The sequence below is a fragment of the Pseudonaja textilis genome, chromosome 6 (genome assembly GCF_049901715.1).
Source record: "Pseudonaja textilis isolate UNSWEBS1 chromosome 6, rPseTex1.2, whole genome shotgun sequence".
Lineage (NCBI taxonomy): Eukaryota > Metazoa > Chordata > Lepidosauria > Squamata > Elapidae > Pseudonaja > Pseudonaja textilis.
Window position 1 is genome coordinate 29,008,990 of NC_141995.1, and position 144,179 is coordinate 29,153,168.

The window sequence follows — 144,179 nt, forward strand, 5'->3', positions numbered from 1 at the left end:
GTTCTGCTTGGGGGCAGGGGAATCCAAATTGGAGTCTTTCCATCAAACTGAACAAGTGTGTAAGAGATTTTTTTAAAAAAGATAGAGATTGTACTTATAGGAGTTTTTAGTCTGTTTTGGGCTATCTGTTCTTATGTTCATATGACCTTATTTTATTGTATAGCTAGGATAATTAATGAAAACTCTGAACAATATAATTAATAGCATAACTTACAGTCTGTTGGAAGTGTTCCAGAAAGAAAAAAAGGAAGTGGGACCTAGATTAATCACACTTTAAAAGTCTTTATAGAATCATAGAGTTGGAGGAGACCTAAGAGATAATCAAGTCCAACACTCTGTAGGATTCACTACACCAATTCTGACAGGTGGCTATTCAGCCTGTTTAAAAACTTCTATGAAGGGGGGAAATAACATTGCACAATGGTAAGCTATTCCACTGATTGTCAGATGTTATGCCAATAGGTTCTTCCTAATACCTTATTGCTCCTTACATTATTGAAAGGTCACCCCTAACTTCTAGACTTCCCCACTGGAACAAGTAAAAATAAATGCAAAATCCCTCAATGTAACTGCCTTTCACATATTTAAAGTCAGTTATTATCCCCACTTAACCTTCTCTTCTGAAAATTAAACACACACAGCTTTTTTTAACCATTCCATGGTTTCTAATCTGTTCAACATCTTAGAAGCCTTATTCTGCACATGCTTTTTTTCACTCAAAGTATAAACTTAATGGTGTGATTCTGATTTTAGTAAATCTACTCAAAGTATGAACAAAACTATTTTAAAAGGGTATTTTGCCTCCATCACAACAGGAATGCCAATGGGAGTAGAGAAGAAGACGCCTCTCTTAAATCATTGGCAAAATATTATCCTCTCTCCCTCCCCTGAAAAGAAAAAAAATGAGAAAAACAAATTCCTATTTATTTTATTTTCAGAGAATGATGGCTTTCCATCTGAAAACTCACATCTCCCTCTCCATTCTGTAGTAATCGATCAACCCCCCTCACACATCTATACAAACACATGGAGTGGTAACAGCAAGAGTTGAAAGAGTAAGATTCTGCCTGGATTCTGGACATTCTCTGCATGGTGCCTTTTATTTTCTAGTTTATGTTTTGATTTATTCTATAAAAGAAAGAAAGGGAAAAGTAGGAATAGCAACATGTTTGCTGCTGTGAGCATCACAAGTGTCTTACCCAAGTCTATTGAACTTTTAAAAATGTCAGTTAAAGGTTCACTGCCTCTTTTGCTCATTCCCCTCGAAAAAGTGTGGATACTTGGCATAGTGTCTTGCTGTTTTGTGTGCTTCATGTGCATCACGTTTTATAACCAATTTTCTTTTTATCTCTACCTGTCTTACTTTGTCTTTGATTTCTTTGAAACGTTGAAACTGGATTTACTGTACAGAACTAGAAGCAATTACACACAATAAAAGAGTTATGCTTAAGCCTTTACCATCCCCACCAGAATTAAAGCAGCATTTGGGGGGAGGGTAAATCTTTTCATCAAGTGTCCATGTGGTGAAATAGATCAGTGTGTATGTGATCTAAAGATAAATGTGTGTCATATTTTCCCTACCTGATTGCTTTTTGAATCTACATAGGGAATTATGAACTTAGCATTCTTTTGAATCAAAAACAACAAAGGGCGTTCATTAGGCTAAAGTTATCAGATACTATGAAACATATTGCATGAATGTAACCTCATTTTTTCTCCCAAAAATGGATAAAATTGAAAAATTGCCCTATTTCACAAAAACTACTAGATCAGATTGATTTTGTTAGAATTAAAGAGACAACTTGTGATGACCCAGGCTGGGATACAAAACAAACACAGTCAGTTCAAACAATACAGAGGCAAACACAGCTGTAGCAATCCAAAGCAGAACAGCCTCTAAGAGATGTGGAACAAGATGAAAACCATTGTGATTCTCAACATGTTCAATGCAGGATGAAGACAAACATGACTCCAAATTCAAAATGGAATGAAGGCAAAACATGACTCCCAGTTCAAAGCAGGATAAAGGCAAAATATGATTTCAAAAGATTTAAGACAATATGAAAGATCAAAGGGTTCCGAACATCCACAGCCAGTTGGATTATGGGTGATTGTTTCAGGCACCAACCAAATTAAATATCTATTCAAATAGGTACTTATTGGGGTACATTATTAAGAGGGATGAGACTGTAACCTCACTGATCTCCGTTGTGCCTCTCTCCATTTGGCCCTACCATCTGGATCTGGTGGTGGAAGCAACACCTCTTTGTTGGTGCTGACCAGGTCAGCTGCATCTCTTCTCCAGACTGCACAGCTGACTATTCATCCAACCACTCTTTCCCAGATTTCCCTAATATTCCTGGAGAATATTCACTACAATCACTCATCTCCACTGTTCCTTGTTTTGACTCCAACACAGACCCTTCCATGCTCCTATGATGTTCCATAGTATTTCTTGGATGGCTCTGAAACTCATTCTTCCTCTTCGTCTCAGCTGGTGTCTTAGAAAACCATCACATAAGCCTGGAGACCTCCATTGCAAGTCCATCCACAAATTCAACTGCTTGAATAGGAAAGTGGCCACACAACAGGGATACAAATATATAAATAACAGTCTGTTATGAACTCAACATTCCCACTTAACAAATAGGGCTTTATCACTGTTGTATCTGTGAAGCAAAGCTCCTGGAAAACATGAAATGTTATCATCTAATAATTGCCACAAGGAGTTGAATTGTGCAGTGTTCTGATATATTCTATGAAGTGTAAGCTGAAATCAGGATATAAAATGAATTTTCTGTTCAGTATGAAATACCAGTAATGTGCATTTCTGTAATAGAATTTTTTTAAAAAGCAAAATTATAATCAAGACTTAATTACTTACCATCTTATATTAATTTTTCATTATAGTTGAAGCAAACATTCTAAAGAACATATTGAGACCAACTCATGAAAACCCAAGAAGTTTCCAGATATAAGAGCCACTCAAACTCTTTGTATGCTTCTGACATACAAAATAAAACTTGTACAAATAGAAGAAGCAAAATGAGTTAACAAAGAAAAGAAGAAGTGAGTAAGCAAAAGGAAAGATAAAAATATCATTAACTAAACAAGAAGAGCTGGACAGAAGACATTGTAGCTGGATGAAAAATAGCCAAAAAAGACTTTATAAAAATAAATACTGTGCAGGATAAAAGACAAAAAAGATGCCAAGAACATGTGTACTATGTTAAAATGCTTTTCAAATAACCAATAAATCTGAAAATTTGTACAGCATTAGCCTTTGCCTAACTAATGCATGCAAATGAGTTACTATTGTCTGAAGAAAGCAAAAATCTAAAAATGCATATAATGTGTATTTTAAGCCTTTACTGTTTCATTGGTCAGCATTAAATGACAGCACTTTTGCATGCAGAAAGAGAAGTGTCATATAGTGAATTGTCTACTCTAAGACAGAGAAGGCAAGTCTAAACAGTCTAAAAGGGATGGGAAAATACCAAATTAATTGTGCTGAGATGACTTTTACAATCTGCTCCTGATCTGGTCTTGACAGGCATTCCATTGTAAGCAACTAGGAATGCTTCATCTGAGAGTTCTGTAACAGCCTTCCCACTTTCCCTAGCAGCTTTCTCACAGAACGTTGGAAAAAAAACTATTAGAGGCTTCAAAAACATAAAATAGGTTGTAGCTTGTATAATGATGACAGAAGGCAGCTAAAGGCATCTATTCTAACTCTTTCTCAGTGAAGAAATCCATTAAACCAGTATTTCTCAACCTCAGCAACTTTAAGATGCATGAACTTCAGTTTGAAAAATTTTCCAGCCAGCATGGCTGGCTAGGGAATTCTGGGAACTGATGTCGATATATCTTAAAGTTGCTGAGGTTGAGAGACCCTGCTCTAACCATCTATTACAGCTGCTTCCGACATCTAATTTGAAATCTTTAAGTCAGGGGTATCAAACTGGTAGACTGTAGGCCAGATGCATCACCCGCAGGCCACACCCAGCTGCATGAAGGGAAAAACATTACAATGCATCACATGACTGCAATGTGACCCATGAAGTTTGACACCCGTGCTTTAAGTGATTCCATCCCTATTATAGGCAAGACTTGGTAAGTCTTGCCATCAGAAAATTCTGCCTAATATCCAGACTGGATCTCTCTTTAAAATAAATAAATCAGTCTCTTTGATTTGTTCTGTTTTTCATTTCTGTTGAACATCAAACTTCCCTTTTTTCCATATGGCAACCCTTTATTATATATTTATAGTCAGCTATTACATTTCTCCTTAGTCTTCTTTTTTGGAAGCTAAGCATACATGGTCCCATTTAACTATTCTTCACAGGGATTATTTTCCAGAATGTTTATCACCTTGGAAGTTTTACCTCTGAACCCATTTCTACTTCTTCATTCCCCTTTTAAAATATAATGTCATAATTAGACTGATACTTCAAATGGAGTCTAACAGTGCAGAGTACAATGGGACTATTGATTTCCATCATCTGCACACACTCATACTGTTAATGTAGTCCACTGCAGCACAATGGCTTCCGCATTAAGTTTGTGTCTCATGTATGATGGATAGATAGATAGATAATAGATAGGTAGATGGATGGATGGATGGATGGATAGATAGATAGATGATAGATAGATAGATAGATAGATAGATAGATAGATAGATAGATATTTCAGGTATTGTTTCTCCAGGAGTGGGCTGCTGGGGACTCAGAGAGTCCCCAATAATCCAGAAAGACTAGAATAATAAACCAACACCTTTGTGAGGCTTTTTTCCTTTCTGGGCATTCAGCCAATAGCATTTCACACCTCGTAAAAGTGTCAAGTTAGATAAAGCGGTTGCGGAAGGAGAACCATTGAGAAAATCAGGTAACATAGCCACTAGCCTTCAAGGGGATTAATTCCCAAATAATAAGAATCACGTAACTCACCAGAAACTCCACTAAGACTCCACTAAGACTCTCCACTAAGACTCCACTAAGATCACTTTCACAATCACTGCTATTAAGCCTGGTTTCACCCAGTCTTTTATTTAAGTAATAAATGCATGACTTTTTGGTATATTATCTTTTTTTAGGTAATTAGGGCAAAGAAGCAATGTTAAGTTGGCCATACCCACAGAGCCACATGGCCACCTAGCCACGCCCAGAGAGCCTCTTGCTAAAAGTTTGAAGCCCATCCCTATGTTTCTCATATGCAAAAGACTGAAGATAATAGAGGAAATAAAGTGAATATTATTCTAGTAATAAAAAGAATTAGGAGAAACTTTACTGGTACACATGCATTAATTATTGTATTGACCTTAAGAAAAACAAACAAAAATAAAATAGAAAAGAGGGAAAGGACAGCCTTCTTTAGCCTCTAATAATTTCATTGTATTCCAGAATGAGCTTCAGAAATACAGAAATAAATATGATTCTGAGAAGTTATTGTGCTGATATAGGATCATATATGTTAGATGATAAACTTCAAAACTTAACATTAAAATTAGTTAAGAAAGAAACAGGAGTGACGTAAAGCTATCCAAATCAGACTGACAGCTCTTTCTTCTTTATCCAGTCATTCATTTAATTACTGATCAACGGCTCAAACAAATATACCAGAATTGGGGGAAAGGGGGAGTGACAAAACACAACAAAGCATGAGATATAGCCAAGAGGTCTAAAATACTTCTTGTATACAAAAATATATGTAATGTTCATAAGAATGTACATCATATGGTAGAAAGTGCTGTTGTTGTAGACAACATCTTTTTTTACTCCTTGTACATAAATCATGTACAAAATATAATATAAAATATAAAACTTATTGTCAATAAGTTTGGATCATATGTTAATTTTTTTGTAGAGATTTAACTGGTACATTTGGGAATTGTGCAGTGGCCTAGAGGTGGAGCTCTCATCTACCAATCAGCAGGCTGTGAGTTCGATCCTAGGTAGAAGCAGATATTTCTCTCTCTGGGCACAGTGAGAATATATCTGCTGAATAAAACTCCACATTGGCAACAGGAAAGGCGTCCAGCCATTAAAACTCTCTGCTAGCTCCATTCAGTTGTCCAGACTCCACCTCACAAAGGATTATGAGGTCATTAAAAGATGATGATGATAATAATTTGGCTATAGAATGCACAAATTGTGTAAAGAAGGATCTGACTACCACAAACTTGTAAAACATCTGTAGTTACATACTCTTTAAAAGTTTCTAATTGTTTTAAAAAGGAAACAGGACAATAATAGTGTGTAATAAAATAGACATCCTTCTTTGTATATAGCATATTTTATTTTATGTGTGTGACTTTGTCTATGTGGGATGCACTGAAAAAAACAGGAAACATGAAATGGCTAACTGGATAAAGCAGAAAACAGGAAATAAAAATGTATTTAAATAATTCTATGTGCAACTTGAGATCCAGGAAAGATTTTAAGATGATTTTTAATATCTTGTTTTTATTTTTATGGCATGCTATTGCTGCATTGTCAGATTTATCGTTGTCTAAAATTAAGTAAGATAGTGCTCTACCCTCTGCTGAATAAGAGTTGAAAGAAGAAATGAAAAACAATAAAATTGTTTATATTGGTTACTTCTGTGAAATAATTAAGCCTAATTTAAGTTGTATATGATGTGTTACAGTAGATATTGTACCATTTTGGAAGTTTTGGGAGGAACACAAGATGTCACAGATGTGATATACTTCCCAAAATACCTTGCAGTTACTTATTGTATTTTCTACATATAAGAAATCTGATTTTTTTTTCCCGCTTGGATTCAATCTGTAAAATCACCACTGCATACTAACTATTTTAAGCCTTACCAAAACAGAAACCTTTTTATGAGGTTTTCAATATTCTGTTTAGAAGTCAGAAAGATATAGATGATAGTGGTTTCTTCCCAAAACCCCAATCTACTATTGACCTCACCCCTTTCCTAAGAGGTCTGTAGGGGTCTTTTTTTCTTATTCGTAACCATTTCATGTATTTATAACCATGTTTATACATATATCTGCTATCTAATAATCATTTGACAAAATAAATAAATAAAAATAAAATAAATATTGATGATAGTCTTTATGTGGCACCTGGTTTATTTCATATGGCTTCTGGAACAGTTTCTTTTCTTTATTTTTTGTTCTTTTTTCTTTGTAATAGCCTATATACTGCTTCACAGTGCTTTACAACACTCTCTATGAAGTTTACAGAGTCAGCATATTGTCCCCAAAATCTGGGTCCTCATTTACTGACCTTGGAAGGATGGAAGGCTGAGTCAATCTTGAACAGGTGAGACTGTCGAATTGCTGGCAGCCGGCAGGCAGCAGAAATAGCCTGCAGCACTGCTTTCTAATCACTGTGCTACCACAGCAATAATAATGTTATAAACAATTATAATTATATGTACATTATAATTACAATTCTAAAAAAACTTATTTAAACTAAAAAAAATATAGAAAAAATAAAAAGTGCAGAGAATTTAAGGAAAAGAAGTAGAAAATGAAAAAAATAAGAATATAGTCCAGAAAAGAGAATATATAAGTAATTGTCTTCTGGAAACTATCTCTTCTTCCCATATCCCACTTATTATCAATAAACAATGGTTAGATGTCAGCAAAAGTCCAGGATTATCAGACATAATATCATACCTATTTTAATCAAACAAACTAAGCTTATATTAATTCCTTTTATTTTTTAAAAATATGATCTTTATTCTCTTCAAATAATGTCTTAGAACTTGACTCCTTTTTATTTTTTCCTTTGTTCCTTCTCACAAAATTCTTCAAAGGTTAGCAAGCTTCTTTTGTAAAGTACAGAAAAGTAATCCATGTCACTGTCTTAATTCGAAATTTGTATTTCTATTTTAATTATTGATGATTATCCAATGTATCATCTTTTCCATTTCATTGTTTAAAATCCACTTTCATATCAGTTTCAATCTTGTCAGTCAGGCAAAACTTGATCTGTTCCATAAACACTGTTTAAAGTGGAAACTCTTAAAATTAACTTCTGGGTCCATTGTTTAAACATATCTTTAAATATGTCCAATGTTAAAATATTTTACTTACTTCTGTATTGTCAATTAAATTTGAGTGTTCTTTAGTTCCTTCTAGCTCTCTCTGGCTTCTAATTTTAGTAAGTCTTATCTTATTATGTTTAAAAAAAGAAACTCAAAACAAAGTATGAGAACTCTGTATTATTTTAAAGACACTACCCACAGTCCCTCATCTTCCAGAGATCTAAGCTTACCAGAGACCACAGTCTTGTAGTCTCCTTGGTAGCAGCAAAGTCTAAAATACTCTCAAGTAATCTCAACTCTTCTCCTTGTGTGGAGAGGAATTATTAAAGGACTTGTCTACTCAACAGCTTTCATTTTTCATTGATCATCTCTGCTTTTCACCAAGCTATCTTCAGTTTACATTTGTTTCCCAGAAGCTCCTTCCACTAACAATTGTTGAAATCTACAAAATCCACACCAAATTGAAATTGAAAACATAACAAAAAGTAATATAGTGTAAATGTAGCATACTGTTTTACAATGTAACACTAGTATAAAACTCACTTCTAAAACTGTCTTCACATTAAACTGACAAAATCTCTATATCGTTTTCTCAAAGCAGCAGTTTGCAGTTGCAGGCTTCTTCTGGGATGCTTTTCTACTTCCCAATCTAGTCTAAATACAGTTCAGCTCTGTTAAATTTTTTTCCAGATCACACAAAATCAGCTAGGTGCTACCACAATAATAAAAATAAACAATTAATAAACAAATCTAAAATAATAAAATCTTAGCAAAGATAAAATAAAACAAAATGCCTCTACCTAAGGTGCCATTACAACTTTAACTCTGTTTCTTTATTTAGTTTTTGGCCTACTAGTCTTCAAAACTTAACATATTCCATGTTTAAGTCTTTTGCTCTTTCTCTAATAATAAAATATATATTTAATAGAAATATATGGAAGCATAAACTTCATTTTGTACTGAAGTGTTAATATTCCAAGGAGTCTTATTTGATATTACCAAGCTTAGAAATGTGAAAATCAACAAAATCTCCAGTCAATGTGATTGTTCATGTATTCTCTGCCCACTTTGTTTTAATGTATATGAATTTTTTTAATGTTTATGTTTTTAATGTTTAATGTATATGAAATTTGGTTTTAGTTCAAAATTGCAGGACATTTTCCAGTGCCATAGACAAATCAGATTTTCATCCTAGCAACTCATCAGTTACTTGCAGTTTCTAAGCAGAGCCTTAATTTGTATCACAGTTGGTGATGCTCTCAATAGCTAAGAGTAGGATCTTATTCAAAGGAATGTAGCATCATATAACATATCAGTCTTAATTATGAAATAGTTTACAGTAGGATAAATTGAGACAGAACTATAGGGTTTAAGGAATAAATGTACTGTCCATGTAATCAGAATTCACCATGAATTTAATGGTGTTTATAATGAGCACTTATAGAAATCAGTAGAACTGATGCAGATAAATCTGCTAGGAAAATATTAATACAAAGCAAATGGTAAATGAGTCCCCACTAACATTCTTATTCTCAAATATATTTCCTGGATCAATGAATGTGATTTACTACCTTAAAGAAGCTATATATCAGGGATTGCTAGATATTTCTGTGACATCCTGAAAGAGTTTCCATAGGTTACATGCACCCAAGTTCTAAAATACAAGCTTACTCTATCATTCTACCTAGATGAAAAATAAGCACATGCATCACTTGCAGTGGATATCATATTCAGTTGATTACAAGAAGTTTGTCAGTTTTTTTTTTTTTTAACATGCAAGTCCATGTGCCTATGTGACATTAAAAATGTGTTTGATGTGTTTGATCAACATCATAAAAGACTCCAATGAGTTTATCTTTTTTTTATTGCTCCTATATGAGTAGGGCCATAGTGGTGCTGATAATAGTGGCAAAGATATGCAAATACTAATAATAAAATTCAAATGTAAGTAAAAACTCTTTTACATGATATATTTTGTTTGAATGGTATCTTTCTTCTATGTTTTGTCAATGCAAAATATAAGCTTTTAGCAGATATCAAATAACATAATTTTTCAGTACAACAAATATAGGAAACTAATGGTGGGCAGAAGGAAGCTATAAAGTTTTCATCTACTATTTACAGATCACTTCATTTTTGGGAAGAGATATATAGGAAATATTAAAAATATTTAAACATAATTATTTATGAAAATGGACATAGTAAGCTATTTTTACATGCACAATGATGCACATTAGAAGCTATCTGTAGACACTGAAAATCTTGTGTTAACCTTCTTGGGAACTTCTCAAATAGTTACTATCAAATTATATTTCTTAATGAGACATAACAGCAAAATTATTAAATACACTGACAGTAATTACATTAACACTTTGTTATACTACTCCTATTTTTTTCATTTGTATCATTTAAATGTATTCTTTTGCCTTTGCCCTTTTTTGCTGTACAGTCTCTTGCATACTACTTAAAAACCATATGCAGCCCTTTCCCCCATACAGGTGGCAATCACTCAATGTATATTTAGATCAGGGGTGTCAAACTCTTTTTCATTGGGGGCTGCATCAGGGTTGTGTTTGATCTCATGAGGCTAGGGTGGGCATGGCCAGGATGAGCATGGAAAGCTTGATGCCACTCAAATCAGAGGCACCTGTGGTAGCCAAAGCGCTGCCTTGGCAGCAAAAACAAGCTCCTGAGCTCCATTTTCTCTGGCAGAAGCACCACTGGCCAATCCTTTGCTTTTTCCAGGGCGGCTCTCTGGACCAGATCTAGGTACTCCACAGGCCAAATCTGTCCCACAGCCCTTGAGTTTGACACCCCTGCTTTAGTTAGACAAAACTGGTACATATATAGTATTCTAGTTATTCTAAAAATAAACTATGCAATTGCGCGCACACACAAACAGATGTATGTGCATATGTGTGTGTGTGTCATGATCATGATCATGATCATCATCATCATCATCCTCATCTCTCTTTGCTTGTTCCTGCCCATTTGACACTGAAACAGAGCTTCAAACATGCAGCTAATCAACTCAGGCAGCTCTGGTAAGTACAGCAGGGACAGGGTGGAACTCAGCTGGGCAGTGTGAGGGGATGAGCCAGAACGTTAGTTATATATCAAAAGAATAGCACAAGGGCAGATGGGTGGGCCCAGCCAGCGATCACAACTAAGAGCTTGCCTGAACCTGCATGACCATGCTGCAGCCCACCACTGTATACCTGGTTTTGTGTTGGTTTCCCTATGTGTATGCATATGTATGTGTATGCATATATGATAAACATATATGTATCATATATATATATAAGCATATCTTTTTATAGTATCTTTAAATTCCATGAAGAGGCAAAAAGAGACAAAGCTGTTGGTTGGTTGATTAGCTGGTTAGGTATTTTCTCCAAACATTTTGATCTATAAGAAGAACATAAATGATCATGTGGAGTTTTTCTGCTTCTTCCATCAGTTTTCTTTATAGGCCAAGTCAAATAATATAATTTCATTATCAAATGTATCTTATTGTCCATAACAAAAGTGAATTGATGGAATAGATATGAAAATAGCAATGCTTCAAAACTTGTGGTTTGCTGATTTAGATTTTGCTGCTTACTTGTCCACTGCATATTGCTTCAAATCACTAATCCTACTGTGACAGATCAAACTGGTGTTAGTCATGCCATTGAATGGATTTTGAGATTTCCACAATAAAAACCTCTTTTATCATTTAATATTGTGGTCCTGGTAATAATGTTGTGGCCCAAACCAGAAAGACTAAAAAGCAATTCTGTGAAACTAAAAATATTTTACTGTATGAAAGAACAGAATGAAAGTTTTTGAGTAAGAATGGGGTTCATTTTAAAGTTTTGGTTATAAGTAGAAATACGCTTACCTTTTTACATGCAATGTATTCATTTCTTTGACAGAAGGCTACATACCAGTGGTCTTTTAAATTATCAAACTAAACTAATATCTAAAAGCATTTACAGTCTTGCCCATGAAATGCATTCAGAAATCTTCATGGTATGCTACTTTTTTGTTTTGCTTTGTTTTTATTCTTCCCATTTTCTCCAACATATTTTAAAAGTATAACCATGACATTTTGAAGGTAATAACTGCACATGAACTTTTCACATAAGGGAACAGCTTCTTTTCTATGAAAGAAATGAAGTCATTGTGCTCAGCAAAAGGATTGTCTTTCTCAACTATTTGTAAGGTCTACCATTAAATTAAAAGTGAAAAGTCAAGTGTAGTACTTTCACCTCATTCTGCATGTGATTGAGAGTTGGCCATTCATATTTTGAAGGGCTAGAGAAGATTATAAAGATAGCACCATGAGAAGTGTCTATTTCATCTAAAGTGTATCTATTCTTTTGTATTATACATTATAAATCAGAGTGATATTTGAAGGAAGATTTATTATAATCTCTGGCAGGATGCTTTGTCCATTTATAATGCAAGCTTTTATCTCAAATTCAGAGCACTCGTCTTGAAAAGCATCTACAGTGTTTCAGAAAGATAAGATTTCTCTTGAACAAAAAATGAAAGCCTAGGCGAAAGTTTTTAGGATGGCATCCTCCAACTGTGTTGGGATTACTTTAATGATGAAGACACATGGTACATGGTGTGTGTGGGGGAAATAATCATCCTTCAGGTTGAATCAATTTTTTGTCAATGAATCAGTTGCTTAACATACTTGTATATATATGATCAAACTGGTAATTAACATGGTTTTATCTAAGAAATCTTCACTGGGGATGAATCAGCTCAAATACCAATTGCTATGAAGTTTCTTCAAATATTCCAGAAAAGCAGTTGTTTTCAGAATGTCTCCAACTGGAATCTTATCTTAAGGTTTCAGGAGCTTCGGGCTCAGGCCAACTATTTATGTCACATAACTGATTTTAATAATGTGATCTTCGCACAAGACAAATTACTCTTATAAGTAATTTATAAGTAATTCCAATACATATATATATTATAATATTTTTTGCTGAATAGCTTCTGACTCTTTGCAGCTGTAGCTTGGTGGGATTCTGAAGGTATGATTACAAAATATCTCAATATTTGGCAATATCAGTGGTAAAGCAAGTATTTACATTAGACTTCTACTCCTATTATTGCATCCTGGTTATTTATCTTGTGACCCTTAGATCTCATCATACCGGATTTTTAGAGACATGCACAGGTGACTCAGGTAAATACCTCCCTAAATCACATCAGTATGAATCAATTAACATAAAGCATAGTTTGCAAAAATGTATTATTATAGATGAAATTAATAAAATAGCATTTTTGTGGAGTTGACATCTTGGTTTAGTCTACATAATGTCTGACATGAATCTTTCAAGTCTGGTGTGTTTTATTTCCCATCACTTATTGAATCGGGGAGGTATCTGTTTTATAAATACCCACTTATTTTGGACTTAAGCCATGCTTTCCCTTGTTGCTCAGGTAGCTAATCTGGCTATCTCTGTCAAGGTCATCTTCCTTCTTGACAATTTGACCTGGGCTTTTTATAACAGTAGACCAGTTGCTTCAATATTTGAATGATTTCTGCTTTCATCTTCTAAATTATACAACACAGACCAATATAAGCATTGATCTTCTTCAGGGAAGAGCAGCACACCTCTTAATAACATATCTATCTATGCGCAATTAAAATTTTGAATAGTTCTATAATTACATATTTAAAATATGACCAATGAACCTTCTTCTATCCCCTGAGTTCTGATGTGGCATCATTTTTTATATTGAAGATTTCTTGAAAACTTCTTTAATTGATTTGTATGATCAAGGACAAAGAGAAGATAGGTATTAAAGCAAATTGGAAAAAGACAAAAAAAATCTGTTTAGTTGAAAAAGTCTTACTTGATTTATTAGCCCACATTACTTTGAAAACATTTCTCACTCTTGAAAAATATGTAGGTGCAGTGACCTGGAATGAAACCTTTTCCACCTACTCAAGAGACTTAAAGTTAGAATATCTACATATTGTTCTAATTTGCTGACAATTGAATGTCTATATAAGTATTAAAGGGATTAAAATAATGGTAATTAATATCATGGGAGATTTAAGAGGGCATTTGCCTATATTTGTAGATGCATTAATATGTTAGCATTGTTAATCACTTCCAATAAAGTGAAATATGATTTAAACCATATGTTTCCAAGTCTCTTAATTAGTAATCAGTCTCATTGAGAATAGGATTTATATTCTGGAAAATTGTCAGGGGACAGTAAGGTAAAATGCTTATGAGGAAGACATATTAGAGAGGATGCTTCTCATGATATATACATACAGTATATAATCTTGCATGGTTGTGATTCACAGCATTATAGAGGACCAGATGGGATTTACAACATTTCCTCACCTATGCAACATGTCACAGGAATTATTACTTTGTGCCTGCTGAAGAAATATTGTTACTAAACTCTTTATCATTTATAGGATTAGGGTTTCTGAGTCCCTACACCTTCTGATATTTCCATTTCTTCTGCTGAGCAGATCTCTTGTTAGACAGCCTTCATAGCCAAGTGATTTGACAAAGGGAGAGCTACTTTGTGAGAAGGGAATGACAAGAAGCTGTGTGATGCGGTGGTTTTATGAGTGGGTCTGGCAAGCTATTCACCCAGAAGGAATAATTTTCAAGACAAATCATAAGTGACTAACTGTAATTCCACTTCAGTAGAATTCAAACTATTGTATATGATTGTTCTTGTCCAAGTGAACAACTGTGATTTTCTGTTTTCCCTTCTAGAGAAAACAGGGGATCCAAAGGAAAATTTTGCTTTAAAAGAAATAAGAATTCTCTTATTTTACTAAGAAAAGAAACAATAAAATATATTCTTATATATGAGAAATGAGAAACTCCTTTGGTGTCCTTTTAATTCTACTCATTATTTTCTTCCAGCAAAAGATCGTACCAGAAAGACAGACCACATATTAGTCCTTTGCTTACAAATATACATGCTAAAAGACTAAGATAAAGTAATATTGTAAAATAACATAGCTATTGATAGAAATTGCTATCAATGTGTATTGTTCATTATTGGATTCTTAATTGATCCACATATTATCATAGGTGTCAGGGTTCAATATTATCTGTTTTACTTTTAATATAATAAAAAATGAATAAAATCATATTAAGAGGGAAAATACCTTTAATTTATAGCGGTGTTCAGTCTTCCCTAACTGGGTAATATGTACAACATATAACATATCACAAATGTACAATGCTATATAGAATTATTATAACATATACAGGTCATCAGATCAACTGTATCTTACCACCATAATACAGTATATCAGACAACTTGTAACTTTAATATTATGAATTTCTAGTAGAATAATCCATTTCATATTATCTATATAGTTAAGCATCTCTTCTAACCCTTTGGTGACTTGATTGGACCATAGCAACAAGTGTTGGCAGTCTTCCTGATTTTTATTTCTGCCTACTGGCTTATGTCCAAAATTAATTATGTAAAACAATTTACATTATTTTTGTGCTGGCTAAATAAAAAAATATTTTTTTTAAAAAAAACCTATTGAATTGAATTGGCATCCTTCAGTCTCAAGAGACTATGGTATCACGCTATGAAACCGGTAACTGCCATCTTCCCGTGTTGTTTCTTTTTTTTTTAAGCAAATTTTATTGATTTTAACAACAAACAAACAAAACAGAACATCATTAGACATTAAAAACATAAAATCTCTTTCCAATATAAATCTTTCCAAGGCAGGTAACACATTATTTTATATCACATTCTTCTAATTTATCCCATTTCCATGTAGACACATAAATTCCCTTTAACAAATTTCACATTATTTCTCTTTACTCTTATTCAATCACATTTCTTTTCTAATTTATCTGCTATTCAATCATCACATTTATATTTTCCTCTGGCTTGTTTACAATTGTTCTCATCTAGCCTTCCTCCGAGATTTTATTAATTCTCAATTAAACACACACACATAAAACACAAAGAGCATAAAACTTCCTTTTAGAAAGTAACTTAGCCCCAGATTACCTCTTTTTGTATGGACTTCAATTAAATTCATGCTCTTCTTATATACCATTACCTATCTTGTTTACCATTCTATATCTTCTATATAGCTCCTCCCCACTTATATATTTCATCTTGCTTTAAGACAATATTTTTATATCTTTTGTCCATTTTTCCATTTACATCTATTTCATTCCCAATATAAAAAAAAAGAATAATTTCTCCTGAACTCACTAATCAGAGTATGATGCCTTTCTATCATTCCCCTAAATTGAAATTTGAAATAACACCTAAGTCCCAATCTGATTCTGCTTAGTACATTCTACTATTTCAAAAACAAATACTACAGTAATAAATCTATAATAATCAACACATTAGCCCATTAAACTCTATAATTAAACTAATATTTTAAACATTTCCTTTAATGTTTAATTAAAACTTAAAATCATTCATTATTAAACATTTTAACATTGTACCTTAATATTTTAATCTTTTATTAAATCTTATAAAATTCTAATTTTCTATTTTTAATACAAATGCTACAATACTTTGTTGTGTACTATGCAGAATCCCCTTTTTCATTAAAAGAAGCATACATTACCCTTTATCCCTAAAAAAAATTTCTTTTTCCCATCTTGTTTTATACCTTTATAACTTTTTCCCCCCTTTTCCCTTTCTTGCTTGGCCCACCTAGACTTTTTACCCACTCCTCTCCAAACCTCTGCCTTCTTGGCTTCGCCTTTCTGTTGCATTCTTCTTTCCTTTTGCTTTCTGGCATTATATTGTTTTTGCATCTTATTTTTCTCTTTCATAGATATTTTTTTATGTCTTAAGTCCTTCCTTTTCCCTCCTCTCTTTCTCCTTTCTTTCTTAATCACGCTATTTAATTCATTAAAAATGGCTTCTTCTTCCTCTGCTTCTTCCAGCTGTTGTTTAATTTGCTGACACATAGCAAGCGCCATATCTAGAAAACAAAGGGCTTCTTCCATAGCGTCCTTGCCTTCTTTCCTTATTTTTAGATATTGTTTTTTTAGTTCATCGAGAGGTAAAGCCATTATAAACTTTTTCTTCTTCTTTTTCTGTATCCTCTTCTTGTTATTAAGCCAGTCAAATATTTCCAAACTTAAAACAATTCCCCAAAATCCCAAAGTCCCAAAGTCATCAAACAGTCCAGGCAAAGCACAAACTTCTTCCTTTTACAGTTTCTCTTTCTGGGGTAAAGTCAATTAGGGAAAAAAAAAAACCTATTTTAAATCTTTTTTGCAGTTAGCTTCTAATCTCTTTATCTTCAAGGCATCTCCTCCAACAAAGTCTTGAAATATATATTTTTTCGAAGCCTCTCCCTTCCCACTTGTAACAAAGGGCTTTAAATTTTTACCTTCTGTTAGAGAGCAGGTTTTCCATGTCCATTTGTTAGTTCCATAAGGGAGGGAGAGTAACTTTCTCTTTCAACACTTTCCTTCGCCACTGAAAACCTCCATTAGAGACATTGTAGCATCCAAAAAAAATAGTAATTTTCCAGGTATTAAATATATCCTTAAAGTCCCGGTTCAGCCAAGAAAACTTTCATTTTAAATCTTCCTTCTTCTTCCTCCTGCACATTCTTAATCCAGTTGCCGGCTTCTTCGTGGTGGCCATTAAGACCGCCGCTCCACCGCCTTGAGTAAAGGGGGTTATTGCTGACTGGGGAGGGGGTCTACGATACCCCTCAACCCCTGTCCGGATCCCCCCCTCTCTTCAGCTACCCCAACAGGGCAGCCTTATCCGCCAGGTCCGTCGGGATCGGAGGCACCAAGATGGCTAGCACAGCAGGGATCGCAGAGAAACGTGAATCCCTGCTGTCACCGAAGCCAGCAAACCAGAAATCCCATCTTCCCCTGTTGTTTCAATGCTGTATGCAAAGCTGGAGTGTCCTCTCCAGAGCATCAGGCCTAGGTAATTTAATAGGAGGATAAACTGTTACTCAAGCAGCAGATTCCCCCTTCTCCATGTCACTGAAAAAGTCTAATGGAACGGCAGAGCTGATATGATTATTTCCAGTTGTGTTGCAGGAATTGCCAGAAGGTGATTGCACAGTCTGTCATTGGGGCATAAAGCCCTCTTCTGCCTTCAAAACTGTTGACCATTTTCTCCTGTAACCCTGGAAAGGGGCCCTTACAAGGTACTACCGCTGGACCAGCTGGATCAAGGTTTTTTAAGGAGGTATTACTTCTGCAGCACTCCTCCTCACTCCATGCCTGGCTCGACTCCATTAAAAAACATTGTTATGGTTATTATGGTTATTATTAGTATTATACAAGATCTAAAACTTTAATCTAGGAGATATAAATTCATGAAGATGCTCCAAATCGTTCACCAGACTCTGAATGGGGAAATGCTACCACATATTTTGACCAAGGCTTCCTGAAACAAACACACATAAAATCCAAATCCCATTTATTTTAGTTCAATGGCTATGAATTGTCATCATTCACAGCCTGGGATGAGTTTCAACCAGTTATAAATAGCCCCAGGAACGTCTGCCAAAGTTCTTTGAGATAAGAATGCACCTTATCTGACTGGAAGTGCTGCTAATGACTAAAATCCCAATTAGTCTTTCAAAACCAAAACGGGGAACGAATTAACCACAGAGCTTTCAGAGTCCAAACTGATCAGAGTGAATGACATTGCTTCCTGCAAAGGTTTTCCTACCTTTGCACTTCCTTTATACCTTATGGGAGGGGCAATCACCTCCAAGCCTTACTCCCAAGTCACCCCTTTTGTCTTAGTTGTTCTTGCCTTCTGTTAGATCTGTGCACATGCACACTGGGAACAGGCTCCTTTTGTTCCTCTACCTCACTGCTGCCAGATTCTAGAGGTTCCAGAGCCATCTCTGTATCAGATGCGGGACCCTTATCTGAGTCCTCCCCAGACTCTTAGACTTGTTCTTCCCCAGTGCAGCTGTCTGGACAGGCTGCGAACCACAACACCTCATTCAGATATGAAGAAGGAAAATTTATGAGTTCAGGGTGCTTCAAGTCCCAGAATTTTTTTAGACTGATTTGTCCTTTCCCATTGAGGCTTCCACATTTTCCAGATACTGGGACAGAACCTCAATGGCTTTGCTGCCTGGACAAAGATGTATAAATGGGTTTCATTAGCAAAATGATGATATCTTGCCCCAAGTTTTTTATTTGTTTAAAGAGCATACATGGATACAGATTTCATATAAAGTTCCTAGCTGGATCCCAAGACCCATTGAAAACAAGGTACAAAACAGAATAAATCCTCCCCATCAAATACCAGGCCAACCATACTATTAACCAACTTAACCCCATCCTATCCCAATGCTTGGGGGAAGAGATAGGTTTTCGTGGCCTTCTGGAAGGCTAAAATTGGTGATATGATGTTACCCTTGAACAGTATCTGGAACAGTGGTGGGATTCAATTTTTTTTACTACCAGTTCTGTGAGCGTGGCTTGGTGGACATGGCAGGGGAAGGATACTGTAAAATTTCCATTCCCACCCCACTCCTGGAGGAATGTTACTGCAAAACCCTATTTCCAACCTATCTCACTAACCTGCTTTCCAGCTCTGTTTTCCTATGCAGGGCAACAAAAGAAAACCCAGACAATCAGTTGGGACTTGGGAGGCAGAGAATAGATTGGGGCGGGACCAGTCAGAGGTGGTATTTGCCAGTTCTCTGAACTACTCAAAATTTCTGCCAGAACTGATCAGAACCTGCTGAATTCCACCTCTGATCTGGAAGCTACAACTAGTGAAGAATGCAGTAGCATGAACAGTTTTGGGTGCACATAGATTCGCACAGGTAACACCTCTGCTACATGACCATTTGGTTCTTGAGCAGCAACCAAGATAGGCAAGGATCTAAAACTCAGGTGACTTCAACTCTTATTTCAGCAATAAGAAAGCTGGCAACTGAGCCACAGCAGTCTCTAATAACAACTCCTCTTTGAACTAAACTTGGAACTTAATCTCTTAAGGTTTAAAATGCTTTTATTTCTTTAAAAGTACTTTACATGAACCTCAGCTATTATTTCCACCCCCCAAAAAGACAAATACTTAATGGAAAGTAGATATAAAGAGACCCCTCTTTGGTTCTGCACCATGAAGAACAAATTATAGAGCAGAAATAATGCAGCCAACAGATACTAGTTAAATTGAGATGGAATTAGATATTGTTTTAAACTGATCATTGTTTGATTTTACTATTGATGTTTATTTATATTACATTATTTTCTTGTTTTTCTTGCACTTCATGTTGAAATAAATGTATATAAAATAAAATTATTGTTCTTATTGTTTATCTGATTTAGGGGCTGTCTGATTGCTCAATTGCTCTTGGTGGTTTGCAATTAAAAGGAGGGAAAACATACATCAAAATGCCCATAGTTGTTATACTATACATTACAGGCATACAGATGTCCACAGACATCATGCACAAAATAGAGTGTGACTTATATTCAGTTTCCAGTGCTTAAAAACAGTATATCTCAAAAGCTATGTGGTGCATGCATTTATTCATAATTGCCATTATGACAGTGTAAACAGGAAGTTTTTAATCTACATTGAGCTATCAGAGGACTTGATTGACAGGATGTCCTAATTTCTTTTCAATTCATATTGTCGATATACATCTGAAACACACAGAGCTCCCTGAAAATGTTAGATATGAAACCAGTTTTTATATTTCTTTAGTATTAAAGAAGGGAAGGAATAAATAAACCACATTTAATTTAATTTCCTAGAGAAATTAATGAAAGAAGATGTGGGTGTGTTTGAGCCCCTTCTACTTTTTCAAATGTGGCATACCACTAAAAAAATAAGTGTAGTTCTCAGTACACTCTCCCTGCCATTATGTAATTCTTTTGTATATGATCATTTAAAAAAAAAATCAGACTCCACATTTTTATTGAGACAGAAAAGGCATTATATTTTTATTAATACTTGCATTTGTATACTTATACTTAATATTTTATTAATTATAGGATAAAAATATCTAACTGAAGAATTAAATTCTGATGTGAGAATGTTCAACACAACATGTATCACCCAGAGTGTTAATACCACTTTATAATACCTTGGTAAGACCACACTTAGAATACTGCACCCAGTTTGATCACTACAATGTAAACAATATGTTGAAACTCCAGAAGGAGTGCAGATAAGAGCAAGAAAAATGATTAAGGATATGGAGGCTAAAACATATGAAGAACAGTTGCTGGAATTGGGTATGTTTAGTTTGATGAAAAGAAGAACTAGGGGTGACAGGATAACAGTGTTCCAATATCTCGAGGGATTGCCCAAAGAAGAAGGAGTCAAGCTATTCTCCAGAGCACCTGAGAGCAGGACAAGAAGCAATTGATGGAAACTGTTGAGATAATTCCCTGTTAGGAAAATGAGCGCATACAGGGAGATGTACAGAGAGTAGTGTTTGAATAATACACACACAGCACACAGATACACTGTACAGTAAATGTAGGTTTTTACTTTCAATAAAGGTTTAAGCAAAGTTCAAAATAGGCAGTCCAAAGTCATTCACAGGTAAATCAGTCAGTCTTCAGTCCAAGAATAATCCAATAACAAAGTCCAGTGTCAAAAACAGTTCAGTATCAGACTTACATAAAATCCAAGAATAGCAGTCAATTAGAAAAAATGGAGGAATGGCAATACTCTCCAACAGAAGGAGACTCACTCATACTCTCTTCTGAGAATAAGACTAAGACAACCCAGGTCTCTGGCTCCATCTTATGGCCGTTGGAGAAACCACACCCAATTACACTCTTAGGATTCTCTTAAAGATACAATATTAAAATGTCTATCCTGGTTTATATATTTCCAACCCAAATTACTGTTAGGTGACTTATATTCTTAACAGAAACTAATCAAGGAGAGAAGCAACCTAGAACTAAGAAGAAATTTCCTGGCAGTTAGAACAATTAATCACTGTGACAACTTGCCTCCAGAAGTTGTGAATTATCCAATAATGGAAGTTTTTAAAAAGAGATTGGTCAACCATTAGTCAGAAATGGTATAGGGTTTCCTGCCTAATCAGGTGATTGGACCAGAAGACCTCCAATGTTTTTTTCCTCCATATTTACTTATTTATTTATGCTATTATGTGATTATGCTATTATAAGATAATAGGTATAAGTATAAACATAGTTATGAATACATGAAATGAATACATGTAAGAAAAATAAAAAGAAACAATAGGACAGGGATGGTAGGCACGTTGATGCGCTTCCTTCCAAGTCTGTTATTCTATTCTAACCATATCTATCCATAAAAATAATGGTACTATCAAATATATCTTTCTTTCTTTCTTTCTTTCTTTCTTTCTTTCTTTCTTTCTTTCTTTCTTTCTTTCTTTCTTTCTTTCTTTCTTTTTCTTTCCATTTTCTTTTTCTTTCTTCCTTTCTTCCCTAACCGTCCCTAACTTAACTTTTTAAAAAGATTCTAAAACTTCAGTCCTTTTTCTTGGTGATGTTTCTGCATCATTACTACAGCCCTTGCATCTTTCAGAAGCCAAAAAAATAAAACAAAGGATGGTATACACCCAAAGAAAGATTGTCTGCTCTGGGTCTAGGGATAAGAAAAGAAATACTACAGGTTCTTAAAATAGAGGACCTTTGAGAGGACAAGCAGATGTGTAATGTTTTAGTTTTAGTTAAGAAAAGATGCTTTTGAATGCGTAAGAGCATGAACATAGCACCTTTCTGCAATTCATTAAATCATTCACATATGCTGTAGCTGTGTGAGAGCAAATTGATTCACATATAGATGCTGAGTTCACACATTCCTAGGTACATTTTCTAAGACAAAGCTGAAACATTGCACAACCTAATACCAAGTTCTTATCATGAATTTCCGAGAGACACCACAGTTCCAAAGTGCAGTTCTGTCCCAAAGCCGGATAGGGAATTGGAGGCAAAAAAGAGCTTACTTCAAACTGTTTTGCCCTGTTTTTCATGTTTCTTTTCTTTTTTTCATGTTTGAATAGTACTTTGCTAATTTGTGAATGCATATACTTATCACTTTGTAAACAGAAGTTACAGTGCCTTAAAAAGCTACCATTTATGTTTTCTCTTGCAGGAGAAAGACTGGTCAGCTGCAGTGCCAATTGGTGTGTTATTTACTACTGACAGTTATTGCAACCAAAACTGCAAGGTTTGCCTTTCAGGGCAGTAGTATTAGGTGCAGAAGACATAACTTCCTTTTTTTTGTGTAGCTTCCTTAGTTTGTGCTTATGAGGGGGAAGCTTTGTGCTTTCCAGGACACTATCCTCTGAAGAGATATTGTAAAATAATAATCTGGAATGAATCCAACTGGGACTTTGGAAAGGATATTTGATAGGAGCCCACCATCTTTTTAAAAAAAGGCAAATGTGAGTAGGCTACTCCAACTGCATCACAATGATTACCATAGCTGTGTACAAACCCAATCTACATCTCTGCACTTCTGCAGCTTTTAGATTAACTTGAGTTAGGGAATAAGGTCAAAGCTGTCTTTAACAGAGTGACTTATTAAAGAATAGAGCAATTTTATTCAAGGGATTGGAGAACTTGCACACAAATCCATTTATCATTTTAGGGGTCAAAGCACTGAGAACCTCCAGAGTATATCATTTTAGAAAACCAAAATTACTGTCCACATGTGTTATGCAAGACTTTGAATACCTTTAATGTTAAAAAAGGCAGAGGTAATACGTAAGTCTTATTGTTATATGTAAGGTATCTTTTTTCTTATTTTGGGGGGGATTTGTCCTCTTTCCTGCTTACTTGTAGAAAGACTGGTGACAATACATGTTGCAATTACAGGAAGGGTTTGTCTCCAATTTTCTCATAAATGGAAGCAGAGACTTTTAAAAATATGTAATATATGTTGCATAGTCATCTTAATGATGGAAAGGGCATGCAAGTTATTAAATAAATAAATTACTGCATAAAGATAGTTATTGTCATGTTTCTAAGAATTTTGCTGATGGTGAAGAAGCTTAATTCTGGATATATTTGTCATCTTAAATGTTTGAATGTTTAAAATTAAACATTAAAATATTTTTAATTAAATTAAGCTTATTCCTAAAGGAAATTTGATAAATTATGTTAAAATGTATTGCAAGTCATTATTCTTCTAGTCAGAACACTGGAAAGAAAGTATGAATAACAAATGGACATCTGCATTAATACTAGAGGTCACAATTTTTCTAGAAATACTGGGAAGTATAATTCAGCAATATCTGGAGAGACACCAGTTGCCCAATATGGCAGCACTGATTCACTCTTGTGAAGAAAGAGAAAAAAGGAATATATTGAGAAAGTAAATGGGGATCTTGCAAAAGGATTTGGATGATATATTTTTGAATCTTCACTTTTATTCAAGACATTGTTCCAAAATGGCATTCCTTGGAAGTGCTTAGACCAAACTAAGGGAGGTCTTGGAAACCAATTCTGCTGCTAATGTGGCAAGATATCTGTAGGCATTTTGGACATTTCATTTTAACTGTTAAAACAACCTTGCCTATATACATAAAATGGACTTTTTTATTTGTCAATTGCTTAAAAGATAATAGGTATAAGTAAAAACATAGTTATGAATACATGGATACATATAAGAAAACTAATATATATATATATATATATAAGAAACAATAGGACAGGGACGGTAGGCACGTTGGTGTGCCTATGCACGCCCCCTACAGACCTCTTAGGAAAAGGGTGAGGTCATTAGTAGACAGTCTAAGGTTAAAATTTTTGGGGTTTGGGGAAAAAAACCACAGAGTCAGGTAGAGTATTCCAGACATTGACCACTCTGTTGCTAAAGTCGTATTTCCTGCAATGAAGTTTGGTGCGATTAACCTTGAGTTTGTATCTATTGTTTGCTCTAGTGTTGTTATGGTTGAAGCTGAAGTATTCATTGACAGATAGGACATTACAAAGTATGATTTTATATACTATATTTAGATCGGACTGAAGGCGACGTAGTTCGGGGTTTTCTAGGTCGAGAATTTCAAGACTGGTGGCATAAAGTATTCTGCAACGAGTAGAGGGATGGAGAACTCTTCTTGTGAAATATTTCTGGACTTTATCAACTGTGTTAATATTAGATGCGTAATGTGGGTTCCAGACTGATGAGGTGTATTCGAGTATTGGTCTAGCAAATGTTTTGTATGCTGTAGTTAGTAGTGTAATATTACCAGGGAAAAAGCTACATAAGATTAGGTTAACAACTCTTAACGACTTTTTGGCTATGTAGTTACAGTGGGCTCTAGCACTTAGATCATTAGAGATGAAGGTCCTTTACAGAGCTTGGATCATCAATAAGGTCTTGACTATTCAGCCTATATTTTATTTTCTGATGTATTTTGCCAATATGTAAGACAGAGCATTTATTTGTTGAGATTTGAAGTTGCCATTTGTTTGACCATTCTGATATATAGTCAAGGTCTTTTGGAAGGGTAGCAGTATTGTCTGTGACGTTGTATAGCTTTACACCATCAGCGAACAGAATGCAGTTGCTCTTGATATGATCACAAAGATCATTTATGTAGAGTATGAAAAGAGTTGGTCTTAGAACACTGCTTTGGGGGACACCACTGTTGACAGGTACAGAATATGATAGGACACTCACAATTTTGACCATTTGTTGCCTGTTTGACAGGAATGCTTCTATCCAGTAATGCAGGTGTCCAGAGATACTGTAAGATTTTAGTTTTAGGAGTAGTTTGTTATGTACCACTGAATCAAAGGCTTTACAGAAGTCTATGTAGATCGCATCTATTGCTTTGTCCTGATTGAGTTGTGTAGTCCATATGTTTTTGCAGTGTAAGAGTTGCAGATTACAGGATAGCTTTTTTCTGAAACCAAATTGTTTATTAGAGAATAGGTTGTCTGTCTCTAAGTGGAGGATAATGGATTGGTTAATAATTGATTCCATGACTTTACAGGTGATGCAGCATAAGGAGATTGGTCTGTAATTTTCACTTAAGGCTGGGGTCTCCCTTTTTGAAGATGGGGATGACCGTGGCTTGTGACCATAGTTTTGGCAAGGAGCTGGTCCTGAAAGATTTTTTCAAAGATTATGCTTAGAGGTTTGGCTATGGCAGTGAGTAGCTTTTTAAAGAAGTAGGCATATATTCTGTCCAATCCAATAGATAGAGATGGTTTTAGATTGCGCAGTGCTTTTTCAACAATGTCTTCTGTAAAATTGATATATATTAGATCAGCAAAGGATCATGCCCAGTATTCCCACAGACATTGGGGATTTCGTCGTTGTGATGATTTTTGTGAGGACGTATGTTGAGACAAAAGTCAATTATGTTGTGGTCACTGTTGGAAAAGGGTTCTTTAATTTGTATTCCATAAATTAAATTCAAACTATTGCAGAAGATGAGATCAAGGCAGTTGTTAAGTCTAGTGTTGTTGGTTACTCGTTCGAGTCCCAGATTTGTTACTACATTGTAGAAGGTTGCATGTGTGGATTCAGTTGTACTTTCATTAAGGGTCCAGTTAATATGAGGTAGATTGAAGTCACCAAGAAAGATAAAAGTATGTGGGCAGGATGCTGCCCATATAGGACAGTTCACAGATGATGGTCTCAGGAATAGCAAGCTCCTGGGTAACTTGGATGTTTTTTAGATGTAGGGACTTTTTACAGAAGATAGCAACACCACCTCCTCTGCGGATTTGATCTGATCTACGATCTGATCGGTAAACATGATATTCTCTTATTGTGGTAATGGAGTCAGGAAGAGATGTGTTGATCCACGTTTCACAGACAAATATAATGTCGAATTTAGCCATATTTAGTAGGAGGAAAAATTCAAGTATTTTATTTACAAGGCTTCTTGCATTGAGTAGCTTGCATTTAAGGCCAGTTGTGGTTGGAACAGAGGTAGTTAGGGGTGTGCATGCCTAATTTTGAGTGATATTAGATTGCATGGGGTGGGGTTGGATGCGGAGTTGTGGATTGTGTGACTTTCTTTTGATGCAATCAGCTCTGTAGTCAATGTATAAGTTCTTTTCTCCATTGTCTAGATGGTTTTTGAGTTCTGCACGGAGTTCATGGGAGTGGATTCATTGCAGTATGGATAAGTCTGGTCTTGAGCGAAGTTTTTTGTGGTTGGGATTGTTTTTTGCAATGACATTTATTGTATAAATGAATATGCGTTTGCTGGACTCATTTTTGCATATAACTCTACAAAATATTGGGCCCACAGAGCCGTCATTGTATTTGTACCCATGGCCATCTCTGGTTATTTCAATGATATATTCAGGAGAGATATTTGTTGTATTAGAGTTGCTTATGGTATCACAAACTTTGGTGATGTCATCTGATTTGTTGGTGTCTTCAAGACCAAATAAGGTGGCATTTGGACGTTTCTGTTCACGTTCCATGGTGTCTCTGATGAGTAAGGAGATACTATTTGTGGAATTATTTGAAGGGATAGTAATTGTTTGTGGCTGTGGTTTGGTCATTATTTTTGGTTGTAGTTGTGATTGTAGTTCAGGTAGTGGTTGTGGTTGTTGTGAGATTTGATTTTGAGCTCACTTATCTTTGCTGTATTTTTTTTTCAAGAGAAATTAGACTTGCTTGTATAGTTGTTTCAAAATGTGTTGCTAAGTGTTCTTCTATCGAGTGAATGGGTGATTCTATGCTACTCTGTCAGGTGGGGTACACAGTTTTTTTTAGCTTAGGAAAACCTGATGGACATAGAAAAAAGAATGTATCTGAATTTTTAACCATATCAGCTAGGGTTTTTTTTTGTGTGTTTAAGCAGGCAGGGTAGGCTAGATTATCTCATAGGCAGCATTTGATGTAAATTTCACTTTCATTGATGGTTTCAAGACATTTGAAATGTGCAGGAGTTTGGGAGGTCATTGGTACAGATGTTTTTCTTTTGTTTTGGTTTGGAGTTTTTGCTGGCATGGTCAATGGTAACAGTACACTAAACAATTACAATAGCTAGTTAATGTGATAGGTAGACAGTTACTTAATGAATGTTGTTAATTAATAAATGTTAATTGATATGTTAGAGAACAAATCAAAAGTAAGGTTGCTTATTACTAAAAATCAACCAATCAATCAATTGGTTATTCAAATCACTCTAATCAAATTTTGCTAAGCAACAAACAGCCTAATTTATTACAATAATTACTAAACACACTGGTCAATTAAATTCACTAAATCACTGATTTTACTAATCAGATATTCAGTAATTACACTATATGCACTAAACATTCAATTATACTAAGCAAAAAAACAATAATTCAATTGATCATTTGATAAAAATTAAATATTTTAAAGAAATTGATTTTTTTGAGATAATGAAAGTAAGTAGTATGAAGTAGTATTGAGAGCTGGTAAGTAAAGGGTTAGTGCTTTGCTTTGCTTTGCTTAGCTGTTGTTGATATCTGAGAATAGGTTTATAACCCTTCATAAACTGGCAGGAGGTCTCTTTTCCTGGGCTGTTTGAAAACAATCAATGAGCAAGGGTTTACACTCTTTCTTGTTTTGTAGATTGAGTTTTTGATATAGTAAGGATGCAAAGATGTTGAACGGGGGATCTCTGGCCCCTCATTGGGAAGCAACAGGAAACTTTTTGTTTTGTCTTCCCTTGATGAATTGAATTTCTGGCCCTGTCCTAGTTAATTTAAATACACTTTCAAAGTTTGTTGCTTTTAAGAGAAAGAGAAAGAAAGATAGATTTGCACTGGCAATTTGAACAGTTTATATTTTTACTATGTAGACTCAGATTTATATTGAGCATTCGCTCCTGGCTTCAATATACTTCTGCTTATATTACAGGAAATAAAATTGCTTCCAATCTTCACAGGAGTTTGGTTATAACAATACTTCCCTACTTATTGAAAGTCCAAAGTTACTGTCCTTTTAAAGAGAAAGTCCGGATTTACAATATGGTGAAGATGGAAAAGGGAAGGAGGGAGGCAGTGGGGAAGCAGTCTGTTTCACATCCTGGCTGCAAATGTCTAAAGACCGACTCACAACTTCTGGTGCTCACCTCCTTGCAAGGATGGGATGAATCTCACTGTCTCACTGCCTTGCAAGGATGATTGTTGAGCCTCACGGTACTGGCGAGCCCCACCACCTTACCTTCTAGCAAGGATAGGTCGAGTCGCAGATCATTGAGCACTTTTGAATAGAGCACTCCCAAACTTAGTGCCCACCAAGGTATGAGTTCTTTTCTGATGTGCTGGTCAAGGATGGGAGGAATTGGAGATCTTTGAGTACTTTTGAATTGAGAGTTTGTTGAGGAATGGAGCTCTTTTCTGACTTGTTGGCATGTCTCGGGCCTTATTGTCTATTGCAATAGCCAAAACTATACTGTACACTTCATAATCACAATTCTACCTTTCAAGAGCCTCAAATTAATCTGAACTATTTGTAAATTTAGAAAGAACAGTTGAAATTGCTTCCAAAGTAATTAATATTTGATTATGTTTTATCCCAATTTTTCTACTCACCTTTCTTCTTCTGTCTGTTTTCCTCTTTCCTTTACCTGTTTATAAAGTTCCTCAAGTTCTTTTTTCTTTCCTTCAAATATTAAGCATTGCTTTCTGAATCTTCATATTGCCTTTGTCTTATTTTTCTTTCATACTTAACTTCTAAAATCCTAACTTGTTATATAAGGGTTCAGGAAGCTATGAGTCAGTATAAGAACTAAAATCAAGGGTACATATCCTAAGGACAAAGAATTCAATGTGGCCCTTGAAATGTTGGGCCAATGTCCACAAAAGTTCCCCTTGCACATACATGCTAGTCATTTCTGGCTCTAGGGGCAGTGCTCATCTCTATTACAAAACCAAAGAGCCAGCGCTATCTGAAGATGTCTCCTGTGGCTGGCATGATTAAACACCAAAGGCGCACAGAATGCTGTTACCTTCACACCAAAGTGGTCCCTATTTTTCTACTTGCATATTGGTTGGCAGAAGCTGGGACAAGTAACAGGAGCTCACTCTGTTACATGGTGCTAGGGCTTCGAACCACCAAATTGCCTACCTTTCTGATTGACAAGCTCAGTGTCTTAGCCACTGAGCCACCACATTCCTACAAACCTGGTAGGAATGTATAAAATGAGCATTCCTCCTAATATCACATAGCATTGCCTGGGACTGTCAGATAAAGTACAAATTGACTATAATCCGAGAAAGTTTGTTTCTGGAAATGATAGACTGATGACTGTCATTTTCTGTTCTATGGTGACAAATACTTTTTGGCTATACACAATTCTTTCCAAAAGCTTTCCTATTTCTGAGCTTAACAGAAATATTTCAATACTTCAAAGCTAATAGGTATTTGTCTCAGGAACGCAAGCTTCTATCTTTGATTTTTCTAATATTTATCTGTCCATCCAAAAGCAGATGGTGAGAGGTAAGCCAGATTATTTCAAACTTCTTGTGATGTGCTTAGTGGCATAGACCCAACAAGCATAGTACGAGCTAAGCAAAGTTCCTATCTCCCTGTCAGCCAAATCTTTTCCACTTGAGTCATTTTTTCCCTTGGAGCTGAGCCAGCCAGTTCAGCTCTTTTGTAGGGAATGAGGAACCGGTATTGATTTCCCATTTAAGCCAATCTTGTGTGAGCCCACTGCTGCCTCCCTCACTATGAATACAGGGAGGGGGGAAACCAGCTGCAGCATTTCCAGCAGAGAATTGCTTCTTTGAGAAGGACCTGCACAGAATTGCAAATCAGGCAAATAAAAGGAGAAAATGGAAGGGCAGATAGGCTTTCCTTTCAAGCCACATATACGGACAGCACTTCCTTTCTATAAGAGGAAAACAGGGAATTTGCTTGTTAGAGCAAGTGAAGGAGATTCTTATTATGGGCTTCAGTGCAGTTGTCAGCCATAATAATGAATTCTTATACTGTCTTGCCTTGGAACAGGCAAAGCCGATGGAGATACATATTTGTTATATGAAAGAGTGATCACAAAGATTTCCAAAGCAGGTGGAAATTTGCTGTGGTGGGTATTTGTACAGAGTTTAGCTGCAGTCTTTAATGAGATCTTGCAGATTAGTAAACTTGGTGCAATAATGACTAAGTTACCCAAATCCATGGGTGTGTTTAGCTGACAGCCACTTTCAATTGATTTCATATTATCTCTGCTGTGAGTCTGAACATTCTGGATGTTCATACTGTGAGTGATGTGTTTCCCCAGAAACTTCAAATATTAATTTTAAATATGTTCACAGCCTGTTCCTATCATCACCTGCCAGTTTTGCAGAATAAATGAATATGTGCACCTCAACTGCTATTGCTTTAGCTCTCTAAAGCAGGCATTCTATACCTCTAGCTTCTGAAAAGCAAGGGAGAAACTTTCATTATTTTCTCTGTAACATGTAAGGATATGTCAGCACCACAAAATATACCCTGTGAGTTGAATAGTATTGGCTACAAGAGGTTGATGTCCCATTCTGAGAAACTTTAGTAAAACACTGAAACAAAAAAACAGTGTAGTTCTTTGTATAACACCCTAAATGCCTATCTATGAATAATAACTTCTTCAAATGATTTCCACAAATGGAGGGTCCAGTGGTAGTGATTCCCAAACTTCTGACTATGCACAGTGCTTTAATAATATTCCACACTCTTTCTGTCCTGAGAAAAAGATACATTATGTCCAGAGGTGAGATTCTACTGGTTCGGCCTGGTTCAGGCAAACTGGTAGCTTCAAATATCAGCTGTGAGTGAACGGTTTCACTCTGATGATCAGCTGTTGGGCCTACCCACCCGCCTGGACTCTATTGTGTGCTTTATTTTGGGGTTTTCAGCTCAGCTGATTCATATGGCACAGCAGATTGCTGCACATCAGCAGTTTACACACAGGAGTTGCAGCAGAAGGTAAGTTGCAAATGCTGCACGCATGCACAAAGCGTGTGTTTGGTGTGCGCTCACCGAACCGGTTGTTACACCAGTTGAATTCTATCCCGATGATATCCTACATTAATCTATCCTGATTATATTAATTGAAATTATATTATCCATTTGATTATTTTTGTAGCACTGGTGCTCCAGAAACTTTGTGAGAAATAACTTCACAATCAGTACTGGAAGCCCATTACCCTTATTATGAAAATACAGTCCCCTCATGATAAATTGCACTTAAACAAATGTGTTTTTATAGACTAAATATTTTCTGTGCATAAAGCTAGGTGTCAGTTTATCAAAGAATAAGCCATAGAGTTAAAGAAGTATGAGATGGGACATGGTAAAAAGAAACTTATGAGAAGAAGAGTATTCATGGGAGTGATAAGCGAAGAACATCAGGAACGTGAGTATATATTTCCAGAAGAACCATTCCAATTGCCCAGCTAATCAAGCAGCAACCTATATTGGGAAGCAGCAATATAGGAAGATATCTGGAGATAGATGATTACTTTAGTGATAGTAGCCAATTCATACCAGACTGTAAAAGGCAATGGTAAATCATCTCTCTATATATTTTTTAAAAACCCAAATAGATAGAAAATAAAAAAGTATTGACAACATAGTGGATGATGGGCCCTTCAGGTGGAATACACATGGTACTGAAGAAGAAGTGAGAATATTTTTAATGGTGTTTAAGATTAAAGCTTTTATCAGGTCTAGTTGCAAACTGTTGCCATACAGGAAAAAACAACAGAAGTACACAAAACTACAGTAGGAATACATAACATAACAAATATGAACATAGAAAACAGTGAAATAACTATAAATTGATAACTCAGGCATTGGTGAATTGAGATGGACGGGAACCGAACATTTCAGTCAGAAGATCCTACAGAGGGCATGAAAAATGAAGAAGTAATATTGTTTTTAATGATAGGAAGGTATAGCAAGTCCAGTATGTGGCTACAATGAAATCAATGATCAAATAATATTGATTAGACTTTGTGGACAACGCTTTAATATGATGATCAGTCAGGTTTATACTTCAACCACCAATGCAGAAGGAGGTTGATAAGTGTTATTATTAAGATCAGTTTGAAAACAACAGAACATGCAAGCAAAATGTGCTGCTTTTGATTGGAATCTGTAATGCCAAGGTTAGAAACATGAAAGAGGAAAATGCAGTTGAATGCATGGCTTAGGAAAATGAAATGAAGCAAGAAAGTGACATCAATTTCTTCTATTTAATTGATTTCTTCAGGGCTAATACTTGTTTTCAAATAACCAAAATGATACCTCTATACTTGAACATTACCACATGGAATACATACACACACACACACACACACACACGTTTTCTTAAGTTTTCGTGGGTATTTATATGTATGGTATTCAGCTTTGTTCGGGTATTTTCCCATGTCATTATAGTTGTGCTTTTAAAGTTGTAGCAACTTTGCTCATATAGCAATGTAAAGACTGAGATATATGTCAAAAATAGTCACCATGTTCAATGTTTTTAAAACCTAATTTTCAATAAAACTTTAATAATAATAAAAACATCTCTTGACTTTGGACTGCTTTGTTTCTGAAAAGTCTTTAGTCTTCAAATCCTGTTTTTCATGCTCAGGAACTGAGAAAAATATACTTCACCAAATGTATTTTTTCTGTTAGAAATTTGCTTTGAGTTCCATGCTACTCAGTTGTCTCTTTCTTCCAGGGCCACTACTCAACCATTTTTTGCAGGATTTCCCAACACCTAATGTTCAATGGCATCTTGCTTTGAACCTGAGGTTAGCCGTTTCCAACAATATCCATGAATTAAATATGAATAAACACAAGTTTCCTATTTCTCTCATGCTCTTTGAAATCTTCAATATTATCCAATCATACACCATTTCAGAGAGATGTAGAATATTATTGTGAAAGCACTAGCTACTTGAAAATAATCAGTTGGTATATAGACTCCTAACAGTATTACTGTAAGTGTGAGAACAATTTCTTTTGTTCAGATATTATATCTGAACAAAGGAAATCCATAATGCAGATTTATGGATAATTGAAAAATCAGAAGTTGGAAATATGAACATGCTGGTGAGAGATAATATCCACAAACTATAGATTGTTATGAGAAAGAACAGCAACAAATATGTTGTGTCTTAGGTAGAAAAATTGTGTATGAACACGGAAACAAGCCACAAGGCTTTTGATGTCATTGGTGAAACAGAAATAAGGAACAAAGAATGTCACTAAGATACAAATTGTTTTGAACACTTAGTCATAAAATTAGTGTGCTTTGATGAAACACCAAGGGTATTTCACAGTTAAAAATTAACTCAGAGTTAAGAAGAGCTATGCTAATACTTTAATGATGATGACATTCAGACTACTATACACTTTCTAGGCTGCCACACAGGTTTGGAATCCATTTCTTTACTCGGTTTTCCCTGAAAGGATCTTGAGTACATTTTCATTCAGCATATCTGGCAAAGTTGCCATGGAGAAAAAATGAATGAGATCTCATCCAGAAGATAGTGACAACAATAGAATGAAAATCATTCTCATGATTGAAAAACTAATTATTGTAAATTACATGTTGTAAATAAGGCAGGATTATAAATATAGTAAATATATTTGTCCTTTATCTTCTTTTCAGCACTAAAAATAAAATGGGTTCAATAAGTAATCTCAGTACAATTGTCGCCTATTATCTTCCATTATTGCTGCTGGAATATTTTAGTCCTGTCTGACAGGTTTATTTCTTTCCCACTGGATTCTTTCCTCTTTCAACATTCTCAGCAGCAGACATTAGTGATGAACTTATGAACACAAACAAATAAATAAATGTGTCTTTTTTCAGCAAAAAAACCCAAATTAATTAATAGATCAAATAGCTGGTGTATTTTTTTATTAATTTTTATTCTTTAAAAACAAAAAATACAAAAATCGCATTTCCATTAACAGTTATTGTGTCATTGTATATACATGTTTCTTATTTTGTGACTCTACATTAATTTTATCCTTATCCTTCACCCATTCATACCACCTCTCCCATGTCACATAGTATTCTTGGTCCTCTTTGCCTTTCAGTTCCATAGTGAATTTATCTAGTTCAGCACAGTATTTTTTGAATCAAAACTTCATCTGGTGGTATTTTATCACTCTTTCAATTTTGTGCTCATGTGACTCTTGCTGCAGTTAGGATGTGTACAATAAGGTATGTTTTATCTTTACTCAAATTCCCTTTGATAATACCTAATAAAAATGTTTCGAGTTCCAAATTCAATTTATATTTTGTAATCTCAAAAAGCCATCTCTGTATTTTCTTCCAGTATTTTTTGACCTCTATACATTGCCACCACATATGGAAAAAAGTTCCTTTCTTTTGTTTGCACTCCCAGCATTCTGGTTTCAAGGTTGGATACATTTTTGCCAGTCGTGCCGGCGCTAAGTGCCATCTACAAAACATTTTATATTGATTTTCTTTGAATGCTGTCGACAAAGTCAGCTTCCAGTTCTCGGTCCAAGTCTTTTTCCACTCATCCAAATTTATATTATGACCCACATTTCTCATCCAGGCAATCATTGATCCCTTAACAATTTCCTCCTCTAGTTCTACCTCCAGTAAATAATTATATGTTTGTGTTATGAATTTTATAACCTTGCCTATCAAGATTTGGTCCAATTTTTGTAAATCTTTATTTATCCCTAGCCCCTTTACATCTTTCTTAAATTTAGTTTGCAAATATACCCACCAGTCTAATATCATCCCTTGTTCTTTTAGTTTATCCAGTGTTTTTAATTCCCTTTGTTCATCTACCAATTCTTTATATCTAATCATTTTTTAAATGTCCCTTGTATTTGGATATAATATAGCTTCCACAGGTGAGATCCAATTTGGTCTTTTCAAATAATGTTTTTTTTTTAATTTTCTCCCATGTTTGTAAAGAATTTCATTCTTTTGCATTGTTTGCTGTATAGTATCAACTTTGTCTTCTAATTTATTAATATTGTCTTTCAATTCCATATGATTTTGTGAAATATTCTCTTGAGTTTTAATCTGTTGTTCTTGCATTTTAAGCATGGTTTCTTGAATGGTCATTAACGAAGCCTGTATTTTTTGCATATTGGCTACAGTTTGTTTTTCTGCCCCTGACATTCCCTCAATTGCCTTTTGACTGGCCGGTGATGTAATTATCAATGTTGGACTAGATGTTGTCTTCTTTGCCATTCTCCAGGCTGATGTCATGGCACTTGTCTTATTTTTAAGCTCTATTTATTTCTACCTATTTTATTATCTCCTGTACAATATATTTTAAACTAATCTCTTACTTTCAATTTATTCCTTCTTCTTTTCAAATCTCTTTATTATAGTTATATAGAATTAGCACCACTTGTTATCCCTTTCTCTATTTCAAAGTCAATATCACTATATATCTAACAATATCCTACTCAGACAAAGCCCTCCTGCCTTTCCTTATGCACAAAGTATTAAATTTATTTATTTTTCCTTTTATCTATAATAATAGGGGGAATCTAATTTCTGTTTATATATAATCAGCTAGATATACACTCCCCTTAATCTCTTAATATTGTAATCAAAACTTAGTCACTCCTTTATCCATGTCTCGCCTTTCTCACCTCCGTCATCCCGACTTTCCTTCTGAACCTTTCAGCATCTCTCCACTTCCACTTCACCTCCTCTTTCCTTCCAAAACTTTCTTTTCTTTCCTTCATATCGCTCTCACATCCTGATTGGATTTCACTTTCTCCTTCACGTTGGTCTCATAATTGGCCTCCGTCCAAGAAGCAGAGAGAAGTCAATCGTCTCTCCCTTATCACCTTCTTTTCACCACCTCCTCTTTTGGCTTCCCTGGATTTTCTTCTTCTCCACCAGTTCTTGTCTCATTTCAATCTCCACCTTTCAGCTTCCTAGAACTATTCACTTCCAACTTATACCCCCCTCCTTCAATCTCTTTCCATTTGTAAAAAGTTCTGAATCACATTCTTTCTTACTGTCTTGCCACCTGTACTATGGGGCTATTCCCCCCTCACCGGAGCTCTTTTTTCCTTGGAAACAAGTTCAAACTTACTTTTGGCAAATCATCACAGTTGCAACTTTGGGATGTTAACTTCAATGACACTTTCTCTTAATAATCTTCTCACCTCCTCCTCATTCACGGTTCAGCCATGGCCTCGGGTCTGCCATAATAAAATGACAGACATTTTCACTTCGGGTTTTCAGGAGTTTCCCTTCTTGCCAACTGGTGATCATGTTTCGCCTCACCATCTTCTGGGCTTCCCCTCTTCTCCACTTGGCTCTCCAGGCTCCTCATGCCCCAAAAGGTCCCCAAAAGTGAAAAAAATGGGATCCAGAGATGGAGACCGCTCTCCCTTCACCCTTTTACCAAGGCATCACTGCTGGAAGTTTCCAAATAGCTGATGTATTATGGTATTCAGACAAAGAGAAAATATGGAAAACAAACCTATTTTTAATTAAGAGAGAGTAACATATTGGGTTATTTCATATTTTCCCCAGCACCATTTCAGTTAGTGAGCATAGCCTGCAGTACTGCACTCTAACCACTGTGCCACTGAGGCTCTATAATGCATTATAGATTGCCATACACAATATACTAGCTTTCTTCATGTATCCACTACAAATCCACTACAAATATAAAGTATACTAGGGTGATGATAGGTAATGCAGCCAATATTTCTACTTTCTGGAAACATCTGTGTACAATGAATTATAAATTAGAATCCAAAAGACACTGAGTAATACAGAGAATGTCATTACAGTAAACCAACAAAGGGAAACAGCTGCTTATTGCATTCAGCACATAAAGCTATATTAAAAAAGACACTGGGACAGATTGTAGAAGACTGGCACAACTGTTGTGTTCATAAATGCCTCCATCTTTTTATTCTTCTCCTCTTTCTTCTTTTGTTCATAAGTTTCAAGAAGATGTGAGATGTAGCAATAGGAACTCTTGATCTGAGCAAAAAAACCATATGTTATCCTCAACCTTTGATAAAACTTCAAAGCAGTCAGCTATTGGTGTTTTTTCAGGATAGAGAATACTGTATTTATATTTTAAAACTAATATTTTCTTATCCCATTTTCTGTATGGTTATTAAGATTGTGCATGTGTGTGTGTGTGTGTTTTAAAAAAATCTTTAAAAACTATGATTTACTATGTACATAAACAAAATTATTAGTAAATATGAATTTTATTATACATTCTTACCAATCATTTTTTTACTAAGGGGAACAAAATTCCTTTATTCTGCCATCTTATTTTGTCAAAAAGTGAGTTTGATTTTATTATTTTTATTTTAATATTTACACATTATGCATTTATATATAAATGCATGTATTTTACTAATTATTCAAAATATAGAAAACAACCACTTTAGTTGATGGAGGTTGGACATAATCATCATTGTTTGATTTTATCACTTTGTGATAAAACATTATGGTTATTGTATTGGACCATTGATTTATACACATTGTTTTATTGACTATAGGTAGTCCTTGACTTATGACCACAATTGAGCCCCTAATTTATGTTACTAAGTGAGACAGCTGTTAAGTGGATTTTGTGCCATTTTACAACTTTTCTTGCCAGAGTGGTTAAATGAATCACTGCAGTTGTTAAGTTAATAACACAATTGTTAAGTGAATTTGCTTTTCCCATTGTCTTTGCTTGTCAGAAAGTCACTATTCTGAAGTTGATGGGACCAGAATATTTTCTCCTTAATTAATGGGACCAGAATATTTTCTGCCTGCAGGATCTGATGTGATACAAAACATCTGGAGAGAATCAGCCCATACAATATCTCAGCCACATGCCATGAAGGACTTTATAGAGCATAAGCAGCACCTTGATTTGTATCTACCAACTAACCTGACGATTCATTCATTCATTCAAGAACTTATATGACAACCATATCATTTTATAATTCTAGGGGACTCATAACCATCAATTAAAACAGATTAAAAAACAAACATACCCTTCTCACAAGGCACCAGACCAAACAGCCTCCCAGGTCAACAACTTTTCTAACCCAACAGTCAGGGGAAGACCCTGATCTTCACAATCTTTTCAAGGCTAGAAAGGTAGGAATTACTCCCATCAGGTACTAAGTGGGAGGTATTCCCCAAAGGGCTATGATGGTTTCCAAGATATGTGCCTATGATATCCCATCAGGTGACAATGTTAAGTGAGAGGAACTGGACCATGTGTATACTAAACGAATAGGATGGGCAAATATATCCAGGAAAAAAAAGCAGATTCACAAAATAACATACCTCTATGACATGTATGGTTTTAAAAATGATAACTAGCATCTTGAATTTCACCCTGAAAGCAACTGGAGTCAGTGCAGATCATACAACAGTAGTAGAATTTGGGTAGACCACAGGGTTTCCAAAACTGCATGTACAACTATAATTCTGTATAATTTGGAGGTTCTGGATGGTCTTCGAGGGCAGATCATGTAAAGCATGTTTTAGCAATCCAAACAGGAGTTTACTAAGGCATGAGTGACTATAAGCAAGACCTTCAGATTTATGAAAATATACAATTGTCCATTTGAATAATGGTTCCCCTGGTCACAGCCACCATTTAGTTTCTTAGAAGGACTCCCAAATTTTACAGATCAACCTGACCAGAGTCAGACACATCAACTATTCTAACCTTAGGAGGCCAAAGACTCACAACCCACTCCATCTTCTTAAGTTGAATAACAACCATTTTCTCCCCATTCAGGCTCTTACAACCTTCAGGTACTGATCCTGCACATGAACAGCATCAATTATTTCATGGAGTACACATGTACACTTCAGTATTATCAGCGTACCTTGAAAATGAACCCCACATTGCCAGATAACCTCTCCCACAGGCTTTATACAGATGTTAAGTAGTAGAGGAGGAGAGTGACCCAAGACCTGAAGCACGCCATATTACAGAGGTCCAGGACTGAACATCTCCTTTCCCAACAACACTAACATTGAAAAAAGGAAAATCACAACAATAAAATGCCTTCCACTCCCAATTTCTGGAGGCAGACAAGCAAGATACCATGGACATGGAACTGAAAGCACTGAGGGATGTGCTGAGACATATGATCCATATCCCAAGATCCCCAAACATTATCCACAAGTGCAACCAATGCTGTCTTAGTCCTACAGCCAACCTAAAAAAGGGATCCAAACAAACCTTTTCATCCAGAACTTTCTGCAGCTAGGAGTCCATAACCCTCTCAACAACTTTCCTAAAAGATTATAAAAAACATAGAGACCATGAATGATAAAGTCAAAAACAAATTGGACTGATTTATACAATAGCTGCCTAGGGTCTATATAAGTTTACTTTCCCTCTCTTATCCTGGTCACAAATTCTGTGTGGGTACAATAAGAGTGGAATAATAAACATGATTCATCATTCCTACATCCTCAATATAAGCCTTAATGAGTCTTATAGCTCTCACCTATACCTTTTCAGTCTCATCCATTTTCTACCTTCCACTGTAGGCATCTCTTATGTTGTTTCATCCCAGAGCTCTACAATGAAACAGGAGAACCTGTGGGATCCATGATCACAGAAAATCTATAGGCACAGTAAAATCTACAGCCTCATCAATACTCATTCCAGGCTACAGCTAAAGCTTCAACTGAACCATACACCAGAATCTCACAAATAATCCTAATGTATAGAATAGCAGCTGGATCTCTCTGAAATGCTAAAGAGCCCATCAGTCATCTGGGGAAGACCAATCAAATAATCCAATCTATTAGGAGCCATTGCAGCTCATTAAATAAAGATGTACCCTGGATAAAGCAAGTCCCTTCTGCCACCACCTTCCAGATCAGTTCTAACTTTTGGTTCTTGTTCAAAGGCAACCCCATCTACTGTATATTACAGTACTTGGGAGGTAACCAAAGTATAAATGGCTATGCAAACTAACTTTGAGAATATTTAGTAAACATGTTAAACAAAATCCCTTTTCTTCTTTTTGTTAAGCTTTTATTTCTAATTTATTTCATTTTACATTCAGTTCGTTGCTTTCTACATCTTTTTATGAAGTTAGCATGTACATTTATTTATTTATTTTATTTGTTTTGTCAAATGATTATTAGATAACAGGTATAAGTATAAACATGGATATAAATACATGAAATGGATACGAATAAGAAAAAAAAGAAACAATAGAACAGGGACGTTAGACATGTTTGTGCGCTTATGCATGCCCCCTACAGATCTCTTAGGAAAGGGGTGACGTCAATAGTAGACAGTCTAAAATTAAAGTTTTTGGGGTTTGGGAAAGAAACCACACAGTCGGGTAGAGTATTCCAAACTCTGGTAGATGATCCAAACTCTGTCAAGGATCTTGGAGTATTCATTTCTAATGATCTAAATGCTAGAGCCCACTGTAACTACATAGCCAAAAAGGCATTAAGAGTTGTTAACCTAATCTTACGTAGCTTTTTCTCTGGTAATATTACACTACTAACTACAGCATACAAACCATTTGCTAGACCAATACTCGAATACAGCTCATCAGTCTGGAACCCACATTATGTACCTGATATTAACACAGTTGAGAAAGTCCAGAAATATTTCACAAGAAGAGTTCTCTACTCCTCTACTCATTGCAGAATACCTTATGCCACCAGACTTGAAATTCTATATCTAGAAAACCTAGAACTATGCTGTCTTCGGTCCGATCTAAGTATAGTATATGAAATCATACATTGCAATATCCTACTTGTCAATGAATACTTCAGCTTCAACCATAACAATACAAGAGCAAACAATAGATACAAACTCAAGGTTAACCGCACCAACCTTGACTGCAAGAAATACGACTTCAGCAACAGAATGGTCAACGTCTGGAATACTCTACCTGACTCTGGTTTCTTCCCCAAACCCCAAAAACTTTAACCTTAGACTGTCTACTGTTGACCTCACCCCCTTCCTAAGAGGCCTGTAGGGGGCGTGCATAAGCGCACCAATCGTGCCTACCGCCCCTGTCCTATTGTTTCTTTTATTTTTCTTATATTTATCCTTGTATTCATAACTATGTTTTTACTTATACCTATTATCTTGTAATTGCAATTGACAAACCAAATAAATAAATAAATCCTTTAACACTACATCAAACAGGCCAATCAGCATTAGGTTCTGCAACAAGCCAGCTAATAAGCAAAGCTCTCTCATTAGATCATGAACCGTTAGTTTCAGTTACAAATGAGGGAAATACACTACAAAAAGAAGTGGAGGCTTCAATCAATCAAGACGAAAACTAAAAAGAAAAACAATGATACATTTTTTTTAATTAAGTAGCATAAAAGTGCCCATTATAAATAAACAAATGAATAAATTACTCATGTTTCTTAAATTGTTTTTGATGGATACATGTTATTCATACATTATACTTTGAGCGTGTACACAAATAATATTACAATCTAGTTAGTTTTGGGAGGTGAAAAATATTTTGTTTACATCATCATAATAAATATAAATTATAATTTACTTCTAGATTTCATTCTGGTCTTCCTCACAACAAATTTATAAAATATATTGTCTATCCCCCCCAAAAAAAAATGTTAGAGGATTTCTATAATAATTATAATATAATTATTGAATAATGACAATATTTTAAAGAATTCCTATTTTTTTCTTATAAAATTTATCCTCTGAAAGCTAAAATTACCAAGGTGAATGGATCTAACTGATGAGATGTTACAGAACTAAATCCCTTAGGCCTATGCATTGAAAACTTAAAAGCTGCAACCAAGCACTATTGTTGAATTAATCAGATTTATGACTCTAATTAATCAGATTTATGACTATATATGCCTATAACTGTACCATTTAGTCAATAAATGGACTTACTATTCTTTTTATAGAAAAGTATACTATTGTAATATCATGATATTTAAATATCATAATGCCACAATAATAAAAAATATATTCTAAGTTACCCAAGTATGCTAGTTACTGTGAATATAATAATGTATTAATCTCTTTCACACTTTATTTTAAATAACAGATTTTTTTAAAAAATAATTACACTGATGTTGTGTTAGAATTCTGTTTATTTCACTTCATTCAGTGTGACTCCAATGTTTACGCTATAGTATAATCTAGGTACAAATAACATGTCAAAGCAGGAATGATACACCATAATGAATAGTACAAGAACTATTTTATTCCTACCATGCTTTGAGCTTTTGACTTTTATCATGTACAAGCTTGGGTGACCATGTTGTATTTAATAGGAAAGAAATAAAGTATTTCATCATGTGTTATAGGACAAGAAGTAACATATTTGATCTTGTAGGCAAATTAGTTATTTTGAAGGTATCCTAGAAATGTTTTCACTTTGGCTACATTGGGAAGAAGAGAGAGGCAGTGTTATCATAAACAATAGAACTGTATTACACGTTACCATTTATGAAACATGATGTGAAGGCAAACTGGTCAGCTTTTGGGGGGCTTTTACCACCCCATCTTACTTTTAGCAAGTTGCCACATATCCAGAACTTGGGCTGTAGCTTTCCATCATTTTTATTTGTTAAGAAGGCTATAAAGACAATCTCATAAATAAATATGATGATGTAAGCTGACACTTTGTGGTTACAGCTTGTCAGCTTCCATTTATTTAGCTTGTTTTCTCATTTCAATTAAAATATGGGTTTTTTTAAATGAAATTGAGTGGGCAACAGCATCTGGCAAACACTAAGGGCATTGTCAGATGGCACCATGATACCTTCAGGGGATATGTATGCCCAGTCCTTGAATAAAGCATTTCTCTTTATGTTATGCTATGTCATATGCCAGCATATAAACTGTTCACAATCTTCTTGAAGGAAACATAAAAACATACTGATTCATAAAGAAAACATTGCGAAGTTGGTTCACCCTTCTTTCATTTTTTTCCTCCTCTCTTTCAATCCTTCTGAAAAAAATGAAAAAAGGCATTCCAGTAAAAGGTGCTTGGAACCAAGAAAAAAAAAACCTTGCATAAACTACCTGCAGGTAATAAATTTGTGATCATGATGTAGAGTGTGATCTTCAGTATATCAACAAAAATTAGACTGAAGAAGCCCTGAGGTAAACATATCCTAGATGAAATTGAAAAAGACGCAAATATCTATTACAACTAATAATATTTCATTATAAATAACAAAGTAGATTATTTTTAGACTTTTGATTTTATATATACTTTCTATTTCATATCTTTTGCCTTTTTGTAACTTTGTTCTTTTTATGATTTTTTTTTCTTTTTATTCATTGTAACCACCCTTCTTAGGCTAGTCTTTCACTGTAATAAATGTTTGAATTAACTTGATGGATATTACTATGACAAACATAAATTATATGTTGTTTCAAAATGATTATGTCAAGATATAGAATGAAATTAAGAATGACATATTAAAATGGGAAAAATTAAAATTATCACTATTGGGGATAATTTTGTGATAAAAATAATTTTTTCTTCAAGAATGATTATTTTGCTTCATATCAACCTTCTTTTGACAATTGGTGTACCATTCAAACAATGGTAAAAAGATCTACATTTAGATGGTGAGGGGAAAAAAACTATGAGTAAAAAGTATTACAAGATGCAAAGAAAAGAGGAAGACTGGGTTTACTGGACTTGTATTTCACGGGGGGGGGGGGTGTATGAAAAAAATAGATATTAACAAACAAGAATCTTATTGGGTGATTTTATGGCATGGATATGTATTTAAACAAAGTTTAAATTAATGTGAATTTTAAAATTAATTTTATTAGATGTGCCATACTGAGATCTTTTTTTTCTTTTTATATCCCTATAATTCAGTGGTGGATTCAAAAAAATTTGCTACCGGTTCTGTGGGTGTGGCTTGGTAGTGTGGCATGGTGCGCATGGTAGGGGAAGGACACTGCAAAATTCCCATTCCCTACCCCATTCCAGGAGGAAGGTTGGTGCAAAATCCCCATTCCTTCCCCACCCCACTAACCTGTTTTCCAGCTCTGTTCTGTGCAGGGCAACAAAGAAGACCCAGCCAGTCAGCTGGGACTCAGGAGGCAAAGAATAGATGGGGGCGGGGCCAGTCAGAGGTAGTATTTGCTGGTTCTCCAAACTACTCAAAATTTCTACTGGTCAGAACTGGTTGAATACCACCTCTGCTATAATTCCTTGCTTCGGGATGGATTCTGGGCAATTGGATAGAGCTTCACTGGCTGGATGCCCTTCCTGATTCCTATAAGGAATTTCCAACAGATATTTTTTTCTTTTCACACTGATACAGAAACATCTGACACTGCCTAGGTTTAAACTGTTAACCTTCAAGTGGGAGGCAAGTATCTTCACCTCAGAGGAAGAAGAGGTTAAAGAATGCCAAACAAAATAGGCTAATAATTTGTTTTCCCAATGAATCAAAGGGAAAATTTATGAAATTAAAAGGGTTGAATTTTATGTTGTGTTATGATCTCAAATAGAATTTTTACAAAATATTGTATAGCTGGTATATGACACCAGTGGAATTGTTTAAACCGTGTGTGTGTGTGTTTGTGTGTGTGTGTTAAATGTATGTTGGAAATTTTAACAACATGAAGGGACATTTTCTCATGTTTGGTGGACAAGTAAAAAAATGCTAAAAATATTGGATTCAAATCATACATTGGATAGAGAGAATTTTAAGGATTAATAAATTTGGTTGTAGCCACTAATTATTCTTTTTAAGACTGATGGATGAATATTAGCCAGGGGATATTATTTCAATGTATGATTAGTAAGGCAAGAGTATTATATGAACAGAGATAGAATAATTTACTACTACCTACTATAGAGGAATGGTTGGTGAAGTCAACAGATTTTGCTGAAATTGACTTTAATTAGACAAAAGGCAATATCTACATTTATTGATAACTAGAAGCCTCTTATGGATTTCTTGCATACAGATGAAAACAAGGAATTTTGATTTATGATTTTGATTATAGGCAAGATAGATTTCAGAACAGAGGAATGTGACACAGAAGTTGTTTATATCTTTTTTCTTTCTTTTCTAATTTTCTTTAACTTTTTCTTTCTGTTTCATTTTTGAATTTTTCTTCCCCCCCCTTTTGTTATATTAGTTTTCACTAGTTTTATTTTCTCTTTTAAAAGTTTTAATAAAAGGTTTGTATATAAAAAAGAAAAATCTTGGCTTGCTTCCATTTAATGTACAATCTGTTCCTTAGAAAACTCCACAGCTCTACAGCAAAGTGATATTACAGAAGTGTAGGTGAAGTAAATTTTATAATGAGAACATTTTATTAGTCTTCTATAGAACACATATATTTTCAGTCTTGTCTTACATTTTCTACTTCATGTTAATAGCTGAAAATTATACTGCAATATAATCATCACATTTTTTGTTAAATTTGTATATTGATACTAAAGTTATAAATGCTATTTTGTCCAGCTATCTGTTCGGTTTCCTTTCTTTCTGTTATCCACATTTTGATACTCTGATAGCTACAAGCTGCTACATTAGGTGTCTTTTCTCTGTAGTTCATTAGCATGCATGTATTAGCATAACCGAGTGCAGGGGAGTTGTCTGTTTCTAATAATGCTTGCAGGCTTGCCTGGAGGAATAACCTAAACATATTATTTCTTAAAATTTCTGACCCAGAGAACAAGGCCAGCCACCTTCTCATTAGGCATAATGCCATGCCAGCAGCTATTCAAATATCTTGGTAGCCCTAGAGAGAAGTCAGCATTTCATGTCCATATTTCTTAAAGCTAGTTATCTAGAAAATCAGCTGGATAAAAGGAACATGTCATAAACAAAGCAGTTTCTCTCTAATTTTGATGTCATTTTTCACTACTTATAAATTAGGATTTTGAAACTCAGCTCTTAAAGGATGAAGAAATACAATAGCATAAATATGTGTAGATAGCAAAGGAATATGCCAAGAAGAAATTAACTTTCCTAAATCTATAGTAATTGTTAATATAATCTGTAATAATTATAATGATAAAAATTATTTATTTATTGTAATACAACTGACATATTAAAATTATTTTTATATTTGACTTCATAATTATAATTATTTCATTGTACCTAAATGTGAGGATCATAATCCTATACCAGGAACAGGAGCATAAATATCTATTGGTATTAAAAAGGATTGTATCAAATTATAAAGCAGTAAGAAACTGAAGTTATGTACTAAGCTATCTAAAGACTGCTAAGAAACATTGTTTTCAATATTGCTTGAGTTAAAATTTAGGTTCTTGTTACCGATGTTTTTGTTAGTATTATTTCTATTGAGCAGTACTTAGGGTAACAAAACAATGAAAAATCATAAGCTGTTTGTAATGCTTAATATTATAAATTCTAATCAATATATAATATATCTATCATTAAATAGAAGGCAGAAATATAATTTTAGTATAGTGAATGTTATTGCAAGAGATATTAAGATATTTATTATTTTTATCACTTAAAAATTAGTTCCCCTTTTTTAGTAGATATTGAGTTCCATTCATTTCAGTCAAGGCCACATTTCTGATTTATAGTCACAATAAAAAGTTGTTATTGTTATTGTTATTATTATACACAAAAAACAACAATGTTTATAGCAAATGAGATAACTGTGCTGGGTTTCGTATTACAAATCACTAGTATAATAATAATAATAATAATTATTATTATTATTATTATTATTATTATTATCTCATATGATTTTGGGAGGTCTGATTGCATTATGTACATATATAATTATTTGTGCCATTGTCTTATTTAGACTTAAAACTTAATTATAAAAAAATGGCAACTGTGTCCTACATGTTTTTATCTGTTTTTAGTACTAGGAAGAAAGGATAGTACCAAGGGTTGACTCTTCAATCTCTGTACATTCAACAGACAAGTGAAAGGTTGACTGAACAGAGTTCTAGTAAAATGCAATATTTATAATACATGTGCGTAGACCACTTGTAGATTTTCAGCCAGTAGCATGTATTTAATATTCTGAGGGAAGGCTCATATGGAAAAGCTATAATTAACTATTCACTTAGCAGATGGAAAAAATTTAAATAGTAACAGTCTTAGATTTACTTAAGGCTTGATCAGAGCCATTTTTTTTCTATATCTGCCTGTCTGGTAGGTCAGATGTAGTTCAAAATAGGCCTGTGGAAAATGAGCCATTCAGTACTGCTGCATATAGGTACAGTAGTTTTATGAATATTTGAGTACTTATTTATTTCTTTTTACAAGTTGTCAACACTTTGGTACTAAAGAGAACCCAGTGGGAAGGTTTTGCATAGGGACAGGGGAGAAAGTTCACATGTTGTTTAGAATTTATCTGCACTATATACAGCAGTTTCCAGATCAGTGTGCAGTTTGGAAAAGGTTACCTATTGGTCTTCACAATTATTAGCATTTTTTCAATGCAATTTTCCAAATAAATACATTTAAAAAAAATAAATATCTTAAAATAAAGTTTTTAAGAAGTTTTTATTTGTAGTTTTATCTTTTGGCTTTTTTTTCCTTTTTGGTATAAACAACAAATTCATTTCTTCTTGAACTAAGCTATTTAGTATTTTGAAGAATGACATATCTCTAAAGGAAAAGAATCATCACAGGGACCATCTAAGAAGAGTTGATACCCAAAGGATATATTTGATTGTATTTAAAATGAAAACCATCAAAGAAAAGGGTTGATTTTACTAAGAAACAACACAATAAAAGCATAGCAATGAGAAGCAAGAATAAAGGAAAAAATAACAATGGTTGGAGAAATCACATTCAATAGATAAGTAGCAATTGAAACAGTTTTGAAAGAATAACAATGAAAGTATGAAACATTCATAAATGACTTAGTGGGAGGAAGTAATACCTAGTAGGCATTTAAAGTAAAAGGGAAACTAATAATCACTTGGAAAGTAGTGGGGAAATATAATTTCATCAGCACTGGTGGAATAGCAACAAACAGCTTTCAGAGGAAGCAATGGATAACATGTTGATTGCAGGTTTTATAGTACATGTTCAAAATGGCCTGCACAAATGTTGTTTACAAGCCATTTTGTGAGAGACAGAGAAAAAGAGAGAGAGGGAGGGAAAGAGAGAGTGAGAGGGACAGAAGGGAGAGAGGAAGAGGGAAAGAAAGAGAACCCATTTTGGCTAAATGGGAGATGAATTTTGGCTCCCAAATATTCATTTTAGGAGTCAATAGCTCAGTAGGGGAAAAAATAAACCAAAATAGAGAATAACCCTAATCTAACCCTGTGGATCCTAGCCTGACCTTGCTAATTTCAAATTTGGTCATTTGTTGACTTCTTTACATATATAAGATTTGATCTCATTCACTTTTAGAAAGCTGTCCTATTGATAATCAGGATTGAATCCTGACTCACTTTATATAAGTTCTTTCTAATATTAGGTTAATTTGGGGAAAAAAATAAGAGGAATTGAAGATCAAACAGTGTGTGTGTGTGTGTGTGTGTGTGTGTGTGTGTGTTTGTGTGTGTAAGAAAATACGAAAAAAAAGACAAAGAGAAAAAATTAAAAAAAATAAAATAAAATGGCTGATGAAACAAGTTCATCATTACCTTGAATGCTAGGGAATTTATATCCTAAGGCCACCCAAAAATGAAAACCTGTTTACTCTATCCCCGTGTATTTCTGTTTAGGAGCTTTATTGAATTAAGCTCCGAGTCTTTGATAATACAAATTATTTCTATTTGATAAAAATCATACAAAAGCATTCTGTATTTGTGGTCAGAAGAGGATTGAAGCCAAATTAAGAAGCTACATGAATTTCAGATAAAACCATGAAAAGAAGGAAGAGAATGTAAAGGATCCTGAATCCTAGTCTTATATGAGCTACTTCATCTTTCAGATATACGATCTAGGCTCCAAAAAATGTAAGCTAGATGATTAAAAAGAACCCTAGTCTGTATAAATAAAATTAAATGAAAAGTCATGGTTGGGGCTTCCGTTCCATATGACTTGTTCTGCTTACACATAGCAGGATAGCAGATTTCTATATCTTATGATCTAATGTAAATGGCAAAAGTATCAGCCATCTGTTTTCACTTCACGCATTCAGATTTCATAAATTTTATAAATCTCACAAGCCTCTAGGCCTACAGTATTTGGCATGCCTGGTGTTGCCATAAAGTTTCCTGTTGATCTTTGTTAACCAGCAGACAGTGATAACCTGAGGTTGGAGAAGAATATGAAATGGAAATAAAATACATCCTTTGGAAGCTGCATAAATAATTTGAAATACACCTAAGCTTTTGAAAGCATGAAAAGGCATTCTGTTCATATGTATTGCTTATTAAGAGATGGTGAATGAACTAAATCACAGTCTGTTTCATCTAGGACAGATGGGAAATTAGCATGTCATAAAATCCATGAAAAACTGCCTGTTGTTGTTGCCTGTATCAAGCAAGTAATTATATAATGATTTGCTCTCCTGAGGAGATCCAATGGACCAGAGTGACAGACTGCCTGATAGCAATGATATACAGAGGATATGTTTGACTTCAGCAAAATATTCAGCACAGTTTCCAATGAGGTTCTAACAGAGAAGATAGAAAAATATGAATTGGACCATGCTACCATTAGCTGGATGGCTAAACAGTCATATCCAGCAAACATATGAAACACCTTCAAGAATAATCTCCAGATGTAGGAGGATTTACAAGCTGGTTCAATGTCCAAAACCTTCAAGAGGAATTTTAATAGACAAATGAAATGTCCAAAATTGGGCTGACAAAAGTCAAAGGCATTGTGAATTGATGGTAGTGTGAAACTATATGGGTGTCAGTTCATACAAAAATTATATCAATACAAGAATGTCTTAATGAATCACAACTCAATATGTGGTGGTGGCAGTGATGCTGGTAGTGATGGCAGTGGTGGTGGAAGAAAAAGAGAAGGAGAGGGGAATGAAGAGGAAAGAGGAAGAGGAAAGATGTGTTCTATCAACAGGTATATAATATGAAAAAAAAATCATTTTTCTACTCCATGATGCATTGGCCAAAACCCCACCATGCAGAAGTTTCTGCAAGAGACACAGATCAAGATAATAAGATGTCTAGACAGATACACTAATTAACAACTTATGAAAGTGGTAGGCATATTTAATCTAGAGCAGGGATGTCAAATTCAAGGCCCATGGCCCACGGTGGGCTTAGAGCTGGCCTGTAGGGTTGCCCTAGAAACAGTAGAGGACTGGCCCACAGAGTGTCTGCCAGTGAAAATGGAGCTTGGAGAGGAATGTGAGCGGCCTTCCTGGGCTTCGTTTTCAACTACGATGGCCTTCTGCAGCTCTCTGCCAATGATAACGGAACTTATGGTGAGTGCCCATTTTAGCTGGCAGACTCAGCAGGAGGCCATCCCAGCTAAAAACACAACCCGGGAGGGCATGAAATTGAGTTTGACACCCCTGGTCTAGAGAAAAGATTATAGGGAGGTATGACTGTTGTTTTTAACTATCTGAAAGGTGTCATTCGAAACACAGAATAGAATTTTTCAGAATTTCTGTGGAAGATATGACAAGAAATAATAGGTTTCAATTACAAAGCAGATAATTTCAGTTGGGACATCAGGAAAAAAATGTAAGTATAATAATTGTTCATCAGCAGAACAAACTGTTTTGGGACATGGTAAATTGTCTTCCAGTCTACATGGCTATTGGATAAATTTAGACAAGGGCATCCACAGCAATGGCTGTCTTCAAAATGTTGACTCTTTCCAAGCAATAAAAGCGTCAGATTCTTTTCAATGTGAGTCACCTTCTTTGAATGCACATAAAAAAGGATGTGGCTCCAATTGTCTGCTCCCAACTATCATTTTGAAATCAGTCACTGTACCTATGAGAACCTGTTTGTGAGGTGGTTAAGACATCCGGCTAGAAACTGGGAGACTGTCAGTTCTAGTCCTGCCTTAGGAACAAAACCAGTTGGATGGCCTTGGACCAGTCACTGTCACCCTCATCCCTGGAAGAGGCAATGGCAAATCTCTTCTGAGAAACCTTGCCAAGAAAACTGCAAGAACCTGTCCAGGCAATCTCCAAGAATTAGATATGGTTGACCAGAAATTTAAAACAAAAACAAACCCATAGCTATAAATGTTGCTACAGTGAGTAAGGTTGATTTGGATGACCTCCAAAGTCTCTTCTAGCTCCAACATTATATTATTCATTTTATAAAATCCCTGAAATCATCATGGTGTTGGTACATACAGCAATATAATTTATTCTGTAATCTAAATCTTTAGATTATTCAAGTCTTCAAGTAGTTACTTTTCACCATAATCTGAAAATATATAGCTGCCAGAAAATTAAATACATTAATACAGGGGTTCTTGTCAATGTGATTTTTTCAAGATGAACCAAATAATATGCTGTAATAAAATGTGGGCTTGCATTCTTAAGTATTACCTCTATCTACATCTAGCAAGCAAGAGTATGTGGCAGATTAAAATTCCCTGTCAAGGAGGGAGACCGCTGATTTCAGAAGACAATATAGGTTGTTTATTATGTAGATTAAGGTTAAGGAGTTAATTGAGAATTGAAAACAAAGGGAGGAAGGGAAGAGAACATATAATGAATCCTACAATATTTAACTAGTGGCAATCCTTCCAGACAAAAGCACATACACATACATTATCTGAAGAACAAAAGAGAACTAAAGATACAGGGTAGCTCTTATCAATCCACAATATAAGTCAGGAAAGAATCATAATTTTCATCTAACTCTATACTTCTCTAGTGGGATAATATTTTTATTATTATTTTTCAATTCCAATTGAGTCACTTATCTTTCCTAGCAAGGATTAGTCTGAAAAAAAGATGCCTTGTCCTGACATAACAAAAGCAAAATTGAGCTTTCCTAAAATATTTTTAAAGCTATATTAAGAAGGAATCCCCTGATTCTTTATGACCTGTATATCTTTTGTTGCTGATGGTTCTGCCCATTCTCTAGACAGCTAGGTCAGATTAACTATTTTACGTCTTAACTTTTTGGAATAAGAAGGTATTCCATTTATTACATAAACATGGCAATGTAGCCGAACTGCAAGCATGACTATGTTCTCCACTAGCTGCATATCATACCAAGAGCTCTGTAAAATTAAAAAGCCAAATTTCAGTAACAAATTGCTGATTTTTGGCAGGATAATTTTCTGCTTTTCTGGAGGGGAAAATAGGCAAAATAGATGTGTTAAAACTCTGCAAGGCTTAATTCATCTATTTTTTGGCATTAAAACAAACAAATGTCTTCCCAAAATAGGAGAAGTTAAGGGAATATTTCAACCCGACATCTTCCAGTAAAGCCATCATGTCACTGGCCTGTAGCCTTTGGAGGATAGAATAATAACATAAGGTATCCTTCTCTGCTGAAGATAATTAGCAGTAGCGGATCTAACCTCTTGATCTGAGTCTATGAAACTTCCATTAACAAGAAGAGAAGGTGGATTTAAGGCATTTCTTATAGCATTATTAAACTGTCAGAGAAATCTGAAACTGGATAGAAACTGGATAAATAAGTTGTAAAACTTATTTACATTCTCAATGTTAGTTACATTCATATTAGAGATGTTCCCCACCCCACAGTATAGTATCTGAAACTGCCACGTAATGTTTGAATGATGTATGTGGATATAAACATACACCCCTTTCCCAAGACTTCTATACCAGATGCTTAATTTCACAATATTTGGCAGGTAGCCCTTCTCTCCATTTAGTTTTGTATATTAAAAAAAAGTCTTCTGAGTTGAGAGACAGCAATTATTTACATTCCTTCACAGTCCTACTTTCAGTGTACAGTATTTATTTAAAGGAGATATATGTTTATGTAAAGAGACAATTTGCTATATTCTAATTGCAACACATTCTGAGTTTCTCTTGGATGTTATTTATCTTTTCTTCAGTTCACCTTGCTGTGACCTCCTACTTCTTCGTTTTTCAGTCCAGCCTAGAATCATCTCTCTGAAGCACAACACTGGGCTGTGTTGAGATCTTCATGGTGTGAAAAAATGTATCTGCTATGTGAAGCATTGCTTTCAATTTCTGTAAAGTTCATACTGAAGGGCAATATATGTGTGTGTGTGTGTGTGTGTGTGTGTGTGTGTGTGTTTTTCTTAAGTTTTTATGGGTACTTACATGTATGGTATTCAGCTTTGTTCGGGTATTATGTATATATTCAGCTTTGTTCACTCACAGACGAACACAATACAGAAGCCTGATGATGGCAGATGAGATTCTGCCGAAATGTTGCTACAACTTTAAAAGCACAACTATAATGACGTGGGAAAATACCCGAACAAAGCTGAATACCATACATGTAAATACCCACGATAGTGTTCGTTATTGAAGTTGGCTATTTCCTCTATTGCCATGAAAAAGTTTAAATTGTAATTGAAACACTCAACAACAGATTTAGAGGCCAAACGGAAATTGTCTTAGTACTGGTACTGTTATTTTGTTAATAATCACAAGGAAGAATGGTAATTCAAAAATGTCTTGGAAACAGAATTAATAATAGCTGGCAATTTTTAGTACTATAGTACACAACAGGTGTGCACAAGTTGCCTTAAGCACCACATCCCTCTTTTTCTTCCTAAACATATGCATAGACTTTCCTTTATAAATCTGAAATAGTCCTTCGAACACATAAAAAACAACAACTGTGCCCCAACTTCACACAGATTTTTAATAAATCACTGGAGATATGTCATATCCATTCTTGCTTCAAACCTTCTATCATCCCTGTTCCTAAAAAATCCTCCATCAGGGAGCTGAATGACTACAGGCTGGTTGTTCTGACATGATGTAGTTATGAATATGTTAGAGAAGTTAGTGCTGGCCCACCTGAAAGTAATCACATATCTGATGTTAGATTACTTGTAATTTGCGTACTGAGCAAACAGATCAGCAAATGATGTTGTCAATATGACATTGAACTACATCTTACAACTTGAATCTCCAGGGACCTTTGCATGGGTTCTTTTTGTGAACTTCAGCTCACCATTCAATACTATCATTCCACAAATTTTTCACTCTAAACTGATCCAGCTCACTTCCTGTTCATATTTGTAGGTGGATAATCAGCTATGTGACAGATGGGAAGCAACAGGTGAGGATAGGGAAAAATGTATTTAGCAATTAGCACAAATGCCCCTCAGGGCTGTGTGCTTTCTCCATTGCTCTTCTCTCTATATACCAATGACTGAATCTCTGTAGATCCTACAGTTAATGTACTGAAGTTGCAGATGATACAACAGTCATTTGTCTCTTTCAAGATGGTGATGAGTCTACTATAGATGGGAGGTTGAAAAATTAGTCCTATGGTACAGCCAGAACAATCTGCAGCTAAACATGCTTAAAACTGTAGAGATAAGAGTGGAGTTAGGAGGAGGAGCCCTTCTATTTTACCACCTCTTACCATATTCAACAGCATGGTATCAGCAATGGAGACCTTCAGAGTTTGGGGTACTATAATCTACCAGGATTTGAAATGGACATTCAACATTAGAACAATAATTAAAATGGCAAGCAAAAGAAATGTTCTTCATGCATTGATTTAAGATGTTTAGATTACCCCAAGAACTTTTGATACAGTTTTACAGAGGAATTATTCAGTTTGCTATTTGTACTTCTATAACTGTCTGGTTTGGTACAGCAACCAAACAGGACAAGCACAGATTCCCATGAATAGTTAAAACTGCAGAAAGAACAAATGCAACTGCAAACAGTTTGCCTTCTATAGAACACCTATACATTATATGGGTCAGAAGGAGAAGATATCTGGAGACATCACCTCCATATGCAGAAAAAAAACTGCTTCAATTCCTTCCAATAAGGCATTGTATGCCAAAACACCTAGACACAGGAACAGTTTTTTTCCCCTCAAGTGATCACTCTGCTGAATATTTAATTCTCACTATGCTGCCTAATATATTTAACCAATGTAGTGTGGCTGGCGTATAATAATGTTTCTTCTTATTATCTTCTTTTTTCCTCTTCTCATTTTTGCTGTTGTTATCATTATGTTGCTTTGCATGTTCACTGGACGCTTCTATGCCAGAGACAAATTCCTTGTGTGTTTAATCATACCTCTGGTCATGAATGCTTCTGACCATGACCAAATTGTGTTCCAACCAAAAAATTCACATTGTTTTGTGCGGCCGACTTCCCCTTTCGTGCCATTTTTGGGGTAAGCACCAAATTTCCAAAATTAGGTTTGGGTCATGACCAAATTGAGTTGTGACCAAAGTTATGGAATGAATTATGGTCGTGAACAGAAGTTCTACTCTACTTGGTCAAATAAAATATTCAACTTGAAATCCTACAACAAAATAAGATATGTATTTACCACTTTGCATCATTTCTTCTGAAATTCAGGTATAACACCACTTCCCATTATTGATGTGAGCTTTAACCTCTAAAATGTTGCCTTATCTGTAACATTTTTTCTACATTTTACCCATTTTACTTACATTAAAATATCCTAGGCATTATAACTTTTTTCTATTACAAAAAAAAAAAAGATGCTTCAACCACCAGTATTCCAAGCCCAGTGGCTCAATGCCTTTGTTTGATGCCTGGGTGGTCTCCATTGTCAACAACTGCAATTTCCCACATTATTTCCAAAGTTGATTGTTCTAAAATAATGCTTGATCAACCTTGTGAACTACATGTGTTGTATGCCCCCTGATCTTAGCTGAAAAGATACCAGCTATGAAATTCCAGCACACTTTTCTTTCCTTTCTGATGCTTGTTCTCATTCTTTAAACTTGTTTGTATTATAACTTTGTAAGCAGTATGGCAGTCATGATTAGTAGTGCTTTTGATTTACAGAAAGTCTGTGTAACATTTAATTAGGCTTTTATCTTTACAAGTAATAAAATGAATGCTTTTTGCTAAAAGAATGTGGTTTGCAAAGTGCTCTGGAAAAATAGCACTTTTTCAAAAAGGAATCCTTATTCAAACAGCTATCAAACAGATTGTAATTTTAACTTCATTATTTGGTTAATTCACTTTTCTTTTAAAAACACATGAAAAGAAGCTTATAAATATTGCAACAAAGCAACTCCAAGTCAACAACTAAAGAGATTTCTAAATGGACAAAATGGATAATGCATTCTAAACTACACACATGAACACAAAAGCACAAAACAACTGTAATTGAGCCTGTGGTGAGTGATTTACATATCTAAATATTATCCAAAGTAAAATAAACTTAATGTTGTAATCCACTAACAGAAGAACTACATGAACTAGCATAATATCTCTTTTTAGCACATTGGTGCACTGGCTCATTAGAATGTAGTGTATCATTGAGTTTGAATCTGGTTGATCATGACAGATGATTTCTTGAAACATAGCCATAAAAAAGAGAATGTACATGCACACCCATTCAATTTTCATTTACAAAGCTGGTGTAATCATGACACAGAAGTTGCTTTTCAGGCAGAAGATTAGAATTTCATGAAAAGGCAGCAAATGGAAGATATTTAATATAAGGAACTGGATGCCTACTGCTGAAATTAGAAAAGGTGCCTGAGATTACAAAATAATTTGCCATTGCTATTCCAGAGACAACTATTTTTTTTTTGTAGATAAAGTTTTTTTTATTTTTAAACACAAACATACACATACAAAAACATAAAAACATAAAATCCTCTTCCATTTTATATACATACAGTGTGTCAGTTGGTTACATATCTTTTGTGTTGTACTTTTGTAGTCATTTACTCACAATTATATCAATCTTCACATTGTCAAACTAACATATGTTTATATATTTATCAGTTTTTAATCATCCATGGCTAAACTATTTATTCCATCGCTTTATACGAGATGTTCCACATTTTATCTTAAAATTTATGCTATACTTTCAACCAGTGGTTATATACATCTGTATCATGTTTTATATCAATCTATTAGATTTCTATCACAAAATTATCTAGTCTATTATATTACCATACCTTTTTATCCAACCATTGATAAACAAATCCCATATCTTATAAAATTGCTTATCTTCTTATCTAATTTCAAATGTCAATTTACTCATTTCACCACAGTCCATAATTTTTTTGTTAACTTCCTCCTGCATAGGTATTTTGTCATTTTTCCAGTTCTTCGCAAATACAATTCTAGCTGCTGTTAAGACATTTACAATCAAATATTTCAGTTCTTTATTGTATATGTCTGGTAAGACTCCCAATAAAAGGATCTCTGGTTTAAAGTCTATTTAAAGTCAAATTCAGTTCATCTTTTGGCTCCAAATACAATGCATAATGCATTGTTTGCTTTAGATATATTAACACACGTTTAGCAGCTTGCCAGTACCTTTCAGTTATCTCAGTGTTAAATCTTGCTAATTGATTAACAATGTATGCAATATCTGGCTTTGACCACTTACTGAGATAAGATAAACTACCAATCAAGGACTGTTCTTATCAAAAACAGGACTTTGAACATCACTATGGCTAAACTCCTGGCTCATTGGTGTTTTAGCCGGCTTACAAAGTTCCATTTTAAAACTTTTTAGTAATTGGTTAATTTTATCAGCTTGTGAGATCTTGTATCCTCCCCTAGTTCTATCTATCTTTAAACCAAGATATTGTTTGATTTCTCCTAACTGTTTTATCTTAAATTTCTTTTCCAATAGTAAAATTATCTCAGTAGCTTCTTGTTCAGTTTTGGTGATTAATGCTATGTCATCAGTAAATAATAACAATAATGAAATCATACCATTACTTTCTCTTTTAAACAAACATGGATCAGCCATGCCAGCTACAAAGCCTATTTTAGTTAATTCTTTAACTATACATTGGTTCCACTCATATCCTGATTGTGTTAAGCCATAAAGACTCTTTTTCAATTTTCCAGCAATCATTATTATCAGTATTATCATTTTTGAGACCTTAAGGTTTCTTTTAATATATAGTGTGTTGCAACGGTGCATGCAGATATGCTGTCTCTACATCTAAATGATTTACAATGTATTTCTCCTTAGCTGCCCACACTATTGCTGCCCTTAATGTAGTGGTCTTCAGACTAGGAGCAAACACCTCATCATAGTCATTTGCCGTCTGATTGAACCCTTGTGCTACTAACCTGGCTTTATGGGTAACAGTCCCATCTACACCTGTCTTCAGTTTATATATCCATTTGCATCTTATGGCATGTTTACCTGGTGGTAACTTAACATTTTCGTATACCTCCAGTCTTTGTAAAGATTCTAATTCCTGATCCATTGCTTTCTGCCGAGCAGCCTGATACTAGCAACACTAGCCTGATATCTATCAGGTGGTTGTGTTACACGGGTTGAACATCTTGGTAATGCAGGGCTTACTGGTGGACTTTCCTGTGCTACCTGCTCCTGTTCTTCTATCTCCTCCTATGCCTGTTCTCCTACTTCCTCCTGTTCTTCCTTTTTAATGGCTATTTGTTGTTTACTGATATCATCTTTAGGGACTATTTGGGTGTCAATAATAATATCATTGCTGGATTCCTGTTCCAGTTTATCCCACCCAACGTGCTCAAGAAATTTTGCACTAGCACTACAATAAACATGAGCTGTGCCTTGATCCCAAAATCTAAATGATCTATGGTTGGCCTCATAACCCACAAAAAATATTTCTTAGCTCTATGTTGCCCTTTCAGTCTTACTTGTGAGGGAATATGCACCCATGCTGGAGCTCCAAATGTGTGCAGGTAACTTAAATTTGGTTTTCTGCCATGCCAATGAGTGAATGGCAATTCACCAGTTGTTGTATTAACTACATTGTTTAAAACATGGTTACTACACATTATGGTTTCACCCCACAGTGTTTCAGGTAAACCTGAATCAGATAACATAGTGCGAGCCATGGCTTGTAATGTTTGACCTCTTCGTTCTATAAACGAGTTATGTTGTGGTCTGTAAAGTGCAGAACGTTTATGCTCAACACCAGCCAATTTTAGCATAGTTAGGAATCTTTTGTTAACAAATTCAGTCCCATTATCAGTTACTAAAGTAATTACTTTACTTTTCATTTTTCTCTCAGCAAACCTTAGCCAGTTAAAGAAATGTTGGAATGTTTCTGTTTTGTTTTTCTTAAGATAGCAGAAACTGTATCGTGAGTAATGGTCCATAATACTCAAAATATAGCAGGCACCTCCTAAACTTGGTTTTTTAGGACCAATTATGTCAGCAAAAACAACCTCCAAAGTTCTTTGTTCTTAAACCCATTTAGTCTGTTTGCTGGAGTAACTTTACTCTTTTCTTGACTACAAGCATTACAGTGTAAATACTTGCTACTGGGTTTCAATTTTACTCCCTCTAACAATTCAACAGTTTGTTTGAGCATTTTGAAATTAATATGCCCTAGACGTCTATGTAGTAAATGTATACATTTATCATGTGGCTTAACATTGTTATAAACTGAGTTAGCCAACTTCAACTGATTATCATGTACTACATATAAATCATTCTTTAATGTAGCAGTAACACTTTTACCCTCTTTCTCTATTATACAGCTATCTCCCTAAAGGGTATTACATAACCAAGATTAACTAAAGCCCTTACTGATAATAAATTAAATTTTAGTTTAGGTACATAGAAACATAGTTAAATGTTCGTTTATGCAAGAACAATATGCAGTACCTTCACCTGATGCATTCATCTTCCATCCATTTGCCAATGGTACATGTTGTTTACTCGTGGACATCTTTACAAACCTGTTTCTATCTTTAGTAATGCACTGTGATGCTCCAATATCAACAACCCACAAATGATGGTTTGCAGTTGAATTGCTAGACATAGCTAAACTAAGATTCTTTTTATCCTTCTGGTGTTTGCCAGTATTCTGTCCTTTTCTTTTCTTACAGAATCTAGCTATATGTCCCCTAGCCCCACAAGAAAAACATTTCCTAACAGTATAGGCAGTTGAAGACAAATTCTCTTCTTGTGGTTGTTCCTTCCTCAGTTGGTCCCTATCCAGCCATCTTCTTGCTTCTTCTAGCAACCTTCCAGTTATGTCAGTCAATGTCAGTTTATCTCTGGGCAGGACTTCAAGTGAAGATACATAATCATAACTTTCATCCAATGAGGAAAGAATGATGTAAACTTGATGCAGCTCTGAAAATATCAGTTCTTTTTTATGTAGCTCTTGAAAAGTTCTTTTCATGAAGTTTAAATGAGCTAATGTATCTCCACCTTTCAGAAGATGTGCTCTAAACAGTTTACATGTAAGATGTATGTGTTCACCTACACTGTCACGAATATAAATCCTCTCCAAATTCTCCCAACACTTAGCAGCAGACTCTTCTCCACGAATATGAACTAGCTACTGGTCACTCAGTGTTAGTCCAATTATACAAAGAACTCGTTCATTGTTCTGTTTAAAGTCAGCAATCTTCTTGGCATCATCCTCATTTTCTGGATCCCAAGCATTTACATCTGGTGGGTCTTGAACTACATTCCATAAACCAGAAGTAGACTGCACTTCATAGTCCAGGAAACATAGTTTGTTCCATCCAACTGGGTTATCAGTGATAGACATGTTGAAGTGACTTGTGCCATCTTTACCAGGATAGTAAACCACAATTAAACAGTAAACAGCTGTCTGTATACAGTACTGTGCATTCATACTAACTCTGTTATCTGAGCCTGGTATGAGCTGGGCCCATAACCAGTGTTGAGGTAATTCCCCGTTAGGAGAATGAGCACATATAGGGAGACGTATTTGAGAGAAGTGTTTGAATAATACACACACAGTACACAGATACACTGTACAGTAAATGTAGGTTTTTACTTCCGGAAAGGTTTAAGCAAAGTCCAAAATAAGCAATCCAAAGTCATTCATGGGTAAAATCAGTCGGTTTTCATCCAGGGATAATCCAAATATCAAATCCCAGTGTCAAAAACAGTTCAGTATCAGACTTATATTAAATCCAGTAATATCAGTCAATTAGAAGATATGGAACAACGGCAATACTTTCCAACAGAAGGAAAGATAGAGTCATACTCTCTTCTGAGATTAAGACTAAACAACCCAGGTTTCTGGCTCCATCTTATGGCCATTTGAGAAACCACACCCAATTGCATGCTTTTGCAATCTCTTAAAGACATAGTACTAAAATGTTTATCCTGGTTTATATATTTCTAACCCAAATACCTGTTAGGTGACTTATATTCCTAACAAGGAAGCATCTGTTCTCTGCCCCCCCACCCCCCGCATCGCTGGCCCACTGAGAAGAATCACAAGGCTGATCTAGCCCTCTAAGAAATCCAGTATGACACCCCTGATCTAGAGCACCATTTAAATACTATTGACATTGTTAAATTCAAATTGTAAAAGGCAACATTACTTGGGACAGCTTACATTCTGTGACAATACTTTTAACAACATCAAACATCAATATTTGGCCATTTGAGGTCCTCGATAACAACTTGATAAATGCATGAAAATCCCAAAACCAATCTAAATATCTGGTTGATTTTGTGTTTAACAATAATAATTATAATAATTATTACAATTACAAGTATGGTTGTAATACTGCTTGTGCAATAAAATTGCAGCAGACTTTCTACACTAAAAAAATGTTAACAAACTGTGATTAATATGTTATTTTCTGCACAAGAAATAACTTTCTTTTTAAACAAAGGAAATACATAGTTGCCATTTATACAAATCTTGTTTCCTGCTGTATCTCACAAATTATATATCCCCATGATCTCACCATTCATCCAAAAGGCAGCAATTGAGAGGAATAATCACAAAGGTTAGATTGATTTGTAGATGACCTCAATCCTTCAATCCAATATTCCTTCTTATTTATCTCTCTATAAAGGCGTTTTGAGAAAAAGTATTCAAAAACATTTTGAGTGCAAGAGAGACAGAACATTATTTCTTTATTACTTAATCTATGCTTCTTGTGCCCGTGGCATCAGTCTTAATTAGTGAAATTAGTGGAAAAAAACATTTTTAATTGAAAATAAAACAAAAAAAATTCTATGTAAAAGATGAAAAAGCAAAACCCATGTGTTTTTCTTTCAAAATGGTTATGATATGTATAAGTGAAGTTGTTCATTCCTTTCTTCAGTGTATAATTTCTATAGCAGTCTATAGCTGATTATCCTCCCATGCTTTAATTAAAATTTGCATGAATGAATACGTAATAACTTCAAAACCTAGGAAGGAAGCTCAAGACCATAATGGTCTTCTTGCCATTATTTTAATCTGTGGAAGAAGACCTGAAAGACAAAGGGAAGGCAGGAGTTGTAAAAGACTGATTACAGGTAGCCTTTGGCTGAAGACCACAGTTGAACCCAACATTTCAATTGCTAAGCAAGACAGTGAATTTTTGACCTTTCTTGCCTTGTTGTTAATGAATCACTAAAGTTGTTCAGTAAATAACACAGTTGTTAAATGAATTTAGCTCACTCATTGACTTTGTTTGTCAGAAGATCACAAAAAATAATCACATGATCCAGGGATACTACAACTGTCACAAATACATGTCAGTCGTCAAGTGCCCAAATGTTGATCTCATGACCATGAGGATGCTGCAATAGTTGCAAGTATCAAAAACGATCATACTTTTTCCCCCACTGCTGTTCGAACGTTGGTTACTAAAGAAATAGTTGTAAGCCAGGACTACCTGTATTATATGCAATAGGATATTTAGTACATGTCACTTATATATAGGTGTTTCTGTGTATGTGTTTGTGCATGAGTTCAGTTTTTGTCAAGATTTCAGAAGTGGTTTCTCACTGCCAGCTCCTACAGCTGCCTTCATGCCTAGGGCAGGACTAGAACTCACAGTATCATGATTTCTACTCAGATGGTTTAATCACTACACTAAACTGGCTTACTATTAAACAACTCAAATGAGAAAAAGAGAAAGATGAAGAAAGTCATCTGAAAATAACAAAAACCATCCAGGTATAAGGTGTAAGGACATTACTAAAGAGTAGTAGGTAGCCCAAGATTGTATAAATGGTGAAAAGCTGAAATATAAAATCATAATAAGTGCAACTATCAGTGATCTATAGTTTTGCAGGAATAGATGGCAATAGTGGAAAATAGTTAATTATGCTTCATATAAAGCTGTCTGCGTACATTTGAGTACTGAATTAAATGAGCAAGGATAAGACATTATCCTATTTACAAGATCAAAGATAGAAATGTTATAAATGAGTTAATTAAATTTGCTCTTTTGAAATTGCAGATAATATAGCTTTAATTCCAAAGACTATCTTCACAGAAAACAAGTAATGATTGTTTAATGTGTATAGAAAACAAAATTCAATGAATATACATAATGACAAGCAGGGACTGGCAAACAATAATATAACTAACATTGATTGTGCAGTGTTATCATTTCATTTAATATGAGCCTATTATATAACACCCACTTTTTTAAAAAAAAATGAACCCAGTAAATGATTGCACTGACTGTGATTCTTCCCATACAGGTGAAACTCAAAAAATTAGAATATTGTGCATTTATTTCAGCAATGCAACTTAAAAGATGATATAATGAGATAGACTCATTACTAATATATGAGATAGACTAATTACATGCAAAGCAAGATAGTTCAAGCTGTGATTTGTCATAATTAAGATGATTATGGTTTACAGCTCATGAAAAACCCAAATCCACAATCTCAGAAAATTAGAACATTGTGAACAGGTTCAATATTCTAGTCTCAAAGTGTCCTACTCTAATCAGCTAATTAAGCCATAACACTTGCAACGGGTTCCTGAGCCTTTAAATGGTCTCTCAATCTGGTTCAGTAGGAATCACAGTCATGGGAAAGGCTGCTGACCAGACAGTTGTGCAGAAAACCACCATTGACACCCTCCATAAGGAGGGAAAGCCTCAAAAGGTAATTGCAAAAGAAGTTGGATGTTCCCAAAGTGCTGTATCAAAGCATATTAATAGAAAGTTATGTGGAAGGGGAAAGTGTGGAAGAAAAAGGTGCACAAACAGAAGGGATGACCTCAGCCTGGAGAAGATGGTCAGGAAAAGGCCATTCAAAAGTGTTGGGGACTTTCACAAGGAGTGGACTGAGGCTGGAGTCAGTGCCTCAAGAGCCACCAAACACAGATGGATCCTGGACATGGGCTTCAAATGTTGTATTCCTCTTGTCAAGCCACTCCTGAACAACAAACAATGTCAGAAGCATCTTACCTGGGCTAAAGAAAAACAGAACTGGTCTGTTGCTCAGTGGTTAGTACATTTGCATGCTTATACTTTTCAGAGGTCTGATATTTTTCTATGTACAATCCTTGTTTTATTGATTGCACGTAATGTTCTAATTTGCTGAACCTGTAGATTTGGGGTTTTCATGAACTGTAAGCTATAATCATCACAATTATGACAAATTATGACAGACTTCCTGAAAATCCAGATGTGGGCAAAAAAAACCCATTTATTTCTATCTCTGCTTGGTAGATTTCATATGGTGAAGAACAGTAGAGTAAGAAGATTCCCTTGAAACAGCACATTATTATGCCACTATTTTCTTTTTCTGGAATTAATTTGCTGTCCTAAATGGGACCCATACCCATACAAATACTCAAATCTAGAAATGTGGTATACAGAGAATAAATAATCACCTTTTGTTGACTGAGAAAAAAATAAAGAAAAAATGAAATAAATATATTATTTTCTATATTTAGCAAAGCGCTGACAAAAACATTCTATATTTCACTGTGATTCAAGGACTAAGAAAGGTAAGGAGAAAAAAGGCCTTCCCTCTTTAATATAAGTTCACAGGTGCTTTTTGTGATTCAGAAGTCACTCACTCACCAATACTAAATTGGTTGTGTTATTGACCTGAGGAAAGTGTGGTAAGAAAAAAGTTTAATCTTAAAGATTAGTGTTATGGGTACGGGGGTTTTGGTCTGAGGTATAATGTGGATTTGGGATTTTCATGAGCTGTAAACCATAATCATCTCAATTATGACAAATCATGGATTGAACTGTCTTGCTTTGCATGTTATGAGTATCTCATATATTAGGTTCACCTTTTAAGTTGCATTACTGAAATAAATGAACTTTTGCACAATTTTCTAATTTTTTGAGTTTCACCTTTACAGTTTTTTAAAAAATCTTTTAAGAACGTAATTGTTTGCATACCAATTTTTGGGGAAGACTGCAAGAGTCTAATTGAAATGAGAAGACTCTGGACTGAATCAAAATTGATTGTCCTTAACGATGAAACTTCTTCAATAGTCCAGGTACAATAAAGATTGCGACAGATTTGACAAAATGGGAAAACTTACAATTATCATTGATTGGGAGAATATCTACAATTAAGATGACTGTATTGCCTAGAATTATATATTCCAGACAATTCCATTTCGATTAGGGAAAGAGTTTTTTGAAGACTTAAATAGAATTGTGCTGAAATATATTTAGCAGGGTAAGAAAGTGAGAATAAAACTTAAACTGTTACAAGATGCAAGAGCAAGAGGAGGGTTTGCCTTGCCTAACTGGAGTTATATTACCAGGCGACAAATCTGATGTGGGTAAAGGAATGGATGACATTATGGAACAGTAAACTATTGACTTTAGAAGGTCATGATTTGCTGCTGGGATGGCATGCCCTCCTCTGGTGTAAGGGAACTAAACTAAAACACAGGAGTATTTTAAAAGACATTACATTAGAGAGGCACTGTTTTTGAACTGGGAGAAGATAAAAAGACAATTCTACTTAAAAATTCCATTATGGATATCTACTATTGAAGCTTTTTCTTATCCAATAATATATAAAAAAGAACAAACAGTTAGATATGGTGAGATATTGAATGAAAAGGGTAAACTTAAAACTATGCAAGCGTTGGAAGAACAAGGTGTAAAAATGAATTGGTTTTTATATCTGCAAATAGAATCTAGATTTGATAAATATTTTAAAAAAAGGTATTTATGATCAGTTGACTGATTTAGATAAAATTCTGATGGGTACTGATGGGCAATTTAAAAACTCTATGGACATTTATTAGAATTTAAGTTGGAGGAAGAACAAGTTAAAGAAACTATGATTGCTTGGGGGGAAGTTTTGGATATGGGATTGATTTAGAGAAATGGTAAAAATTGTGGTCTCAAAATTATAAAATGATAATGTCAACTGCATATAAAGAAAATTTGTATAAGATGTTTTACAGGTGCATCTACCCCCGACGAGAATCGTGAGAATGTTTCAGAACAAATCGGATAAATGTTGGAAATGCATCAGATACCTGGTTCATATTACCATATGTGGTGGACATGCTCAGATGCAAAAAGATATTGGACTAAAATCCACACATGGTTGGAAAAAATGATAAAACAACACATAGACTTTAAACCAGATATCTTTTTATTGGGAATTATACCTGAAATATACAATACAGATCTGAAATATTTGACTGTAAAAGTTTTAACAGCGGCTAGAATTGTATTTGCTAAAAATTGGAAAAATGAAAAAATACCTATGCTGGAGGAAGTTATTAAAAAATTATGGACTGTGCTGAAATGAGTAAATTGACATTTGAAATTAGAGAACAAGAAGATAAACAATTTTATGTGATATGGGATTTGTTTTATCAATAGTTGGACAAAAAGACATAGATAATAGATTAGATAATTTTGTAATAGAAGTTAATCGATTGATATAAAATATAATATAGACATAAATAACCATTGGATGAAAGTACAATATAAACTTTAAAATAAAATTTGGAATATCTCATATAAAATGATGGAATAAATAGTTTAGCCATGGATGATTAATAACTGATAAATATATAAGCATACGTTAGTTTTCCAATGTGAAAATTTATATAAACTGTGAGTAATGACTACAAAAGGATAGGACAAAAGATTTGTAACAAACTGACACACTGTATGTATATAAAATGGAAGATGGTTTTATGTTTTTATGTTTTGTTTGTATATGTTTGTCTTAAAAAATGAAAACTTTTGAAAAATGAAGATGAAACTTCTTCAATAGTCCAGGTACAATGAAAAATAGGGCTAAAATGCCAGGAGTGTTGCCATCAATAAATGTGGTGGTATTGCTTTGGAACTGTATAAATACTATAGGATAAACCTTAATGCATTTTCCCCACCCCTAATCCTCACCACAAGTTTTGATTTTGAAGTAAACCATGAAGATTTTTTCCAGTTTATGTTGGTATGATTACAATTATGTGGAAAACCTGCTTATTGTTTGTTTGTTTGTTTCCCACATTTATTATTTTTATGAATAATGCAAGGCAGCTAACATATCCAACACATCTTCTATTTTCCCCTCAACAACAAATCTGTGAAAAGCTGGCTTTCATGGGTAGGTAGGATTTGAACCTATTGTCTCCCATTTTCTAGCCTGGTGCCTTAACTGCTAGAGCAATCTGGCTCTCAATAAAGCTTGACTAGGCATTATGATTAATGGGAGCCAGGAGAGGAAGAGACAGATATCAGGGAATAATGGGGGTAAAGAAAATGAAAATTTAATGGATTGTGTAAATGTATGAAATGGACTCAGGATATGAGACTGAACATGGAATATTACTATTGTTATGGATTTCAAATCTTGACTTTAGCAAAGGGATAAAATGCAGGTACAATTGACTGGCAAAGTGTGAGCATAATGTGGCCACTTGTGGGGCAGGTTTGTTGAGGGGCAAGAATCCATGCACACTGTACAGGGAATTGAGTGTTTAAGAGCAATTTGTTTGACCTGAAGTTTGTAAAAAGAAGAAATGTGTCCATGAATAATAATAAATGGTGTTGATAGAGACATAATTGTAAATAACCCCAAAGCAGAAAGAAAGAAAGAAAGAAAGAAAGAAAGAAAGAAAGAAAGAAAGAAAGAAAGAAAGAAAGAAAGAAAGAAAGAAAGAACAAGGAAGCAAGTGTGGATACATGGAATTCTTTAAAATGCTGAAAATAGGAAGCAGTGTAGGAAATGGAATAATTGAATAAAAAGTCAGGTTAGTCTCTAGAAACTCTGCCAGAAAAGATAAATCTCAGAATGAATGGAGACTTATGAGAGATACCAGCAGCTGAGGCAGTAACAACAAAAAGAATTATTTGGGTATGCTAAAAATAAAAGGAGAAGCATTGTAGTTCTCTTAAAAGAGAAACTGATGACATGGCAATCGGTGATGGTGAGAAGGCAGAACTTTTTAACTTCTATTTTATGTCTGTCTTATCAAATTGCTGTAGCTAGAAATACAGGTGAGGAATGGAACTACCATTTAGGGCAGATAAAGATATGGTAAGAGAAAACTTTGTTAATTTAAATGAATTAAAACCACACACCTATCATTGTAACATTTATGTCTGTTCATGGTCTTTGAATAGATTATCGAGCAGCATGTCTATGAGCACTTAGGAAGACTACAATTAGCAGGTGTCGATATGGGGCTGTCACAAATAAGTGTACCAGAGTAAATTATTTCATTCTTCAATAATTTCTAGCTTAAGTAACTTGAGTGAATGCTATGGATATTGTTTACTCAGATATTTGGAAAGCCTTTGTTAGACCTGCCTTATGATAGTCTCCTTAACAAAAGTTTTAAAAGGGTATTAAGAGCAATATATATCATTTGCAATTATTTCTGGGCTAAAGATAATGGTCATAGGTATTTCCATTTCAGCTTAAAGAAATGTATTGGAATGTAGTGGAATGTCAGAGGATTCTGTCCTGGTTCCTGTGTTATTCAGCATTTTATCGAATGAAATGGATCAGGAAATAAGGATGCACCTCATATTTTAAGCTTGTAGGATTAATTAATATTTTAGTCAAAAGAAGATTTTAAAAGAACTAGATAGACTTGAGCAGGGGTGGGATTCTACCAGTTCGCACCTATTAACATTCTAAGCAGTTCAGAGAACCGGTTGTTAGAAGAAATTACTGGCCTAATCCTGTAAGGAAGGCAGGAAGGAAACTTAGAGAAATTTAGAGAAACTGCCTCTCCGTTAACCCTTATTACATTCTTGGCAGGACTAGACTTCCTGTCTCAGGAATGTCTCTGGAGTTGTTTTCCCCTCTTTATTGGTACTTTGCTTGTGTGGAGTGACCATTCAAAGTTACAATGGCACTGAAAAAAGTGACTTATGACCATTTTTCACATTTACGACTGTTGCAGCATCTCCACAGTCATGAGAGGCCAGGCGAGGAGATGTATGCTTCGATGTGAGTGATATTAAGTTGGCCACACCCAGCCAATAATATGACCACCAAGCCACACCCACCAACTAAGCCATGCCCACAGAACTGGTTGTTAAAAATTTGAATCCCACCCCTGGACTTGAGCAGTTTGCTGGAATGAATGGGATAGAATTTAACCGGAACAAATTTAAAGTGAGTCCAAAAATTGTTAGGGTGATGAATAGGATAGAAAAGAACTTGGCTTGCCAGTACTGGATGAGATAGGCTTTAGGTAGGAAGGCTGATGAAGAGTCTATAAACTCAGCTATGTGAGAAATGGCTAAAGGATTTGGTATATTTAGCCTACACAAAGACAACTAAGGGGAGACATGAGACCGGTGTTTATGTACCTGTACATGGAAGGTTGTCACAAGAACAACTGGACATATTCTTTATTGCTCAGAGGGCAAGATCTGTTAAAATAACAAAGAAGGATGTTCAGACTAGAAATCAGGAGACACTTCTTGTCTGTATGAGCTGTCAGCCAGTGCAATAAGCTGCCTCTGTCAGCCTATAGAATATACTTCCAATATAAATGTCCAAGCAGAGGCTGGATATATGTCAAAGTGCTCTGATATGGGAGTTGTAATATAAATAAATTAAATCTCCCTTCTTTGATTCTTGAAGTAGTTGGGAAAAATATTTCCTCCTAAAAGGATGAGGTCAAATGGTACAAATTAGAAAGGAAGGGAAGGACACAGGACCAGAGAGAATACAATGTCAACCTTTTGAAACCCATGGAAAATTGTCTTTAGGGACTGGGAATAATATGTATTATGAACTATTGATAAATTCATAGCATTGTGGATCCTGCTTTAGCTGTTTTTTTGTGGTAGCTGGAAAGGAATAGGATTTTGGGTAAGGATGTTTAGACTCTGTTTCATTAAGATTTCTCCAGAAAATCCAGGGCATTTATGGGACTATGAGGCTAATTAGCCCAGTGACTGGCAGAGGAAGCTATAACATCAAATGCTTTGGTGGCTGTTTCAAGTTTCCCTACTGCTAGCTTTAGGCTGTTGTATTGCAGCTTTTGAGCATTGTTAGTATTGAATGGTCATGTTATTGTGATTTGCAATCTTCCCTGCCAACTTTTCACAAGCATGAAAGTGGGGAATTAACAGGAAGTTGAAAATTGAAATCACATGAGGTCCTCGCTTAACAATCTGTGTGATCCTCACAATGGTCATAAATATGAACCAGTTGCCAAACATTTGAATTTTGATTATATGATCATGGGCATATTGTAATGGTCATAACTGTGAAAAATTGTCATAAGTCATTTTTTCAGTGCTGTAACTTTGAACAGTTACTAAATGAAGTGTAAATCAAGGATTACCTGTACAATCAGACTTGCAAGATTCTGGTTTATAACCAATCTAAATAGAAGCTGTGTTAGCCTTCCAAAATAGTTTATTTCCTGGTTTAAATAGTGGGTCTGGCACACCATCATAAATTGCCTTTCCAAATTGCAAGCTATAACTCCAAGGATATAAGTCATGAAACAGGGTGGTGATGTTCCTACATGAGGCTTTGGTTGTGACCAGCTGCTCTGCTTTGCATTTTACTAATGTACTTATATGTACCCAAAGCTATTTTATTTTGCTAGCCAGCATTATACTTACTGATTTACTGATCTAATTGCAAAGCTGGTTCAATCCTTACCTGTCTCCAGCTATTAGTGCTGGGGCATGGCTCAAGAGTTCCTGGCCTTCCTGCAGCTATGAATTTTATAGCTGATGAATGGCTAAATGAACCTAATAAGCACATGCCAGATCTAGTTTTTATTTCAGAGAACATCTAAGATAATCTTGCTTCAGGTATTTTATATGGTCAGATCACTATCTGATTAGCCTGCAGCTTATAACCACTATACTCTTCAGATATTCAGGATAGGATTCTACTTAAGATAAGCTACACCAGATAAGTTATGAATCCAGTTGTGAGTGCATTCACTCTGCAACAACTGGGTGAACCACAGCCATTTTTGCTGTTGACTACTTGGTAACCAAACCAATCATGGTATCCTTCTGGGTTGGCTTTAGTGGCTGTAAGTAGTAGTACTGTGTCATCTTATTTCTCCTTCTACTGGTTTCGGGTAGCATTGATCCCACAGGTTCAGTAATTTCTCTACTCTTGTTTGATCTCCTGGAGGAGGCTATGTGGTGGCATAGAATAAGGTCCTTAGCTTTACATTTCTGCCGTGATTTATGCTACAGAGATGCTGTCTTAGTGTTTGGAAATTGTGAGAGTTGCATAGGGAACAGTAGGCTTCAGCAAAACTGAATGGCTTTGGGTTTCACGAAGGCTGGTTCTGTGGACTTACCATCTGTGGTTCTTGGGTGGAATTGCATTATCCCAAATAGAGCCTTTCTGAAATTTTGGGGTGTTCCTGGACTCACAATTCCTGTTCAAGGAGCAGGGGGCAACTGTTAGGAGGACCTTTGCACAAATTAATGTTATGTGCCAGTTGTGTCCATTCCTGTATCAGGAGGATTTTATCATGATAACTCATGCCTTGATGGACTACTGCAATGTGTTATACATGGGGTTGCCCTTGAAGAGCATATAGAATCCAATTGGCGCAAAATAAAGGTGTATAGAGAGTTTTGTGTACATATGTAACATTTTTGTTCCATGAGCACTAATGGCTGCCAATATGCTTCTGGGTGCACTTCAATATGCTGGTGATGATCTTTGTGGCAATGTGGCATGGGACCAGGCTCTTAGAGAAATCCCCTCTCTGGTTACATCTTACCTGTCCCACTAAGTCAGGCAGAAAAGACACCCTCTGAGTACTGTTGGTTACAGAATGTCATCTGACAGAGTTTAGAAAGAGACCTTTTTTTGTTATGGCAGCCACCCTTTGGAACAACCCCACCCTCCCAGAGATCATATTGTCTCAAACCTACTGGCCTTTTGTAAGAAAGAGGTGGCTTTGTCAATAGCATGGGGATCTAGACATGAGTAAAGACTATATAGTGGTTATGTTGAGGTATAACTGCTTTTTATAATTTACTGTGGATTATGATATACTTGAGAGTTTTTATATGATTTTATATGCTTCCTAAATATAATTTAATCTTGTATTTTAATTTTTGTAGGTTTTTAAAATTGTTGTCAGATACTCGGAGTCATGCATTTGAGATGGGCAGCTATATGAATCAAATACATAAATGAACAAATAAACATACAAGTAAATAAATTGTGCCTGAAAAATGTGCTTGAGTTTAGAAAATGTTATAGAGAAAGCAACAGATGCAACCATATATCATGTATGAATTCTTGACTATCTTCACTGGCAGGGTGGCCAACATACCACAAAAACAGAAAAGGCATTACTAAAAACAGAAGATAAAGAACACAAGGATTTTCCATGAAAATTCTCTATCCTTCTTCCTTTCCCTCCATCATTCCTTGTAAATCATTATGGATGATTACAAGGTCAGGAAGATTACAATGAATTAAATAGAATTACCATAATCTTATCCTGCAGCAAAGTTTGTGATAGAGTGGTATGTACATCCATACAATCTGTCTAGGCATTTGCCACTGAGCATTTTTGAGATCAGCAATCAATCTTCTTTTGATTGTTCAAGTCATAATAGGTCTGGCCAATTCTTCAAATAGAAAGACTCTTCCAATAAGTAGAAGACATGGCTGGTATATATTTACTGCAGCTATGCCATGACAACAGCTTGAGCTTATCAATGATTTGTTGTTTCCTATTTTAAAGTATGGTTCTCATACATTTCTTTTTTCAATTTTACTCAGGTTCCCTGAATAAGCAGACTGACCTTGCTGCTAATGGGAGTTAAAAGAGAGCTTTCAATCAGTATACTTTTGGACTTACAGCAAAAGACTTCATATTATTTTTACAAGGTCACCCAAAGTCAAACAAAAAGGGCACCATCAGTAATAGAGATGCATTTATAAGATTGTTTAAATAGACAAAAGTCATCAGAAAATCAGCTGCAAAGCTAAAGATAATAAAATGATACCTTCCAATATTTGTAAATTTTACTACTTAATATTTTCTTTCTCTGAACCAACTTTAAGTAAATTTTATATGCAGATCATTCTGTTTTCTACATTTGCAATTGGGAGCTGTTTAAATAAATCAGGATTTCATTACCAGTTTCACATTGCAAAAATTGTAGAAAAAACCCTAATGAATGGAATTTAATAGAGTAGAGTGGAGTGGGATGGAGTGGAGATGGGGTGGGACAGAACAGAATATCAGTTTTGGCAAGTCAAAACTTACCAATATATTAGAATTTTGGCTAAAGAAGCATGCATGAACAAAATATTTTATAAATCTTTTTTTTTACACTAATTGTGCTTTCTATTTGAACTTGAAAGTTCCAGAAAATGAAAGTTCTCAAGATAGAAAAATTAAAGCTTATAAAACATAATAAAATAACAAATTGCATTATGAAAAAGGAACATTGTTCTTGGTTAGTTAGATAATTTTCAATTGTTACTATTCCATTGTTAATCTCCCTTCATTTCCCTTAACAAGGTTGAATATTAATATACATAGTTATATGTGGAAGAATTTTAAGACTATTTAAATCATTTAGAAGAAGAGAAAGGCCACTAGCTAGGTGGATGGATTTAGGTACAAGCGTACTATAAGAGAATATATTAGGAAAGATTATCATGAAGAAAATCTTATGTGGTCAGTTAAAAATGATATTCACATGATATTCAGAGTTATATTTTCTTAAGTTTTCGTGGGTACTTATACATGTATGGTATTCAGCTTTGTTCGGGTATTTTCCCACGTCATTATAGTTGTGCTTTTAAAGTTATAGAAACGTTTCGGCAGAATCTAATCTGCCATCATCAGGCTTTGCCTGGCTTGTGGTGTGGAGATTTTTTTTGTTTGTGAGTGCAGGCTTCCAAATAATTGACAGCCTGGTGGAATCATCTCTTCTATTCATGCTTTCAGGTCTTTTTTCAATCTTTATGGCTTCTCTAATAATTCTGTGGCTGGTTTTTTTTTATAGTGGCTAGCATTTTGGTGCCATTGAAGTTGATGCTATGACCTGTCACAAACAAAAAAATCACCACACCACCAGTCAGGCAAACACCTGGACACAAACAGATCCCCCCTGATACCTCCAGCTCAAACACACCCCAACCAGGCACCCAGATGAAACCTAGCTTCCTAATAAATGATAGCCGTCCATTTACTCGGACCCAAGCTGCACTAAAAGCCTCCAATACAGGAACACAATGTTGCCAGCCAATCAAGACAAAAAAAGTCACAAAACAGACAGAAGATATTAGAAACACCAGTCAAGCAGAACACAGCAAACTCCAAGGCCAATAAACACAGACCAAGACTCCCAACCAATCAGGATGAAGAAAAAAACATTCTGGCACAACAGTAGGCTAGCACCAAATTTAAAACAGAAATGGCTGTGAAAGTCACAGACGAACACAATACAGAAGTCTGATGATGGCAGATGAGATTCTGCTGAAATGTCGCTACAACTTTAAAAGCACAACTACAATGACGTGGGAAAATACCCGAACAAAGCTGAATGCCATATGTATGTGTATATATATATATATATATATATATATATATATATATATATATATATTATAATTGAAAAAACCTATCATCATACAAATATGAGCCAGTGTAACCTCCTTCCCACTTCATTGAAGGACAATTGCACCTGATATTTGGAATATTATTAATCTACACTGGATTTTTTTAGAACAAAATTTGAAGTAGCATTATGATAAACCACATCCTCATAAGATTTTTAAGCTGGGCTTGCAGTAAATTATAGATTTATGGACATTTTATGTATCTCAGAATAATTTTGTTTAAAACTCTTGGACTCTTGGACTCTGCTCAAATTGATTAAGATATTTATTAAGTGATACAAAACAATTGATTGAACATTGCTATTGTAAAGATATAAAAATGTTTATATTCAGACTTTAAATTCTTCCAGAATGATAGATACTTAATGAAATTTACAGTGGCCTCGAATCTGAGATATTGTTTTATGTTTGTAGAATGAAGAGTTCTGGGAATTACTGATTCCCACTTTTCCAACTTCAACTCATATATTCTATACTGCTATTAATGAAATTTCAGAAACTTAATCTGTGAAATTACTGGAGTAGTGCTGAACGTGGACATCCTATCTATCTTTATTAGTACATATAATAATGTTTCTTGATACAAGGTCTGTATATATGAAAAGACATAAACATTATAAATAATGATAACAGAATATGATAAATTAATAAAGTTTTATATGTCAAAAGAAACAGTATGGTATGGCAATGGGCAAAATGAATCAAACATAGGGAAATCACAGCATCTTTATAAACAAGTTATTTTATACAGAGAACAAGACCTGACTTGCTAATCCGAACTCAATTTTCTTGTGCAAAAGAAATTATGCATTTATATATTTTGTACTCAAAAATATTAAATCCTCTATTGCATATAAACTGTTCATGTGTAAATTGTGTTTAAAGGTGGAAAGAAAATCTGACAGTCTGTGGGACAGGTAATATGTGCAATATTACTTTTCCTTCCATATGTCTATTCATATACTTGAAATAAATAGAAGGTAAATTCCATCTTCTCTTTCCACCAACAACAATATACAACAAAATTCCAACTTGTATTATTAACTTAATATTTAAGGTAAAACCTTAAAGATATAAATTATCACACTATATTTATATATCGTCCCAATAAAACTTTAGATCAGGAGGAAAAAGCCCTTTCCTTTCAGCAGTTTTTGGACCATAATCAAAATACAAGGAGGATGGCAGAGGACATAGGAAATAGCCTTGTGGGATATGATGAAGAGCTGTTCCCATGGCAATGGTCAAAAAAAGGGGCATGAGCCTAGCCCAAGAGACTACTTTAAGCCAACAACTCAGAAGGTTCCTTCCCAGTTCATGTGAAGATAGAGTGACTGTAGAAAAGCATATTCATATTTGCAACATTTTATTAAAATAGCTATTACAACAAAAGTACTTTTGACCTATATGGAATTGCTTTCTTAATCTTGTAAGGCTCTATCTGATACAGTATATTTTCATTTGTATATTATTGCATCAGGCTGAAGATTTTTTTCTTGATGCCTCAATAACTTCTATAATCAGAATCTTACTTTGCTTGACAATATGGGCCTTTCTGCTACTAAGGGCCACACAGGATGCTTACTGCTCCCTATGCTGATAAAGATGCTTGAATTAGTCCTAACCAGGTATTTAAACAGATTTAGTTTTTTTCGGACACTCAGTATTCTATACCTCAGACCAAAACTCCCGTACCCACAACACTAATCTTTAAGATTAAACTTTTTTCTTACCACACTTTCCTCAGGTCAATAACACAACCAATTTAGTATTGGTGAGTGAGTGACTTCTGAATCACAAAAAGCACCTGTGAACTTATATTAAAGAGGGAAGGCCTTTTTTCTCCTGACCTTTCTTAGTCCTTGAATCACAGTGAAATATAGAATGTTCTTGTCAGCGCTTTGCTAAATACAGAATGTAGAAAATAAGATATTTATTTCATTTTTTCTTTATTTTTTTCTCAGTCAACGAAAGGTGATTATTTATTTTCTGTATACCACATTTCTAGATTTGAGTATTTGTATGGGTATGGGTCCCATTTAGGACAGCAAATTAATTCCAGAAAAAAGAAAATAGTAGCACAATAATGTGCTATGTTTCAAGGGAATCTTCTTACTCTACTGTTCTTCACCATATGAAATCTACCAAGCAGAGATAGAAATAAATGGGTTTCTTTTGCCCACATCTGAATTTTCAGGAAGTCTGTTAAAAATAACAATTAAAAACTGTTGATAGTAACAGTGATAGTTCACCAGGCTGATAATCTGTGAAGGTTGTGACATATACATGTGAAACTCAAAAAATTAGAATATCGTGCAAAAGTTCATTATTTCTGTAATGCAACTTAAAAGGTGAAATTGATATATGAGATAGACTCATTACATGGAAAGCAAGATAGTTCAAGCTGTGATTTGTCATAATTGTGATGATTATAGCTTACAGTTCATGTAAACCCCAAATCTACAGTTTCAGAAAATTAGAACATTATGTGCAATCAATAAAACAAGGATTGTACATAGAACAATATCAGACCTCTGAAAAGTATAAGCATGTATATGTACTCAGTACTTGGTTTGGGCCTATTTTGCAGCAATTACTGCCTCAATGTGGAATGGAATGGAAGCTATCAGCCTGTGGCACTGCTGAGGTGTTATGGAAGACCAGGATGCTTTAATAGCGGCCTTCAGCTCTTCTGCATTGTTCGGTCTCATGTCTCTCATCTTTCTCTTATCAATGCCCCATAGATTTTCTATGGGGTTCAGGTCAGGTGAGTTTGCTGGCCAATCGAGCACAGTAATCCCACAGTCATTGAACCAGGTTTTGGTGCTTTTAGCAGTATGGGCAGGTGCCAAGTCCTGCTGAAAAATGAAGTCAGCATCCCCATAAAGCTCGTCTGCAGAAGGAGGCATGAAGTGCTCCAAAAGCTCCTAGTAGACAGCTGCATTGACCCTGGACTTAAAAAAGCACAGTGGACCAACACCAGCAGATGACGTGGCTCCCCAAATCAACAAAGACTGTGGAAACTTCACACTGGACTTCAAGCATCTTGCAGTGTGTGCCTCTCCAATCTTCCTCCAGACTCTGGGTCCTTGGTTTCCAAATGAGATGCAAAAGTTGCTCTCATTAGAAAAGAGGACTTTGGACCACTGAGCAACAGACCAGTTCTGTTTTTCTTTAGCCCAGGTAAGTCGCTTCTGGCATTGTTTGTTGTTCAGGAGTGGTTTGACAAGAGGAATATGACATTTGAAGCCCATGTCCAGGATCCGTCTGTGTGTGGTGGCTCTTGATGCACTGACTCCAGCTTCAGTCCACTCCTTGTGAAAGTCCCCAACACTTTTGAATGGCCTTTTTCTGACAATCCTCTCCAGGCTGTGGTCATTCCTGCTGCATGTGCACCTTTTTCTTCTACACTTTTCCCTTCCATATAACTTTCTATTAATGTGCTTTAATACAGCACTTTGGGAACATCCAACTTCTTTTGCAATTACCTTTTGAGGCTTTCCCTCCTTATGGAGGGTGTCAATGATAGTTTTCTGCACAACTGTCAGATCAACAGTCTTTCCCATGATTGTCGTTCCTACTGAACCAGACTGAGAGACTATTTAAAGTTTCATGAACCTTTTGCAGGTGTTGTGGCTTAATTAGCTGATTAGAATGGGACACTTTGAGCCTAGAATATTGAACATGTTCACAATATTCTAATTTTCTGAGATTGTGGATTTGGGTTTTTCATGAGCTGTAAGCTATAATCATCTCAATTATAACACATCACAGCTTAACCTATCTTGCTTTACATGTAATGAGTCTATCTCATATATTAGTTTCACCTTTTAAGTTGCATTACTGAAATAAATGAACTTTTGCACAATATTCTAATTTTTTTAGTTTTACCTGTAGCTGATAAGATATTGTGAACTACTGAATTTATTTGTTTTAGAGTAATCATGCCTGGCATATAGAATATGTATATGGTAGATGTGGAGGAATAACCCTAAAGTTCACTAGCTATAATTAGATGAGAGAAACAGAGACAGAGAGACACAATCACTCACACACACACACACACACACAAACAAACAAACAACACACAGAGTGACACAGAGAGACAGAGAAAGAGTGAGAGAAAGAAAGAAAAAGAGAGAAAGAGAGAGAGGGAGAAGAACTTGGAAAGGTGACATCAAAAGGTTTTTACCTATAGCATCACACACCTACTTCAAATTTTGCACATTCCTCTTTCTATTTATATACCTTTCTTAAGTTAGCTTGAAAGATCTTTAAAAAGGCAGTCTTATTTTTCAAAATGCAATATTGTCTATCTCTTAATTAGATATAATAATACTGATGTATATACAGAACAACTGTATCTTCATAAAAATTAACACAAGTTCCTTGAAACATAGATATCTCTCTTTAATGATCAGTCGCTATATCTGAAAAATAGACAGCAAAGAAAATGAAATAATACACCAATCATTAACTAGGAATGCTTTTATGGCACACGGTGAGGTAACTTAAATAATAGGTAACTTTTTCATTGCTTCATTCCCACTCCCATCTATGGAGAAAATACTATAACTTCATGATAGACAACTCTTGTCATTATGGAATTCTGGGATCCAGGTATTTTAATGACCAAACTTGATTCAAGATATCTCAATCTAATACATTTTTCATATTTATATTCTATGATATTAATGAATGGCAATGCTCAGGTTATATTATAGAAGTAGCAGTATTTGTGTACTTGCCCTTTTATATTTGACTAAGTGGCTAAACCTGATATTTATCTTGGTATTGATGCTTTACATTATGTTCACAGGTACACAGAATGCAGCAACACATCAATGGTCTAATTCTGAGGCAGCAGTCTCTTAATACTCAATACATTTTTACCAGCTCTTTCTATAGTATCATAAATTACATTTATAATAGTTTTACACACTACTTGACAAACAAGTGACAATGTACAATGGGTTTCATTTTCTAGATGTTTGTAGTTATAAAATGTAATATTAATCTAATTACTGCATATACCTGATGAGTTCCAACAAAGATAAAACCAATAATTCACTGCCTCCCGGTGGTCTAATAATGCACAACACATAGGAAGGTACATAGAGGTAGTGCACTTCTGAGAGGATGGGATCATGAATTTCTAGTATGACAGCATGATATAAAAAACAGTTCTATCTTTCAATTTGTGAGCCCCAATAAGGAAATTGTATACTCATAAATTATCAATTAAATGTAGACATCCATGTGCAAAGCAAGTATTGTGATACAGAGCTACAGCCCTATTCTTTAATTTCAAAAACATAATTTCTGATACATTGTATATTTGTATAAATAACACAGAGAGAAATAATTATCTTACAAGGAGCAAAAGCTATTTCATTCATCTTGCTTTGTACATTTCCTATTTGTATCAATTTTATTACTTCTTTCCCTGTTCTTTCATGCATACATCGCTCCTATTTTTTTCTTTAATTACTAAATGACATGTTCCCTTATAAATAATTGCCTCACCTTAGGGGTCTTTATGTTAAGATGAAAATTAAGACTTATTTATTGTATTTAGGGGTTGGGGCATGGCAAATGCAAAGGACACCAGATAATGTGAGGAATTTGGAGATTACTTTGAGTTTCTGACTCCCTCTTTTCCAACGAACTAGAAATACATGTTTGTGTAACTTCTAATTAATCTTTATCACTAGTGACTGATTGGCCTTTTAAGTACCTGCTGTGTTACTTGCCTTAGAGATCTCCTTAGCATACCTGTAGATAACCTCTGGGCAGGCAAAGAATGTGCTTGTGTATAAATGCATCCATTTTCGAGAAATCCAGGACAAGGCAGCAGACTAATACAATGCTTAGAGTCCCTAAGGAGACATTATTCATTATGTATTTACAGTTATTGGATTAAAAGTTTGTAATGTGCTCTGTTCAATTAATAATAATACCAAGCAGCCAGAATTATGAAATGCCTTGTGTCTTTTAAAAGCTCTAATATAGGAAAAGATGAGCAGTTTGTCCTAATGAATGCATATAATTGGTGCACTTTATTATAAAACCCTGGAACAGCATTTTTCACCAGGCAGTTCTATTTGTAACAAGCTGTCTCCAGGATGTCAGAGTGTAATAAATGTGCTACAGACTAGAACTGCTGATTAGCATTTCTGAAATCCCAGAAACATTATGGTAACTGTTTGCCATCACAGGAAGATCTTTTGAGCCCTTTGAGGTATTGAGAACTATTTTCTTGGCAGGGTCAGATAGGGGCCTTTTCTCTTTCACCATGTCTGTGTTTCTCTCTTCTTGCAGCCCCCAATTAATGATTGAATTTGAAATATACAACTGTGCATCGTAACATTTAAGTCCTTTTTTAAACATGGAATAGATTTCAGATAAATAAGGCAAGAAGTTCAAGCTAAAGATAAGAAAAAAAAAATCTGTCAGTTATATTGAAATAAATGACAGTATAAATTAAACTCCTGTTGAATCTGAAGAAATAGGGCTATGAGTACTTCAGATGTGCAGTTATTATACACTGGATAAAAATAAGGTGATTTCTGAGATTGTATGACTATGGTGCCTTGCACGCCAACCAATGATCTTTTGTTCTGTGAAGAAATTTTTTGAATGATCTAAAATGACTCTATAAGTATAGAGATTATCTATCACCATTTCCTAGTTAAACAATCATTCTAAAATCAAAGATTTCATCGCAAAAAATAAAATATAACATTTGTTTCACATACGATCTTATAGAATTTCTGAAAATGAGAAGAGATAATCAAATGAGAAGAGATAATCAAGAGATCTTCTCCAAACCACAAAAACTTTAACCTTAGACCGTCTACTATTGACCTCATCCCTTTCCTAAGAGGTCTGTAGGGGGCGTGCATAAGCGCACCAACGTGCCTACCATCCCTGTCCTATTGTTTCTTTTATTTTTCTTATACGTACCCATTTCATGTATTCATAACTATGTATATACTTATACCTATTGTCTTGTAAGCAATTGACAAATCAAATAAATAAATAAAAAATAAGTAAACTTTTTAATATGACAAAATTCTACTTCACACATGTATATGTGTAATTTGGTTAATGTTTGCATGTTGACTTGCAACTGAATGGTAACTGTCAACATAAAAGATAATGGTGATAGAATAGGAAGCAGATAAATTGTAGAATGAAATTCTATATATTTTTCAGGCCATGCAATATTTTATACTCATATTACATAAAACATGGTCTGTCAATTATAATACCATGAGTTATTATTTTATACAGATGATTTTACAAACCACAAGGGCTATGTTCAGCATGAGATGTGAAACAAAATTTGTTGAGTTGGTTTAGCATATTTATGGAGAAATTATACAAGCCAATTTATGCAAATTTGCTTGCAGAATTAAGAATGTAGATGAAAATAAATTACTGTGGTCCTAATTCTGCAAGCAAATTTTGTGTGCCAGTATATACATGCATATTTGTAGGAGAAAGACTGGCAGAGCTAGGAGGATTAGTAAAAAAGAAGGATCAGCCTAGAATCATTACATCATAACAAATTAATTAAGTCCACCTCCTTCTTGATTGTCATTGGCCTTATCTAATATAACCAGGTACTGACCATGTTGAAAAGATTCCTATGCATAGGCTTTTAGCAATAAATCAGTTAAATTGAATCTTCACATGTGGACCTGTTCTGTTGCACCTGACAATAGTTGGTATATATTTGAACCCTGCAGCACACTTAGAAATAATGCCATAGATACAAACAGGCACAAAGAAAAACAATGATGACTCTAGACCAGTGGTGGTATGCTACCATTTTGGCCAGGTTCTGCTGAGCCAGTAGTGGAGATGAGCAGCGGAGACCAAACCTGTTCTCTCTTCTGCTCTGATCTTGGGCCCACCAACCTGCCTGGGCTCCCATACTCACCTTTATCTTCTGCTTTTGAAGCACAGCTGCTTTGTGCAGCACAGAAGAGTGCCACGTGGCAGCTGCTGACACTACCGGGAGAGTGCAGGCTTGCAGGAGATGAGTTGGAACACCTCTGCACCTGCACAAATGCCTCTGCACCTGTGCAAAGTGTGTGTTTGGCATGCGTGCATGCAAAATGTGTGCACACCTGCAAAGCGTGCCCAACAAGCCGTGCCCAGCAAATTAATAATGCACAGATGAAGGCAATGATAAACCACTCTTTATTTTTATCAAGAAAACTACATCAATAGAAAATAGAAAGAAAGTCATTGGTGAAGTAATGTTTGATAATGGCGCCTTCAAGTTGGAAGACACATGCTGCTAGGAAAGAGTTGAAGATCTTTCAGACTACTAATGAAGTTTGTGATTAAATTAAAGGCTTGTAGATGTTTAGTTGTTTGTATTGCCATAGGGAAAAAAAAAACAAAGCTGTAAAGGCAAAATTACAGTGGGAACATTAACCTAAGAAGTATAAACAAGTTCAATACAGTGAAAGATGAAATGAATGGAGTATACATGGACAACTTAAAAATTGAAACTGGACCTTATTTACTATTAAGGATACAGAAAAAAGGCACTGCTTTCATTGTTAGGAAGAATATAATAAGATTATAATGCAATTATACTTTAATTTGTAAATTAATATGATTAATTTACATAAATGACCTTTGCGATCATATTAAAAGCAACTGTGTCCTCTTTGCTGATTATGTAAAGTTATTTAACACCACTGACAACACTGCTGCTATAAAACGACCTTGATTATGTGCAGGGGTAGGATTCAATTTTTTTTTAAACAAATTTTATTAATTTTAAAAAACAATACACAGACAAACAGAACGTAGAATATAAAAACATAAGACATCTTTTCTGAAAAACAAATAAAACATCTTATTTAAAGACAGCATAATTCCAAATTATCACATTTCCATATAAGCACAATTTGATATGCATATTTATCTTATATATTCAACTTCATATCTTTTCCCAACTTCTCTCTATTTCTCCCTTTCCTTCTATTCAATTATATTTCTTTTGCCTTGATATCTATATATTCATTGTATCCATCTGTCTTGTTTACAATTTCATTATTCTCTTCCAACATTCTTCTAGAGTTTTATTAATTCAAACATAGACAAACAAAACACAAAACATAAATACATAAAACTTCTTTTTGGAAAGCGGCTTAACCCCGGGTTTCATCTTTTTGTACAGACATAAATCAAATTCATGCTCGCCTAATATACTATTTCATATCTTATTTAACATTCTATATTTTCTATATATTTTCTCTCTTCTATTCACTCTCTTAATTCTATTTTATTTATTTCATCTCAATTTAGATAATTATACTTGCATCTTTTGTCCATTCTCTTTCAATTATCTATTTATCTTTTCTTTCTAATACAATATTTTTCCTGTAATCATTGTTTGAAGTATGACAACTTTTTATCTTTCCCCTAAATTTAACACTTAAAATAATGCATACTTTCCATACTGATTCTGCTTACTACATTCTAAGTACTACATTTTAGAATAGTAAAACAAAAGAAGAAAAATAAGGTTATAATATAGTAAAAATAATGTTCCATAGAAAATTAAACTCTATTGTTAAGTCTTAGACATTTTTATACATTCCCTTTAATGTATTATTAACTCATATAATATTTCAGTTTTCTAACTCGATTTCAAATACTAATATCTACAATACAGTCTTATGTACTTTTGCAGAATCTTTTTTTTAAAATTATATTTTACTCTTTGTCTCTGAAAAAAAACTGTTTTTTAACATCTTGTTTTAAACCTTTATGACTTCTCTTCCCCCTTTCCTTCCCTTTCTTATCAATTCTAGACTTTTTGCCCCCCCATCTCTCAATCTCCCCTCTCTTAGTCTCCCCTCTCTGTTGTATTTCTCTTTTCTGTTGCTTTCTGACATTGTTCGATTTTTCACCTTATTTTTCCCTTTCTTGGTTTCTTTTTTAAGTTCTGAATTCTCCATTTTCTTTCCCCCCTTTCTCTTTTCTTCCTCAACTAAGATTATTTGTCCATTAAAGATGGCTTCTTCTTCATCATCATCCCAGCTTTCTTGTTGTTGTATTTCCTGGTAGGTAGAAATCGCTATTTCTAAAAAGTGAAAAATAGATCCAGAAGAGCCCTTGCCTTCTTGTTCCTCTTCTTTTAACTTTTGAAATTCCATTTGCAATTCTTCAACAGATAATGCCATTATCAAGAGAAGAAAGACTTTTTAAAAAAAAAAACAACCCAAATGTTTTTAATCTTTCAAGAAATAGTTTCCAAAAGTCACAAAATCACAAAGCAGTCCAAATCAAGACAAACTATTTCATTTAGCACTTTCTTCTTTTTATATTTTCTCTTCCTGGGGTAGAATTCAATTACACAGTTCTAAAATAATTTTTTAGAAGTCTTATTCCATTTATTTCTGGTCTTATAAACTCCAAGCAGTCTCCTCCAGTACAATCTTAAAATAAGTTCTTTACCTCTTCCTTCCCACTTATAGCAAAAAGATTTTAATTTTTAATTCCAAGTACCAACAAAGGAGGGGAAAAAAAACTCCAGAGAAATTCCTGAATCAGGAAGTCTAGTCCTGCCAAGAATGTTATAAGGGTTAATGGTGAGGCAGTTTCTCTAAGCAACACCAGAATGTCCTGCCTTCCTTACAGGATTAGGCCAGTAATTTCTTCTAACAACTGGTTTTCCAAACTGTTTAGAATGTTAACAATCGGTTCTAGCGAATTGGTGCTAACTGGTAGAATCCCACTCCTGATTATGTGTCAGAATTGTCGAACAATTGGCAACTTCCAATCTCAACCAACAAATGTTCTGTCTTATACATTGGCAACAAAAATCAGAACCTTAAATACAAACTGGGTGGATATGACCTCATACATGACCCTCACTCTGTCAAGGACCTAGAAGTACTCATTTCAAAAGATCTAAGCCCCAGAGCTCACTGTAACAGTATTGCCAAAAAAACATTAAGAGTTGTTAATCAAATTTTGTGAAGTTGCTTTTCCAGTAACATTGAATGGCAAACTAAGACATACAAAACCTTTGCCAGCTCATCTGCCTGGAATTCACACTGAATAATGGCCATTTGAACAAATCCAGAGGTATTTCATGAGATAAGTACTCCACAATAAAATACCTTATGCTACCAGGCTTGAAATTTTGGACCTAGACAACTTAGAACTACATCACCTATGGTCTGACCTAAGTATTCAAAATTGTCTGCTACAACATCCTACCTGTCAATGACTACTTCAGCTTCAACCACAATAACACATGGTCAAACAATAAATACAAACTCAAAATAAACCATTCAAAATTCAATTGCAGAAAATATGACTTCAGCAACAGAATGGTCAATGCCTGGAACTCACTACCTGACTCTGTTGTTACATCTTCAAAGCCCCCAAAACTTTAACCTTAAACTGTCTACTATGGACCTCACTCCATTCCTAAGAGGTCTGTAAAGGGGCGTGCATAAGAGCATTAGCATGCCTACCATCCCTGTCCTACTGTTCCCATTTATTCATACTCATTTATTATGTATATACTTATACTTTTATGTTTATGTGTTATGTTCATGCTAAAACTTATTTTCTCATACATGCTTGACAAACTAAACTAAATAAAAAATAAATTAATTAATAAATTAATGACTAGTGGTCTTAAAACAGTCAAATTGATGCCTACCTACCTGGATATCACCATATAGTGGGCCCAGAAATCAAACTGATTATGTCATTAGTATAAAGAGGTGGAAGAAATCAGTTATTACAGCAAATGTGGCCAGAGTTTAATTATGGAGGAGGAGGAATAATTTTAAATTAAGGCAATATCAGTCTGTAATACAATGTTCAATATTTTGGTTGAAATTGAAACTTCTTTTTTAAAAAGATAATTGTTTCTTTTTAAAAAGTGCATTGTTTTTTAATATATATCAATCAGGAACTATAGGATTCAAAACTAAATCTGTATAGGATATCCTCACTTTGCTTCAACTTCCATGGTAAGATCTAATCATTGTTTTCCAAATAGCAGAAACTTTTTTTATTGTTTCAACTAGAGTTTGTTGAATGATTATCTTGTACTGGTAAAGTGGCATGCACATTATTATGATGCTGTGAAATATCAACAGTGACAGGCAAATCAAACATCAAACTGTTAGTAGTTTGGACTGGATAAGTAGATAACAAGGCACTCTGATGTTAGGCCAAAAAAACAAAATGAACATTCATAATTAGGAAAATGTCAACATAGTACTTATAAGATAACTGCCAAGATCAGAAGATACCCAGTGAGTAGGAGAGATAATTACAATAATATATATCAATAGTTCTAATAATATAAATTGATTAAAATCAAAAATGCTCCTAGTTGCAAAAAGAAAGAAGAATACGATAAAAATATGTCTGTTACTGGCACATGGAATGCCAGAAACAAGTCTTTTTTGATACTCTCAGAACAGAAATGCCAGAACTAACTTTCTGGGACCCAATAAACTAAAATGGATTGAAACTGATCATGTCGCATTAAAAATGTTATTGCTGGTAAGAAAATTAAAAAAAAAACCTAAATGAAGCAACAATTTATGTATACATGTATGTATATACCATGTTTCTCCAACAATATGCCTCCCCTAATAGGAAGGCCTAGCAATTTTTTATATGCATGCAGTGAAATTAAACCCTGCCCCCAAAATTTGGGCCTATTTAAATCATGGATTTCATACCATTTCACACATCACTTGAACAACACAAGGTGAAGCGAAATGGGAGACAAGGGCGGGGGATGGAAACTTGCCATTAGGAGTGCCCCAGGCTGCTCCTAACAGCCATTAGGATCGTCCTGCAGGCAAACACGCCTCACCACCAGCTGCTTCTATCAGCCATTAGGAGCAGCCCGCAGGTAGACTCGCCTTGCCACCAGCCGCTTCTATTGGCCATTAGGAACACCCCACGGACAGCCATGCCTCGCCACCAGGCCGCTTCTAACGGCCAATAGAAGCAGCTGGTGGTGAGGCTGCCTATGGGGTGCTTCTATCGGCTGATAGAAGCAAGGCGACTCTGTCCGCGGGCCGCTCCTAATGGCCGATAGAAGTGGCTAGTGGTGAGGCATGGTTGCCGCGGGGCACTTCTATCAGCTGATAGAAGTGGCTTGATGGTGAGGTGAGTCTGCCTGCGGGGTTCTCTAGGCAAGGGTGTGTGTGTGGGAAAAATTAAGTCACCCGTGAAAAGACAGCCTAGCCATTTTTCGGGGCTCAAAAAAAAAAAAAAGGCCCAGCCTTATTTTTATGAGAAACATGGTATGTATATATTTATTATGTATCAAATTTGTATGTTCCCCATCTTGCTAAAGGTACAGATTGTCAGAGCCAGTGGTTACCACTCTTTCTATGAAATTTTTTCAGTTCACATTCAAGGTAAGGTAAAGGAGTCTTTGCAGAATTTTACTCCACCAGTTGTTGCTGTCTATGGGGGGGAGGGGGTGCTATTTATTTCTGTTTCAAAACCATTGAGCCAGAGCTGTTCAAAGATATTTCTGCATGATGTGGTATTCTGCTATTACCTTCCCACTGAACTAGTACCTATCAATATATTTGTATTTACATGCTTTCAAATTGCTAGATTAACAGGAGCTAGGATGAGGACAGGAGCTGACCCCATCATGTGGTGCTCAGGTCTCAAATCTGGGCTGTCAGCTTTCCAGCCAACAAGCCCAACATCTTAACTGCTCAGCCACCACACCACCCCATAAATATTACAAAGTCCAGGGCAATGCACCAATCACAAATGTAGGCAAGTGTAACTTGAACTTTTATCACAACTTATATTCTACCTCCATCCAAAATATCAACAACTTTACAAGAAAACTGGAATGCTGAAGTTGCAAATATAATAATATTTTGAACAATGAGGAAATTTGGTCAGTGTACAGACTGAAACAGGGGCCATACAAGCAGAACTCTGACCAAAACAAATGCAATGTTTAAGGGAAATCCCTTTTTTCAGTCAAATATAACTCTCTCCATAGACTGATTGATTGAGAAAACTGCCCCACGCATCAATAGCTTTGGACAGCATGATTAGAAAACTGCAGTCAAAATGGGAACTATTTATTCAGTCAGCAAAAACAAATCTTGGATAGTGGCTTGATGATAAACTGTTTCAAAAGTGTAAATTACCAAATCAATTACAGTTAATAGATAAAAATAGTGTGATCTCTGGAATATTTCATATACATTTTTGACAAAGGTTTGATAAATAGAATGTTTGAAGAAATCTAGACTGAAAAGAGGTAACATTAAACTAAGACACATGTTCCAAAATGCAAAAACAAAGATTTTTTTTTTTGCTAATTTGAAGAGTTTTTGCTAATTTTATAAAAATAGCTGGAAGAAAAAGATGTAATGCGAAAAGCAACAGAAACATAGGAAAAATTTCCCAGTTAAATGCTAAATACCTAAAAAGAAAGGAAAAAGTTTTGTATCTCAATAAACGGTGAAAAGAAATTTAGATGATACTGCAATAGGAAGGCTGAAAAAATTAAGAAAAGTAAAGAAATGAGAAACTTTTATGCAAAGATGCTTGCTTTTTTCAAATAATTAAACTGGTTTGTAATGTTCTTTTTTATTCACCGCTGTGATTGGCCACTTAACTTGCTGTGTAGAGTTTCTGGGCCTGCATTTTGTAACATAAATGTCAATATGGTAGTCAAAGAATATTGCATACACCATAAGACATATTACAAACAAAATATATGAACTGAATCCACCTAATAGTATTATAAGTATCACACATTTATCAGTAGGTTACTGCACACGTTTTCAAATATTCCATGCATCTGGCATCTAACCAATTTTGAAATTATGATTTTATTCAAAGGCATTTTAGATGTCTACTTCTGGTTGTGGTTCTTATAAAACCTATTGTTTAGAATGCACTCAAGTAATGTTGATATATATTGAAAAGAAATGCACCAAATATTATTTAAAATATAACGTTAAATAAATTATGAAATAAAATTGTTAATAATTATTGAACTTCCAGTCCTTAAGTAACTTTTTCTCAGCAAAATCAATATTCTTCTTTATTCCTAAATAGATTTTAAATTTGTAAAAGTGATTTCCCAATCAAATGTACTGAATAATATCCCATAAATTATTATATTTATGTATAGGTAAATGTATAAGCAAATTCATGCAGGATGTATGTTAGTCATAAACCATAAATTTGTACATCTTTACTTAAAATCTTAGTAGCATTCATTATAAGAAAAAAATATGATCAATTCTTTAGAAAATAACAGAATATATGGCTATGTGCAGTGTTTTTTTAATCCTCTAATAATAAAAGTAATTGCGAGGAATTAATGATTTGATTGCACATACTCAGTGCAAATAATACGGTAGTCGACTTACAAACATTTTTTAATGACTGTTCAAATGGTATTGAAAAAAAATACTTATGACCGTTCTTCACATTTTTAGCATTTCCTTCATCATGTGATCAAAATTCAGTATTTGCAACTGGCATGCATTTATGACAGTTGCACTGCCAAGGGGTCATGTGATCATCATCTTTAACTGTTATCTTCCCAGCTGGGGAATTCCTAACTAACCTCCAATAAGCAAAGTCAATGGGCAAAACTGAATTCACTTAACACATGTTTGATTCACATAATAACTGCAATAATTCACTTATCAACTGTGCCAAAAATGTAATAAAAATAGGACAAAAGTCACTTAACTACTGCCTTTGTTTGCATCAGAAATATTGCACTCAAGTGTGGTCATACATTAAGGACTATCTGTATTAAAATGTTATGGTGTAATGCAAAGTATTTTTGTTAAACATCTCCTAGGATGAGATCATGAATGTAATATTTTATGCAGTTGTTTATTTCAAATAAATCATTTTACCACAGTTTGATACTTCAATTCATAATAAAGAGGATAATTCATGTAGCTCTTAAATAATTTTACAATGTCTTACTAAAGTCTTATTAGTCAATCTTGATAACAGGATTGAATAGAAATGGAAAGGATTTTCAAAAAAGATAAGGAAAATTCGCTACATAGAATTAAAGAAAAAGTGATGCGCTCTCAGGAACTTAAAATGCTTGACAATTTAAATTGCCACACAGTTCGATAAAAGCTTTGTATAAACCAGAAGAAATAAAGACTTAATCATGTTTGTGATTAGCTAAACCACATGTCCTTGTAACACAATTGCATGGCAAAATTACATTAATGTAGTGTATTCTCAACGGTACTTTTAGCATCAGTCTAAATAGTGTGCAGAATAATTCTGCATTTCTTCTTCAGTACTAACTCAGTTTAATAAAACAGAATTTGTATTTGAAATTTCTGTCAAAGGAAAAGACACTTCTGTTGAAATTATCATGATCAGAACCAGGGGTGGGATCTGACTGATGTAACTACCGGTTTGGTAATTTTACGTTTTGCATAATTTTTTAAATTATGAGTATCAAGATATAAATGTGTGGCAATATCATAACTTTCATTTCATTGTTTAATATTTTTTCCAGCAGATGGAAACATAAAGTCTTTTAGTGAGCTTTAAGATATATAGTAGCCAGAAAAGCTTCGGATTAATGGAAAGAAGTGTAACAGAAAACAAAGAAGCAATAATAGTCTTCACCAATAATCAAGTCTGAAATTCAAAATATATTGTTATGTATAAGGATCTTGAGAAAAAAATAGAGAAACCAACGCTTAATTCACATCCATATATTTGAAATAATTATGCTTTTATACTTGAATACAATATCTGAATTAGTTAATTTTAAAAGGAGAAATCTTCATACAAGTATTATGTTATCATGTATACCAGAAGTAGTATTCAGCTGGTTATGATAGGTTCTACTGAACTGGTAGTAATGATTCTGCACAGTTTGGAGAACCAGCAAAGCACACCACAGGCTGCTAAACTGTACAAGATGCTTTCCCAGTAGCGCGGAGAGAAGCAGCCGATGTCCTGGAGAACAGAGATAGAAGGGAGCAGGCCCCAAAAGGGCAGAAGCTGTGCATGGAAGCCATGTGCATATGTGCCCTTACATTTTCAGCAAACCGGTGGTGAAATTATTTGAAACCCACCACTGATGTATACCCAATCTCATGTTCTTTCAGAAGTTTCAAGCAGGAAAGCTAATTCTTGATATAACAACAAATGTTGTTATGGCTAAATTTAGCACAATTTAATCAAATCCCAATAATTAGATTATAATTTCCAACATAGAGTATACCAACCTACTTGGGAAAGGCCTCAAACTAGGAATCAGTTTGAATTCACTACATTAGCCCAAGATAACTAGGTCCGCTCTCCCTACCCTCAAATGTTTTAGAACCTTATCTGGTTGTTCCCAGGTGAAAGCTGAACATTTGGGAAGATTAAAAGAACAATAAACATTTGAACTACACATATGTGTCTGGTTATTCAGACCTGAGATTCTAAGATAATCAAGAATTTCAAGCATGTATTGTAGGATAAGCAGATACAGTAACTAATCCATTTTCCCTTGTCTCAGAAATCAAAAGAAATCTCCTAAAATATAGTTATTCAATTTTCTGATTGTGGCTTTCATATTGTTTCAAGTGTGAATTAACTTCTGTTTCAGTGACTTTCTCCTAAACATGTTTAGCAAATTCATCAAAGTGATTTACCAAGGAAAGCACACTTCCCAGATGTTTCTCTATCGAAATAAAACTATTGCATGTCATCTCAAAAATGCAATATGGGACACACAATATACTACTATAAAGTCAGCATGATAAAGTAGGCTAATTCAAGGAAGCTCAGAATCTATATAATTCTCTTCATTTAAGGGAAGCGTAATAGAGTTTGTGTCCATAAAGCATTTTGTACAATTTCTACCTGTTAATTGGCAATGCCTTGAAGAGGCTTCTTTGTTCAGTGATTTTGCAACAGTGCTTTTCTTTTTCTTCTTCTTTTTTTAAGTACATTTCAATATTTGTATCTTAAGAAAACTGAATATATATAAAAATATATACAAAAAACAAGAAGAAAGATAAAAAAAATTCTGAAAATAAAAAGACTGCATTGCAACATACAATCAGCAGTAATTGTGATATTGAATTCTCCTCATATTTACTTTGTGATATTGCCTTTATGTAGATTAAAAATTATTTTCAATAGGACTTCCGGTTTGAGCTTCTTTGGTGACAGACCGAAACCTCGTCTCTCCGAAGCTTCAATCCGTGCTTGCCGCTGGAGCGCCCTGAGCCAGCTGGTTTCGGGGCTAAGCCACCACATAGAGGTGGTGAAGAGGGGGGAGACTGCCTGCAGGGTTGAGGAGAGCCGCATCTCTCCTCCCCAGCTGGCCATCACTCCCTTTCCCGAAGGCGGTTGTAGTGGTGGTCAGAAATGGCCACCACAAATGAGAACTCGACCAGAAAAGAATGTGCAGGAGAAAGATAAGAAGAGAAAGTTTTGATTGATCGGGTCAAACAACAAAAGCAACAAATAAGGTACCCTGGAATTTAAACTTAACAACATTGTTCCCAAAGAAGATTTTGAAGCTGTGAAGGAGAGAGAGAAGGGAAAGGATTAGCTTTTTTTCCCCTTCCTTATACTGACAGCTAAGAGACTTAAGCAAGAAACTGAAAAAAAAATCCTCTTTGACATTAATAGGCATCTAAGCTGAAAATAAAAGTCAAAGGGACAATAAAGATTTCTGGACATTTAAAAGTTTTTGAAAGCTGGAAAGGAGGAAAAAAAAGAATAGAAGGGCAGGATCTGGAAAAATGGAGGAGACTGCCTGGAATTAAGGAATGGAACTGTAATTAAAAGGAACTTACAGTGAAATTTTAACAAGACTCCTCGAAGATACATTTTAATGGAAACTTGGTAACAAAGTATTAGAACCCCAGGAAGAGAAAGTGGAAAAAAGAAGCAAGTAGAAAAGCCTTGGTTTATTTGGATTATTTGGTGATTTTTGGTTTTTGTATCTAGATGACTAAAATTAACTGGGTGGTTGTTTAAAAGTTTTTAAAATGGTACCACTCTTAGAAGAACTGAAAACAGAACTTAAAAAATGGAAAGAAGATGCACAAGAAGGGAGAAGTTCTTTTGGCTTCGTGTTTCAGTTCTTAGAAATGGAGATCTGGAACTATGAGAAGCAACTAGAAACGCTTGCAGAACAAGAAGATTGGGACAAAGAAGAAGCCATCTTTAATGATCAAATAATTTTAAGTGCGGGGAAAAAGAAAAGGGGGGGAAGAGAGTGAAAGGTTTAAGATTAGAAAAAAAACAATCAAAAAGAAGAACAATTTGAAAGATAAGTATAATATTAGAAAGCAACAGAAGAGGGGATTACAGATGAGAGAGTTAGAAGTAGAGAGACAAGGGGATAAAAGGGGGAGGGAGAAGAAGCGGGGGAAGAAGGCAAGGAAAAGAAGTTGTAAAAGACAGAAACAAGAAATGGAGAAACAGGGAAAAGATATAAGGATTGTAACCATAAGTTTGTTTAGAGATAATGGGTGAAAATTTAATTGTAAAAGGGATTCTACAAAGGTACATAAGATAGCTTTGTTATATTACAAATAGAAATAACTTTAGAAAATATGATGATAGATAAAACATTTATTGTAATGCAGTGGGATGTTTGTTAATAAATAAATGAATTAAAATGATTGAGAGAATTAAAAGGGAACATTTTTAATTATTAGTAATGATTTATAAAAATATAAGTGAGAAATATGGGGAAAAAAAGAATTAAATATGGAAAGTTTATAAGTGTTCCCAAGGAAGTATGATATTCAATTGAAAAGAAATGTTAAAGATTTTAATGCATATTAATGATAGAATTGAATTGGAATGGAATGTGTTTTATTTACACACACACACACACACACACACACACACACACACACACACACACATATATATATATATATATATATATATATATATATATATATATATATATATATATATATATGAATATAGTGTCTATTTTAAGAATGTACCAAGCAGAATTCGATTGGAAGTTATGTATTATATTGAATGCTATAATCTTAAAGCTATACATTGAAGCTTAAATAAGAGCTTGAATGGATACAATTAAAGGATATAATGATGTCATACTCTAATTGGTAACTACAGGGAAAAATTTGCTTAATAAAAAAAGATAATGTGAAATTGTAACAGGACAGACAAAAGTATAAATATAATGATTTGAATTGAGATAATTAAAACAAAGTTGAGAAAATTAGAAGAGAGGAAAAACTATGTAGAAAATATAAAATGGTAATAAGATATGGAATAGAATATAAAAATGAGCATGAAATTGAGTTTTGTGTCTTATGAAGAAGTGATAACCTGGGACCATGCTATTTTCAAAAAAGATATTTTGTTTGTATTTTGTTTTTGTGAAAACCCAAATAAAATTTTCAAAAAAAAATTTATTTTCAATAAATGGCTACCAATCCTATTCTCTAAAATGTTACAGCCATTGCATGAACCCTCATTTTTTTCAAATATGTATTGATTATATTTGATCAATCCTAAGTAAAAGATGGTTGCCTTCTTTGCAGTAAACCCACTTCACTTTTTTGTGAATGTATGTGTATGTATATGTATATAATTTGTAAATGCTGGCTTTTAAAAATTATAGCCAGGTAGCCATCACTTGCCTTTTCATGTATGTTTCAGCAATACTTCCCAAAATATTAATAATTTGTTTGGACAAATTGCGTACAACCTATAAAGTAATGTGTTGTTAAATTATATCATCTTATTAATAAAACAAAAAATCCCAAAATGAGAACAAGCTTAAAACTTATACAGATTGATGTATACATCTTCTGCTGTCACACAATCAGTGTACCTGTCTTTAGTTTCTGAAATATTGTCTTTATTGTTTGATTCATTTCAACTTTATCTTCTATCATAAATATACTGGTACAGTAATAAGAAGGAAGATATAATAGGTAAAGAATATTTCACTAATAAATAACATATTAATGAACAAATATTCTAATATTTAGAATAGTCACAAATCTGGTAGAATACTGACTGCACTAAAATAATGCAAACCATAAATTAAGAAAAAACTAAGAATGCATTAGCTATCAATCATATTTTAATTAGAATTATCATATACTTTAGCTACAAACATACACTACAGGCATTTCTGTCAACATACAAATAGACAATAGAATCAGCCTGCACAATATATTAAAGCATTAAATCACTAAAAGGCTTTTGAATGTCTGTAGTTCTCTGTATTTTAAAAAAACATATTCACATGCCAGGTATAATTTACTTTCAATAGAGGCTGAATCGAGCTGGAAAAATAATTTTGATTTTATACCTTTATGATGTTTTTTTATTCATGCAGACTGGTTTTCAATGCTAATCAGTGATCTTGAAACCCTAAGCTTGCAAGCTTTCCACTCAGATAAAAAAGTTGAAGACTTTTCAGGAACAACAAATGAATCTAAATTATGCTGTGAGTTCACAAGATTAAAAAATGAAAAAGTTCTGGGTCACTTGCCACATCAAAAATATTTGTTAAGAAAGACATTTCTTGAAACTTTGCTTTGATTGTACATGAAATTAGTTTGAACCAATGCTGTATTGTTGTTTATAAATTGTTTTGAGTTCTTAAACAAACATAGGGGATAAACACAAAATCATCCATAAAAGACTCAGATGCCTATAGACTAATGCTTAAATTATATGGAACAAATAGGGCAAACTTGAAGTCCTTGTACACAAGCACATGTGTGATGCTGTTGCCATTACTAAAACTCTGAGACAAAACTCCTGACTGGAACATAGTACTTGAAGAATATAAATTATTCAAAATAAACACACCTAACAAAAGAGGTGGTAGAATTGCATTATATGTAACAAATCACTCCATGTCTAAAGAAATGAATAAAATCAAGGATGAAAGCCTTCTTAAATGAGTTAATATAAGAAGGAAAAATAATGACATTGCCATAGGTGTATATTACAGACTACCTAACCAAGCAGAGTGAAATAGATCAGTGGTGGGATTCAAATAATCTAACAACTGGTTCTCTACCCTGATGATCAACTGGGTAGACATGGCTGGGTGGTCATGTGACTAGGTGGTCATGGCCAGCTCGACATCACTCACGTTGAGGAGTGCTTCACCTCACCCAGTCTCTCACGACTGTGGGAATGCTGCAATAGCCCCAAGGAATGAGAAGGTCTCCTTTTAAAAAAATGCAGATTTGTTAATTCATTCAAGACAGGATTAAAACCCCAAGGAAGCCAGGATCTAAGATTAATTACATTGGTTAACAAGATTAAAAACCCAACTCATTGCTGGACTTTGCAAGACAAACTCATTAAAATGAAATAACAAAATACACAAAACAAGCCTCTAAGTTACAAAATTCAGTAGAACAAACTGTATAAAAATCCATGTACTTATCAAACCAATTGGTCAGTTACCCAAGACGTCAAACCCATGTGGTCCTGTTCACCAAGAAAGCATCTTTCCAATTAGCCTCCATGTTTTCAGTGTCTTTCTCCCCATTTGGAACTGTACCGATGGATATTTCTTCCTACACTCTTGAAAAAAGCACCTCTTGAAAAAAGCACCATGATGAATGAAGAATCCTCATAGACAAGAGACTCCTATGTGCAATGAACTGACAAAGCACCCTTTCACACCCAGGAGAAGCAATCCTTAGATCCATTTGCACCACTTAAAGATACCAGCTGGTCTCACTCACCTCACAAGATTTTCCAAGGAAATCATCCAGATTTAAGGAAAAATCACATGCCTCCAGAAAGGCAATAAAAAAAAAAAATCAGAGTGCCAAGTTATATCCTACCTCTTGGAAGTACATCCCAAAAGGACAGTGCCAGGAACCACTAAAGCAGTACAAAAAAATTAAAACAATCCTTCCCCTTTAAGAAAGTCAAGTCCCTTCAGAGCTCAGTTGGCAGAAAGTCTGGATGTACTGCCAAGCACCAATTGCTGTTTCAATGTAACAAGGCTTACAAGAATGATAATGATGACACTTAATAATAAACAGGATTAGGCTAGAAACACACCAGATTGTTTCCTTCCTGCGCTTCTGACAGAATTAGCCCTGTAAAGTGGGAAAAACAAAAGGCTGTTGGAAGGAGATTTCTTCCAAGAAACAGTTCACCGAACTACTCAGAAAGTTAACAAATGGTTCTCCCGAAGTGGTGCAAATGGGATGAATCTTACCACTAAAATAGATGAACTTTTGCAAATTAGTTAGCTAATGTAAGATACGATAGAATCAAGATCATATGAAATGTTAGTACCACTTCCTAAGATGATGGTTGGAAAATTACACCCAAATTTGGTTGCCGCAATATACAAAAATGTCAAGACTCTAGAAAGCATGCTGAGAGGAACAACAAAGATGATAAGGGGATTGGATGCTAAAGCATATGAAGAATGTTGCAGTATTTGGGTATGTCTCATTTAGTGAAAAGAAGGACTAGGAATGATATGATAGCAGTGTTCCAATATCTCAGGGGCTGCCACAAAGAAGAGGAGAGTCAACCTATTCTCCAAAGCACCTGAAGGCAGGACAAGAAGCAATGGATGGAAATTAATTAAGGAATATGAGGAAACCTAGAACTAAGGAGAAATTTCATGACACAGAACAATTTATCAGCAGAACCACTTCTAGAAGTTGTTTTTAAAAACTGAAGATATTTAAGAAGAGATTGGATATTTAATATATTTAAGAACATCATTTGAATGGTATGGGGTTTCCTGTCTGAGCAGGGGTTAGACTAGAAGTCCTCCAAGGTTCCTTCTAACTGTTTCCCTTAAAAAGAAAAATCTTCATATAAGTATTATGTTATTGTGTATATACAATCTCATGTATTTTAGGTTGCATCAACAGAGGGATTGTTTCAAGATCATGTGAAGTGATAGTACTGCTTTATATTACATTACATGTGAGACCACACTTAGAATACTGATCTAGGTCTGGTCACTGTAATAGAAAAAAATGTTGATAAGAATGTAGAAAGAGTGAAGAGAACAGCAACAAAAATTATAGTGTCTGGAAACTAAACCACACAATGAGCAATTGAGATAACTATTTGTGTCTAGTCTAATGAAGACAAGGACTAGCGGTGTTATGGTAGCAGTCTTCCAGTACCTGAGGGGTTGTTATAGGGAAGAAGGGATTTATCTAATCTCCAAAGCACTTGAGAGCAGGACAAGATGTAATAGGTAGAAGATCGTTAAAGAAACATCCAACCTAGAACTAAGGAGAAATTCTCAGTTCCTTGGTACTCTCTGAGCTTTTTGGTTTTCTTGCAGATGTTTCATTACCAACTAGGTAATATCAGGGTAGATCCTACCACTAATGAAGCTACCTAATTTGGTAATGAAACATCTGCAAAGCTCAGAGACCACCACAATCTCACAGTTCAACCCTAAGCTATAAATATTCTTTTCTATATGTAAGGAGAAATTTCTTGATAGTGAGAACAATTAATCAGTAATTAATTAGTAACAATTAACAATCAATAATCAGGCTTAGAAATTGTGGGTGCTCCATCATTTGACATTTTCAAGAAGAGAGTCAATGGACATTTGTCCAGAATGGTATGGGGTCTCTTCTCTCCAAGGTCCCATTCATCTATTATTCTATGTTCTAAGATTTTGGACTAGCACCAGGGAGACCCATTTCATAGTGTGTGCTCAATTAGGAAAGCTATCTGAATGATTTTGAAACAATTACTTTCCTCTCCCAATTTAATCACAGGGATTTTACTGAGAAAAGTAGGAGAAAATATTATAACTATGTCTTAAACTTTTGAATGGGATGCAGGAAATAATTTTTTAATGCTGTTTCATACAACCATTTTTTAACTTCTTTTCATAAATATGCACTACTATTAACCATTACCGTCATACCTTTGCATGTCCCAGCTTTTGCTACTCATTTCCACCTTCTAGTAAACAATTTTCAACAGTACATGTTCATCTGCTTCCTTTAGTTTTTCATCATTAATCTGTAATATTCAACAATCCACTCTACCGTTCCAATAAAGCATCACAAGTACCTTTATCTTTAATGCATTTATTTTCAAATGCATATATCTTGTTGCATCATACTGTCTGTCTTATGCTGCAAATCATTTGAGTTGTCATCCAATAGTACAGGATGGTCGTCATATGAAATGCACACATTGTTAACTAGCATAGCATCACTCACACAGTTCATGTACAGAAATGACAAAACAATCTTTCTCTTAGCCAGAGCTTACACTCTTGCTGAATATTCCATGTTTTGTTTCCTTTGTATACAAATAATTTTATGTTCTGACTCTTTTCAGGAAACTGAAAAAATATATATAGAGAGTGATTTCTTTTGACTGAGAATGAGCTGGATTCAAGATATATTAATTTTCAATAACTGGTTTCAGTCCAACACTTTCATTACAACACCACACCAATTCTTTTATGACTGAAGGGGTTTTAATACTGTTTAAGAAGCTCTTTTTTATGCTGGCATTAGATATTCATCTGTTGTACCTCATCCTATTTATAGCTCCAGCCTGAACAAAGGCACTATTAAATTCTTTCACTGAATATTATGAAAATAAATACAATGACTAGGCTGCTAAACCATGCCATGAATATTTAGGGATTTTTTAAAAGTGAATTGTGGGGATGCAGCCACTGTAATTTGTAAATCAAAATTCATGACTCCTTTTATTGACTGGTTCAGACAATTGTGGATATTCAATAGGGCATTATTAATTAACCACAAAATAACTCGTGAGAGTTTTTCCTTTGCTTTTGTAACATTTGGATACAAACAGGAGTGGGATTCAAATTTTTTAACAACCGGTTCTGTGGGTGTGGCTTAGTTGGTGGTCATGGCTTGGTGGCCATAGCTTGGTGGTCATGGTTTGGTGGTCATGTGACTGGCTGGGTGTGGCCAACTCGATATCACTCACACCGAGGGGCGTTTCTCCTTGCCTGGCCTCTCATGACTGTGGGTATGCTGCAACAGTCATAAGTGTGAAAAATGGTTATAAGTAACTTTTTTCAGTGCAATGGTAACTTTGAATGGTTACTAAATGAACTGTTGTAAGTCAAGGATTACCTGTACAAAAATACAAAAAAGCTTCTTTGCTTGCAAAAAGCTGCCCTAAATACTAATCATTAGATTAGAAATACTGCAAGCCAAAGTTACAAATCAGGCAAGGTGCCAGAGCACCTTGAGGAATTAAAATAGGTGAAATGCAATGATAACTATCAGCAGCCAACACTTGCACATAAAGTGAAACCCTTTAGCAGAGAGGTCATTAAAGCTCTCCAGAAAGAGCACACGGTGGACAAGCAATCCTTGGATCCATTTGCACCACTTAAAGACACCAGCTGGTCTCACTCACCTCACAAGATATCCTAAAGAAATCATCCAGATTTAAGGAAAGATTACATGTCCCCCAGAAAGGCAGTAAAAAAATTAGTGTCATGCTTGCATCCTGTCTCTTGGAAGTACACCCCAAAAGGACAGTGCCAGATATCACTAAAGCAGTGAATGAAGACCTCCCTCCCCAGATAGAAAAAGAAAACATCAGGTAGGAAAAAATTCAAACACAATACAAACAATTAAATCACAACAGTAGATGTTGCTTGTTAAACCAGTTACCAGAATAAATAGATACAGGAACTAACCAGATTTCTCAGCCCAGTTTATTTTCAGGAACAGAGATTAACCTTCTTCCTTCTAAACAAAGCTGAAAAGAGAAAATTACCCAATCAATAAACACAGGATTAAACATCACCAAGCACAAAAACCAGTTTTCACCAAATACCTGTTTTAGACCAAAACTCAGAAAGGGTATGTAAACACACATTTGAATGTCAGTCTTTCTAGCTGGCTAAGGAGCCTTGCTGAATGTGACTCATCTTGGTTTCTTGTCATTAAAAGCTTCTTTCCGGCATCTCTGCTTCATGATTCAATTATTTGTTCAAAGTGCTAACTCCAACAGGTGAGTATTTCCTCCCAACAGCAGCGCAAAAAGCTTAAAACAACCCTTCCCCTTTAAAGAAAGTCTAGCTGTTCAGGTTCCCAAGTGAAATGGCTACACATATGTCAATTTCAGGCTCCATACAAGCAAAGTACTAGCAAAGGAGAGAAAAAAAAAAAAACTCCAGAGAGAGGAAGACTAGTCTTGTCAAGAATGTAATAAGAGTTAACGGAAAGGCAGTTTCTGTAAGCAATAACTCCAGAATGTAAGGAATGCCTTCCTTACAGGATCAGGCCAGTAAAGTGGAAAAAAAACAAAAGGAGATTTCTTCTAACAACCTATTCTCCGAACTGATTAGAAAGTTAACAACCGGTTCTAGCGAATCAGTGCGAGCCAGTAGAATGCTACCCCTGAATACAAAATACATAAATTCATATTTCTTTTAATGCATTTGAACTGTTTTTGATTCTGTGTCTATCTTCAGTGGAAAATACTTCTTCACTTTATTTTGATTCTATTGCATCTGTTTATTTGTTAAATACCTCAATAATGATCACACTTAAAATGTCAGCAAAGACAGTTGATAGCATAGAACATTTCCCCCCCCCCCCCATTTTTTCCTATTCTTTATTTTGTTCAGATCTTGAAGAGCTCAGGGAGAATAATAAGCATCTGGTGGTTTGGAATAATGCTTTTAAAAAATATATATAACCAGTTATTTTTGGATGTTCCAGGATTTCTACTACTACTAACTACAATGTTAAACATAATAATTGTAATACAATTTCTATTTCTTCCTCTTTGTTTACTAGAAATGAACTATCCTTTTCTCTTTCACCACATATGATTGTAGAAATGAATACATTGGATACCAAAATGGAGAGAAATTATTCATTTTGTTATAAAAAAATCTAGAACTTTTGAACATAGCATTGCATGACTACCAATATAATGTGAATTGGAAGCATATGTAGATAAATAGGGGGATTCTGAATATCCTGACAGAAGCCATTTAGCATCAGCAGTGGAACCTATATTTTAACTTTGCAAGCCACTCTGAATCACCTTTTAATAATAAGTGTATTCTTATATTTACTTATTCAGTCAGATAATAATGTATAATTGTATATATATAATATATAAAATATAGATTGTATAATTGTACAATTTTTGCTTCCTATATTTAACCACTTAGCCAACTCAAACTCTTCTCAAAATATGTTTTAAAAATTTCCAGAGCTGTAGAAAAAGAGTAATTGTTACTGTCCACAGTACATCCAACAGATAAGAATTAACTGCAGATTATGACCACATTGTTTAGATTTGCATGTGTCCATATATTAAATTCAAGCATTCAAAGGTATAAATAAGGTTATTTTTTGTGGATTTCAAAAAAATTGGTTGAAAACTTGCACATTTATGTGAAATTTTTCATAAAATATGCATTTTTTGCCAAATAATTTTCATTTATATGGAGACAGTCATTTGGGTTTTATAAACATGTTTACATGGTTTTCTAGAGAGGAATGAGTTGGACCAGCAAAGGCAGGAACCGGTGTTTCAAAAGTTGTACAAGAAAATAGCCTATTTTCATGTGGCTGAGATAGGTAAACTTGAACAGCTGGAGTCAGTACTAATCTTCAGCCATGATGATGTGACATTTAAATATTCACATGTAAAGAAACATGATTTTGCAAGTTATATAGAAAGCTATATCTTTTTAAAATACGTTCCAGAGGATAGGGAGAATAGTAGAATTTGGGGGCAATCTGCAGTGGAAAAAAATTGTCATAAGTTTGGAAAATGTAATACTGCTTTTGACTAAAACCTAGATGTAGATGATAGATGGAGCTTACAAAATAGAAAAGTACCTTATGGAAACTGTCAAATTCAGGAGGCAGATACAGCTCATCAAGTCACATAATATGCAACGTCTTCAGCAAAATGCAACTGAAGTGGATTCCTTGTACTCCACATCCCCTTTCCATTTGGAAATCATATTTAATGGTGACTAGTCACTGTCCTTATTTTTAGATAAGTTGTCATATTCCATGGTCCTACATTAAAGGAAGTTATGTCAAAACATTTAGGCATCTGAAAAAGAAAAGAAAATAGAAGATTGGACAGTTTGTGTATTAAGAGGTGAAATCTGAAAGCAAAAATAGGCACAATAATTATAAGGCAAACAGACATTAACCTCAGTATTCAATAAGAAGATAATTATAAGCATAACAGACATAACTTTTTGTTTTCTAAAAGAAACTCTGATGTAATGCTTAACAAGGTTAAGAGGAAGGAAGGAAGGAAGGAAGGAAGGAGGGAAGGAAGGAAGGAAGGAAGGAAGGAAGGAAGGAAGGAAGGAAGGAAGGAAGGAAGGAAGGAAGGAAGGAAATATAATATCTCAATCATGCACTCACCTGTACACATATATAAAGCTATCAATCTGCAAGAATGAGTGACTGAAAAAATGAGTATGTCTACCTTTTAAAATAAACCAAACAACTAACCATATTATGACCAGGAAACAATATTACTGAATCAAGAGTAAACAAATAGAGACAGTTTCTATTACCATTCTACCAGTTTTCTTGCACCAACTGAAAACATTATTCTCCTATAAAATGGCAGGGATTTTTGTAGATTTGTATCTAACCATGGGACAAATATGCAACAGTAAATAATTTTAATGTTTCATAGCACTGCTATCAATATGAACAGCTCATACTTGAGACAACTCATTTGTCCTGCTAACAAATGCTTGATTACTACTTTGCATAATTTTGGTCAGGTTGTATACAGATTCCTTATAAACCCAGATTAGCACACATTTTGATTGTAAATTGTTTTTTGTTTCTGTTTTGTAGTCACAAATTGTTATACTTTTGAAAAAGCTAGCTCTATGTTGCACGGAAGTTTGATAACGATAGGGAAAGAGTCAGATTTATCTGTTATGTGTTGCTAATTCTGTCACTATTAAGTAAATTACAAGGATTTCAGTCCTTTTGCAATAACTGTGACTCTAATCAGACAATAGACATATGAATAGTTATACAATTTCAGTTTTTTACATCTATTTGTGCCCTGTTACATAGTTACTTAAGTACAATGGGAAAATGATCTATATTACTCATTCCATTCCAGGTTTGGCAGTATTCAGTGCCATGATGATATCCTTTATTATTGTGATTTTTATTATAAGTGGGCTAACAAATCTAAAAGTTTACTCTAGCGCAACCATGTGGTGCAAAGGTTAGAATGCAGCATTGCAGACGAACTCTGCTCACTACTAGGAATTTGATCCTCATCAGCTAAAGGTTGACTCAGCTTTCCATCCTTCCGAGGTCAGTGAAATTCGGACTCAGATTTTTGGAAGCAAAATGTTGACTCTATAAATGGCTTTGAGGGTGCTGTAAAGTAGTATATAAGTCTCAGTGCTATTGCTATTCTAGTACTGCTAGTTATGAAACCAGAACTTTAATCCTTAATCACTTGCTGTCAATTCCACCATTCTTTTACAGACTCATGTTGGATGGAACTCTTTTGATATCACCAGATTTACCTATCTCTCTCTCCACAATTGCTATTACAGTGTCAGCTAGACTACATTAAACATTGATTTAGTTCTCCTTCAGAAAAACGTCTCACCCATTTTCAGAAATCACCCAATTGAAAACTTAAGGCTGGAGACCAGTTTGTGAGGAGTATTAGAACGCCTTCTGCATCCTATTAGCATGTGATGCATGCCAATCAATCAGTTAACTTAACAGATGGTTGCTATCTGCAGTTATAAGCATCCATCAAAACTTGCCTAACTTTGTCCCCCTCCATATCAAGAAAGTGATATGTGGCATTTTTTTTCCAAGCAGATGACTCTTGTTGAGAGAGGAAACTGAACTAGAAAAAACAAAAAATCCACTCCCTAGCTTAGCAATAAATAAATGAGAAAGATACCATTTGTCAGCCCCATGATTTGGTAGAATAGGATAAGCAATCCTGGCAGCAACTTTTATTCCAACATATTTTTCTGCTTGCTCAAGGATTTGCAAGTATTGTTCTTTATAAGGCATGAGGCAAATTCCAAACAACCTATAACCATATATACTATCATCATTGTTTCTCCCTCTCCCCCTCCCCCTTTCTCTCTCTCTCTCTCTCATTTTCTCTCTCTCTAATCTTTCTCTCTTTCTTTCTTCCCCTGTTCATTCTCCTTTCATTTAGTGACTTTCATTAGATTCCTGAAGTAGGTCTCTGTTACTTTGATAGAATGTTTAATCTTTAGCATGTTCACAAACACACACACACACACACTCATAAACAAATGCTGAATTGTAGCATAAATGAACTGAAAGTTTAGATGTAGATAAAAATAAAATCATCAAAAGTCAATATATTGAAAACACCAATAATATTGCCTTAAGCAACTGACTAAAGCTATTATTTCATGATTCAAAAAGTTAGTTGCTAATTTTTTTCTATGTTTTTCTCATCTTTTGTTCTCTTTTCTGATATATCTTTCTCAATAAGAGAAAGACAATGTGGCATGTTTTTCTGTAATTCAGATGTGGGCACATTGCCATGCTGGTTACAAAATGTATTATTCACTCTATTACATCTCCTCAGAAATGTCCATCTCTATCACACTGCCATATTAAGTCAACAAGAGTCACTAGATGTGTAGATGTGTGTATGAAATGATGAAAATGTAACAGAGGATAGAGCAGATGACAAATTCTACCTGGCCATAGTCACATTTCCTGGCATCCCTACCTGGCTAACCTTTTCAAAATTTTGATCCACAGAAGTTAAGCTAATTGGTGTTATTATAATACTATCATTTAACTACTCTATTTGAGCTTTGGGGAAATTCATGGCCAAAGCAACAATATGTAACCATAGTGACTCCATTTATCTCAGGTAGTTGTCAGCTTTCTGTAAATGGGCTTGTTAAATTAAAATTATTGTAAGCCATATTAATTTTGTATAGATACTAGAAATGTATTTTGTATAGATATTATAATTTTGTATAGATATTAAAAAGAAAAAGGGGGACACGGTGGCTCAGTGGCTAAGACGCTGATCTTGGTGGTTTGAATCCCTAATGCCATATAATGGAGTGAGCTCTTGTTATTTGTTCCAGCTTCTGCCAACCTAGCAGTTCAAAAGCATGTAAAAATACAAGTAGAAAAATAGGACCACTTTGGTGTAAAGGTAACAGCATTCCATGCACCTTTGGCATTGAGTCATGCCGGCCACATGACCACGGAGACGTCTTTGGACAGCACTGACTCTTTGGCTTTGTAATGAAGATGAGTACTGACCCTAGAGTCAGAAACAAGTAGCATGTATGTGTGTACCTTATTGGAAAAAAAATGGACATGTGTACCTATTTAAGAATAAAATCACTTTTTCTCACCCACACTCATAATACCCAAATATACATGTCAATAATGCATATATTTTTTTAAAAAAAGACAATAGCCATACATTCATTTTAAGGTTATATTTTCTGTACTTATTTTAATATTTGTTGCCTAAAGGGATTTTAATAGACTCGTGACTATAGGCATATAAGCATTTTCTTTCATTCTGAGTCCTCAATAAATGAAATCTTCAAGACGTCAATCATTTGAGCGATAACCTGTCATTTTTTGATAACTCTGAGACTATTATTGAAGCCTTCAAAAGAGCAGTATGTTATAGGCAATCATGGACTCAATGAGCTTAGACCTTATATACTTATTGGTTAGCCAGAACAACCTTTTTGAAATGTATATAATTGGATCTAGTGAAGCATTTTCAATTTAGTATATTTTAATAAAGTTCTACACAGTTAGATAGAGTTCCATAAAGAAATTCCATTATACTGCCTTCTAAAATAGTTCCACAGCAATACAATTCTTTTAAAGTTATTTGAAAAAAACAATAAAGTTCCCTTACTTCAAAGATAGCTTCAAACTGGTAAATCTTTGTCATACTTAATCACATCCTTACTTTTGTGAACAGTTGAAATACAGTTTCTGTAAAATGTCATGAGCTACATTTGCATGCTCATAACTTGGTGGGCATAAGCAGAAGTTAAAATTTCAAAGATATACTTCATAAAAATGAAAGCAAAGGTATATGAATCATATTCCATTTCAAAGATGGAATGGTCTATTTATGACTCCATGACTTCACAATCCATAAAATGGTGATCATTTTTCCCAGACTAAAATTTCATTTTAAGACAAAAATAGACAATTTAAAGCTCCATGTTTTTACACAATGTCCGTATTTTATGGTATTGTCTTCCTAGAGTAACCAGGTTTCATTGTTCTACAGAAATCTGCAAGAAATGAAAAAAAAAAACCAAAACAAAACATTGGTTTGTGATGTAAAACTCATAAAATGTACAACATGAATGGATGGATGGACATATAATTTTTTCATCTGCTGTTGAAAGTATACATATTTTTGTTTTGTAGCATCATTCCCTATACTCCATCATAAAATGTATCTAAAATATTAAAAGTTACCCAGAGATTTTCAAAATATGTCTCAAAATGGTCATCAAAAGTCAATATTTGTTGTTGTTATCTCACATCTGCAATACAGCTTTCCATCTGATGTCAATATCATGTTGATGATCAAATCCTTAGCAGCTTTCTAGACATTCTGGGTCAGCAGGGAAACACATATTTTATGTAGCTTCAAAAGCCAACTAATAAAAATACTTAATAAATGGATATTTATTTGGACTATTATGTCCTGATCTTTGTGGTGGACAAAGAAATAAACTTGTTCTTTGTGCAACAGCAAAGTTGATGAGGAAAATTCTGTTCTTATACTAATTTTAGTCTTTCTGCAGTTAAAGGTGATCTGATCAATCTTCTTTGTCTACATTTTAGTTTTCATTTTGTAGTCTAAAATCAAGGAGTTAGTACAGTGACATAGCAAAATATACAAAAATAAATAAACACAGTTGGTTTCCTATTATAGATCAAGTCTAAAGAAATACACAGCATGAAACTTAATCTGTAAAGTAGCTAATCAAGCATAGGTATTTTCACTATTAAAGAGGAAGTTTGGAAGGGATAACATTTTTCCAATAAATTCTTTTATTGAGTAAATGTACTTAATCATTGAAATATTATAATATTACATTTATAATATTAAAGTATTCTTAGTATTATAATATTTACTTTTCCCTATATTTTTCTTCATTATGCTATATGAGTGACATTTAACAATGATATTTCAGTGCCATTTTCTTAGAGGAAAAATAGCCAATTTACAAATTTTTAACCTTGATACTCTACCTTTAGAAAAATAAATATAATCCTTAAAAATGTATTTTACCTGATATTGTTACTGAATAATGTTCATACAATCATTACTATTTATTAATATTTTAGCTGAGAGAATTAAGATGATTTTACAGATGATTAATGAAGATCAGTGTGGTTTATCCCAAAACAACTGAGGTACAATATTAGAAATGTATTGATTATTTTGGAATATTTCAAGCAATGTAATGGGGAAAACAGCAGAACTGATTTTTCTTGATGCAGAAAAAGCCTTTGCCTATATGAACTGGACTAGTCTATAAGACAAGCGGGGTGTGTGTGTCAAGAATTAAATATGAAATACTTTAAAATATAAAAAAATACGACTGGGACTGTTTGATTTAGTTTTGTACTTTGCAGACAAGATGAAAAAATGGGTTTTTCTGACTAAAAAAAGCATTTCAAAATTAGAAGAGTATAATCTGAGGCACATATGGCTTTTATAGTACAATAAGGTTAATGTAGATTTTAAGAATTATTATATTAGAAATGTCATATTAAAAATATGAAACAAATAGAAACCCAGATTATGATTGAAAATGCCTCAACAAAAGCACAAAAGAAAGAAACACTAGAGAAAGAAAACTAAATTAATAAATCCTAGTTTATAAATTAAGTTACAATAGGAAATTGTAAATTATAAAATAAAATTAAGAGATCAACTGACTGCAGAAGCATTTAATTTCAATATTTTTATATATGGAATTGAGAAAAAGATTTGAGATAAGCAACAGGACATTGGAATTAAGCAGGAGAAGACAGAATTTTAAACTGAACTATGTACAAATGATGAACGTCTGGTTCCTAAAACAAAAGAAATAGATTTTTTATTGAAATTTGAAATGGAAGAAGAAAAAATATGTTATGTAACAAAATGAGCTAAGAATTTTAGATAAAGCATTTATCCATTTAGTAAAATGATGTACTATAGAAAAATTATCTCGAAGGTATACAATATTTCAAATGTTAGAAATGTATACAAAATGAAAGGTTATTTTAAATCCAGACCTTTTGGATTCAAATATATATACACAAAGAATTCAAGGATCAATATTTAACTGAACTGAACCAAGGCAGCTAGGAAAGATGGGATGCTTTAAGTTAAGCAAAGTAAACCCAAAGAAAAGTCATAAGACAATATCAAACTGACTAACTACAGTATCTCTTACACACTGAAATGCATCATAAAAAGAAACCAAGTCTTGATTATGATATCTAACTTTCCAAAATCTTTTTTTACTTATTTACAGAGTCACTTCAACACCTAGAAACCTAAACTTACCCTTGCGGTCTATGATGTTGGCCTTTCCTTGCCCCAGTCATGATTTATTCAATCTGGTCTGTTTCCCGTACTATAAGAAAAACCTAGCCAGCAACAAATCACAAAGAAAAACAAAGAATAAGGACAAGTCATAATTATTACATAAACTCAGGGCAGAGTTCAGCTAGATTTCATGCAATGGAAAACTAGAAAAAGAAAATGCAGGATCAAAAAAATAGAGGCCAGAAATTCAAAAATAAAGATAAACATTTAATAGCAGAAACAGGCAAACATGGATATTTCCTGCATTTTGAGGACTAGTCATTTCTTCTTCTTCTTCTTCTTCTTCTTCTTCTTCTTCTTCTTCTTCTTCTTCTTCTTCTTCTTCTTCTTCTTCTTCTTCTTCTTCTTCTTCTTCTTCTTCTTCTTCTTCTTCTTCTTCTTCTTCTTCTTCTTCTTCTCCTCCTCCTCCTCCTCCTCCTCCTCCTCCTCCTCCTCCTCCTCCTGTAATCATAGTTTTTTTTTTAAAAAAAAAACCTCTTAAAAGAAAAGCTGGTGAGAAATAATTCCAGTATCCTGCTTCTGAATACTCAGATGATTGAACCACAATAGGAACTGATAGGCCAATAATGGTTACACAGTTCCATCTAGAATGGCTTTAACTATGTCTCTTTTCTCTATATACCCTGTCATTATTGTTAGGTTATATGAAAATAAAGCAGTTTTAAAAGAAAATATATATTTGTATATGGAGACGTAAGGGGAATCCTAAGATTGAATGAGAGATGGTATTCAGCAGGTTCTGACCAGTTCTGGAGAACCGGTAGCAGAAATTTTGAGTAGTTTGGAAAACTGGCAAATACCACCTCTGACTGGAGATTTTACAGTATCCTTCCCCTGCCACGCCCACCAAGCCACATCCACACAACCGGTAGTAAAAAAAAATTGAATCCCACCACTGGATTGAATTCATATTTTTTTCTATTTTATGATCAACACCAGCACAGAGCATCATTATGTTGAAATGTTATGTTGAAATGTTACTAAATTGCACATGAAACATTCAGATTTATGTAAGATTGCTACAAATTTCCTAATATAAGCAACATTTTCCGGGCCAAACAACATTTGTTGCTAGCTTTTGCAACCATATCATATCACTCTCGTGGATATAAAGATTTCTCCAGTAAAAGCTTTTAATTTTTTTTATGAGGCTTTAATTTAACATATCTGAAGTACTTTTCAAATTGACACTGCGATTGATAGAACAGAACCAGAATTAAAATGCATTAATATAGTGTCACTATTCATTTTAATGTCACCTACATTGCTCCTTTCCTTTCACCTTTAAGAATTCCTATTTCATTAGAATTATGAAAATCTTCATCCACACTATTTTGACATATTATCTATTTGTATGTTATTCAAAGGTATTCATATTTGATGAGTTGCGGGTCCCAGTACCAGGATGAATCAGCTGACGACCTGCACCCAGACAGACTGTCTGGGTGGGCTCCTCTTGATGGCAAAGATGACAGACACAAAGGTTTCTTTTGGTGAGAGGAAAGAGAGCCCAGAGCAAACTTTGCCCCTCTCTTTTTATTGTGCAGCAAGCAGGGGGTGGGTTTAGGTTACATGAGGTTAGACAGGAACAGGAAACACTGCCATATATGGTTAATCCTTATGCCATAGCTGACTCAGGATTTTGTACAGGAACAGGAAACATTGCCATATATGGTTAATCCTTATCTGACTCAGATTTTCATACAGGAACAGGAAACATTGCCATATATGGCTAATCCTAAGTGACTCAGGTTTTACACGTAGCTGTTCCTATAGTGTCACCCTATATATGTATTGTATGTGTATTGGGTTGTCTGTGTACGTGACTTCCTACTGATGTGTCATATCGCAACATCTCCTCTGTTTTTATCTTGTTTTTAGGGCTATTTACTCACTATCCTCACTGTTATGTCCAGTCTAGGTCCTCCGACTCATCCTGTCATAGGTTCATGAGAATTCGTGGTTCCCCCTTTGGCAGCATCTTTGGTGAACTCGTTATCAGAGTCATCGGAATCTGAGGAGAATTGCAAGAGGGCCTTTTTCTCTATTAGTGCATTAATTTGTTTTTGTTTTGAGTATAAATCCGAATCAATTTGGCCAAATTTTCTTTTAAGGATTTCTAAGAATTTACCTATCACACATGGTCCAATGGTACATGCCAACAAGAGAAGGATAAGTGGACCAGCTATAGCAGATAACAATGTTGTTAACCATGGGGAAAGGTTAAATAGTCCTTGATACCAAGTATGTTGTGAAGTTCGCTCCCTTCTCTTAATTTTAATCTGGTGTCTAGTTCTTTCATGGAATCTAGGACAACTCCTGAGCTATCAGCATAGAAACAACACTCTTCTTTAAGAGCAGCACATAGTCCCCTTGTTTCAAAAACAAGAGGTCTAGGCCTCTGCGGTTTTGTAAGACCACCTCAGATAAAGAGGTAAGAGAAGTTTGCAAGGCAAGAATGGATTTTTTCGAATCTTCTAAGATCTTCATCTATGGTGGCACTTAACTGGCGAAGATGCTGATCAGAAGTAACAAGGCCAGCTATACCTGTGGTCGTCCCAGAAGCCCCAATCCCAGCAGTACAGCTAGCATCAAAGCAGTTACTACTTCTCTTTTGCCCTAAGGTTACATTGTCTAGGTTCTAGTAAAGAAACAAAATCTTCTGAGTTATATACATCAATTTTGGGAAACAATTGTACCTGAATACAAAATGATTTTTTTGTCAATAATACATAATCATTTCAGCAAAGTCAAAATGTAATTTGGGGAAATAGGAAGAAATCATGGTGTAGTTAGTTGTAGAGTTGAGTATTTGTCCATAAGCGTCCTTGATGACCCATGTGATGTTGTGTGGTTTGTGGCGTTAAGGCTGGTGGATGTCCCATCAGTCCAGCGAAACGAACAGCCAAGCAGGAAGAAGAGGAGTGCTGTCATCTTTTTTCGGATGATGGCTCCGCTGGTTGTGGGCGGTGATATGGGCGGACACACCTTGCAGGAACCCAAAGAGTTTTGTCAGGAAGCTGGACTGCTGCGTAGCCTCGACCCCAGGTGATCAATTCGGCAGGTCCTTTCCACGCAGGATCAGGTAACTGTCTATAATAGACTAGTGGTCTCAAGTGGGAACAGGTGGTTTAGTAAAGTGTCGAGATGCAGCAGACAGGGGAGGGGTGCCAGTGAGATTGAGGAAGTTAAGTTGTATACAGACAAACATTTAACACATTTTGTAATACTGGGAGGCTAGGGGGCCTTTAAGGCCTTTTGACCCCATGTATCGCTGGTAATGCCAATTTTAAGGTTTGATGAGCCCTTTCAACAATAGCTTGCCCTGGCTATTGTAGGCAATCCAAACTTGTGGATAATGGACCAGTGATAGCAGAACTCAGAGAATTGAGAGCTGATATAGGCTGGTGCATTATCTGTTTTTAGATTTTTTTTTTTTGGCAGTCCCAGTACTACGAAGGTCCGAATACAATGATTGATAACATGCTTTGACGTTTCTCCCCTTTGAGGGGTTGCCATGATGAAACCTGAATAGGTGTCAATAGACACGTGAAGGTATTTCCAAGGGGCAAAAGTGAGAATTGAGTGACATCCATTTGCCATGTCTCACAAGCCTCTATGCCCCTGGGATTAATCCCTTGAGGAAGCTTTTTGCTTGCAAACTGCAGAGAAATGCCAAATTGTTTAACCAAAGCCTTTTGTTTTGATGAAAATAACTATGACTTTCCCTGCAGTTAGAGGGGAAGGTTGGGGTGACTTAACAGTGATAGGAAGTAATTTACAAGCAGCATCAGCTACCTGGTTTCCTTCTGAAAGGAAACCTGGAGATGTTGATGACTACGTATGTGGGCTACTTAATAGAGAATGGGTCCTAGATTGAATGAGCATTTGCAGCTGAAGCAACAGTGTCATTAATGATGGTTGTATAGAAGGAGATAGATATGCCTCAAAATATGTAAGACCAATTGGGAGACATATAGACTATCCGTTATGATGTTAATTGGTTGTTCAGGAAATGTTTTCAAAGCCAAGTTAAGGCAGCCAATTCAGCTTGTTGTGCTGAAGATTGGGGCTTTGTCAATTGCTTGTGCCAGTTGCCTTGATCATACCAGACACAGGCACCATGAGTTTTAGAGCCATCAGTGAAGATTGTGATGGCTTGAGTTAGTGGAAAAGCAACTACTGGAGAGGAAAAGGTAATAGGTACTGCTTTTTATTAGCTGCAAACGAGGGTCAGAAGGAAGATGGCAAGAGATGGGACCAATCCAATTTTCCAGAGCGTCCTGTAATACATCAGATGTCTGAAAAAGGGGGTCCCATTGAGACAGTTTGAAGGGAACATGTATTGCCTGGAGATCATGGCCGAGTAGGGCCTTAGCTCGTGACGCCCCTTAGTACAGAACAAGGCGAGCTGAAGGGCCCGAGAGGTAATAGTTGCCCTAGGAGTATGGGGAAGGTGAAGCCATTGTACAAGGGTTGGAGAGGAAGGGAGAGTCAGAGAAGGTAAGGCAGGAGTGGCAGCAGAAGACAGGAGTTTGTGACCAAGATATTGAAAGGATAGTGAGATTGTATTTTTCAGGGGCTATGTGGAGGCCTGCTGTGGTCAAGAGTTTAGTGAGGATGGGAAGGGTTTTGCAACTGTGCCTTTAGGGCCTTCAGCTGCGACCAAGATGTCATCCATGTAATGGTATACAAGAAAGGAGGGATATAGGTTGCGTATATGGTTGGAGAGCCATGTCAACATAGTGCTGACACATAGTGGGAGAGTTTAGCATCCCTTGAGGAAGGACTTTCCACTGATACCTTTGGTGGGTCTGGAGTTATTCAGTTCTGGGACAGTGAAAGCAAATAGAAGCCTATCTTGGGGTTGAAGAGGGATGGAAAAGAAGCAACCTTAAGGTCAATAACTAGAAGGTCAAAATGCTGTGGGATAAGGTTTGGGTTGGGAAGTCCACATTGCAAAGCACCCATTGGTTGAATGATAAAGTTCACGGCCTTTAAATCTTGAAGGAGACGGTATTTCCCAGATTTCTTTTTTATAACAAAAACTGGGGTATTGTAGGGGCTGGTAGAAGGTTCAAGATGACCAGCACTTAATTGTTCAGAGACAAGAGCAGTCAGAGCAAGCAGCTTCTCTTGGGGAAGTGGCCACTGATCTACCCATACAGGAATGGATGATTTAAGGGTAAGAGGGAGAGAAACAGACATGATGAGAATCAAGGAATGTGAAAGGTAGCTCCAAGCTGTTCTAAAAGATCCCGACCCCACAGATTGTAAGCAAGGGGAAGGATATAAGGTTTGATGAGAGCAGAAGCAGAAGCATTAGGGGTAATGGCCGTAAGCCAATTAGAGCTGACCTGAGCGCTTTGAACTCCACCAACACCTTGGACAGAAGGTGATTGTTCATGGGGCCATTCTGGGGGCCATTCAGTGGTTGAAATTATCCGAGGCATCTGCTCCAGTGTCCACCAGTCCTGTAAAAGGACACCATTAAGAGACACTGTTAGCAGAGGTCTTGAAGCTTCTATAGAGCAGTCAATAGCCATGAGGGAGGGGGGAAGAGGAAGGGGATGGAGGAGGGGAGAATGATAAGAGTGGCTACGTATAGTGTTAGCAGGTAATGAGAAAGGTCTATCACCTACTGCTGTAAGAGAGAGGCAGTTAAGAGCGGATGAGTCATAAAGAAAGGGGGGCGGCGATCACCCCTTCCATGATCAAAGAGGAGTTTGGGATGAGCAAGATGGGCGTGTGAGGTGAGAGTGGGCGGAAGTGTAACTGTGAGAGGGAGGGTAAAGACAGATCCAGGATCCTCATAGATGATAGCAGTTGCTAAGCAGAACAGGGAAAGCTGATTGGGACGAAGTAGATGCAACCTTGAGGCAGGGCTAGTTGCTGGCCCGAAATTAGTTTCCCGAGGGGCATTTGGAGAGGGATGTGGATTAGAGCGACATTGGCTAGCCCAATGGAAACCTTACGACAGCGAGGCAAACTGTTTTTGGCTTGACAGAGGAAGGAGGAGGTCCCCTTCCCTTGGGTGCACTGCCACCTCCTGGCGAACGGCACTGAGACTTAAAATGACCAGGTTTGGCCACAGTTGAAACAATTCCTGCACGAGGGGTGGTCATGGCAAACGAGGAGGTAATGGCTGAGGCAAGGGCAGTGGCTTTATGCGCCCTCAGTTCCCACGTTCTGACATGCTTTAATATAGTCAGCAAGGGTCTGATGTGGAATGGACTGAAGAGGTTTCAGGATTTGTTGGCAATCATCATTAGCATTAGTCACTGCAAGCTTTGAGAGAAGCTCAGCTTGCGCATGGGGTTTTCTATCTGCCGTGTTAAGTGCATCTGATATTCAGTTACCTTCCTGATTATAGCTCTATAATAGCTCTAACACCAATGTCTAAAGCAGTTCTAAGTATGTTAAAATGTTAATCTTTATCTTTTTAAATATCTGTTTTTATTTTATTACAAAGTTCCACAAAGTACTGAATCTCTTGTAGTATCTTCAATCCATCTCCAACTTTGCATTGTTGGGCAGCTTTCTAAGTTTAGAGACATATTCTGCAATTTATTATCCTTATTTTTTGTCTGAGGTTATGAAACCTAAAATATTCTGCAATCAATTAGATTTAAATTCCATTGTACTTACTACTTCTGTAGAATTTAGTTGTAAGGACAATTATTTTAATAGGTTAATATGTTTTGACCCCATTTAATATGTTGTTGTTGTTGTTGTTGTTGTTGTTGTTATTATTATTATTATTATCATCAACAACAATAACTTTTTTAACCGTTCTACATACCTTAAAAATCTACATTTCTATATATCTATATAGCTCTATATCTATCTATCTATCTATCTATCTATCTATCTATCTATCTATCTATCTATCTATCTATCTATCTATCTGCCATGGTGGCACAGTGGTTAGAGTGCAGTACCAAAGGCTACTTCTGCTGAGTGCCGCTGACTGCAATTTGGAAGTTCAAATCTCACCAGATTCAAAGTTGACTCAGCCATCCATCCTTACAAAATAGGTAAAACGAGGACTCAGATTGTTGGGGGAAATATGCTGAATCTGTAAAACGCTTAGAGAGAAGTGTAAAGCACTATAAAGTGGCATATAAGTGCTATTGCTACACACTCACACACACACACAAACACACACACACACGTAGCCCTCAAACTACAACTATTCATTCATTGACAATTCAAAATTATCATGGCTTTGAACAAAAGGGCATTATGGCCAGTTATCATAGTTCCACTTTTGTAGCATTCCCATGGCCTCATGATTGCAGTCTGAATGCTCAGCAACTGATTTACTCTTACAATGTGTTGCCATGTTCCATAAGCACATGATAATGAAGCCACTCAGAGTCATGTGAACTGTGAGCCTGCAAACAAACAAACAAACAAACAAACAAATATCATTTTCCACCTTCCCTGTCAGGTTTCCCAGAAAGTAAATGGGAAAGCCACAGTAAATTCCACAAGTTGTTGAGGTAAGCCTTCCCCATATGAACATACTCCCCAAGAACTTTATGCTCAGACTGTGCAGGCCACTCTGGCTTTGCTCTCCATTTCGAATGCTGCGTTCGGGGCGAGGCCCCACTGGATCACCCCATTGGCAGCAGCGGGATTTTTTCTCACCCCTGAATTGTGCCCTGCGAGGGGCCCACCTCTAGCAACCCCCTGCTGCCTCTTAGTGCCCCCTGCTGGCCCATTGCCTCTTAGCACCCCTCCTAAAGCATCCCCCCCAGGGGGCAGTACAGCCCACTTTGGGAACCACTGAATTAAAGGATTAGATAAAAATTCTATTTATAAATAAATAAACTTGCAGACATCTTTGATCACAAAACATTAAAAACACTAAAAAAAATCAAACAAAATAAATATCTTCCTTACACAAAACTATTTCAAAAAAATTCAGCCAGCACAGCAATACAAAACACAGGTGATGTCCTAACACCCTGTCAATATATTCAAATGATCTTAAAAGGCCTCAACTAATAGGTAATTTTTTTTTTGAAAAAAGGTAATCAGATGCTAAGATGACCATAATGTAGGAACAACAAAATCTGCATAAATATAAGTAAATAAGAATTTCAGTTCTATGCATTCAAATCAAAGTGGCTTTCTAGAATATGCTTTTATCCATCAAAAAGAGTAGCTTTTAAATTATTTTGCTGGATGCAGAATCACAGCAATGGTGCTAACCAATGCTATTAAGCATGCTGTCATAGACTATCACATAGGCTCAGATACTTAGTCTTACTAACAATGCAGTAGAGTAAACGGGATCATTTAAATAATGATAACACCGTCAGGGCTCTTGTGTGATTTGTTTTCTTTCTTCCAGCAATTCACCTTGCATTACAGGTTTATTGTACTTTATAGTTGGCATCTCTATATGTGCACATTGGCTTTGCCTTCTTATTCACAACCATTGCACGTACTGTACAGTTTTAACTGACTTGCTTTGGAACATTTCACAGTAGTTGCTAGGAAACCTTTCTGTGTTCTTTTCTCTTCTTATATGGCATTAGCTTTTCAATTGATAAGACTGTACCGTTTGGTACAGAGGGATTTAAGCTGAATCAAACAATAACAGTGGGCTGCAAAACTGATAAGCAAAAAAAAGGGGGGGAAGAAATGGCACAAATCCCTGTTATTAAACAAGTAATGTACAGGATTAAGGAGAGAAATGGAAATGACATAGCATCTTTTTTTTTCACTATTTGCCATTTTTACATTGTGTTTTAAGTGCAACCCTCCCCCAAATCATACTCTCATGTTAATTTTCTCACCTTAGAGCCTGAATTAAATGTAATGAACAAAAACAATTTTGAAAGTTTTCTGTGCATGGTTAATAAAATCCTGAAGTATATACACATAGTTTGTGTATGTTTGTGTGTGTATTTGTTTGTGTGTTTGTATGTGTGCATGAGTTTAGTTTACTTTGATCTGATTACTTTTGGCTGTAAGAAGTTATATACATACTATACATTCAATATTACTGGGTCTTGTTTTAAAATGGGGATACTATTTCAAAACTTCTGACTCCTCTGCATTCACTGAAAAGGAATAATTCACAAACATAAGAACAGGTAATGCTCACGATCTCTCTCTCCCTATTTAGTGACTGTTTAAAATTATAATGGCACTGGAAAATGTGACTTATGACCATTTTTCACAGTTATGATCATTGCAGTATCCCCATGATCACGTGATCAAACTGGATCATCAAAAGATTTCATCCTACCTATTTAGTTTCTGGGATAAGCAGAGTAGCAAACACAACTAGCCTCCTTGTGACAATTAAAAGTGCATCAGGTCAAGGAAATCTCAATCTTTCTCCCTCCCTGTCCCTTCCTCCCTCCTCCCTTCTCTTTTTCTCTTTCTTGTGTGTGGATCTTGTTCTTAGATAGCTACAGAAAAATAAAAATCACCATATGGATCACTCTCATTATTCCAACCAGGGAGATCTCATGAAGATTTCCAGAATCAGAAAATGACTTAATCAGATAAAGAAATCAATTAATTTGGTTTATTGCTTTTTATTGCTACATATTTATGTAAACAAATACAAGATTTTTTCCTTATAAGTGGCTATAGAAGATGTGATAAATTTATTTTGCAGAGGCAGAAGAGGGAAATTTTTTGTTTAATGTGTTCCTTGGGGATCCATAGAACAAGAAAATGCCACAATTGTAAGGCAGATGTAGGCATGGTTTACAGATGAGCTTTAGGATTATCTGAATCACTTTGTTTTCTACATTAGCTTCCTACTTACATAATCAGTTTTTTAAATCTTATAACATCATAGATTCCTAAAATAATTGAATAACATTTTAAAAGAGGAAACATTTGAGTGGATACAATAAGTGCAATGAAGAATGGCTTTGCCTAACTGGAATGACTTAAGCTAAGCATGAGTTCAGAACAGCTTCACAACATTTCAGGTAAGGTTAGGATAACCTGTCCAAATTTAAAGCAGCTATTTCAACATTGAAGAAGCTATCTTTTAAATAGTCATGATAATGGTACTGAAAGTACACCAAAGGAATATCAGCTTCTTCTTTGCTTATAATGTATAATATTTCCTGACTAGAGATACTCAGAGACAGAGACAGAATACACATTGTTATCACTCTAGAAAAGATATCAAGACATAGAACTGGATGAAAATTGGAACTGCAAAAACTGGCCTTTACTGTAATAATTCTACTTAATAATAGTCTTCTGTCATACAGTGAGCTATGGAAATTTCGTTTGTATGCCATTCCCAATTGGTACAAGAGATGTGTCAGTATACTTTTATACAATAGTATTGTTAGACCCCATCAAGAGTGCACATCCTATAATATTGGACTCTTTTCTTCCTCTTCTCAATCTATTGACTTTTTTGAAAGCCTGAAATGACATTTTTAAAGGTTAAATGCAGAGGCACTGGTGAATCTCTTCTACCTTCAAGCCATATATTATATTTCCGAAGAAAATTTTGCAGGCTCCATGGCATATTCATACATGATTTCACAGTATTGACTTATGCATTTCAAATCGTTATCTTGAACAATAACCAAAGCGGCATTTCATAAATAAACAAAAAACCTGCTTTATATTAAAACCAAAACCAAAGCTATGACTAAGGGAGAAATAAGAAGGTTATATAGAAAGGGAGCAAGGTCTCTTCAGTACCTTGGATATCTGGAAGTGACAATACTGAATATTAATGTTATTATTAAAGTTGTATATTTTTGTGGTCTTTTCTATTTTGTCATTCAGAAAAGAAAAACAAAACGCACACTTTCTCACATACAATAGCACAAGGAAATAAATCTATCATTCATTTATACTAATATTGAGCCTAATTGCAATAAATATTGATTGCAATATTTTCACTGAAGATTCTCCTAATTATTATCTTAGGGATTTGTAATCAGTTATTTAACCCTACAAATCTTTTAAATTAATCTAACCCTAGAAATGTTTTCAACTTAGCAAAAAGGATTCCCTAGTTCATTAATTTCAATTTGCATCATCAAACTCTGAAGTCCTTTAGCAAGAATTCTATTACAGATAATAGAAGCAGAGTCGGCTCTAATATTTTGCAGACATTTACATACACATGAATACAGAATATTGGAGGGGTGTGCACATAAGCCATATATCCTAATATTTCTGCATAGTTAACTGTCTGAAAGAGAACCTATAAGTTGACATTGTAAAACTGACAACATGCATTTGTAAAATCTAATCTTCAGCTGTGCCTATTATTAAATAGGTTAGCTGGCACACAACATGTTATTTAGTAATTGTGGAGGATCTTTAAGAGTACTAATGTAAATATTACACAGCTAGATTAAAGCCTTCTGTAATGCTGATTTTGATGTTCTTCAGCACAGTAAAATATGAGAGAAATCACCTACACATCAATATCTTAAGCATTAGCTTATTTAAATGGACTGGAATTAGACACATTCAATCAGTAAATCATACTAATGAGGATATGAAAACTATTTGAATGGTGTTGCTTTCTTAAAGAAGGTTATAGCAAAGAAGAATTGGGTACACTAAATAAATGATCAAATAAGACTTAAATTTCAACCATAATTAAACAAAAAATACAAGCAAGTCAAACTGCATGTGGCTGAAGACTGGAATGCCACACTTGGAAATATTAAAGAAGAAAATATAAATTGGACTATATGGTTAGAAAATAGAGATGAAGCAGAAGAGTGATGTGCCATTTTCCGTCCATCAAGTGATGACTTAATTATTGATATATATATATTCTTTCAACAACCAAAATGATCCTTATGTCAGGATTCAAATAATCACTCTAATTAAATCATGATTCTTGAGCCAAACTTCAAAAAACTTCGAAGGATTTATTGGAGGTGACATACGGGCACTACCCTGTATGAAGCTAACTCTGGCATACATAATTTACAATCACCTATGACTCTGTTTCCTCCTCCCCCCTGGGTGTGTCATAAACAAGATTCTGCAGTTGAGCATGTTCACCATTCACTTTCTCCAACTAAATATATTAGCGGGCAAAGGCTCTAGTATTTTAGTTACAATCTTTTAAAGATAACAGTTGGAATGTACTTTCGCTTTCCCCTCTTTTTATGGCAACTACTAAAACAGGCATAGGAATGTTTTATGAGTTGACATTCAGTTTCTCTCACTTCTTGAAGGTGACCTGTATAAAGCAAAAACAAATTGACTGCAGATATAGAATTTATGGCTGCCAACCCCTCCTACTTTAGGTTGCTGAAGTCATCTTCCACATACAGGTTTTCCTCTGCCTCCTCAAATCTAGCCTCTACCAGTCATATGAAGTCATCTATGTCCTGCAGTTGGGGGGCCCTTCTCTTGTGGAGGTTTGCTAGCCATCCTCTTGCTTCTCCCTCCAACCCCTCAGAAATGGTGTTCATCATGGCTCTAGGGGAGGGATAGAGGTGTTGATAGCATTCTAGGTGGATCTCAGCTGAGTCAAGGAATAGAGCTAGCTGGTCTGGGTCCGCATCAAATTTCCCCCTGAACTGGGGCATTCATTGAGCACTGCTCCTCCCTCCTTCTGTCACCCTCTGGAAGGCTACATTTGAGGTGGCTGGCCTTCTTCCCCAGCTCTAGTTCACACAGGAGGAGGGGGCTGCCTGCTGCGTGAAGGAGGAACTGACTGCAGCTTCAGACTCCTTTTTGTTCTGATGGGTGGAGAAGGAGGGCTGGGGTCTCACCTGCTTCTCCTCACTTCAAAGGGGTCTGTAAAACCTCCCCTCTGTTTTGGGCAGTATGATGGGCCATCATCCCGAATAGTGACCCAGTCAGATTCTTCTCTCAGTTGCTCCATGTATCTCCCCAGGGATTCCATCAGGGACTTTGGGACCCTGGCCTTTGCCCAGTCCCACATCCAATCCACTCTTCCCAGTTCACTCAAGGGCCTTATCCATTTTTGGGCCTGGGGATGGGGAAACTCAGCCTCAGAGGCTTTAGGAATTTTCTTTTCCCACCAGTACTTATCTGGTTTTCTTTCCTCCACTGGAGCAGGTTTTTCCTCTTCAGAATTCAAGAGGGGCCAACCTCCAGCTTTAATTATGCTATCAGCTTCTGTTTGCTTCTGGCTGGAGGCCAAGTATGTTTCTCCTCCTGATATCCCAACCTCTGCCATGGCTGCCTGAGTTTCTCTACACATACCCCAGAAGTTGGGAGAGATTGGAGAGGTTGAGACCCAGGACCCCAGTAATACTGATTTATTATGACAGTTGGCTTACTATCAGGATTCCAGCAATCACTCTAATGAAATCATGATTCTTGAGCCAAATTTAAACAAACTTCAGAGGATTTATTAGAGGCAACATACTTCACTGCCCTATATGAAGCTAACTCTGGCATACGTAAGTTACAGTCACCTATGACCCTGTTTCCCCCCTTCCTCCTGGGTGTGTCATAAACCAGAGCACATTCACGGGCTGGGTGTCATCATTCACCATCATTAAATTAAATATATTCATGGGCAAAAGTTCTAGTATTTTAGTTACAACCTTTTAAAGATAAGAGTTGAAATATACTTTTGCTTTCAACTGCTGCACTGCTCTTCCAGATTTCCTTCCATCCCTTTTTTATGGCAACCACTAAAACAGGCATAGGAGTGTTTTATGAGTTGACACCTTATATACAGTATCTGTCAACATGCCAACCAGACTCTCCATTCCAAATTCACCACTCAGAGGCAAAGTTCACCCAAGTAAGAATTTATTAGCGAAGTCATAATGGCAAATCTGGGGAACATCTGAATCTGAAATCCTGTATTTTCTCCTGCGACATTAAAACTCACACCAGTCCCTTACTGATGACTCTCAAGTCACACTCTCTTGTGTTGAGATAATTCCCCATTAGGAGAATGAGCTCATACAGGGAGACGTATTTGAGAGTAGTGTTTGAATAATACACACACAGCACACAGATACACTGTACAGTAAATGTTGGTTTTTACTTCCAATAAAGGTTTTAAGCAAAGTTCAAAACAAGCAGTCCAAAGTCATTCACAGGTAAGGTCAGTCAGTTTTTAGTCCAGGGATAATCCAATAACAAATCCAGTGTCAAAAACAGTTCAGTATCAGACTTACATCAAATCCAGGAATAGCAGTAAATTAAGAGGAAAGCCAATACTCTCCAACAGAAGGAAACAGAGACTCACTGAGACTTCAGACTAAGACTAAACAACCCAGGTTTCTGGCTCCATCTTAGGGCCATATAAGAAACAACACCCAATTACAATTTTAGGATTTTCTTAAAGATACAGTATTCAAATGTCTATCCTGATTTATATACTTCCAACCCAAATAGCTGTTAGGTGACTTACATTCCTAACATTTTGTACAAAAAATGAAAGAAGTTACAGTATAACAATAAAGATGAGATTAGAACAGACTACTGTAGAACAGCTCAGAAACTGTTCATATGCAAATTATAAATCAAGCTAAAGAAGGTTAAAATTGTAAGCAGTTTCAACCATTTTAAGGAACCTCAGAAATTACTCTGATGTCATGAACCTCATTGATAGGAAACCAAAGGAATTGTGGAATGTAATGAAATACATTGTTAAGGATGAACATTCAAAGAGCCTGCCAAATATTAAAATGAGAGAAAGAAAACTGGATATCAAAACAGATAGTGAAATTGATGACATATCTACAGAAATATGGAAAGCAACAGAAATAATTATATTCTAATTAAACTATGCCAATAAATCTAGAGAGTGACACAGTGGCCATCAGATTGGAAGAAATCAGCGTGCATAAAATGCCAAAGAAAGGAGATTTAACCGTGCAAACAAACTATTAATTCTATCCTTATTTTACATGGTGTCAATAAAATGCTTTAGATCGGGAAATAAGATTAGAATCCTTCATGCAAATGCTTCCAAATTTTCAATGTTCAATCTCCTTTAGAAATGTCAAGGAACACAAAACATTGCTAATACATACTGGATAATGAAGAAAGCCAAGCAATAGAAAAAAGAACTATCTACTTTAATTGTGTTGATCATGTCAAGCAGAGGTGCTAAGAAATCCCAGAGCAATTAACTATCTTCATGTAAAATCTATATACATAGGTCAGAAAGCTATTATATGGATGAAACATTAAAAAGGCTGATTCCAGTTGACAAAGCTGTATATACTCCCCTTAATTTATTCAACATGATTTTAAAATTAATTTAAGAAATATCAATAATCTGTGCTATGCTGATGACAGTACTCTGATATCTGAAAATGCTAATGATCTGATATCTGAAAATGCTAATGATTAGCAGGAAAGATCAAAGGGCAAAGTGGGGAAAAATGGACCAATATTATATGTAATACCAAACTTATAAGTAGAGTAACCAGCCTTAGAACTGATCATAAAAATAATATACGGAAGATTTTCTGCCTTTTACAATAAATTATCAATCATGCAAGGTGTGGCCTTTCCTGTGCCCATACTATGGAAGCAAAAGACATTTGACCCCTGGTGTTGATTTCTAAAAGTACTATGAATGTTGAAGAAGCAGGACAGCATTAACACATTTGACCCCTGGTGTTGATTTCTAAAAGTACTATGAATGTTCAAGAAAACAAACAATTGGCAGATCGAATATAGCAACTCAAAATTCTTACTCAAAACACAAATAGCCAGATTCAAATTATCAATAGCTGGACAAAAGCAAGGATCTAGTTCCCTTGATAAGTCAAGAAACCTGGATAAAATGAGGAGAAAACCAAGAGGATAACAGGAAATTTGAATGAAATCAAATACAGCCACTTAAATATATGCTATGACAGCTGGGAGGGGGACTTGTTAATTACACAATCAACAAAAATGTTCTCAAATCAGGATGAGTTTTGTAATTATTTATCCTGGTTATGGTGTCTTGGGAATTTACCAGAGATAATTATAAATATCTTAAATCTTACTGTTTGATTATTTGTGACCAGTTCTAAAGACCTCACATGATTTTATGGAAAATACATGAGAGTTAGTCCTACATAAATATGCATCAATATACAGCAGTCTATTTTATTGAATTCAGAAAGTTTCTATTATTGTTTAAACTTGTTTGCACATAGACTATGCCTGTCTGAGTGTTTTTCTACCTATCTGTTTATCTATCATATATCTAATTTTCCTTCTTTGCAGAATTAATAGGTAGTTCTAGGTGTAGCAGAATTTAAAATTTTATCACATTTTCTAAAAATAGCACTTAAAAATAGGAATTTAGAAAAGAAAAAAAAAGAAAGTAAAGAAGAACATGTGAAATCTTCTGTTTCCATTAACCTTATCATGCTTAATAGTTTAATTTATATTCACATTTATGTTAAATAAGGAGCACTTGTATTGTTTATTACTAGGCCATGGGAAGAACCAGTTTGGTGTAGCAATTAAAAGTGGTGGACTAAGAGCAGGGTGATCTGAATTCCAGTCTGGCATTTATGCCAAACAGCCAAATGACTGTCTTTAGGCCAGTAAATTTGTCTTTAGTTTAGGAAAAAGATTTTACAAAATTGCTGAAGTGTTTCCAAGAAAACTGCATGGATGCCACATGTAATTACCAGGAGTCAAGATTAACTGAAATAACACCTGGAACATTTTTTTTACCATTTTTTTTTCTGCATTTCAGTATCAAGTCAGATATTATTGAAAATCAAATGTTATTGACAGGATCAGCCCATTTCTGGACTTCACAAAGAAATTGCATATTAGGCAATTTCTGAAAACAACTATGGAAACATATATGGGCATAGCCAGCATTTCTCATCAGTATACATTTTAGAATTTATATAATGAGTGATCTCATGCAATGTTTTATACTTCAAATTTGGGGGCATTGGTTTTAATTTCAACTTGCATTTCTTTCTTTCTTTCTTTTTTCCTTCCTTCCTTCCTTCCTTCCTTCCTTCCTTCCTTCCTTCCTTCCTTCCTTCCTTCCTTCCTTCCTTTCTTTTTTTTCTTTCTTTCACTTTCTTTCTCTTTCTTTCTTTACTTATTTATTTATTTCCAATCTTTATTGTTTTTACAATATTGTTTTTACAAATAATTGAAGGCAGAGAACATATGCAACACATATTCCTCCTCCTATTTTTCCCAAAACAACCTTATGAGGTGGATTGAGCTTAGAAAGAGCACCTCATCTCTGCTCACCCAGCTGGGTTTCATGACTAAGGTGGACTATAAACTTACAGTCTCTTGTTTTCTAGCCTTTTTCCTTAACCACTTGACCAAACTGGGTGTCAATATAGGAAAACGATTGATTCACTTGGAATCAAAAATTTCTTGCAACTTTTCCTCAGGGATATTGTTTTACATCCAAGCACGATTGAAAGACTGTCTCTAAAGTTTAAAAAAAACCTACAATAATCTGCTGCTTTTTTCTATACCATATCAGTGAAGATAGAAGCAAAGTGAACTATTATTTTAAAGGATGAGGGGACCATCCCCAACTTGGAATGATTCTAGTAATTAGCTCCCCAAAAAGTAGCCTTCATGCACGGGGTGAGTGGGTACATAGGGTGGATTGATGTCTATACTGGAGGTCATTACAATCAAATTTCATTGTCCTCCAATTTTCTTTCTGAGTGATTCTGTGCTGGCAGCATTTTCTATTGCAAAACCACTGATTCATTTTTAATTAGTCTTAAAGTTTGCTTATCCAGCTTTCCATTATTCCATTCTCTTCTCCCCATCCTTTTCTTTTCACAATGTTACTTTATAGCCATTTCTTTTCTTTTGAATTGTGTTCATTCTTTTACACAGTCAGGTTCTCCTGTTCATTTATCCCACTGATCATCATCACCAACAACAACAATGGCAAAATCATAAGTGTAAAATTGTAGGCAAAACAGTTAAAATAGAATAACAGAATACAAGTTGGAAGGGACCTGGAGATCTTCTGGTCCAGTTTTCTTCTTAGACACTATATCATTTCAGACAAATGGACTCTTCTCAAAAAATTCCAGTGTAGGAGCATCCACAACTTCTGGAGTCAAGTAATTCTACTGATTAATTGTTAAGAAAATTCTTCTTAGTTCTAGGTTACTTCTTTCCTTGATTAGTTTCCATCCATTGCTTCTTGTCCTGCCTTCAGGTGCTTTGGAGAATAGCTTGATTCTCCCACTTTTTAAGAGCAATTGCTTAGAATTGGAACTCTGCTTTCATGTCACCCCAGTCTTTCTTTTCATTAAAGCAGAAATACCTAATTCTTACAACCATTCTTCATATGTTTTAAACTCTAGTCCCCTAATCATTTTTGTTGCTCTTCTCTGTGCTTTTTCTATCATCTCAACATCTTTTTTACATCATGGTGACCAAAACTGGATGCAGTATGTGGTTGTACCAAGGCATTATAGATTGATATTAACATTTCATGTACTCTTGATTGTATGCCTCTTGGCTTTTTTTTAGCAGCTGTGCATTTGTGTAATTTGTGTCATGACAGAAATAATTGTGTCACTTTGTCTTTTTCTTATCTCTCGGGACTGTAGCATCATCTACCTCAACACATACAAACACACTCAATTCATTTATATTTTGGCCCTAAAGATAGATGTCTTTATGTGTGCATTAAGTAATCATTTAGAATGATCAAGGACAGAAAAGGGAGCTTAGTGTACTTTAGCTAACAAAATATGTCCAGGAGCCTTAAGAATCCGGTAGAAGCAATCAAATAGACCATGATAATTGAAAACTCCTGCAATCATTTTACAAGGTTTCAAGATTCTGTTGCAACCTTTCTGCAAATGTTCTGATAAAATGCAAAAGGAATATTAGTTTTGGTAGGCTTTAATGTATTTTCCATTTCAGATAATTGAAGGACAGACAGCCATTGGCCCAGCTCAGCTCTGCCATGCACACACCCTCGTGCCTTCTGCTGGCCTGATGATCTTTGGGTTTCTGCCATGCATGAATGGTGGTGGGGTGCACATGTGGAAGGTTATGGGCATGCATGGAGATGGGGCACTAACACGAGGATCACACGCACATGCACAGGGCGGGGAGCACACATGGGGATGGCACATGCATATGCATGGGGATGAGAGTCACGTGTGCATGCATGAAGGTGGGGGACACATGCATGCACTGGGTGGGGCAAATGTGCGGGCCACACATGTGCATTGCATTTTGGGGATGCGCACGCACACTTTGGGTACTTAGTGCCAAAAATGTTAGCCATCACTGACCTATAGATTATTTTTAATTGGACTGACTCTCAACGTTCTGTGTTATGAAGTTAATGTTTGAAATTCCCTATGCAACCAGTGTTCCTACATTGTGCTCATATATTTAATATGACTGTAGTGAAAATAAAGATTCTGATTTGAAAATACTCAGAATATTTTTGAAAACATCTTTGATATTATATCATAACTTGGGGTTTTGAGTAAAAAAAATTATATGCGGAAAATTTTGGCTGGAATTCCAGTTTAACTGAAAAGTATACAGAGAACTATTTTGATTCCTAAAATTCTGTGGAATATCATAGTAAAAATGTGACCATTTTTTCAACCATGATTATGTTTCAAAAGATGAACTGCTGTATTTCAGTGTATCCCATAAAATAGATGATTGTGGATGGTGGAGTAAGATAAGACACTAAGAAAAAGACAAAACAAAAAGAAACAAATAATGAAGACAATGAAAATTAATTATAGATTTAGCTTCCCCAAGCTATAGGAGATGCAAAGAGAAAATGGCTTACCAAGAAAGCAGATGTAGAGCATCCATGCTTACCTATGTTGAAATAAGCCAGCACCATGGTGAAATGTTTTCCGGACCTGTTTTGCAAAGACTCTGCTGAATCAGTGCATGGTATTTCTCTAAGTACATCTCATTGCCAAACCTCACAAAATTGTACTTTTCCTTTTAACATTATTAACATTTTTATTGAGTTATAAAGTGATATAAAATACAAAATACAAAGTAAATAGGAAAGCAGTGGGGAGGGAAAGGTGAAGAAGTAAGGAAAGATAAGAAAAAATAAAGAAAAAGAAGCATTGACTTCGTACTCTCTGTGTTATAATAAAATAAGGGATTAACATGAAATCACAATGTTTTGCTTTTTCTTAATAATACGAACAAGCAATTTCTATAGAACTCTATCAGTCTAATCAATAAAGTCAGAGTTTCATTCTTCTCCACATCAAGCATGAAGCTCAGAAGCAATCTCCATGTGGAAACAAAAGTATTTATGTTCTTTTTTTAAATCAAAGTGGTCAATTTTGCCATTTCAGCCAACTCCGTCAACTTCTGCAATGATTTGCCAATAGTAAGAATCGAAGTATCATTCCATTTTTGTGCATACTTTTTTTTGTGTGTGCATGTCTTGCTGCTGTCAACATATATAATAAAATTCTCAATGTTTTCTCTAGTTCTTTTTCCATTAAATCCAACTGTACTTTTCTTTTTATACCCTGATATGAAATATACAGTAAATGCAGGAGAAGCCACTGTTTAAATAGCATATGATGAAACAGACTTACTTCACATCAGCAAAGAGGTGACAAAAGGCTGTATACATCCCCCATTTATTCAACTTATATGCATAATATATATTAAAGAGTAGAAGAAGTTGATTGTGGTTTTAAAATTGGAGACAGAAGCATCAATAGCATGTGTTGTTCTGATAATACTATATTAATAGATAAAATGAAAAAGATCCAAAAATTCTAGTAATAAAAACCAAGGAAAATAATGTAAATAGGACTAAATTGTATAAAAAGATAAACTAATCTCTATAATCAAAGCAATCAGCCTTAGCATTTATAATGAAAATGCCATAGAGAATTCCACTCTTACAGCCAAGGTTAACTATCAACAGTAGACTAGCACTTGGTCCAGTATCAATGAAAGTGTTGAAAAAATATTCAGATACCATGCCAAGTCTATGCCTATATGGATTAGAATGGTGCAAGCTATGGCTTTCTTGTGCCCCTTCTTATCATGGACTTTGAAGAACCAGGATAAGAAATACCTTTGATATTTAGTTTTGGAAAAGACTCTGGAAAATACAGTGGATAAGCAAGAAATCAGACAAATGTCTCATCAAACAAATCATTCTGAGTTCTCATTCAACTGCAAATGACTTGAATCAAATTGTCATATTTTGGATGTGTTATGTGAAGATCCAGGTCTTCTGAGAACTGTGTAATGCTGTTAAATATGAAAGGAAAGAGAAAAAAACCAGAGTGACCAACAACAAATCTGATGGACTAGAAGTATACTTTTAGAACACATATACTATAAAATTGAAACAGACAATCTTGGAAAAAGTCGATCTACTAATTTGTAGTCAATGAAAGTTAACATTGACTTGAGAGTACACAATCAATCAGTATTATACTCTGATTTTTTTAGGTATTGGGAGTGGTACTAATATATATTTTGTTAGGAAGCCTTTTGGTTTATTAAATAACTAGAAGAAGCAAAAACAGTTGTGATACTTTGTGGTATTTCTAAGAATTTATTTGCAGTAAAATAATACTTTCCTGGCATAAAAATGTGGAAATTACAATGTAGAAAATTAGGAAATCAATAAAGAATTGAACATACATATTAGAAATAAGACTCCTAATACATGTCATACATACATACCCCCAATGCATTTGATACAATGCATATCAAAGTCAATACATTTTGGATGGAACTCTGTATGGAATGCAATATGAGAACAGGACCAAAGAAATTTGAAACAAAATAAGATAAAATCCACATTTTTTAAATTAATGCATAATTATGACATTAATTTTCTTTTCTTTAGCTTTATAAAGATTCATACTATGAAAATATTGATATAATCAATGAACAGGTGGGTGCTATTTCTTTATTTTTTAAACAAAATAAATCTTCCAGAAATATTGGCTGCACAGTTGAGGGTTTTAACTGCAACTTAATGTTACATACATTTTTGACATTATTGTTATGATGAAATTTGGAAAGGCCCAAGATCCAGTTGGTATAAGTTAAAGTATAAAAATTTCAGAGATAGTAACAACCTATATTATTGAAGATATATCAGGCAACCAACAATAGAGGCCTTGATAGCTTTATAATACGAAGCTTCTACAACTGTAATTTTGAAAACTGGTAAGGACAGCATGAACTGTAAAGGTTATTGGCCAATATCTTTGTTATATGTGGGTGTTAAAATTTTAATAGCTATTTTGGCAAAAGGACTGCAGAAAATGTTCTCCAATAATAATTAATTGGGCATAATCTGGTTTCAAGAAAAGCCTTTAGGTCTTAGATTTTATTAGAGTCTTGGTTGATATAATAACTTTGTGAGCTGATAAATATAAATAAGTCATTTTAGCAAAACAAAAAAGAGGCTTTGATATGATGCAAATTAAGTTTTTACTGCAAGAGATTAAATTTAATTTTCATATAGAATTTATCTATGTTACAACTAGAATGCAGTATATAATGCATTAAGTTTTGCAATAAAGATAAATGTTCCCCTCACACATACATGCTAGTCATTTCTGGCTCTAGGGGGCGGTGCTCATCTCTGTTACAAAGCCAAAGAGCTAGCACTGTCCGAAGACATCTCTGTGGTCATATGACTGGCATGACTAAATGCTGAAGGTGCACAGAATGCTGTTCCTTCCCACCAAAGTGGCCCCATTTTTCTACTTGCATTTTTACATGCTTCGAACTTCTACGTTGCAATATTTTTGAAACTTTTGCAATACTTATATACTTAATAAAATTTGTAATATCATAGGAATACATACTGTATAGTTAAATGGAAAGTTTTATATACATGTGCACATACATACACAAAAGAACATTTTGGGCATCTTTAATTATTAACTAAGTTTGTTAAACTTGTAGAAACTGTGTGGTTATGTGTCAAATACTCATAATAAATCATAATAAAATGGTATATGTGTCAAATACAATCCCTATGCTAAGAGATCTTGGAAGTATAATTAAAAAATTAGGCTTTGTTTATCGTATTTTCTTTGTTTTGGGATTATTTATGCTCAAGAACAATAGTGACAACTAGATTTTGCTTAACGTTTGCTAAAATATATTACACTATACTTAAAATAAAGTACTATATTGTCACTAATTGAACAGAATAGTGAAGATGGGATCTTAAGAAACTTAAGCACAATATAATAATTTGATTTCATGTTTGATTTAAGCTTGAAAATGTTTCTTTAGAACAGGGGTGTCAAACTTGTGACAACACATTGTCATCATGTAACATACCCCAATCTTTTTCAGCTTTGCTAAACTGGGAGGATGGCCAGCACATGACATATCTGGTCCACGTGACATGGGTTTGAAACACCTGGTTAGAACAACCTTTGAAATCCATTTGACAAAACTGTTGTTGACCAATGTTATCAATACCATGAAATTTCACATAAGAATATTTAACTTTTATTTTAGCATTCACTAAAATATTATACATGTTATACTACAATATAAGTCAGACCATAAACCTGTCAACTCTGGCAGAATAAATATATAACAGATGCTATAAATCAAGGGACATCACCTGACACGACCCAGAAGGACAGTCTTTTCCGCCATAGCACCTGCCCTTTCGAACATCATCTTTCCAAAGTTAATATGGTCCCAGTCCTGCTAACCATTCAGAAAGCTCTTAAGACATGGTTTTGTCATTGTGTCTTGGACCAGCAATGGCACAGAGCCTCTTGCTTGTTTATATTGTCAGCAGTTGTATGGATTGTAATCTCCTACAAATTATGTTTTAAATTGTTTTAGTTGGTTTTAATGGTTTTCATTTTAGTTGTTTTTTTGTACCTCCTTTTTTGTTGTTCTTAATTCTGTGAGCAACCCAGAATCACATCTGTGGGATGGGTAGTTATATAAATTGAATTAATTAATTTATTGGTTAATTTGGTATCGCATAAAAAGAGACTGGTGGCTCTGACTAAAGTTCTATTAAGTCTTGTTTCTTAGAGAGCTTTTCTAATAATTTCAGAAACTTCAGGTAAGTATGGTCAGGAATTTATATTCATAAGGATTCTGGTTTGGACTTGGCAGTTCAACATGACTAAAAACTCCTGATAGTGCTTTCACATCAACAGTGAAATCAAGTTTGGATCACACCCATGTGTAGCATATTATTGAAGAACTTGGCATAATCAAATGTGTCATAAACTTGGCGGGATTATGTGTTTAATTAACAACTTTGCAGATCGCAGTGCAAATTCTCTGAGAAGTGGTTTCACTAGCAGCACCGATGGGAAGGATACTTAATCTATGCACGAAATGAAGCAACTGCCACTTATTCTTTCTTCAAATCAATGGATTGCAAAAAGGTTTACAACTAGTATTTGTAAAATGATTGTTAAATAAGTTTGTTTTATTTTATTTTTAAAAAATTGAACTTCCTGTGAGGGAGAATTGGTATACAAGAGCAATGCTGGCTTTGGATCAAGAGGCAACAGACTGTCCAGTGCTACTCATTTAAAGCACATGGCTAAGTGTGTACTAATATGCTAAAAAATCTGGCAGGTCTTTGGTATTCATATTTATCTCATCAACTTTCAGCCTGAAATGAGGTTTGTGGCAGAGACAGGGCCATGTTTTATCTAATGAAAATGAATCAGCCTAGATTGCAATTCCAAAATAGAAATCTGTAAGTTTTCCAACTAAGTCACAGGCTTCTAAAAGAAGCTGGTAATAATAAAACTTGTAATCAGCTTAAACATGTTTTTAAAACTGGCTAGGAGTAGGATCTCATTGAGAAATGTACATCTGAGATGATGCCAGTGATACTTAGCACAGCTGTTCATGGATGTGTGCCTAATTGAATGTTGTTTGTCTCAAGATTTTCCAGTGCGCTGTTTCAAGTGGCATCCTGCAGCTGATGTACCATATAACCCACATTAACACTTCACCTGCAAAATGCATAATTACATACAAAATAACTGATTAGATGCAAAATGTGAACAAATGCCAGTGGTTGTATTTCAAGAATCATCCATGCCTGTGCACACAACACAAAGACTGAATGCATTGTAAATCAGTATTACATTCACATCCTCTTTTGCTAAAAGAGAAATAATAGATCCATACATTTTAATTGTTTAGATTTCATTCTAACATATTTTAACCTAACAATCACAACATTTGTCCATCTTCTCTTTCTCTTTACAGTATGTTTACTGCTAAGGCTGAATAATCCTTATATATTTTACTAATGTCAGTGATAAATATTTACACAACATTAATCAATCAATGTTATGTTTTTTTTCCTGTATGGGTACATCCTACTGTATTTCCTGTCTTCAAATGGAGTTTCTATGCATAGTATTAATGGTTTATAACTATTTACAAAAGAATAAATGTAATATAGTAATATTCACAGTATAAAGATCTTGGAGTCTTAGTGGAAAATCAATTAAATATATGTGTGGCAGCAGCCACAAAAGCCAATTGAACCCTAGGTTGCATTAACAGAGGGATGGGATCAAGATCACATGGAGTATTACTAACGCTTTATACAGCCTTAGTAAGACCACACTTGAAATACTGCATACAATTTTGGTCACTAAAATATAAGAAAGATGTTGAGATACTGAAAAGAGTGCAGAAAAGAGTAACAAAGATGATTAGGGTACTGGAGGCTAAAAGAATAATTGTAGGAATTGGATATATTTAGTCTAGTGAAAAGAAGGACTAGGAGAGACATGATAGCAGTATTCCAATATTTGAGAAGCTGCCATAAAGATGAAAGGGTGAACCTATTGTCCAAAGCACCTAATGGCAAAACAAGAAGCAATGGATAGAAACTACAAAGAAGAGAAGCAACGTTGAATCAAAGAAAAATTTCTAATAGTGAGAACAATTAACCACTAGAATGCCTTGCTTTCAGAAGCTGAAGTGCCCCACCACTGGAGGCTTTTTTAAGAAGACAAGCCATTTGTCTGAAATGGTATAGAATCTTCTGCTTAAGCAGGGGGTTGGACTAGAAGACCTTCAAGGTCCCTTCCAAGTCTGTTATTCTATGCTTTGTATTCTATCTCTCCCCCCTTAATTCTTCCAAATAACATTGAAGTTTAACTCAATATTATAGCCAGCAATAAAAGCAATATATCTCCAGTTACAGATAGTCCTTGATTTAAAAGCACAACTAAGCCCAAAATTTCTATTACTGAGTGAGATGGCTGTTAAATGATTTTTACAACCATTTGTGCCACAGTTAAGTGAATCACTGCAGTTGTTAAGTTAGTAACATAGTTGTTAAGTGAATATGGCTTAACCATTGTCAGAAGGTAATCACATGACCCCAGGACACTGCAGCTGTCAAAAATATGAGTCAGATGCAAGCATTTAAATTTTGGTCATGTGACCATAGGATGTTGCAATGTTCATAAGTATGAAAAAATGATCATGTCATTTTTTTCAATGCTATTGTAAACCTTGAACACTAAACAAACTAAACAAACTCTTTTAAGTCAAGGACTATGTTATCTGACCTTAGGGACTGGATGTAGATGAACAAATGGAAACACAATATACATGAGATGGGCTTGTTACTGATTCTGCAATATTGATTAGAGGATTTGGAACAATACAGTTTGTTTTAGGTAAATTTCATTTCTTTAAAGATTGGATTTGAGGTTTTAGATCCATCTGGATCCATTTCCAGTTCTGACATAATTTTTCTTATTATGACTATTTTAATTAATATGGACTGTATTAATATTGTTTAATTTTAATTGTATTTTTACTTTTAAATTCATGTAATCTGGCCTAATCTGTTAAGAAAGACACTTATATACACACATTCCAAACAAACAACAAACCATAATGGTTCTGAGCACAGTGCAGTTGCTTTAAAGATCAGAATGGTGTTCCATTCAAATCCCTATACATTCTGAACCACATTTTTTTACAGATTCAAAAAGCTGGCAGATTCAACCCTAATATACACCAATATCCTTCTAACAAAGTTCCTTGTATTCTTTTGCAAATAGATCCATGCTGATCAGCAAACAAAGCTGCAACATTGAGATAGAGGAAGTCACATAAATTACATTGCAAACATTCTCCTATAGAGGAAATAGCCTTGCAAAGAGAATTATCTGGAACTTCCAGAGTTAAATAGCTAACATAGTTATAGGATTCAGTAGTATACAACTGCCAAAAATGCTTGAGAGAAGCTACAAGAAAGATGACCTGGTTGTGTGAGGAGCTCTTGTTGTCTATTGTATTGAAACAAATAGCTTCATAATCAAACATAGGATTAAAAAGGTGCACTGTTACAGTAGGGAAACTGTTTTGTCAAAGGCAAGGAACATACTGTACCAATAAAATTACAAATCTGTATTTTATATTTGGTTACTATCAATTTAATATCTAAATATTTTCAAACTGTTTAAGTAGCAATTAAAGAGGATTCACAAATCAATGTTTTAAGCAGAGCAAATATCTACAGACTCCTTGGCACAAACTGTTTCAACTTCTCCTCTTAAGATTCCCCTATAGGACATTACATGCTAAAACAACTAGACACAAAGGTAGTTTCTTCCCACATGCCATCATTCTGTTAAACACCTAATTCCCACACACTGTCTTCTGCCCAAAGATATTTACCCATGTACTGTAGTAGGCTGTATTGCTAATATCCTTGTCATCTTTTCATTCTTCTGATTCCTTGTACTATATTTTCCCGTTGGTATATTATGATTTATCAATGTTTGTTTGTAATTTATAATTTATGATTTTATCTCATTGTTTATGATCTATGACTTATCACTTGGTTATTTGTATATACAGTGAGAACTTATGCACCAGAGACAAATTCCTTGTGTGTCCAATCATACTTGGCCAATAAATAATTCTAATCTATTCTGTTCTATTCTGTTCTATTCTGTTCTGTTCTGTTCTGTTCTGTTCTGTTCTGTCCCGTCCCATCCTATCCTATCCTATCCTATCCTATTCTATAAAAATCACTAAAAAAAATCTACTCCTGGATTATATATGGACTCTTCAACTTACAACTGGAATTGCACTCAGAATTAGTCTTAAATTATGATATTCATTCAGTGAATCATTACATGACCAACTCAATTTTATGACTTTTTTTTGGTTGCATTCATTAAGTAAATCCACGGTCATTAAGTGAATGTTACATTTATTAAGCAAACCCATTTTCCACAATGGCCGTTTAAGTAAATCCACGGTCATTAAGTGAATGTTACATTTATTAAGCAAACCCATTTTCCACAATGGCCGTTTTTTGCCAGAAACTCGAAATAAATGCTGTTTCTAGTGAAAAATGTTATAAATTATTATCATATGCTTGCAGGATGCTACAAACAGCTTTAAATGTTTACTGGTTGCTGAGCACTCAAGCAGTGATCATGTCCACAGCTGTTGAAACTTCAAATCTGGTTCATCAATACCTTTTCTGGTATCTGTTGAAATGTCAAATGACTGTAAGTCAAGGATTGCTTGTAATCACTGGCATTTTTTTGTAATGCAAATCAAGAGCTGATAATATAGTCACCAATACTGCATGCCAAAAATAAAAATAAAAACGAATGACTATGTAATTACCACAAACATGTAATCAAAATTCTGATGATGATGATGTGAAATGAACTTTCCTTTTTAATTTTGAACAGGTGGACATTTATGAAATAAATTATTTATGGAATTACTACTTTATAAACATGATAAGCAAAGAATGTAGCACGAGTTATAATGAATCAGAATAGAGCTAGAAGGAACTTTGAACACTATTTGTTGAGTCCCATGCTAAAGCAGGAGACCCTATACCATTTCAGAAAAGTGACTGTCCAGTTTCTTCTTCAAAACCTCCAGTGATGAAACACCCACAACTTCTGAAGGCAAGCTGTTCCATTGGTTAATTGTCCTCACTGTAAGGAAGTTTCTTCTTAATTCCAGGTTGCTTCTCTCCTTGATTAGTTTCTATCTATTGTTTGCTGTCCTGCCCTTTGGTGTTTTGGAAAATAAATTGTACCTCTCCTCTTTGTGATAGCCTCTCAAATATTGGAATACTGCTATCATGTTCCCCCCCGTCCACCTTTTCCTTAAACTAGTCAAATCCAAATCCTGAAAATTTTCCTTCAAACATTTTAGCTTTCAGATCTTTAATCATCTTAGTTGTTCTTCTTTGCACTTTTTCCAAAGTCTCAATATTTTTTTTTATAATGTGGTGACCAAAACTGGATGTAGTATTACTTTATAAAGTGGTAAATGTCTCACGTGATTTTGATTCTATGTCTATGCTTATATAACCAAGGATTGTATTAGTTTTTTTGGCTGCTATTGCATATTGCTAATTCATATTTTTTTATTATAAAATTTTTCTTTATTAAACAAACAAACACAAAGACACACAATTCTTACAATAAAAATGTTGAACGTGGTACAGTTTCCCTAACATCAATCATTGTCATTACATCGCAAAATCCAACAGTAATATTCATATATACACTTTAAATACGTAGATAATCATTCCTTATTCTCCTTGATCTTCCTCATCTCTAGCCAACCATAATGTTTTATAATAATCTGAATCTTCCTTATTTTTAAGTTCTTTTCTTAATTTATTCATTTTTGCGCACATTATAATTTTCTTCAATATTTCCAATTCATTTGGGATATCTTATTTTTCCAGTTCTGTGCATACGCCAACCTTGCTGCAGTAATAACATGAATCATTAAATAGAAAATTTCTTTATCATATTTCACAGTGTTAATTCCTAGCAGAAAGAACTGAGGCCTATATTGTATTTTAATTCCACACATTTCTTCTATCCACTTATGTAGATTTTGTCAGTATTTTGGGGCCTCTTTACAATTCCACCATAAGTGATAGTCAGTTCCTATTTCTTTGTTACATTTCCAACACATAGGGGAAAGTTTAGAATTCATTTTTGCCAATCTTGATGGCGGTATATACCATCTATAAAATAATTTGTACAAATTTTCTTTGAAGGGAATTGCTAGAGTCATTTTTTTATTTCTATTCCATAGTTTCCGCCAATCAAAATTTTTCATCCATACCACCATCGTTTCTTTTACTTTTTCTTCTTCCAATTTAAATTCCAATAAAACTTGATATATTTTTTTGATCACCTTCTTCTCAGGTCCTAATAAAATTTCATCTAATTTTGTCCTAGTTCTACTAATTCCCCATTCTCTCTTATCTTTTAAGTATTTTGATTGGAGTTGCAAATAGGCCTACTATTCCACCTCAATTCCCTAGTTCTTCAATTCTTGTCTAGTTTGTAGTTCTCCTTTTTCATTTAGTATCTCTTTGTAGGTGGTAATTTTCCCTTGGCGTAAAAGTTGTGGGTACATCCATGCCTCCAAGGTTGATATCCAAATAGGAGTTTCTAGGTACATTTGTCTTTTTGTCTTATTCCAGATGTTGAAAAGGGTATGTCTCACTTTATACACACAGTTATAACCTTTTGATTTCTCCTGCCAGAGGAAGGTGTGTCAATCTGACTGTAAGTTGTAACCATCTAATATAAAAATTCTTTTATTTCTATGATTAATCCAATCTTTCACCCAAGTTAATATTGCAGCTCTGTAGTACAACTCCCAGTCAGGTAGGCCAAATCTTCCTCTTTCAGTAGCATCCTGCAGCAACTTTAGCTTAATTCTTGGTTTCTTCTGCCAAACAAAATTTGTCGTTATTCTATTCAAATTCTAAAAAAACATTTTTTTCTAGTTTTATAAGGGCATTTTGAAAAAGATATAGTAATTTATGCAGCACATTCGTCTTTATTACTGCTATCCTTCCCATGAAGGATAGCCCCCGTTTGTCCCATTTTTCCAAATCTTTAGTTATTCATTTTATTAATGGGTCATAATTATCTCTTTTGAGTGTTGTATATCTTACCGAAATAGTAATTCCCAAATATTTAACCTTTTCTTCAATTTGGATGCCCATTCTCATTACTAATAATTCTTTCTGTTTATTTGTCATATTTTTAGTAATAATTTTTTTGTTTATTCTTGTTGATCTTTAGCACCACGGCTTCTCCAAATTCTTCTAAATTGCTTAATAATTTTGATCCAGAATTTTGTGGCTCCACTAATATAAAAGTAAATCATTCATGAAGGCTTGTAATTTAAATTCTTCATTTTTAATTTTAACCATTAATTTCTGTTTCATGTCTAATTATTCTTGCTAAAACCTCCAATGACATAATGAAGAGAAGTGGTGATAATGGGCATCCCTGCCTGGTTCCTTTTTGAATTTGAAATTTGTCTGTTATCCCTCCCCCCCCCCCCATTCACCAAAATTCTGGCTTCTTGTTTTTCATATACTGCCGAAATTACATTTAATTTTTTTTGTCCTTGATCCATAACTCTAATTTGCTGCAAGATGAACTGCCATTTAATATTATCAAAAGCCTTTTTGGCATCTAGAAACATTAATGCAACTTGATCAGCTAATTCATATTTAAGTGATCATCCACTATGATTCCAAGGTCCCTCTCACAGTTATTATTTTTGAGCCAAGTGTCACCTAATCTACACTTGTACCTTTGGTTTTTCCTGCCCAGGTGTGAAATCTTGCTTTTTCCACATTAAATTTCAATTTGTTGGATAGGACCCATTGTTCAAGTATATCAAGATATTTTTGGATCCTTGTCTTCTGAGGTGTTGGCTGTTCCTGTCAGCTTAGTGCAATCTGCAAATTTGATGAGTTCCCCTTCTATTCCCTAATCTAAGAAAGTTTGCCTTCCTGACAAACAAATATCAAAAATAGGAGATGCTCTATTTAACCCTGCACCAGTTATCAGCGGTGTCCCACAAAGGAGCATTCTAGGACCCACACTCTTTACACTCTATATAAATGACCTTTGTGATCATCTCATTAGCAACTGTGTCCTCTTCGCTGATGATGTAAAACTATTCAACACCACCGTCAATGCTACCGTCCTTCAAAAAGACTTTGATTATGTGTCTGAATAGTCTAACAATTGGCAACTCCAAATACCTACCAACAAATGCTCTGTCCTACACATTGGTTAAAAAAAATCTATATACCAAATACAATCTAGGAGGATATGACCTTGTTGATGACCCTCACTTTGTCAAGGACCTTGAAGTTTTCATATCAAATGATCTAAGTGACAAAGCATTGCCAAAAAGGCTTTAAGAGTTGTAAATTTAATTTTATGAAGTTTCTCCTCTGGTAATACTATTTTACTAACTAGGGCATTCAAAACCTTTGCCAGATCAATACTTGAAGTCAGTCTGTTGTCTGGAATCCACACTGTATATCGGACATAAATACAATTGAGCAAGTCCAGAAGTGTTTTACCAGAAGAATACTACATTCCTCTGTTCACAACAGAATACCCTACAGCACCAAACTTCAGATTCTTGGCTTAGACAACCTAGAACTACTACCAGTTAACAAATATTTCAGCTTTAACAACAACAACACTAGGGCTCACAACAGATATAAACTAAATGTAAACCACTCCAAACTCAATTGCAGGAAGTATGATTTCAGTAACAGAGTGGTCAATATGTGGAACTCACTACCTGATTCTGTTGTCACCTGCTCAAACCCTTTACCATCAAACTAACCTCTATTGACCTCACCCCATTCCTAAATGTCTGTAAGGGGCATGCATAAGCACACAATTGTGCCTACTGTCCCTCTCCTCTTGTTCCAAATTATTAGTTCCTATTTCCTGTAATTAAACCTATGTTTATTATTGTTTCTGTTATATTGTAAGCTTTTGACA